This window comes from Eptesicus fuscus, chromosome 10, assembly GCF_027574615.1.
Source record: "Eptesicus fuscus isolate TK198812 chromosome 10, DD_ASM_mEF_20220401, whole genome shotgun sequence".
NCBI lineage: Eukaryota > Metazoa > Chordata > Mammalia > Chiroptera > Vespertilionidae > Eptesicus > Eptesicus fuscus.
In genome coordinates, this window is record NC_072482.1 from 3,916,274 (window position 1) to 4,049,944 (window position 133,671).

Sequence of the window (133,671 nt, forward strand, 5' to 3'; positions counted from 1 at the left end):
TGGGGGGTTGGGAATGGGGGGCAGCGGACCGGGAAATACCGCAGCCTCCGGGGAGCAGGCAGTGTGGGGCGGGCAGAGTTAGGGCTAGCAGAGCGCGGGGCTCCCCAGATGGGGGAGTCGGCCGGCACACCTGGCCGTGACGCCTGTTAAAGAGACAGGCGACAGGCCCTGGAGCGGCTACGTCGGGAGGCTCAGAAGGCTGCGATGCTCCCTTTGCCTCTCTCCGCGGCCAGGCTGCTCTGTCAGACCTTCCTGTCCCCCTCAGGCCGCCGTACCCTCCCCCTCCCTCCCATCTCCCAGGCTGTTTCCCACCTACCCTTGCTCTGTGCCTTTCCCTCTCTTAAACCTGCATGTCGTCCACACATCAGTCAAGGCTCAGCCCATGTGCCACTCCTCCCAGAAGCCTTCCCTGATTACACACTCCAGCTCCAAATCTGCGCAGCGCTTGGAAAAGGACACTTGACTGGGCTGGTCCCGAGGGGCTGCCCACGTGGTTGGGTGAACCTGTCGTGGCCCATGGCTCCGATGGTAGACTCCAGGCCGCTCGGAAGTGACCTGAGCTCACACAGCCACCCGTGTTTGCTGTCGCCCTGCACTGCCCGGATACAGGGGCACCAGGTTCTGCCATAGTAACAGCCAGCCTGTGTGTATCCCTTCATCCCTGCATTCGCCCACTGAGGCGTTCACTCCACAGATGCTGCTGAGAGCTTGTGTCCAGCGCAGTGTAGGGGGACGGATGTGCCATCAGTGACTGTAACGGGAGTGGCAGCCGTGCCCTGAGGGCCTGCTGGGTGGCCCGCACGCGTGGGGAGTGTGGTGGAGAGGTGAGGGCACGGATTCATGCCCCGTTTGTCATGAGCTACGTGACCATCGACGGGACACGTACCACCTCTGCCCGAGTTTCTGCGCCTGTAAAGTGGGATAATGCTGTGCGTGCTGGAGGGCTAGGGCGCGGAGTGGTGAGCAGTTCATGCCAAGGGCTCACGCAGCAGCTGGCACGTGGTAAGGGTAGTGTTACCTCGTCATACAAACTAGGATCCACATTCTGCAAGGAGGTCACAGCGTTCCCATTTTACAGGAGAGGAAAGTGAGGCTGAGAGATGTTAGGGACTTAGCCAGGTCACGCAGCTCGGAAAGCGGAGCCAGGATCCAAGCTTGGTCTCAGTGTGCAAAGCTGTGGCGATGACCAGGCCCCGTCCCTGCACCGCAGCCACTCAGTCCAGCGGGGAGCGGAGAGCTGGGCGGAAAGGCCGGGGAGCGATGCCGCCAGGCGGGCACCCCTCCTGCCTTCACGGAGGGGAGACGTGGGATTGGCCTGTGGAGCCGGTGGGCCTTTCCAGGGGTACCGACTGGGAGGAGGCGATCCAGGCTGGGAGGGCGCTGGGTAAGAGCGTGTCTGCCCAGCTGAGGGGGCTCTGAATTTGGGGTCTGCGGCCGGTTCTGGAAGGAGCCCGTGGGGCCCAGCCAGCAGCCCCGCCTGGGAGGCAGGTAGGCTGCCCGGGAGGCCCTGGTCCTCCTGAGCCGCGCCCTGCCGCCGCAGGGGGACGTGGTGCGGCTGTTCCACGCGGAGCAGGAGAAGTTCCTGACGTGTGACGAGTACAAGGGCAAGCTGCAGGTGTTCCTGCGCACCACGCTGCGCCAGTCCGCCACCTCGGCCACCAGCTCCAACGCCCTCTGGGAGGTGGAGGTCAGAGCCCTGCTCCGGCCCGGCCCGCCCTCTTCCTCCATCGCTGCGGGGGAGGGGAAGGTGGTCCCTGCCCCTCCTCTGAGCCCCTCCAGTGCCCTGCCTGTCCCTGCCTCCCCCGGAGCACCCCCTGCGGGCAGCCTCACCCCGCTTCACCCCGCCTCACCCCGCACCCCAGGTCGTCCACCATGACCCCTGCCGTGGAGGCGCTGGCCACTGGAATGGCCTGTACCGCTTCAAGCACCTGGCCACGGGCAACTACCTGGCTGCTGAGGTGAGTGGGAGGCAGCGGCATCCTGGGAGCACGCGCTGTGTGCCTGGTGCATGCCACACGCAGACACGTGTCTGTGGACCCTGCTTCTCTGCACTCGTGCGCTTGTTTAGCACATACCAAGTGACTGCGTGACTGTAACTAAGCTGTAAGAATGACTGTGCCCTCCCGTGCCAGGGGCTGTTCTCGGCACTGAGGTACAATAGGGAGCCAACTTCCCAGCATCCACGTCTGTCCGTGTGGCACAGGCTCGCATGGACTGGGCACTGTGCGTGTGCGTGTGCGTGTGCGTGTGTGTGTGTGAGTGTGTTCACCTGTGGGGCTCCGGAGGCCCATGGAGGGCGGGGCCTGGGGGCTCTCATTGGCGGCTTCTCCAGGAGTCACATGGGTTTCGGGGCTGAGGTGGGCACCCCTGGGGGACATACCTGACTTGGGGTGCGTGTGGGGGTGTCACTGGTACAGCTTGGTGTCGAAGAGCTCCCCGTCTTGTTTCTCTCTAGGAGAACCCCAGCTACAAGGGTGATGCCTCAGACCCCAAGGCGGCGGGAGTGGTGAGGATGGGTGCGGGGCTCCGGGCCGGGGAGAGCGGCGTGATCGCTCCGGGGGTGGGCGGGCAGGGGCCCATGACCCCGGGAGGTGGCTGGAGGGGGAGGCCTCTCGGTGGGATGCCGGGGTCCAGGGGCCCGAGAGGAGGAGGGCTCCTGCCTGAGCTGGTCTCCCCCGGGTGTGCAGGGCCGGCCAGGTCGTCGCAACGCCGGGGAGAAAATCAAGTACCGCCTCGTGGCTGTGCCCCACGGCAACGACATCGCCTCGCTCTTTGAGCTGGACCCCACCACGCTGCAAAAGACCGACTCCTTCGTGCCCCGGTGGGTAGGCGCCGTGTCCGTGGCCTCAGGACCTGCAGGCTGTGCCTCTGGGGCTGAGCTCTGAGCGAGGAGGCCGCTCGCCACCCTTGGACACGTGTCGTGTGCCGGGCCTGGGTGCTGCTCCATCAAAACGCCTTCTCTCCAGTGTTCTTGACGGCTGCTTGCCCCAGTGGGTCTGGGTAGGGGTAGGGGGGGGGGGGGCGGCCTGACTGTAAGGCCCCCAACCCTGAGATTCTAGGACATAAGTCACATCAGGAGGCTCCTGGTGTCAATCGGGCGTTAGCCCTCGTAGGGCACTCAAGCACATGCCCCGTCCGGGGGGACTCCCGTGTACCCCTCACCAGCGTGGATGAGAGGACACAGGCACTAAGGGCCAGGCCCCTTGGCTGCAGCTCTCGGGCAGGTGCTTTGGGGTTCAGATTGCTTCCTATTGCAGAAAGGCCCTTACATTACATACCCATAGCCCCGCGTTCCGGGTGAAACCATGCACGTCCACACTACGGGGGTGCATGGCCCACACCCCATCTGTCCAGTGACTTTCGGAGAGCTCTGGGCGTGGGCGTGGGTGAGGCGCGGGGCTGGGCCAGCGCAGCAGTTAGCGCAGGGCCTGCGTGTTTGCTGTCACCCCTCTGGCTCCTCACCGGAGGGGACCTTCCCAGGCCCGTCTGGTCGGGGGGAGATGGGAAGCGTTGGGGGCAGACCGCCGGGCGTGCTGTGTACACGCGGGTCCTTCCTGCAGGAACTCGTATGTGCGGCTGCGGCACCTCTGCACCAACACGTGGATCCAGAGCACCAACGTGCCCATCGACGTGGAGGAGGAGCGGCCCATCCGGCTCATGGTGGGGCTGCCTGGGGCTGGGGCTGGGGCTGGGGCTGCCTGGGGCTGGGGCTGCCTGGGGCTGGGGCTGGGGCTGCCTGGGGCTGGGGCTGCCTGGGGCTGGGCCTGGGGCTGGGGCTGCCTGGGGCTGGGGCTGCCTGGGGCTGGGGCTGGGGCTGCCTGGGGCTGCCTGGGGTTGGGGCTGGGGCTGGGCTGCCTGGGGCTGGGGCTGCCTGGGGCTGGGGCTGGGGCTGGGCTGCCTGGGGCTGGGGCTGCCTGGGCTGGGGCCGCCTGGGGCTGGGGCTGGGGCTGGGCTGCCTGGGGCTGGGGCTGCCTGGGCTGGGGCCGCCTGGGGCTGGGGCTGGGGCTGGGGCTGGGCCTGGGGCCGCCTGGGGCTGGGGCTGGGGCTGGGGCTGGGCCTGGGGCCGCCTGGGGCTGGGGCTGGGGCTGGGCCTGGGGCTGAGGCTGGGGCTGGGGCCGGGGCTGGGGCTGCCTGGGCCTGGGGCCGCCTGGGGCTGGGGCTGGGGCTGGGGCTGGGCCTGGGGCCGCCTGGGGCTGGGGCTGGGGCTGGGCCTGGGGCTGAGGCTGGGCCTGGGGCTGGGGCTGGGGCTGCCTGGGCCTGGGGCCACCTGGGGCTGGGGCTGGGGCTGGGCCTGGGGCTGCCTGGGGCTGGGGCTGCCTGGGGCTGGGGCTGCCTGGGCCTGGGGCTGGGCTGGGGCTGGGGCTGGGGCTGGGCCTGGGGCCGGGGCTGCCTGGGGCTGGGGCTGGGCTGGGGCTGGGGCTGGGCTGGGGCTGGGGCTGCCTGGGGCTGGGGCTGGGGCTGGGGCTGGGGCTGGGGCTGCCTGGGGCTGGGGCTGGGCTGGGGCTGGGGCTGGGGCTGGGCCTGGGGCCGGGGCTGCCTGGGGCTGGGGCTGGGGCTGGGGCTGGGGCTGGGGCTGGGGCTGGGGCTGGGCCTGGGGCTGGGGCTGGGGCTGGGGCTGGGACTGGGGCTGGGCCTGGGCCTGGGGCTGGGGCTGGGGCTGGGGCTGGGGCTGGGGCTGGGGCTGGGGCTGGGCCTGGGGCTGGGGCTGGGGCTGGGACTGGGGCTGGGGCTGGGACTGGGGCTGGGGCCGCCTGGGGCTGGGGCTGGGCCTGGGCCTGGGCCTGGGGCTGGGGCTGGGGCTGCCTGGGGCTGGGGCTGGGCCTGGGACTGGGCCTGGGCCTGGGGCTGGGGCTGGGGCTGGGGCTGCCTGGGGCTGGGGCTGGGGCTGGGGCTGGGCCTGGGGCTGACTGGGGCTGGGGCTGGGGCTGGGGCTGGGGCTGGGGCCGAGGCCCAGGCTTGCCCCTGAGTGCCCTGGCTGACTCCTGCCCCTGCAGCTGGGCACCTGCCCCACCAAGGAGGACAAGGAGGCCTTTGCCATCGTGTCGGTTCCCGTGTCTGAGATCCGAGACCTGGACTTTGCCAACGATGCCAGCTCCATGCTGGCCAGCGCCGTGGAGAAGCTGAACGAGGGCTTCATCAGCCAGAACGACCGCAGGTGGGCGCAGGGAGGCTGCTGAGGTTCCCGGCCGTCTTCCCGGGTCTGCTGTTTGTGAACCACGGAGCCACCGAGCAGAAGCCGGCCGGCGGGCTGGGGCGGGAGGCAGAGGGGAGGACTGCCCCATGGCGCCGGCCGGCCGGCCTGCCTCGCTGCTCACGTACTCCCGGAACGGGCCGGGTTTGATGAGGGACGGGGCCAGGTGGAGAGGCTGTGCACCGTCACGCAGCGCGTAGGTGGCGGAATGGAAACGCAGAGCCGCTGGCGCCAGACGCCCGCCCGTGCCCTGCTGCGCCCTTTCCGATGGTGTGGACTGCGCGTCTCAGTCCCGGGGCGGGCAGGCGGGCGGGCTGCGGGGTGTGTTTGAGAGCCGGTCAGGGTGAAGGGGAGGGAAGTGGGTGGGCTTTGTGCTTGGAGAGCTGTGTGTGGGGACGTGCTGGCTGCCCCCGGAGGGCGGCGGGAGCACGGGCGGGTCCGGGGAGCTTTCCCAGGGCGGCACCTCACTCTCCTGCCCTTTGTGAAGGTTTGTCATCCAGCTGCTGGAGGACCTGGTGTTCTTCGTCAGCGACGTCCCCAACAACGGGCAGAACGTCCTGGACATCATGGTCACCAAGCCCAACCGGGAACGGCAGAAGCTGATGAGGGAGCAGAACATCCTCAAGCAGGTGCTGTGACCACCATGACCTGCGGCACAGACCTGGGAAGGGCCGGGGACCGGGAGCCAGGGGTGCAGACCTGGGAAGGGGGGACAGGGAGCCAGGGGTGCAGACCTGGGAAGGGGGACCGGGAGCCAGGGGCGCAGACCTGGGAAGGGGGGACAGGGAGCCAGGGGCGCAGACCTGGGAAGGGGGGACAGGGAGCCAGGGGCACAGACCTGGGAAGGGGGGACAGGGAGCCAGGGGTGCAGACCTGGGAAGGGGGTACAGGGAGCCAGGGGCACAGACCTGGGAAGGGGGGACAGGGAGCCAGGGGTGCAGACCTGGGAAGGGGGACAGGGAGCCAGGGGCGCAGACCTGGGAAGGGGGGCCAGGGAGCCAGGGGCGCAGACCTGGGAAAGTGAGCCTTTGTTTTGTTTTGTTTTGTTAATCCTCATCTGAGGGTATTTTTTCCCATTGATTTTTTGAGAGTGGAAAGGAGGTAGGGAAGAGGGGAAAGCGGGGAGGGGAGGAGAGAAAGAGAAACATTGAATCAATGTCAGAGGTATACATGGATTGGCTGCCTCCTGCATGTGCCCCGACCAGGACCAGGGATGGAACCTGCAATCCAGATATATGCCTTTGACCTGGAATCGAACCCTAGATCCTTTGGTTCCCAGGCTGACACTAACCACTGAGCACACCAGCCAGGGCTGGGCCTCTCGTTTGCCTTTTCCCACCCCCAGTTGAGCTGCAAAGTCTACTTATTGAGCACTTAGCATGTGCGAGGCACTGCCCGCGGCCCTGCGTGCACTGGCTCACGTGATCCTCTCAACCCGAGGGCCCGTTACCACCCATTTCTCAGGAAGACACAGGCACACGGAGCAGCTCGCCAGCAGGCAGCAGGGCAGGGTGGGACTCAGGAGGTGGGGTCCAGAACTTGTGCTTTTTTCCCCTAAACTTTTATTATGCAAGTTTTCAAATATTGAGACAGTATTGCAAGAATAGTGACGTGAACAGGGCCCGCCCATGGCCAGCTGGGCTGCAGGCAGCTCGGCCCAGCATCCCTCCCACGCTCGCATTCCCAAAGCGGTGCACCTCCCCCTAAAGTTTTCAGCGTGCGCCTCCTAAGAATAAGGACCCAGTACGGTTATCACGCCTAAGAAAAGTAGCAATGATACCCAATCTGCATCAAATTTGCCTGGCTGGCGTGGCTCAGCAGTTGAGGTTTGACCTATGAACCAGGAGGTCATGGTTTCAATTCCTGGTCAGGGCACATGCCCGGGTTGCGGGCTCGATCCCCACTGGGGGGTGTGCAGGGGGCAGCCGATCAATGATGCTCTCTCATCATCGATGTTTCTATCTCCCTCTCCCTTCCTCTCTAAAATCAATTAAAAAAAATGTATTTTAGTTCAGCTTAGAATCAGTTGCGGGTGAATGTGGGGTGGCTTTGGGGCAGGGGCAGTTTGGGGCTTAGGGTTCCTGGGTAATTAGGGGTACAGGCACTGTGGGAGATCCCTCCTCACGCTCTCTGCTCCCCCAGATCTTTGGCATTCTGAAGGCTCCCTTCCGCGACAAGGGGGGTGAGGGCCCCCTGGTGCGGCTGGAGGAGCTGTCGGACCAGAAGAACGCCCCCTACCAGCACATGTTCCGCCTCTGCTACCGGGTGCTGCGGCACTCCCAGGAGGACTACCGCAAGAACCAGGTGCGCTGGCCTGCCCCCGCCCCCCCGCCCCCCAGCAAATACTTCCTGAGGCGCCCACGGCGCCCACTGACTCCCTGGGGCCTCGACAGGGACCAGACTGTGGGCTGGCTTCCTGGGCGCTGACCTGGCTCTGCCCAGAGGGGCCTCGGGCTGGTTAATGCTCCGGTGCCGTCTTGAGATTCTGAAGTCTGAACAGGGGTCCTGCCGCTTCACTCGGCACCGGGCCCAGTTATGTAGCTGGTCCTGCAGGCAAGGCCCCTCCCTCGCGGAGGCTTGACCCGGAGGGAGACCGACGCACACTCAATATCTATATTGTAAAGAGATAACATGCAAACTAGGCTGGGACTCCGTAACGGGTCACGACCAGACAGGAGGAGGTTGCGCGCTCAGGTGAGGCCCAGAGTGGAGACGGAGACAGGCAGGGGCCCTGCTCGAGCTGGCGCGGTGGCTCGGGCGGCCCCGGAGCGGAGACAGGCAGGGGGGCGGGGGGCCGCTGTGAGTCAGCGCAGGCCCCAGCCCCCTCGGGGCGCCTCCTCGCATGATTTCAATCGTGCGCCGGGCCTCTGGTATCGTACAGCCCCCTCTTCTGCCCAGTGTGGACTTCCGCTCCCGGGTGCCGCTGTCCTGGGGTCGGGGTCCCCGTCTCGGCGTCGGGGCAGCGCTCCGGGGCAGAGCTGCCCCCGTGACCCCGGCCCGTCCCCCGCAGGAGCACATCGCCAAGCAGTTCGGGATGATGCAGTCCCAGATCGGCTACGACATCCTGGCCGAGGACACCATCACCGCCCTGCTGCACAACAACCGCAAGCTCCTGGAGAAGCACATCACCAAGACCGAGGTGGAGACCTTCGTCAGCCTGGTGCGCAGGAACCGGGAGCCCAGGTCGGCACCCCCCCCCCCGCCCCGCTGCCCCCCTGCCCCCTCCACCCCACCCCTGCCCGGCCCAGGTTGGCACATCCCCCCGCCCCGCTGCCCCCTCCACCCCACCCCTGCCCGGCCCAGGTCAGCCGCCCTCCCCGCTGCCCCCTCCACCCCCACTCACCCCTGCCCGGCCCAGGTCAGCCGCCCTCCCCGCTGGCCCCTCCACCCCACCCCTGTCCGACCCAGGTCAGCCGCCCTCCCTGCAGCCCCCTCTACCCCACCCCTGCCCGGCCCAGGTCGGCACCCCCCCCCACCCCCGCCCCGCTGCCCCCTCCACCCCACCCCTGCCCGGCCCAGGTCGGCACCCCCCCCCACCCCCCACCCCGCCGCTGCCCCCCTCCACCCCACCCCTGCCCGGCCCAGGTCGGCACCCCCCCCCCCCCGCCCCGCTGCCCCCTCCACCCCACCCCTGCCCGGCCCAGGTCGGCACCCCCCCCCACCCCCGCCCCGCTGCCCCCTCCACCCCACCCCTGCCCGGCCCAGGTTGGCACCCCCCCCCACCCCCACCCCGCCGCTGCCCCCTCCACCCCACCCCTGCCCGGCCCATGTCAGCACCCCCCCCCCCCCCCGCTGCCCCCTCCACCCCACCCCTGCCCCGCCCAGGTCGGCACCCCCCCCACCCCCCGCCCCGCCGCTGCCCCCTCCACCCCACCCCTGCCCGGCCCAGGTCGGCACCCCCCCACCCCCGCCCCGCCGCCCCCTCCACCCCCCCCCTGCCCGGCCCAGGTCAGCCACCCTCCTCACTGCCCCCTCCCCCCACCCTTGCCCAGCCCAGGTCAGCTGCCCTCCCCGCCGCCCCCTCCACCCCCCCCCCCCCCCTTGCCCCGCCCAGGTCAGCCACCCTCCCTGCTGCCCCCACTCCCTCCAACCCTCACCCCTGCCCAGTCTGGGGAGGGAGCCTGTGCAGCCACTGGGGAAGGGGAGCTGCTCTGAGCCCCTCCCCACCCCTGCTGTCACCCCAGGTTCCTGGACTACCTCTCCGACCTGTGTGTGTCCAACCACATCGCCATCCCCGTCACCCAGGAGCTCATCTGCAAGTGTGTGCTGGACCCCAAGAACAGCGACATCCTCATCCAGACCGAGTGAGCAGGCGCGACGCCCCGTCCACGGCGTGCCACCCCAGCCAGCACCCTGCCTGGCTCCCGGCCGCCTCAGAGCTTGGGGCCCGGCTGGGTTCAGGCGGGAACTGGCACCCGGCGCTCTCCGCAGACACGTACCCAGTGCCTGCTGTGTGCCCAGCTCTGTGCTGTCGCGGGGGGGGGGAGGGTAAAGGGGCACAGGAGAAGGAGCCAAGGCCCTGCCCTCAAGAAGCTCACGGTTTGCTTGGGGTCCCAGCGGGAGGTGGGTCCCCATGGCAGGCAGCATGGGAGCCGGGCTGGCTCTGGGCCAAGCCCCAGGGGGAGGACGAGGCGGCCGGGCTGCTCCGGGCGGGCTCTGGCGTGGAGTCCCACCCTGGCCCCGCTCCCGGTGATGGCCGGCTCCCGGTGATGGCCCGCTCCCGGTGATGGCCGGCTCCCGTGATGGCCCGCTCCCGGTGATGGCCCGCTCTGGTGATGGCCGGCTCCCGTGATGGCCGGCTCCCGGTGATGGCCGGCTCCCGTGATGGCCGGCTCCCGGTGATGGCCGGCTCCCGGTGATGGCCCGCTCCCGGTGATGGCCGGCTCCCGTGATGGCCCACTCCCGGTGATGGCCGGCTCCCGGTGGTGGCCGGCTCCCGGTGATGGCCGGCTCCCGGTGATGGCCTGCTCCCGGTGATGGCCGGCTCCCGGTGATGGCCCGCTCCCGGTGATGGCCGGCTCCCGGTGATGGCCCGCTCCCGGTGATGGCCGGCTCCCGGTGATGGCCGGCTCCCGGTGATGGCCCGCTCCCGGTGATGGCCCGCTCCCGGTCATGGCCGGCTCCCGTGATGGCCGGCTCCCGGTCATGGCCCGCTCCCGGTGATGGCCCGCTCCCGGTGATGGCCGGCTCCCGGTGATGGCCGGCTCCCGGTGATGGCCCGCTCTGGTGATGGCCGGCTCCCGGTGATGGCCCGCTCCCGGTGATGGCCGGCTCCCGGTGATGGCCGGCTCCCGGTGATGGCCTGCTCCCGGTGGTGGCCGGCTCCCGGTGGTGGCCGGCTCCCGGTGATGGCCGGCTCCCGGTGGTGGCCGGCTCCCGGTGATGGCCGGCTCCCGGTGATGGCCCGCTCCCGGTGATGGCCGGCTCCCGTGATGGCCCACTCCCGGTGATGGCCGGCTCCCGGTGGTGGCCGGCTCCCGGTGATGGCCGGCTCCCGGTGATGGCCGGCTCCCGGTGATGGCCGGCTCCCGGTGATGGCCGGCCGTGGTCTGCAGGCTTCGGCCCGTGAAGGAGATGGCCCAGGCCCACGAGTACCTGACCATCGAGTACTCCGAGGAGGAAGTGTGGCTCACCTGGACCGACAGGAACAACGAGCACCACGAGAAGAGCGTGAGGCAGCTGGCCCAGGAGGCGCGGGCTGGCAATGCCCACGACGAGAACGTGCTCAGCTACTACAGGTGCCCGCCCTCCCCGTGCTCCGTGCCCGTGGCCGCCTCAGGAGCCGCAGCCCGCCCGCTCGGGAGAGCTCCCCAGCCTCACCGGGGAGACTCCCCTGCCCGCAGCCCTCGCTGGCCCCCTGCCAGGCCCTCACCATGCCCCCTGCACGCAGGTACCAGCTGAAGCTCTTTGCCCGCATGTGCCTGGACCGGCAGTACCTGGCCATCCACGAGATCTCCCAGCAGCTGGGCGTCGACCTGATCTTCCTGTGCATGGCCGACGAGATGCTGCCCTTCGACCTGCGCGCCTCCTTCTGCCACCTGATGCTGCACGTGCACGTGGACCGCGACCCCCAGGAGCTGGTCACGCCCGTCAAGTTTGCCCGCCTCTGGACCGAGATCCCCACGGCCATCACCATCAAGGAGTGAGAGGGGTGGGGGAGGGCGGGCCGGGCACGGCGGGGCGGGGGGCGGGCCTCAGGGACCCTCAGCCTCACTGCCCCCCCCCGCCCACAGCTATGATTCCAACCTCAACGCCGCCCGAGATGACAAGAAGAACAAGTTCGCCAGCACCATGGAGTTCGTGGAGGACTACCTCAACAACGTGGTCAGCGAGGCCGTGCCCTTCGCCAACGAGGACAAGAACAAGCTCACCTTCGAGGTGGGCGGGACTCCTGCCTGCTCGGCACTGGGCCTCGACGCGCCCAGGGGTGGGCGGTGGGGTCCCTGCCCCACTTCCCTCCGCAGCCCAGCAGTGCAGGGGCGCAGACTGCGAGCCCCCCAGGAGAGAGGCTTCTCCTGACCTGGGAGAAGGCTGCTTCCCCCAGTCCCCTCCCCTCATCAGCCTGGGCTGGGTCACAGGCCTCTGCCAGGGGCCCCCCCACATCCTGCATTTCTGCCCTACCTCCCCCACAGTAGCCTCCTCTGCAGGCCTCTCTTCCTCAGTAACCCTCTGGGGTCGGGGCCCTTGGTTCCACGTTCACGCAGCCCCACAGCCGCAGGGGAACCTGACCCCATTACACCACCGGAGCCCTGGCTTCCCGAGCTGGACCACCTGTCCTGAGGCCCCGCCCATCAAGCCCGGCCCCGCCCATCGCGTGCAGGCCCCGCCCACGCTCACCGGCCCCGCCCCTCTCCGCAGGTGGTCAGCCTGGCGCACAATCTCATCTACTTCGGCTTCTACAGCTTCAGCGAGCTGCTGCGGCTCACACGCACGCTGCTCAGCATCATCGACTGCGTGCAGGGCCCGCCGGCCATCCTGCAGGCCTACGAGGACTCGAGCGGTGAGCTCTGCCCACTGAGCCACCCGCGCCCACCCTCAGTGCCTCCTCTTAGCTCCAGAAGTCCTCTCCCATCATCCCCCCTCCCCGTGCAGCCCGCCTCCTGGCTCTGCTGTGAGGGGGGTCTTTCCGCCCAGTCCCTTCACCCGCAGGGCCCCTGCCCAGGTGCTGTGGAGACCCTGTGCAGCTTTGTCTTGAGGGAGGAGGGAGACACAGTCTGACGAGGGGGACGCAGCCCTGCCTTTGGGGAGTGTGAGGAGCAAGGGGGCAGCCTGAGGGACGAGGCAGAGCCCTGCCCTTAGAGACACCCCAGGCGGTGTGAACACACAGTGCACAGGACGGCCCTGGCCCCAGTGCTCCCCGCGGCCGCACCCCGCCCTGAGAGTTCTCACTGGTCTCCCCGCCCCTCACCTTCCCGGCACCCCCTTTTCCCAGATTTGGCTCCAAGCTCACCTCCCCAGGGGACCTCCCTGGGTTAGCCTGGCCGTCCTTGTGGGCTTTGCCTGCAGCTGATGGAGACGGAGCAGAGGGGTGGGGTGTGTGGGGGTGGCTGCTGTGCACCCTCCGCGACCCCCTCTGTTCTCCACGCCTCAGGCAAGAACGTGCGGCGGTCCATCCAGGGCGTGGGCCACATGATGTCCACCATGGTGCTGAGCCGCAAGCAGTCCGTCTTTGGGGCCCCCAGCCTGCCTGCCGGGCCCGGGCCCGCTGAGCCGCTGGACAGAAGCAAGTTTGAGGAGAATGAGGACATCGTGGTGATGGAGACCAAGCTGAAGATCCTGGAGATCCTGCAGGTGCCGGGCGGGCGGGCGGGCGGTGGGAGGTGTCGGGAATGGGCAGGAGGGTGGGCGGGTCTGGGGAGGGGGGTGGGTGAACCCCTTAGATCAGTGTGACATGAGGGTCGCTGTGCGGCCCTGGGACCAGCGGTATCAGCCCCCCACCTCCCCTGGGGACTTAGAAATGCAGGTTCGCGGGCGCTGCCCAGACTTAGGGACCAGAACACAGTCTGGGCTGTGACAAGCCCTCCCGGCGATCTGGCTGCACCCACTGTACAGGCCTGGGAGAGTCTGCGCCCCTGCACTGCTGGGCGGGAAAGGACAGGGGGAGGGGCTTTTCCCGGTCGCACAGGTTTTGACGCGGAGCCAGAGATTGGACAGCAGAGTCCTGGCGGGCAGACAGGAGGGTGGGCGGGTCTGGGGAGGGGGGTGGGTGAACCCCTTAGATCAGTGTGACATGAGGGTCGCTGTCTAAGTCTTCCCTCCTTGGGTCTCCTCTGAGACGCCCCAGCAACACTGGGGAGGGGCTGGTAGGGCCTTCAGGAGGGGTAGGACCCTTGCATTTGCCTTGCTGCCCCCAGAGGATGGGAAGGGAACTGCAGTGACCTTCAGGGCAACCCCGTGGGCAGGACCAGCTCAGGGGTCAGAGGAGGGGCTCTGACTCTCCCAGGCCTGAGTCTGGGGTGTGGCCAGACGCTCTGCGCCCCACGAGGATGCAGGCAGTCGGGGTGTGTGCAGACTGTGTCCTCACCCCACCCCACAGTGACCTCTGGCCTCCTCACAGGCCCCGGGAGACTCGGGGCCCACTTGGCCGGGCAGGGTGGAAGGACACGAGCTGGCCTTCAGGCCCGGGAGCTCCATTCCCTTTCCTGTTAGCGTCCGGCTTGGGAAAGAGGCGAAGTGGTTTCGGGGGGTCTTGCCTCATTCTGAGAGGAGGTATAGGAACTGGGGAGAGGGCGCCCTGAGCCTCCCTGGGGAGAAGGGTCTTAATTGTTTTGGTTGTGATGTCCCATGATACCCCCAAAGAGCTGTGCTGAGACCCCGGATGCTGGAGCTCATTCGGGGTGCCTGTCACCCCCAGGGCCCCAGGAGCAGGACTGGCTTCCTGCCTCAGCCCAGTCCTCACCCACCCTCTCCCCTTCTCCAGTTCATCCTCAACGTCCGCCTGGATTACCGCATCTCCTACCTGCTGTCCGTCTTCAAGAAGGAGTTTGTGGAGGTGTTCCCCATGCAGGACAGCGGGGCCGACGGCACAGCCCCTGCCTTCGACTCCACCAGTGAGCCCCCCGCCGCCTCCTCCCCGCCCCCCGGGGTCAGCTCCCAGACCTGCCTCTTTCCCAGCCTGCAGAGGCCTCCGTCCCCATAGTCTCCCTTAATTGCCACAGTGAGGGGAGAGGTCAGGAACCAGTCCCTTCATTCCTTAAATGAGGCCACAGAGGGGCAGGAATTTGCCCCAAATCATAGCCAGTCAGGACCTGAGCCAGACCCAGACCCCAGCCCAGGCTCTGCTCATCCCTGCAGGGCAGGGGGCTGCGCAGCCCGTTCCCTGGATGGTTCCCCCCCCCCCCCTCACTCTGTTCTCCATCTTCCCTGCACCGGGCACCCACCTGCCCCGTCCGCCCCTCTCACTCCCACAGCTGCCAACATGAACCTGGATCGCATCGGGGAGCAGGCAGAGGCCATGTTTGGAGTGGGGTAAGGCCAGGGGTGAAGTGGGGGGTTGGGTAGGTGATAGCAACACAGGCCTAAGACCCCCGGGATGGGCTGCATTTCCCAAGGCCGGGCTGGCGCCCCCCCTCCCCCGTCATCCCCGGGCTTTCTGCTCTGACCCTCCCTTGACTGCCCGACCCGGTGACAGGCGAGTGTGGTCATGGCCTGCTCCCCGAGGCACGTGCGCCTCTGCACCAGGACGTGGCCAGGAGGGACGTGCTGCAGAGGCTGGCGTGGGAGGGTCGCCAGGAGTGGGCTCACCCATTTCCGTGCCACGCCCTTGTGTCTCCCGAAGCCTTTGGGCCCATGAGGTGGCATGTTTAAATTCATCACGTAAAGCACGTGAAACGACAGAGGAAACTAGTGGCACGAGTCACAGTCACCAAAGCCCTGGGGAGAACACGTTGGCGTGCCCCTGCCTCGGCCTGGCTCTGAGCGCGGTGAGCGCGTTAGTAACAAGCCGTGCGGGCCCGGCACCCGCCCCCCAGCAGCGGTGGTGCCGCGGTGCTCCCCGATCTGTCACACTCACATCTGGGGCCTTGTTGATGCCAGCGGCACACGCACCGCCATCCTTTCTCACTGAAGGAAGTGCTGCGTTGGTTAGCGGTTGATAACGATGTTTCCCCGTCCGTGTTCAGGGCCCCAGCTTCTGTCCACGAAGCCCCTCGAAGCCCTGCTTCCGGCTCAGTCAGGGGGAGCCCGTGGGACCGGGGTGGGCGGGGGGGGGGGGGGGGGTCCTGCGGTGAGCACACAGCAGCAGTTTTAGCAAACACTGGCCTGGGCGCCGGGCCGCAGCGGAGGCCGGAGCGAGCACCGTGCCCACGCCCGCAGGAAGACCAGCAGCATGCTGGAGGTGGACGACGAGGGCGGCCGCACCTTCCTGCGCGTGCTCATCCACCTCACCATGCACGACTACCCGCCGCTCGTCTCGGGGGCCCTGCAGCTGCTCTTCAAGCACTTCAGCCAGCGCCAGGAGGCCATGCACACCTTCAAGCAGGTGCTCCCCGCTCAGCCGGCCCTCGGGGGGCGGGGGGGGCCGAGGACCACCTGCACGGGGCAGGCAGCTGCCCTGGCCACGCGCCGCCTGCGCGGGCACTGGGGGTTAGGGGTGATGGAGGAGGAGCTCACAGCACGTTTGGGGTCTCGGCCTTGCTGCGCTCCGTACCTCCTGGGCACTTCCACCGCAGCCTGGCTCACGGCTGTCATTTCCGATGCCGCGGACAGCACCGCCGGCCGCCGGCTCTGTCGGGCACGCCTTTGCTAAGTGCTGCACGTCAGGGCTGGCGCGCAGTCAGCCCTCAGCAGGGCCTCGTTACTGTGACGTGGGGTGGTGTCTGCGGCTCCCTGTGGAATGCGGCTGGCATTTCGCAGGTGCTTGCTGTGTACCGGCCCTGGGTGTTGGACTTGCATTACGGAATTCCGGCAGCAGCCCTGGCAACGTGGTCACTGTCGGCTCCTGTTTTACCGAGGGGGTGCTCGGGGCCAGGGGCCTTCCTCCCTCACCCACGGACCCCGAGTGGGGAAGGTGGGAGGGAGCGCACTCAGCGATGCCACAACGCTCTGCCCCGCCCTGGTCAGGGTCCTAGTGAACAAGTGATAGGCCGCAGCCGAGGGACGCGAGGCAGTGAGTGAAGCCAGGGATGAGGCAGCTCACGGCAGGGACTGCAAGGAGGCTGCAGCCACGGGAGGCTTCTTGGAGGCGGTGGGCTTACAAACGTGGAGGGGAATGACGGCGGGGCGGAGACATCAGGAGCGGAAGCCTGAACAGGACAGGGCAGGGAGCCTGAGGCAGTGGGCCTGGGCCGCCGTCTCACGGGCAGAGCCACAGGACAGGGTGTCTGTGGGGCAGTGGGCCTGGGCCGCCGTCTCACAGGCAGAGCCACAGGACAGGGTGTCTGTGGGGCAGTGGGCCTGGGCCGCCGTCTCACGGGCAGAGCCACAGGACAGGGTGTCTGGGGCAGTGGGCCTGGGCCGCCGTCTCACGGGCAGAGCCCCCCACCTGCAGGTGCAGCTGCTGATCTCCGCCCAGGACGTGGAGAACTACAAGGTGATCAAGGCGGAGCTGGACCGGCTGCGGACCATGGTGGAGAAGTCGGAGCTGTGGGTGGACAAGAAGGGCAGCGGCAAGGGCGAGGAGGTGGAGGCCGGCACCGCCAAAGACAAGAAGGAGGTGTGTGGGGTGCGGAGAGCGGGCCAGGGCCCGGGAGGCCGGGCCGGGCTGACCCCGCCCCTGTGCCCCCAGCGGCCCACGGACGAGGAAGGCTTCGCGCCCCCGCCGGGGGAGAAGAGCAGTGAGAACTACCAGATCGTCAAGGGCGTGAGTGCGGGGTCCCCAGGAAGGGTCTGCGGCCCTGGAGCTCCGGGGTCGGCTCTCCCGCCTCCCAGCTCTGCTGGCCACCGGCCCTCACAGTAGACGTCTTCCGGCTTTCCCCTCGCGTTAAAACCGCCGCCGAGGTGCAGATGGGACTGTTGGGAGCTGGAGGAATGTCACATCCTTCTCTGTACCTCACGGGTGGGGGTGGGGGAGAGTCCCCTGCCTTGTTTCCATGACCTGAGTCAGTGGCCACGGCTCCTTCCCTTCCTGCCCCGACACGCGCTGGGACAGCTGTGGTGGGCCGGGGGAGGGGGCCGGGGGCGGAGGGAGGGGCCCTGGCTCACACCGCTCCCCCCAGATCCTGGAGCGGCTGAACAAGATGTGCGGCGTCGGGGAGCAGATGAGGAAGAAGCAGCAGCGGCTGCTCAAGAACATGGATGCCCACAAGGTCATGCTGGACCTGCTGCAGATCCCCTACGACAAGGTGACCCCGACTTCTGCCCACCTTCACCCTGAACCCCGACCCAGCCCAAACCACTAATCCCAGTGCTGACCTCACCGTGTTCATCCCGACCTGTCCCCGACACCCCTGACCCCTCATAGCATTTCAACCTTGGACCCTCTGCCCTCATCCTGATCCACTTTGACCTTGATTTGACCCCAGCCTCACTCTGATTCTTGACCCTGACCCAGCTTCTGTCTTCTTCTTTGGTCTAATCCTGATCATTTCAGCTTCATCTTAACTTTTGACCCTCAGCCTCTCCCTGACCCTCAGTGTCAACTCAGGCCTCACCCTGGCTCCTGACTTTGGCTCCTCACCCTAACCTCCTCCTGGCCCCTGACTCCAAACTTAGCCCTATCTCAGTCTTTGACCTTTCCACCCCTCACCTTGGCTGATCTTGATCTTTTTTTAAAAAATATATATATTTTTATTGATTTCAGAGAGGAGAGAGAGAGAGAGAGAGAGAGAGAGAGGAGAGAGAGGAACATCAATGATGAGAGAGAATCATTGGCCTCCTGCACGCCCCACACTGGGGATCAAGCCCACAACCCAGGCATGTGCCCTGACCAGGAGTCAAACCATGACCTGCTGGTTCATAGGTCAACGCTCAACCACTGAGCCACGCCGGCCAGGCTGGCCTTGGTGTTGATAGGTCTCAAGCCTCTGACTCTTGACCCTGACATCATCCCAGTGTTCACCTGACCTTGACCCCTTAGCCGTGCTCCCCCACTCCCGCCTCCTCTGCCCCTCACATTGCCATATCCTGACCTGGAGCCCCAGCGTTCACCTTGAACCCAAGCCCTGACCCACCCCCACCTGTCCCCTGTGAGCGCCCAGCACCCTCTCCCCTCTGCGCCCAGGGCGATGCCAAGATGATGGAGATCCTGCGCTACACACACCAGTTCCTGCAGAAGTTCTGTGCGGGGAACCCCGGCAACCAGGCCCTGCTGCACAAGCACCTGCACCTCTTCCTCACGCCCGGGGTGAGGGGCGGGGCAGGAGGGCGGGCGCGGGCAGGAGGGCGGGCAGGCGGGCGGCTGGGCCCCTCTGACCTCTGCCGGACGCCTGCCCGCAGCTCCTGGAGGCAGAGACCATGCAGCACATCTTCCTGAACAACTACCAGCTGTGCTCGGAGGTCAGCGAGCCGGTGCTGCAGCACTTCGTGCACCTGCTGGCCACCCACGGGCGCCACGTGCAGTACCTGGACTTCCTGCACACCGTCATCAAGGCCGAGGGCAAGTACGTCAAGAAGTGCCAGGACATGATCATGACTGAGGTGAGGGCCCGGGCTCGTGGGGCTCGGGGGGCCACGGAGAGGGGCTCGGACGGCGGGACGCAGGCGTGGGCGGCCGGAAGGGGCTCTGGGTGCTGGTGTGGAGGGGCCGCAGCGGCAGGCGGAGCAGAGCTCGGGCGGGGCCAGCAGAGCTCAGACAACGGGCCTGAACGCACGCCTGTCATGCGTTATCACTGACTGACAAGTCCTCACGCACCGTGCCGGGGCGTCAGTGGAGAGTAAGTTTGGGGGTGGGGACGTGGACTCTGGGGTGGGGGCTCGGACCACGTCCTTTGCCCCGTTGCCAGGCCCCAGCACACAGTAGGTACTCGGTGAACACCTGATGCCGAGGCATGAAGGGTGGGGGCTGTCTCCGTCGGGCTTCGTCCAGCGCGGGGCGGGCGGGGGAGAGGAGCCACACTGGTGTGCGCTCAGGGAGCTTGCGAAGGACACGCGTGTGCTGTGTCGTGCCGTCATCCATTGCTGGTGCATCACTGTGGGTGACGTCATCGCTCACATGAGCAGATGCAGCGTGTGCCCTGGACGGTTTACATCACACGCCGTGGGAACACGGGAGGGAGGCGGTGAGCTGGGCGGGGGTGGGTGAGAAAGGGCTTTCGGAGGAGGCGCCTCCGAGACCAGCCCAAGTGGGGTGCCTTTCCCAGCGGAAGAGGGGGAGCTTTCTGGGCGCGGGGTTCAGTGTCCCTGATGGCCGGGGAGGGTTTCCTGAGCGTTGAGTAAGTGCAGGAGGGGTGGCTCAGGGCCGCTGGACCGGGGGTTCCGACGCGCCCCGCCTGCCCGCAGCTGACCAACGCGGGAGACGACGTGGTCGTGTTCTACAACGACAAGGCCTCGCTGGCCCACCTGCTGGACATGATGAAGGCGGCCCGGGACGGCGTGGAGGACCACAGCCCGCTCATGTACCACATCTCCCTGGTGGACCTGCTGGCCGCCTGCGCCGAGGGCAAGAACGTCTACACGGAGATCAAGTGCACCTCCCTGCTGCCCCTGGAGGACGTGGTGTCTGTGGTGACACACGAGGACTGCATCACCGAGGTGGCCGTGCCCACGCGGGAACTGGCGGGGAGGGCGCTGGGGCAGGGAGGCCGCAGGGGCCGGTGCGGGCGCCGGCCGAGCAGCCTTTCGGCCCCGGGAGGTGAAGGACGTGGGCAGCGGACAGGATGGGAAGCGTGGGAGGGTGGTGGGGGCGTGGGCAGAAAGTGGGGTGGCGGGGGTCGGCGAAGTGCAGACGAGCGCCCGGGCGGGTGGCCTGCGCGCCTGACCTCCGCCCTCCGCCCGCCGCCCGCCGCCAGGTGAAGATGGCCTACGTGAACTTCGTGAACCACTGCTACGTGGACACCGAGGTGGAGATGAAGGAGATCTACACCAGCAACCACATCTGGACGCTCTTCGAGAACTTCACGCTGGACATGGCTCGGGTCTGTCCCCGGGCGCGGCTGCGGGGGGTGGGCCGGCCTCCCGGGCGGCATGGGGGGCCGTGTGGGACGCGGGCATCTCTGCGCCCAGGTGTGCAGCAAGCGGGAGAAGCGCCTGGCCGACCCCACGCTGGAGAAGTACGTGCTGAGCGTCGTGCTGGACACCATCAGCGCCTTCTTCAGCTCCCCGTTCTCCGAGAACAGCACCTCCCTGCAGGTGAGCGTCGCCGCCGCCCTGCGTGGGGGGCGGGCTCAGCATCCTCGTTCACGTCTGCCTGCCGTGCGTAAAGGCTGCACAAGAGCCTACGCGGGTAACACATCCCCCCAAGGTCCCCGTTTCAGACAGCAAACACTTACCTTACTGTGACCACGTTCTACAAGGAGCACTTTGGCCTCAGGGCTGTGCTCAGGGCCGAAGTGGGCCTCTCCGTAGAGCAGGGCTTCCTCGCTCACTCGGGGGGTGGGTGCTGGTGCCAGGGACGCCTGGCTGCGCTGCCTCACCCGCCGGAGGCAGGTGGCACGCTTCCCGCCGTGGACAGCAGAGCCAGAGCCGGGGAGAGTGCCAGCGAGCTGGCGGGGACGGGGGTCCCTGACGGGATAGGTAGACCGGCCAGTGCACAAGCTTCCACTGAGCCCAGCCCCAGCCCCTGCCGACGTCACAGCCCAGAGCCCTGGAATGGAAGGGCCGGGCTCCCCGGAGGAGGGGCCGCCACACCCCTGAGTCACAGGAACCCCGGAAGGAAGCCAGTGAAAGGCCTGCCCATGGGGGCGGGGTGGCGCAGTGGGCAGTGCGCGGAGGGCGGCCAGGAAACTGCTGGTCCCCTCACAGCAAGCGGGGTGTCCTTGGACACCGTGTCTGGGCCCCAGGACCTCTCTGGGCTGGGGGACTCCGGTCATTAGTATCAGCGTCCCCTACCCCTCTCCGGCCCCGGGCAGAGTGGGCGCGTGGAGGCGTGGGGTCAGAGGGAGGCAGAGTGGGGCGAGTGGAGGTGTGGGGTCAGAGGGAAGCAGAGTGGGGCGAGTGGAGGTGTGGGGTCAGAGGGAGGGAGAGTGGGGTGAGTGGAGGTGTGGGGTCAGAGGGAGGCAGAGTGGGGCGAGTGGAGGTGTGGGGTCAGAGGGAAGCAGAGTGGGGTGAGTGGAGGTGTGGGGTCAGAGGGAGGCAGAGTGGGGCGAGTGGAGGTGTGGGGTCAGAGGGAGGCAGAGTGGGGCGAGTGGAGGTGTGGGGTCAGAGGGAGGCAGCGTGGGGCGAGTGGAGGCGTGGGGTTGGAGGGAGGGAGAGGGGCGAGTGGAGGTGTGGGGTTGGAGGGAGGGAGAAGGGCACGTGGAGGCGTGGGGTCAGAGGGAGGGAGAGTGGGGTGAGTGGAGGCGTGGGGTCAGAGGGAGGGAGAGTGGGGCGAGTGGAGGCGTGGGGTCAGAGGGAGGGAGAAGGGCACGTGGAGGCGTGGGGTCAGAGGGAGGGAGAGTGGGGTGAGTGGAGGCGTGGGGTCAGAGGGAAGGAGAGTGGGGCGAGTGGAGGTGTGGGGTCAGAGGGAGGGAGAGTGGGGCGAGTGGAGGCGTGGGGTCAGAGGGAGGCAGAGTGGGGCGAGTGGAGGTGTGGGGTCAGAGGGAGAGTGGGGCGAGTGGAGGCGTGGGGTTGGAGGGAGGGAGACTTCTCGGCGTGTGCCTTTTTATTACCTTTAAACCAGGCAAACATGTCAGCTTGCACAGCATGAGTTTATCTAAAAAGCTTCCTGAAGGAAGAAAAGGGTCAGCAACGGGCTGCAAGGCCAGGCCTGGACCTGGGCGCTCTCGGGGTGCTGTGGGCGGGGGCAGGCTGTGCACTGCGAGGGAAGGGGTGCCTCTTCCCGGTCTCAGGGCTCTGGTGCCGGGGTGGGCGGGGCGGCAGGGAGCGGCGGCCGGCTCAGCGGCGCTGCCTCTCGCAGACACACCAGACGATCGTGGTGCAGCTGCTGCAGTCCACCATGCGGCTGCTCGAGTGCCCGTGGCTGCAGCAGCAGCACAAGGGCTCGGTGGAGGCCTGCATCCGGACCCTGGCCATGGTGGGTGAGTGCCTCGGGGCCCCGGGCGCCTGCCCACAGCAGACACGTTGTCCCTGAGCGCCCCGCCCCTGCTCCCAGGCGCTTCTCAGTGAGTCCTTGGTGTCTAACTGGCACGTTGGCAGTGGGAGAAGGTGTTCTCCCCCGAGTCCGTCCCGGAGGAGGAGGCTGGGTGGCCGTCCGGGGGGGGGGGGGGGGGGGTGGGGCAGGAGAGGGGCAGGGATCCAGGGTGAAATTACAGAGACAGAAACCCCCTCTTTTACCCAAACAGAAGAGGGCACCTCATCCAGGTGGGCCAGGGTGGGGTCCCCGCACCCAGACTCGGTCGGCTCACCTCGTCCCCAGCAGGCAGCCCTGGCCCTGGCCCCTCGGCTGGCTTACCCCCCTCTCCCCGCAGCCAAGGGCCGGGGCATCTCGCTGCCCATGGACCTGGATGCCCACATCAGCTTGCTGCTCAGCAGTGGTGCCAGCTGTGTGGCTGCCGCCCAGCGGAACGCTTCCAACTACAAGGCGGCCACGCGGGCCTTCCCGCGCGTCATCCCCACGGCCAACCAGTGGGACTACAAGAACATCATCGAGAAACTGCAGGTGGGCGGCGGCCCCGGGGGTGGGGAGGGCGGGTGCCCGCGGAGCACCCCGCCTGTGCTGCCCGCGCCCTCCTCGGGCTGCTCATTCAGGGAGAACCCGCGGCCGCCAGTGGGGTCGGTGCTCACGGGGGCCAGGACGCTGCACAGCCCTGGCAGCGCCTGTGCGTTCGGCCGTGCGCCCCCGTCCACGGTCGCGCTGGCCTGTGATGATCCCACCGCAGGACGCAGGCCCGGAGAGGGCAGGGCTGCCCAAGTCACAGAGCTAGAGGCGGCCCGCAGCTCGCAGCCGGGGCTCTGAGCCGACGGACGGCCTGCTTTGTGCAGGGCCAGCCGGGCTCTGAGCCGACGGACGGCCTGCTTTGTGCAGGGCCAGCCGGGCTCTGAGCCGACGGACGGCCTGCTTTGTGCAGGGCCGGTGTGGGGCAGTTGTGGGCTGCTTGGTGGGGAGTGGGGACGGCAGTCACGCTCCTGTCACCTCTTGGGCCCGGGCCCCCTGCATCTCCCGTGACCCTCTGCCCCCAGGACATCATCACGGCCCTGGAGGAGCGCCTGAAGCCGCTGGTGCAGGCCGAGCTGTCCGTGCTGGTGGACGTCCTGCACTGGCCCGAGCTGCTCTTCCTGGAGGGCAGCGAGGCCTACCAGCGCTGCGAGAGCGGGGGCTTCCTGTCCAAGTGAGGGCGCGGGAGGGGCCCCGCGAGGCCGGGAGGGGCCCCGCGGGGACTAGAGGCCTGCGGTCGGAGGCGGGGCGTTCCTGCCCGGGGTGGGGCGGGCGGTGGGGAGGGAGACAGCGGGCTGCCGTGCCCCCGCAGGCTGATCCAGCACACCAAGGACCTCATGCAGTCGGAGGAGAAGCTGTGCGTCAAGGTGCTGCGGACCCTGCAGCAGATGCTGCTCAAGAAGGCCAAGTACGGGGACCGGGTGAGTGCCGGCGGCCCGGGCGGCGGGCGGGACCGGGTGAGTGCCGGCGGCCCGGGCGGCGGGCGGGACCGGGTGAGTGCCGGCGGCCCGGGCGGCGGGCGGGATCGGCCCGGGGAAAGCGTGCGAGTGCACTGTGGGCCTCACTCCTTCCCCAGGGCAACCAGCTACGCAAGATGCTGCTGCAAAACTACCTCCAGAACCGCAAGTCCAGCTCGCGGGGGGACCTCCCGGACCCCATGGGCATCGGTCAGTGCCGCCTCCGCTGTGCCTCCGGGGGGCCCGTCTGCCCAGGCCCTGGGCCCTCCCGCCCGCGCTCCCACCCCATTCGCTCCCCTCAAGCGAGTCCCCCCACTCCAGGCCTGGACCAAGACTGGTCGGCCATCGCGGCCACCCAGTGCCGGCTGGACAAGGAGGGGGCCACCAAGCTGGTGTGTGACCTCATCACCAGCACCAAGAACGAGAAGATCTTCCAGGAGAGCATCGGCCTGGCCATCCGCCTGCTGGACGGCGGCAACACCGAGATCCAGGTGCGGCGTGGGGTGCGGGGCCGGCCCTCACCGCCTGTGGGCGGGGCCTCCCACGCGGGAGGGGACAGCGTTCGGAGACGCTGAGGCCACGGGGGGCTTCACTGCCGGGCAGGGCGCCGGTGGGCAGCTCCACCTCCCACACCCGCCCCTGTGTCACGTGGCCGCTTTTCTTTTTTTAAAGTATACAGTATTTTTATTGATTTCTGAGAGGAAGGGAGAGGGAGAGATAGAAACATCAATGATGAGAGGGAATCATTGATTGGGTGCCTCCTGCATGCCCGACACTGGGAATCGAACCCACAATCCAGGCTTGTGCCCTGACCGGGAATCGAACCTGACCTCCTGGTCCATAGGTTGACGCTCAGCCACTGAGCCACGCCGGCCGGCCACGTGGCCACGTTTCTATCCACACCCACCTTGCTCTGCTCCAGCCAGGCCTGAGCCTGTGTCCCACGCCCTGCCTGTGTTAGGCCCACCTTCCTCGGCTCAGGCCTCTTCCTCTCCTACAGCCTCCTCAGCCTTTGGTGCCCCGCTAGAGGCCTGCCTCCTCCCCAGAGCCCTCTCTGGTTGCTGTACCCCACTCCTTCTTTCATTCTGTCAGTGCACGGGGCCTCTGTGCGGCAGTGCTCAGGCACTGAGTGTGCAGCAGTGAGCAGCAGACAAAGCCCCGTGCCCTTGGCACCTACACCCAGTGAGGAACAGCCATGACTAATCGCTACGTGACAGGGAGGGCGTGCGGGCGGGGATCGCAGGCGGGGTATCTTAGGTGGAGTGTGCGGGAAGGCCCGGAGGGCAGCTCTGGACAGTGGGCAGGTGCCCCGGGCAGAGCAGGCAGCTGGCACGCAGGTCGTGAACAGGAAGTGGCTGATGTGGCTGGAAGAGGTGGTGGAGGCTTGAGCGGCGGGGCCTGGGTCGGAGGTGGTAGGCGGTCGCCTGGCCTCCTGACGCTGTGGGCATGGCTTTTCCTCCGGGCGAGAGGGGCCAGGGCAGGGTTTCGAGCAGAGGAGGGAAGTGACTTAGATGTCCGAGGGACCCCCGGCTGCTGTGGGCACAGATGAAGGCCAAGGGCAGCCGCAGACGGTGGTCAGGAGGCAGCGCCAGCCTCCAGCAGCAGGGACAGCGGGCAGGGCTGGCTCTGGCTCCCAGCCTCAGTCTGGCGTGGGCGTGTCTGGGGGCCCCTCTGTGCCCCATCCCTGTCCCTGCAGCACAGGACAGAGGACTCTGGGGCCTCCCCAGGCCCAGTGCTGAGGCTGCCCCCCGCCTAACCATGCACCCCCAGAAATCCTTCTACAACCTGATGACGAGCGACAAGAAGTCCGAGCGCTTCTTCAAGGTGCTGCACGACCGCATGAAGCGCGCCCAGCAGGAGACCAAGTCCACGGTGGCCGTCAACATGAGCGACCTGGGCAGCCAGCCCCGCGAGGACCCGGAGCCGGCAGACCCCACCACCAAAGGTCAGGGTGGGGTGCTGGCTGGTGGGGTCAGAGGGTGCAGGGGGAGGGCGGCACAGAACAGGGATAAAGGCTCAGGATGCGCAGCGGGGGCTCAGGGTGGGAGCACAGGGTGAGGGCCCGCCCGCCAGCAGCCCAGCCTCACCAGGCCTCGCCCTGCAGGCCGTGTGGCCTCCTTCTCCATGCCTGGCTCCTCCTCCCGCTACTCGCTGGTCCCCAGCCTGCGCCGGGGGCACGAGGTGGGCGAGCGTGTGCAGAGCAACGAGATGGGCACGTCCGTGCTCATCATGCAGCCGATCCTGCGCTTCCTGCAGCTGCTGTGTGAGAACCACAACCGGGACCTGCAGGTGAGCGCCCGCCACGCCCGCCCCTTCCCTGCCCCCAGCCGGCAGGAGCAGTCCCCGGCCTCCCCCGCCCCCTAGCCGCCGCGCCACACCCCCTCGCCTGTGCTCCGCAGAACTTCCTGCGCTGTCAGAACAACAAGACCAACTACAACTTGGTGTGCGAGACGCTGCAGTTCCTGGACATCATGTGCGGCAGCACCACGGGCGGCCTGGGGCTGCTGGGGCTCTACATCAACGAGGACAACGTGGGGCTGGTCATCCAGACCCTGGAGACCCTCACCGAGTACTGCCAGGGCCCCTGCCACGAGAACCAGGTGAGCGGCAGGGCGCCAGCAGCCGCCGGCTGAGCGAGCGTGGCCTGGGGGCGGGAGCAGGCTGGGCCAGGGAGAGGCTGAGCCTCCTGAGCCACCACAGTACTGAGGGCCTGGGCCCCACGCCCCACCTGCTCCCGCCAGACCTGCATCGTGACGCACGAGTCCAACGGCATAGACATCATCACCGCGCTGATTCTCAACGACATCAGCCCCCTGTGCAAGTACCGGATGGATCTGGTGCTGCAGCTCAAGGTGGGGCGCGTGGCAGCCCTCATGCGTGTGCATGTGATGTGTGCATGGGATGTGTGCATGTGCAAGCAAGGGATGATGTGTGCAGGTTGCATGTGTAATATGCGTATGTTTATTGGTACACATGCGTGAATGTGTGAGCAGACATGCCGGATGTACACTTACTCTAGAAGCACACATATCCGGGTTTATCTGAGGGCCTCCTGTCTGTGCCTGCTGTCTGGGGGTCGTGTGCCTGCCACAGTGTGGGGGTGAAGGCTGTGGGTGGCCTGGACAAGTAGGACACTTCTCAGCAAGCCCCCAGAGTCTGTGGGGGATGGCGAGGTTGGGAGGGGCTGTTATGGAGTACTGGGTGGAGGGGGGGAGGAGGGAGCCCCTTGGACTGAGGCCTGTCTGCCCCTCCCAGGACAACGCCTCCAAGCTGCTCCTGGGTCTGATGGAGAGCCGGCATGACAGTGAGAACGCGGAGCGCATCCTCATCAGCCTGCGGCCGCAGGAGCTGGTAGGCCGGGCGTGGACAGGTGGGAAGGTTGGGGTGTGTGGGCATGGGATTAGGGCCCCCACACCCCAGAAAGAGGGCATTCGAGCAGGCACTGCCCCGCCAGGTGGACGTCATCAAGAAGGCCTACCTGCAGGAGGAGGAGCGTGAGAACTCGGAGGTGAGCCCGCGTGAAGTGGGCCACAACATCTACATCCTGGCGCTGCAGGTACCAGCACCCCCCTCCCCCCGCCCCACACCCGCGCGCCCCTGTCCCCACGACCACGCCTCGGTGATGGGCACCGCCTCTCTCAGCTCTCCAGGCACAACAAGCAGCTGCAGCACCTGCTGAAGCCCGTGAAGCGCATCCAGGAGGAGGAGGCTGAGGGCATCTCTTCCATGGTGGGGGCCGCGGTGGTGGGGCTGGAGGGGGCGGGCTTAGGCCTGGGGCAGGGCGGGGAGTGGGCGGGCACTTACAGGGGTGAGGCTGGGATTTGGGGGCGCGGCCATGACCAGAGGGCCCCCCCCCTGCCCCCCGCCCCGTCCTGCTATGGGATGAGGTGGGGCGGGGCCAGGAACTCAGGTGGGGCCTGGACCTGTAAAACGTGAGGATCTGTGAGCGGAGCTAGAATTGGGGGGCCGAGCTCCAGGGTGAAACTGGGGCTTGAAGTGGGAGCACAGCAGGTCCAGCCGGAGCAGGGCCTCCGGTGCCCCTGGGCCAGACTGCGGAGGGCACTGCCTGTCACGGACCGTCTGGACACGGCCCTCCACCCCCTCCTACCCTTTTGGGGCGGGGCTGGTCTGGCTCGGGGGTCACTCGCTGGGCTGTAGTTCAGCGCTGGGCTCAGGACTTGTGGGGGCTGCCTGGCCTGACCTCAACGCCCTTGCCACCCCCAGCTGAGCCTCAACAACAGGCAGCTGTCGCAGATGCTCAAGTCCTCGGCGCCCGCGCAGCAGGAGGACGAGGACCCCCTGGCCTACTACGAGAACCACACGTCCCAGATCGAGGTGCGGCCTGCGGGTGGCGGGCACGGGGAGGGCCCCCAGCTGGGCCCCGCGTCACCAGCCGCCCGTGTGCGCCCAGATCGTGCGGCAGGACCGCAGCATGGAGCAGATCGTGTTCCCGGTGCCCGGCATCTGCCAGTTCCTGACGGAGGAGACCAAGCACCGGCTCTTCACCACCACGGAGCAGGACGAGCAGGGCAGCAAAGTGAGCGACTTCTTCGACCAGTCCTCCTTCCTGCACAACGAGATGGAGTGGCAGCGCAAGCTCCGCAGTGAGCACCCCCCCCCTCCCCCCCTCCCTCCCCTCCCCGGGCGGGAGGCAGGGCTGGGCCCGGAGCTCCCGAGGCCCCTGGCCTGCTGGTGCTGCCCCGCCCCGCCCCACGCCACCCCACGCCACCCCACGGCGGGCTCCAGTGCTCTTCTCTGAGGAGGGGCCTGCACTGGTGCGGGCAGTGGGCCCGCGTGGGGTGAGCAGTGGGTCGGCCCCTGACACCACCTCCCGCAGGCATGCCGCTCATCTACTGGTTCTCCCGCCGCATGACCCTGTGGGGCAGCATCTCCTTCAACCTGGCCGTGTTTATCAACATCATCATCGCCTTCTTCTACCCCTACGTAGAGGGCGCGTCCACAGGTCAGGACGGGGGCCGGCAGGCAGGGCTTCGGGGCCCATCTGGGCAGAGCCAGGGGGTCAGCTGCAGAGTGGGGAGAAGCACCCCTGCATTGCCCTCGGCTGCACACCCCATCATGGGAGACACAGGTGTGGCCCGGTGGGACAGGGCCTTAGACCTCTGGGGACAGCTCACACCGGCACACACACGAGCCAGGCCAGCTGAGGTGGCAGCAGCCGGAGAGGGTCTCCTGCCTTCGGCCTAGAGATGCGGGTGTGATGGGGGCCCTAAAACCAGGTGGCCAGGGGCTTAAGGGAAGGCTTCCAGGAAGGGTGTTCCTTGGGGTTCGCTGGGGTGTGGGGCCTGAGCACGCCCCGCTTCGTCCTGCTCCCGGCCCAGGAGTGCTGGACTCCCCGCTCATCTCGCTGCTCTTCTGGATCCTCATCTGCTTCTCCGTCGCCGCCCTGTTCACCAAGCGCTACAGCGTCCGCCCGCTCATCGTGGCGCTCATCCTGCGCTCCATCTACTACCTGGGCATCGGGCCCACGCTCAACATCCTGGGTGCCCTCAACGTGAGCGCCAGAGGGAGCCCACCGACCACCCTCTACCTCCCAGCGGCCACTGCTCCGCCCCACCCCCTCGTCCCCGGGTTGGAATTCCAGGCGCATTTTGCACCTGCAGTGGGGACCCCTCTGTGCCTCCCCCGTCTCCCTGGACAACTGGGACGCTGGCACGAGACGGCCAGCCAGGAGCCCCAGCTTTGAAGCCCGGCTGTCAGCTGAGCACGGCCCAGACGCTCTGGCACTTTCCTGACGGGGAAATGAAGTGCCTGGAGCAGGGGCTGTCTTTTCCTAACTCAGTCACTGTAGAGGCGAAGGGTGGTCTTCTCCGGCCACCCTCCTTTTCTTACACCTCCCTTTCTTCCTGGGACCGGGGCACCGGGGCTCCTCTGTTCTAGTCCCAGGAGCCCAGGTGCATTCTGGAAGCGTTTTCATTAATGCGTCTGCCGGGCCGAGCGGGAGCAGCTCAGACCCACTCCACGGAAGGCGTGGCTTCTGAGCTGGGCACGCGTGGGCAGGGTGGCTGGGGTAGAGATTCAGGGTGGGCAGTGGGACCCTGACCCCATGCCCTGCACTCGCCCCCAGCTGACCAACAAGATCGTGTTCGTGGTGAGCTTTGTGGGCAACCGCGGCACCTTCATCCGGGGCTATAAGGCGATGGTCATGGACATGGAGTTCCTCTACCACGTGGGCTACATCCTGACGAGTGTCCTGGGCCTCTTTGCCCACGAGCTCTTCTATAGCATCCTGGTGAGACTCCGCGGGCCCGGCGGGTGGGGCGGGGCCGGGGCCCTGCAGGGCGAGTGCTCACGGCTCTGCCCAGTCCTCTGTCCAGTCCTCCTGCTGCTGGGCGGGGGGAGTGGATCTCCATCCTCCTCGGCTTGACCTAGCCTGGCCTTTAAGACCCTGATGGCCACTCCTGGCCCATCTGACCCATTGGCCTTGGTGGTGCTGGTTTAAGCCTGGACTCTGGCACCAGACCATCCTAGCCGGGTGACTGCCCCGCGCCTCAGTTTCCCTGTCTGTAAAACAGGGATGAATAACAGTGCCTGCCTTCTAGAATAATTGTGAGGCTGAAAGGAGCTCTTGCAAATAAATCAGAGCGAGCGCACCATCAGAAATGGCCGCCCCTCTCCCTCTGTGTGGACAGCCTGCCCCTGGCCCTCCCTTTTCTTGGACTTGGAAGTCCAGAGCCTCTGAGAAGCCTCCAGGCCCCGGCGGCTCCGCCTGCCTAAGCGCAGACCCTGCGGAGGAGGCTGTGGGAAGCACTGGCAGCCGCACCCCCTCAAGGCCCCATCCCTGCCCTGCAGCTCTTCGACCTCATTTACCGAGAGGAGACGCTGTTCAACGTCATCAAGAGCGTGACCCGCAACGGCCGCTCCATCCTGCTGACCGCCCTGCTGGCCCTCATCCTGGTCTACCTCTTCTCCATCGTGGGCTTCCTCTTCCTCAAGGATGACTTCATCCTCGAGGTGGACCGGCTGCCCAGCAACCACTCCCGAGGTCCGGGGCCCTCCGGTGGGATGGGGGGCGCGGGGCGGCGGGGGGCTGCACCGGCGACTGGGCCAGGCCAGGCCCGGGCCTGCTTAGCCTCCCGGCCCCTGCCTCAGTTCTCGTACTGGGCTCTGGGGAGGGGTCGCTCACACCGTCCTCGTCCCCGGGCAGACGGAGGGGTGGGAGAGCCGTGGTCTCCGGCTCCCCGAGGAGCCACTGCTCGCAGACCCTGTCATTCACGTCAGACTCAGTATGTGCAGGGGCTGCCTGGCCAGGCCTGGGCGTCCACCACGCGGCGGGCAGGGCACGGAGACCCTTCTGCAGGCAGACAGAGGGGCCTGGCAGGACCGGGCCGGCTTCCGGAGGGGGTGGTGCTGGGACGACCAGGGGAAGACGGGGCAGGCGTTCGAACCTCCTGTGGCCTCCTTCATGTCCCCTCCAGCCAGCCCTCTGGGGATGCCGCACGGAGCCGCCACGTTCATGGGCACGTGCAGAGGGGACAGGATAGACTGTGGCTCAGGGGTCTCGGTGCCCGAGGTCCTGGAAGGTGAGGCAGGTGTCTCGGGAGTCGGGTGGGGTGCGGGGCAGGCCGGTGCCTGGCCGGGCCTGAGCACGCACTGCGCTTGCAGAGGACGAGGAGCTGGACAGCGCGGAGCGGGCCTGTGACACCCTGCTCATGTGCATCGTCACGGTCATGAACCACGGGCTGCGCAACGGCGGCGGCGTGGGCGACATTCTCCGCAAGCCCTCCAAAGACGTGAGCACCACCCACCCCGCATCCACGGGCCCAACCCTGGCCCGGGCAGCAGCTGCGAGGGTCCTGCCCTCAGGTCACGGCCAGGCCGAGCAGCTTGGTCCCTCAGTCTCAGTATTAGCCCCGTTTCACCCCCTCTCCCTGACTTCCCGCTCCGTCAAAGTGAGCTCCATTGTCGCTGAGCCACCCCGCCCCGTCTGCTCAGACACCCTACCGCTCCCTGCGGATGCTCTAAGGAGAGACCTGGGCAGCCCAGCCTGGCCGAGGCCGGGGAAGGCGTGAGTCAGCGGCAGGCGGGCCCCGGCCACAGTGCTTCCTCTGTGAGGCAGAGCCCCAGCCCCCCGCAGGGAGCTGACTCAGCTTCACGGAGGCCTGGGATTGGCTGGGGCGGCCAGCTTTCCCAGAACAGCAGTCAGTCCCGGTCCCGAGGGGGTGAGAAGCCCTCTCCCTAGCCAGACAGAGGGTTTCTAGAACTTGTGAGGCCTGGCGTGCTGAGGGCGGGGAGAGGAGTTCCACGCTGAGGTTAGGGGCGGGACAAGCCTGGCCCAGAGCCCCGCTCCCGGTCCAGGGCTTTGCCCCGGCTGGCCTCCCTTCTGAGCCCGCTGTTTCCCAGCCCGCACTCGGGGTGCAGCTCTCGCCCCATGGCGTGAGGGTGGACCCACTCTGCCGTCTTCCTTCTGCCGTGGCTGGGCCCCTCCGTCACGGCCCTGACCCGCCAGAGCCCCCGCCCGGTGGACCGGGACTGCGGGGCCCACCTCCCTCCTTGCCCTGCAGGAGTCTCTCTTCCCCGCCCGCGTGGTCTACGACCTCCTGTTCTTCTTCATCGTCATCATCATCGTGCTGAACCTCATCTTCGGGGTGATCATCGACACCTTTGCTGACCTGCGCAGCGAGAAGCAGAAGAAGGAGGAGATCCTCAAGACCACGTGCTTCATCTGCGGTGAGGCCAGCGTCCCGCCCGCACGGCCTCGGGGACCGGGCAGCCCCTGGCTGGGCGTGATCTGGGCCAGGGGCAGCCTCAGTGGGGCCGTTCCCTGGGTCCTGAGCCCCTGGGGATCCCTGCCCTGGGGCTGATGGCTGTTTGCTCATCTCAGAATTGGGGACAACAGGCCCTGCCTGAACCTGAGTAAGAGGGAGCGGAAAGGGCCTCAAAGCATTCCTTTAACTCGCGCAACGTACAGAGGCCCCCAAGCCCAGTCAGCACCTCGAGCCTCTGGTCTCATCAGGGCTCTCCCGTCCCGGGGTGAAGTGCCGGTCCCTCCTGCGGCCGGAACAGGTGCACCTGTAGGACAGCCCTGCTTCTCCGGGTCCTCGGGCGCCTGGCGCGGCTGCCGCTGGGCAGGGCGGATATCCACGCCAAGCGGCTGCTGCTTCGGTAGAGGCGGCCCGAGGGTCCGCGAGTGGGCAGTGCCTGCACTCACCAGGCCGGGCCTGGGAACAGCGGTGGCGTGTGCTGCCCAGGTGGCCCCACGGGGCTCCCGGAGGGGGGTTCACCCTCACGCTCTGCACCCTCAGGTCTGGAGAGGGACAAGTTTGACAACAAGACGGTGTCCTTTGAGGAGCACATCAAGTTCGAGCACAACATGTGGAACTACCTGTACTTCATCGTGCTGGTCCGCGTGAAAAACAAGACCGACTACACGGGGCCCGAGAGCTACGTGGCCCAGATGATCAAGGTGCGGTCCTGGGAGCGTGGCCGTGGCCGCCTGCGCTGACCGCGGAGGCCTGGGGGAGGGGCGGGGCAGCCGTGGACACTTGGTGGAAGGCCAGCAGGGAGCCGAGGCGCGGCTGGAGCCAGCCCTGGGGACGCGGCGCCGGCCACTGCCTGTGCCCATGGCCCTGCTTGGGCTCTGCTGTCGAGGGAGCCGCAGCAAACCCGTCAGCCGCAGCGGCCGGGGCGCCGTCCCGGGGCCGGGGCTGCCTGACGCTGCGTGGGAGCAGGCACGCTGCGGCTGCTGCTCTGGACGTTCGGAGGGAATGCACTGTCCGTTGGGGGTCAAGAACATCAGTTCCAACGAGGGTGCGTCTCCCGTGGCCGCCAGCAGAGACCTCGCAGGCTGGAAGGACAGACCCGTTCAGGGGGGAGAGTCCTATTTGCTAGTGCATCTGTCATGTGAGCTGATTGGCGAGCAGGTTTACCGGCTGCTCTGGGGGCTCCCAGCTCGGTGCCCTCCCTCCTCCTGTCGTGGGAAACGAGGCAGATGCGGGCCTCCTGCTCCTGCTCCATCCGTCCACGCGCATCTTCCTGGGGCGTGCGTGTCGGGGGCGGGGAGAAGGGAAGGAAGGAGGTGCGGGTCTGGTTTGGAGGCCTCCCCTCCTCCTCGGAGGGGCTGTGAGTGAACAGATGGTGCTGATAGCGGGAAAGGCCGAGCGGCTGACGGAAGTCGGCCTGTCCAGTGCTGGCCCTAACCGCAGAGGGGGCAGTGGCTTCCCCGCGCGTCCTGGAGAGTGTCACCAGGGCGTGGCGGCCCTGCTTGCTCACCCGCCGGCCATCTTTTCAGAACAAGAACCTGGACTGGTTCCCCCGGATGAGGGCCATGTCCCTCGTGAGCAACGAAGGGGAGGGCGAGCAGAACGAGATCCGGATTCTTCAGGACAAGCTGAGCTCCACCATGAAGCTGGTGTCCCACCTCACCGCCCAGCTCAACGAGCTCAAGGAGCAGGTGTGCGCCCGCCCCCAGCACTGCCCTCGGCCCACACTGAGCTCACAACCCAGCCTGCCCTGGCGGGAGGGAGGAGGTGCTGGGGCCTGCATGCCCCCCTGACCCCCCTTTCTTCCTGGCCCCGTCCTTGGGTCTGGGGTAGAAGACGGGTCCCCGACACACTCGCCTCTGTGGAAAGCTAGACTGGAGGTGGCAGCCCATCCTGAACCCGAGGCACAGCCAGGCGGATCCGGGTACTCCCCTCCCTCGGGCAGCGGCAGAGAGGCGAGGCAGCCCCTTCTGGGCGGGGCGGCTTCCCAGCTGCAAAGCAGGAGCTGTGACAAGTGAACTGCCACCGAGGGTCTGGGGCTACATCCTCGCTGCCCCGAGGGCCTTGGCCTGCCGCCAGTGCTGAGCGGCAGCGGGGTCCACGGCGGGAGGGTGGGCGCCAGCCCCTCGGCAGTGTCTGTGCAGAGGGCGCTGGGGGCCTGACCTGTTGGCATCGTTTAACCACAGATGACGGAGCAGCGGAAACGCAGGCAGCGCCTGGGCTTTGTGGACGTCCAGAACTGCATGAGCCGCTGAGCCCGCGAGACCCGCCGCAGGCCTGGGCCGGGCGCTGGTACCGGGCTGTGACTGGGGACACCCCTTCCCTCGGGTCGGGGGGCCCAGCCAGCCCACCAGCTCCCGCTCTGCCGGACTCCCCCGAGCCAACCCGGCCGCTGGCCAGCACGGGGGTCGCCTCAGAGCTGCCAGCCCCGCCTGGAGCCCGGACTCAGAAACTCACTGGGACTGTTTACCTGTTGCCTTAAAGAAAGAGGTCCCCGTAGAGGACTGCTTTGTCCCTGCAGCAGTAACTGACATTCCTCTTCCCTCCCGGTGGGCGATGAGGAGTGGGGTCACCTCTATTCCAAGCACTACATTTTGGCTGCTGCCCGCCTCCGGGGGAGGTGCAGTGATGCTGTTGCAAGGGACGCTGGGGCTTTGTTACTTAATTTATTCCCGGGTGCCCAGCCCCGCATGCCTCCTGTGCCTTAGGCCTGCCGTGGACAGTGTGGACCTGTGTGTCCAGGGTGCACCTCGGCACAGCCCAGCCCCAGCCCCAGGGGGACTGCCGGCCGAGGGAGGAGGCCCTGCTCCTCTTCCTGGGCCTCTGCGGGGGGGGGGGGGGTCACAGGCTGAAGGGGCAGGGCTGGGTGCGTGACAGTGGCTGGTTTTTGACGGCTTGTTTTTTCTCCTTTTGGTGTAATGTTTTACAAATCCTTTGGCCTGAGAACTAATATGTTAATTACCTGAAATAAATTAATAGAAACATAGTCCATTAGAAAGGGCTGCTGTTTCCTCTGGCCCTCGGGGCAGTGGGGGCTAATGTGGCGCGCTGGCCCGGCCTCACCGTGGCTCTGGGAGATGCTGAGACGCTGCTGGTGACTGCACACAGGGTCCCTGGACAGGACTAGTGCGGTACTGGTGTCACCGGTTTGGTCACAGCCCTATGCCTGTGTGTGCACTCCAGCACGCACTGGAGCCCACTTCGCTTCTTCCCCGCCCACCCTTCTCAGCTCAGGTCCGAAATGGGAAGGCCCCAGTAAGAGCTACGGTTCCATGGAGCGAAAAGGGGGCCCGTGTGTGTCCTGGCCTCCACAGAAGCCACCACAGCCCAAGACCCCGGGCCAAGGCTGTCTGTAGCTCCACTCTGCCCCTTAAAGCAGCCGGAACACAGGTTTTCTGCAAGGTCGGGGCAGAGGACCAGCTCCGTCCTGAGGCCTGGGCATGGGGCCGAGCAGGCTGCTCTCTGCCGACCACCTGCCTTCTTCCAGGCTGACTAGTTTTGGCCATTTCCCAGGAGCTCTCAGCCAGACCCCCGCCAAGAGCCGCACAGGAAGCCCTGGCCTGGAGGCCCGGCCCCTTCCCTTCCCAGCTTCCCAGGCCGGGCTGGAGCCCCAGCCTCCTCTCCCCTGGAGACGCCCCACCCTGACCGCGGGCGGCTGTGGGCACACAGCTTTCCCTGGAAGGCGTGGCGTCCTCTGTGTAGGCTGGCTGAGGTCCCAAGCAGCAGGCGTGGGGGTCAGGGAGCTTTATTTATGATGGCAACACACAGACTCCACTCAGGTCCGCGGGCGAGATAAGGACTGAGCCCAGACCTTCTGCTTCTCCTCGGGACTCCTGGCGGAGAACTTCTCCTGCAGTTTCTTCCACAAGCCTTTATTCATGTCCTTCAGCTCCCCCAGGGCGTCTGCAAAGGGCAAGACAGAGGAGGCTGACGCCTAACATCTGAGGACGGATGTCGGCCCCACAGGCCCTCGCATGAGCAGGCCTTCTTTTCACAGTCTGTCCCCGAAAAAGGGACGTGTAGACCCAACTTCTCAAAAGCAAATCAGCTGGGTCACAGGAAAACAACCACCCGGCCGGGCTGAGCACACTGCGCCCTCCCACGCCCTCGATGCCTGGGCTACACGTGGGTGGGCAGCGGAGACAGTAAGGTGTGTGTGGCACGGGCAAAGCTTGGTCTATGCCACACACCCAATGTCTCCATTTTCCAGACGTAGAAACAGGTAGAGGGAGGTTAAGCAAGTTGCTCAGGTCGCACAGCCAGGAAGAGGAAGAGCGGGGATCTGAACCCGGGCGCGGTGGGGCCACGTGCTGTGGAGCTGAGCAGGCGCCGGGGAGGGAGACCGACCTGCGCAGAAGCCCTGCCCATCATTCCCCACCGGGTCCCCTCCAACAGACTCCTTCACCCTTTAGCCTCAGGCTCCTCATCTGCAAAGTAGAGAAAATACCTGCCTCACAAGTTGTGAGGATGAAAGGCAATCATGGAGGTAACTCGCCTGGCACCCGACCTGCACCCAAGAAGAGGGGCCATCTGCACGGCTATGACGGCAGCAGGGGGCTGGTGGGAGGCCACGGGCCCCTTGTTTAAGCGTAAGTGTGAGCACAGACACACACACACACACACACACACACACACACACACACGCGCGCAGGCGCACACAGCCCCCAAGGAACCAAAGCTGGGTTTCTCAGTCTTGGCACTATCGTCGTTTGGGTTGGGGCACAATAATTCTTTGTTGGGGGGCTGACCTGTGCACTGCAGGATGTTTAGCAGCATCTCAGCTTCTACCCACCAGATGCCAGTGGCAACCCCCGGGCCCACCCCACTCCCAGCTCTGACCACTAAAATGTCTCCAGACATTGCCACCTGCCCCCAGGGACCACAACTGCCCGTCAAGAACCACTGGCTTAAAGTTTCTCCAGGGCTGAGAGTCTACACCTAATCTTACCTGTACCTTAAATTTAGATTTCCCCATAATATTGTCTAAGTTTCACAGCCTGGGGTTTTAACTGTTAATAGAATAGCTTTTTGGAACAAAAGGTAACACGTTACTTATTAACACTGACTGTCAGTGGTCTCTTGACAATTAGGACACACTGCCCCTCAGCCCCGAGCCCAGAAGTCCAGGCCCCTTTGTGGGGCACAAAGCGGGATGCTGAGGGCTGAGTCCCTGCCCACTTACAGGCCTCATCGTCTCCCAGGATCCCAAGCCCACGGTGGACACACGGGATCCAGGCCCAGGCCCGTGGCCAGGCCTCAAACCCTCTCACTACAGACACGGCAAGGTGTCTTCTCGGCCCCTCAGGAGACATCAGGAACGCTGATCTACAGTCAGAGCAAAGCCGAGGACCGCTGTGAAGGGAAACCGTCAGCAGGCTTCCTGGAGCTGGCCGCCCAGGCCGACGGAGGGGAGCCTGCACCTCTGCACTGCGGCCTGAGGTCAACAAAGGGCAGAGGCTCAGAACTTATTTCCTTTTTAGTTTCAAGTTCAAACTTTGCTGAAACTCTCCAAGTCCTCACTATGACCTTGGGCATCAATGCGCTAATTTCATGATCCTGCCTGGCAAAAAAATCCTCACCCAGTCTCCCAGGGCGCTGCAATGAAAACAGGATCAGAGCTGACACAAGAGCAGGTGACAGCACCAGGTGTGAGTGCTCGGAAGGTAAGTTTTCTGGAACGCCAAATCCCTAAAACGTAGTAGTTGAAGACTGCCAGAGGAACAGGAAAGAAATTTCTAGAGTACCACAGAAGGTGAATGTTTCAGGGCCAGGCCCTCTCAGAAAAGGGTAGCTTATTTTTGTATATGATATCCTTGCAAATAAAAATAGTAATTTTCCAGAACCTGCCTACTTCAACCCAGGGTTCCCCGTCAGTGACAATGGAGATGCGGAAGTGCTGAGGGCTGGGCTGGCCTGGGTATTTCCTTTCTTGCTAATCACAGTCTATCAACGACTCCAAAACATGCCCAGTTAAGCCCACATCTAACCCACAGCCCACGTCCCCGGGGCCAGATAAGGCGCAGTGGATATCTCCGTCCATGTGTGTTGAATGGCTTTTTGTTTTAATTAGAAGCCTCATTGTTTAGAAAGCCCTCTTAGGACCATACAAATAAGATTATTTTCCTTCCATCCTGATGGCAACGACTTCCCTTTGGCAAATACGCATTCCCCTGACCCTGCTGCTCAGCCTTGACTTTAAAAGCTCTAAGGATGGAGTTTCCCTTTAAAACAATGCTGCTGACCTTCTCCATATTCTGTGGCCCACGTATAAGGGCTGTCGCTTCGGAGTCTCCTCTGGGTGTCCCGCACTTGCCACAGCAGAGCGGTCTCACTAGAATCACCTGCGAACAAACCAGAGGGCAGCGGAGCCCGTACCTGTGGAGAGGACCAGCTTGTACTCTTCCAAGGTCAGGCCACTGAAGCTCGTGTCCCGGGGGCGAGGGTACTGGTCGCAGGGCAGAGGGGGAGAGAGAAGGGAGCGAGGGTTAGTTCCGCAGCACCACCTGGGACCTGCGGTCCTGGGAGAAGCCTGGCTCTAACTGCACGCACTGGGCCGAAGGAGTGACTAGAGACCAGAGGCCCGGCAGGCGGAAGAGCAGCGCCACCTGGAGTCCAAGATGTGGCCTCACAAGTACGGGCATCACGTGGCAGGCGGGCGGCTCCCACTTGAACACGCAGGGGAATCCTCTGGGCAAGTGCAGGCTGTCACTCAGCCTGGCTGGGCCCTCGCGTCTCCTTCCTAACCAGCTCCCAGGGGATGCTGCTCCTGAGCCACACACTGAGCTGCGAGGACTTAGAGGAAACCTCTTCCACGCAGGCGAGGCACTGCCACGCACAGGGTGGGGTCGGGCAGGGTTAGTTGCTCATATGGAAGATAACACAATAATTAATAATTAATAAGTAATAACATAAGAGTAATCTCTGTGTTTCGTGTACTTACAACCCTAAACCTACTTGGCCCACCCTGCGTATCTGGGGAATTACTGGCACAGTTGTCAAGGCTGTGAAAACCACACTCCGTGGGATTTGGCAGAAATCATGAAAGGCCGAGGACGTCAGTTTGTGGGCCAGGACGTGCCCATCACCCATCTCTGTCAGCAAGAGCAGGGGACGCACTTCCACCAGAGGACACGGAGAAGCTAAGACCTAAGTTACCAGACCCACCCAGCAGCCCACACCGGCATGTAAACCACACGGCTTTTATTCAAGATTGTAAATAGCTTTTAGTTAGGGGACCTAAAAGCCTCTATGAGGTGCCTTGGTTGGCTTGCTTGAAATTACTGGTTACATTTGAAAGTAGCAAAACCGACATTCTTTACAAAACGCTGCACAATCAGATTTTCACTGTTCTCCTGGGTCAGGGCTGGGACGGGAAAGACTGCCACTCACCTTGTGCTTGTAATAGTTGGAGTGGAGCCGTGCTAAGCTCTCGTACATCTCGTCGCAGGCCTCAGGCTCTGCCACCTGAAACACAACGAACCCCCGGCAGTGAGCCCCAAGCCCTGGAGCTGCCAGGAGGCGCTCCCCTGAGGCAGGCGGCAGCTCACCTGGCCCACTCCCCTCCCTCCCGCTATTACAATCACCTAATGGAGTAATGGCTCCACCTCATCCACTCCCCACCCGGCAGAAACTCCCACCAGCGGCAAAGAAACATTTAAACATCTGTGCCTCGTGAACCACCACCCCGGCTGCAGGGGAGACGCCACATCCTATATAATAAAAGCCTAATATGCAAATTGACCGACCGAACAGTGGAACGACCATCCGGGACCACGCTATGACACCCACGGGCGCCAGGCCAGCCAAGGCGGGTGCGATGCGATTGGTCGGGGGCCTGGCCATCGCCCCATGATCGCCCCGCAGAGGGAGGCGTAGGCCACCGACCAGCGGGCTGCAGCGGGTGGGCGGGGCCTCCCTCTTTGAGGGAAGCCCAGGTCTTGGGTGCCAGCGGCCAGAGGGAAGCCCAGGTCGTAGGTGTCGGAGGGAAGCTGGTGCCGGCAACTGAGGTAATTTCATGCATCGGGCCTTAGTAAACATATAACACAGGAAGGATGCACCTCATAAGGGGGTGCTAGGGGCAGTGTGGGCTCCGGGAAGGCAGAGGAGGGTGTGTCCCAGGTGTGAGTGGTCAGTGTATGGCAGTGTGACTAAGCTGGCTCTGAAGGACACACAGGAGGGAGCCTGCTGCTGGAGGGGTGGGTGAGCCAGGCAGAGGCAGGAATGCTGTCCGCGTTAGCCCAGCCCTCCGGCGGAGGGTCTGAGTATGCAGGTACAGAACCTGGGCGGAGGAAAAGAAAGAGCTCTTGGAGTTAAACCTTCAATGTGAAATGTATCACATAAAGATTCTTTTATGAAACGCAAAATAACTCATCTGAGCCTTCAACTGTGTGGAGTGGGGAGCTGTTGAAACCTGCATGGGAAACAGGTGTGTGGAGCGGAGATGGCTGCACGGAGGGAAACTAAGAGGGAGAGTGCAGTTAGGTCCTGCTAGGAAGGGCAAGGCCCGAACACGGAGGCCCTGAGAGTAGAAAGGGGAGAGTAGAGAAATATTCCGGCCCTGGCTGGTTTGGCTCAGTGGACAGAGCATCCGCCTGGGGATGGAAGGGTCCCGGGTTCATTTCCAGTCAAGGGCACATGCCCGGGGCTCTGTGCAGGCGGAGGCCAGGGGCGTGCAGGAGGCAGCCAATCAATGATTCTCTCCCATCATTCATGTTTCTCTCTCTCCCCCTCTCTGAAATCAATAAAAATGTATTAAAAACAAAGAAATATCCTGGATGCCCAAGACAGCGCTGCCTTTGCTGGAGACCAGGGAAGACACAGAGGAGAGGCCGTTATTCACCCTCGACACCTTTGTAACGTCTCCCCACCCGGCCCGCTATTATCTATCTATTGTTCCTTCCGTTTTCAGCCAAGACCTCTGAGAGCTCCCAGAACAAAACTTTCTCTTTTGTTTTTTGCCAGAATTCAAATGATGGATTTTTCCAACGTAAATCCTTTCTCGAAGAAGGCAGAGCACAAATAAATCAGTAGTTAAGTGTTTTAATAAGGCCGCTCGCTTCTGCCTCTGTGCGTGTCAAATGAGGTCCCCACTTTAGGGCCAACAAGATGGTCATCCATTTAGTCCCACCTGATCCGCGCCGGGGTCAGCCCCTCATCTCGAGAACGGCCAGGGAGCACATCAGCAGAGCAAGGGTTCTGGGCTGAGGAGGCAGTGTGTGCTGGGTGACAATCAAAGGCATTATCTGAGTGGACTGGGGCTCAGAGCTGGAAAGAAGGAACTGATGGGAGACTGTGACAGCTGAGTCCCAGCTGGATGTGGGTGGGGGTGGGGAAGGGCTGTGGGTGTGGGTGTCGGGGGGGCGGCATTTCCAGGGAAAGCCCAGAAGCCTGCAGCACCCACCCGGGAGGGGAGTGGGAGCCTGGGTCTCGGGCAGGGCGTGCACAGCCAGGAGCTAACGCAGAGACGGGCACGGAGACCACAATAGAGCGCGTGAGGTAGCAGCTCTCCGGGGTCCGGGGGGCACACCCTGCCTTCCCCCCTCCCCTCCCCTCCCCCCGTCTCCTTCTCCTACGCTCCAAGGGCCCTTCTTTTATCTACGGCTCACTTCTACATCTGTGACTTAAATGTTCTCTTATTGAAAATAAAAAATATTACAGAGATTACTAAAGATCACTGAGCATTTCACCTTTGGCTTGCTCTCTTCACACCTGCAGAGACGTGTTTGCTTCTAAGTCTCAAAGACACGCCTTGGAACCGTCCGTGCGCTGGGCCGAGGACGGGCGGGTCTGCGTGGCTACGGACAACAGGGACCCAAACCGCCCGCCTGCATCTTGGCACCCTCGCCAACCAGCTCTGGGGTGTTGGGCAAATCCCTCCGCTCTTCCCGTCCCCGACTCTTCAGATCTCCCCACATTTGCTTTCTCATTCTGTGTGCCTGCAAGCATGCTTTTTTCTTCTGAGCCATTTGAGAATAAAGTGAAGCATAATGCCCTTCACACTGAAGATTTCAGTATGTTTCCAAACAACACGGGCCTTCTCTTACAGAACCACAGTGCAGTGATCAAATCCGGGACCCTTCACATCGATACAGCATCTGATCTAGCACATAGAGGCAAAACTTTGTCTCGGTAATAATTTTTTTAATCCTCACCCGAGGATAATTTTTTCCATTGATTTCTAGAGAGTGGAAGGGAGGGAGGGCGGGAAGAGAGAGAAACATTGAGGTAAGAGAGACTCGTCATTTGGTTGCCTCCCACATGTGCCCCAACTGGGGCTGGGGAACCTGCAACCGAGGTACATGCCCTTGACCCGGAATTGAACCCGAGACCCATCGGTCTGTGGGCCGAGGCTCCAACCACTGCGCCAGACTGTCCAGGGCTCAGTAATAATCTTCACAGGAAAAGAAGCCCTTTTGGCCCCGGCTCGCCTCCTGCCTTTACCCGTCACATGCATGTCTCCTCTCAGCGGGGACAGCGCCTCGGCCCGGCTTTGTCTTTTAAGTGCTGGCATTTTTGAAGCGACTGGCCAACTTAACCTTAACCTTATCCTTTCTGACAGGAAGGGTAATAATAGCCCTGCTTCTGAGAGCGGCGTGAGGGTGGCGGAGGCAATGCCGCCGCTGACTGGGGCCTGCACACTCATGGAGTGAGGGTTAGACTTGTTACTATGAGCAGCCAACAGCTGTGTGAACACAGCCTCTTGCCCACAACGACAGAGAGGAGGTCAGGAGGACCCTGGTGGTGGTGGGATGAGGGTGCTGTGGGTACAGGGAGGTGCGGACGCTGCCCAGGGGGCCAGGGAGACCTGGCAGAGGGTGCCGGTGGGGAGCGTGAGGAGTTACCTGAAGGACGCGGGCTCTCCAGGCACAGGACCAGGGAGCACGCGCCCCGGGCGCCCAGGGCGGGGCAGTGAGGACATGATCAGCGGATCATGCTGCCCGTGTGACTGCTGGGGTGTGGCCAGAAATGGAAGTGACGGAGGAACTGGAAATCAGGTGTCACTGCGTACCTGCCCACACCCCGGGCCCTGACCCTGAGACTCAGTGGCATCGTACCTGGTGTCAGCTCAGCGGGGCTCCGACACTGGCCCGTTCTCTGCCGCCTGAGCCCTCCTGCGCCCTCCAGCCCCTCCCCCCCCCCGCAACATGCTCTTAGGAAAGGCGGCCCCTGCTGCCTTGCCTTCCTCCCAGCGCCTCTCTCGGGGCTCCTGCCACTGCTTGTGGGTCCACCGAGACAGGGCATCCTCGTCAAACCCACGTTCCCACCAGATCCTCGCCCTCAGAAATCTTGCCAACACAAGTTCCTCTCCTGCTTCTCTAACTTCCTCAGGGTGGGCACGTGCCAGGGGGCTGCTCAGCCACCTCCTCCTACCCTCAGGGGGCGAGCAGGGCGGCAGGGCCAGAGGACACACCCTTCCAGAGCACTGCTCCCAGGAGGGCAAAGAGCAGAGGGTCTGAGTGGACAAATGGGCCCTCTGGGCTCCCCTGACCTCTTAACATCCCTTCAGCAATAGAGTCTGTTAGCTATGGCACATAACGCCTGGAGCTCACCAACATCACAGTAGGAGCCAAACACTTCCAACGCCATAAATAATCAATCACCAAAAATGGACTTGTCACCCAACTTCCCAGCTGGGGTCAGAGGTGTGCCTAGGAGGCTGGGGAAGTGCTTCGTGGAGGTGATGGGTTTGCACTTGCCAACGTCTAGCCAGGTTATTACGGCCCCGGCCTAAGGAGACGGCCCACAGCCACTTCCGGTTCCGTCACACCCAAGCCAAGCTCAGCAATTACAGAACGGTCTTGTTTACTGCTCAAAAGGCCATCCGTGGAAACACCTGTCTAACGCCAGAAGGCTCACCACACACCTCCACCTCCACTTACCCACGGCCTCCAGCACGAGCACTCCTGAGTTTGGGTATACATTTGCCGCATGACAGTACATGCACTTGGGGAAACGTCCTGTGTACAAGCTTTAAATGACCTGATTTTGCATTCACACCTAACGAGATCGCGGGCATCTCGGGACGAAGAGCGTAGCTGCGGAGAAAGGCAAGTGGCACATTAAGAAAAAGTCAGTTCTGCTCCCGAAATGTGAATAAAATACATGTGCAACCGACAAAGTGCCCTCCACGGCTCTATTTTTGCTCCTTTGCATTTCGCCTGCTCAGCCATCAGTAGATTTCTCTTTACCATATTAAACTTTTATACTTAACAAATACGTCGGCGCCGCAGGCATGGACTCTGATTTCCAAAATTGAATTTTGGGTGGTGACAGCAATCGGTACAGCGGCCCCTATTCTAGTCACACAAAGGGACTCATAAGCACTTTTGGGAAAGGGTGATGCAAATTGCTCTGCTAGTTAAGACAGCGCGGGATCCAGTCCAGAAGGACCTACGAATAGCGGTTTTCGTGACTTGGTAATGAACTTCTGAAATGGGCTCCCTCTGCTGTGGGAGCCGACGCCCTTCGAGCACCTATTATGAGTGCTCCGCTCGGAGGCTGTGGGAGGGCATGAGACCAGCCTCAGCTCCGGAGAAACTGCAGTCCCGGAGGAGACAACGTGGGCTCCAATTAAGAAATCAAACATGGCCTGGCGGCCTGTAACTGAGTGCGGGTACGGATCAGAGTGGGGAGCGGGCGCCAGGCCGGGCCAATGGGCAGCCGTGGCTGGGAGGCCTGACGTTCCACTGCAGTGACAGTGCGGAGTGAGGGGCGGCGAGTCCGTCACTTTGAGGGGAGCAGACCTCAGAGCCAGACCGGGCATGGGTGGGACGGGGCCAGAGGAGTGACGGAAGGCACAGGCTGTTTCCGGCAGGCTGCGTCTGGAGCCAAGCAGTGCTTCCAGGACCTGGGAAGCCACCGCCTTCTTGGCCAGCCGTGAGTCTGGGGGAGGACGGTGGCGCTCGCAGCACACTAGACTCTCACAGGCTAAGGACCACTTGTTTTATGGCCGATCTGGGAGGCGATGAGAAGACAGCCTTGCTGAGGCAGGGCACGTGCTGGGGTGTGGTGAGAGGTGAAACAGGCTGGAACCGGGGACCAGAGGGCAATGGAGGCCTCACAGAGCTGCCACCGGCCCCGGAGGCAGTGGGCAGAGCCCAAGCTTTCTGAGTAAGGTGGAGACTCGCTGAAAGTGAGGTGACCCTCTAGGCCAGTGGTCAACAGAGCCAAATATCAACAGGACAACGATTGAAATTTCTTTTGAGAGACAAATTTTTTAAACTTAAACTTCTTCTAAGGCCACTTCTTCAAAATAGACTCGCCCAGGCCATGGTATTTTGTGGAAGAGCCACACTCAAGGAGCCAAAGAGCCCGCATGTGGCTCGCGAGCCGCAGTTTGCCGACCACTGCTCTAGGCCAAGGGCCATTTGGATATAACATTATTCACCGGCCATACACAATAATCAACTTAAAAATTAGCCTGCTAAAAAAAATAAAATAAAAACCGAGCCTGCTGTATTCCGTGAAACATTTCACCCTCTCACCCCCGATGCCCTGGCAGGGCAGCCCCCCGCCCCTGCTCTGGGAGCACACGCCCAGGAGTGCCAGCCTGGTCCCACTGCCTTCCCCACTCCAGCTCCACTCATCTCTCACAACTCCTGTCCTGCCGCGGGTTCAATATCATAGCTGAAAAGAGCATAACCTGTCCTCGGGCCATTCCGCAAACACATGGCAGTGAACAACGTTGAGAAGGTGCCACCATTGCAGGTCCCGGCCACGCTGCAGAATGCCGCAGACCAGGCCTCAACTGGGCCACCGAGAAACCAAGACGATGTGAAACCTCTGAATTCTGCTCTGAGAGTGGGACTATCATTGACTTACTGCAAGCCCAAGACCAAGTTCAACTTCATTCAACGGGCCGACAGTCCTGGAACCTGGGTAGCACCCAGAACCCACTGGCAGGTGAGCCCCTTCCCGGTGCCCCTTCCCAGGCAGCTCCTCAGAGCTGTGCCCACGTCAGGGAGTGGGTGCTGGGTGCAGGCAGGGCTCTTTAACTGAGCTCATTAGGATTGGCCCTTTCCCTGCCTCCCCATGCTGGGATTCTTTACTAAGCTCTCGGTGCTGCAGGGAACACGTGTTCTCTTCAGGAAAATGTATTCAAGGGGCAAACTCCGAGAACAGGGCTACACAAGAGGGTAGAGGGTGTAAGAGGTGTTGGCGTGTCCCTGGCTTTCCACCCCCTCTCCCTCCGGGAGGGTTTGGTGTGGGCCGCGAGACTCCCACAGGGCAATCGGAGGTGGAATAAAAGGCGGCAGTGGTTTTCAACTCTGGTTTTGAGTCTGAATGAACTTGTTTTCCAGTGAATCTGGCTCTTCTGTGCTGTGTCGCACCCGAGGCCCAGCTTTCTTCCCACCCTCAGCAGGGAGGAGTGGCTGGGCCAAAGAAAAGCAGGTGGGTCAACAGGGCGATGTTTCATCCTTTGCCAAACGGCGTGGTCTGAAACGGTTTGAGCAGGGAATGAGGGCGGAGGCGGCCTGAAGCTTATGGGAGAAGGGGCCTGGCAAGAAGAAATAACTCAGGTGGCCAGCAGCTGAGGAGCCACCTGGCACCACGGAGGCCAGGCGGGGGCAGGCAGGACAGCTGGTCCTGCCACTTAGCTCCCAGAGGACCCTGAGTAAGTTGTTTTATTTTCTGTTTTGTTTCCTGGCCTGTAAAATGGAAATAGCAATGGCTACTTCACTCGGCTGCACGCAGGATTAAATTAAAAGAGATGATGCGAGCAAAAGCCTTCAGTGTTACGGTCAAGGCGTGGGAGGCCATGAGGCTGCCCGCCCCTCCTGTCGAGGCACAGAAAGGCTGTGGAGCAGAGCTGCCTCCCTCCAGGCCTGGCTTTCTGCCATAACCCGGGGAGCTCCACTCTAATCAGCCAACCGGGTCTAATGCCTGACCACTTTCTCCTCGCGGTCTCTGTAACTGACCAAGGGTCACCGCGAGTGCCTCCAGGTGCTGCCTGCAATTCCAAAAGGGGCTGCTCCCTTCAAACGTGGTCCAAGACTTACTAAGCCCAAGCATGTTCTCAGGTGACATCAGCAGGAGGTACCAGGACAGCGGTCACGAGGAAAGTGCCTGCTGCCACCATGATGCACTGGGACGCATGCGTCAGCTGCTCTGGAGCCACGGCCTGAGCCAGGACTGGCACCTGCGGCCATGACCCCCATCTGTGGGCCTCCCACTCACCAGAGCCATCTCCCTAGGCGAGACAGAGAGGACAATCCCAGAGAGAACGCTCTACCCTCCTTTTCCGGCCCGTCTTAGACTCAGTCAGGCAGGCGAATGTGACCCTCTCACCTCTCCGAGGATGTAGCCCACGCTGGCCTCTCTGCGGGCTGCCTTCACCACTGAATTTAATCAGAGGGAAAGTCATGTCTGCCCAACTGTCAGCTTCTTGGACACAGGCCTCTTCCCACAACGACAAGGAGACAGGGAGGAGGTCAGGGGGACCCTGGGGATGGCGGAATGAGGGTGAGTGGGCACAGGGAAGGGCCAGGTCCTGTCCCTCATCTGTGGTTCCTGCGGTGCCCCACACAGTAAGCTGTCAACTCAGTCCTCACCACGCAACTTCACAGGACACACAAACATCCCTTCTCACCCCTCACTTCCTCCCCATCTACTTCTGCCACATCTGCAACTAGATTCCAATGAAACGTCTCATCAGCCATCACCGTTCATTTATGTATTCAGACATTTACCCAATGTCTTTTACGGGGAATGCGGGGATAAAAATGGCAATATCTCTACTCTTAAGAAGTTCACACTAAAACTATGTAGAGAGCAGAGTCCTAGAAAGTCTACTGGGTTTGCAGAGTTGGGACTTGATATGATCTTTGCTTTGGGACAGGGAAGACCAAGAGGTATGAGGGCCCTCAGGGCAGTGTGACCCCTGCACGCCCCCTCCCCCAGCTCTGAGCCACTCCATCCATGCCCACCACCCACTCAGCGATGGGTTTCAGTGATGCCACTGGGCATGTTCTTGCTCCAGTAGGTGGGCTGGCTTGGCTCTATATTGGGCTAAGTTGCAAAAAACAACAACAACAAAAAACAAGTTCCTGCTTTGATAGGTCACGGCTAAACTTTGCAAAAGTCATCTCTTCAAGCTGCGTGTGTGTGTATCACGTTTCATATAGCTGACCTCTGCCTCAGCCCCAGGCTCAGATATCCCACTGCCTACTTGACATTTCCACTTGAAAGTAAGTCCACTCGGTATCTCAAGTTTAACATGTCTACACCAAACCTGAGATGTTTTTTTCCACACCCACCTGTTCCTCACCTGGTCCTTTCCATCTCGGCAGATGGACCACCTTTCACCCAGTTGCTCAGGCCAAAAATACCTAGGTGTTGTCCTTGGTTCTTCCTTCTCTTCCCCCCACACCCACTACATCAGCCAGCCCTGTTGATGCAGCCTTTACACTGCAGCTGGAATCCAGCCCCTTCGTCCCCTGCGCTCCCACCCTTATCCAAGCCACGGCCTTCTCTCGCCTGGGCTACCACGGTGGCCTTTGCTCCAGGCTTGCTTTATTCATGTCCCCGAAACTCATTCCCCACACACAACCAGAGTAGTCTTTTTAAAAAACGTAAATTAGGTCACACCAGTCCCCTGACTAAACACCCACAATGGCTTTTCACTGGCCTTATAATAAAATCCAACTCTTAACCACAGCCTGTAAGATCCCACCATGCCTGGCTTCTCCGACCTCAGTTCTTAGCAAACTCCATTTCATTCACTACCCTCAGCCACTATTGCTGTCCTCTAGCATGTCAATCTGCTTCCTGCCTCAGGACCTGGCACAGCCCGAAATGCCCTATAGTTGGCTCTTCTTCCCTTAGATCTAATCTGTGTGGCACCTCCTTAGTATGGCCTTATTTGACTATCATAACTAATATTATCCCTTTATCATGCTACTCAATTTTTTTTAATCGTCACCTGAGGATACTTTTCCATTGATTTTTAGAGTGGAGGGGGGGAGAGAGAGAGAGGGAAATGTCAATGTGAGAGGGACACATTGATTGGTTGCTTCCTGCATGCACCCGACCAGGGCTGATAGAGCCTGTAACTGAGGTACATGCCCTTGACTAGGAATTGAACCCAAGACCCTTCAGTCTGCGGGCTGATGCTCTATCCACTGAGCCAAACTGGCCAGGGCTCCTACTCTATTTTACAACATAACAGTTGACCCTTGAACAACACAGGTCTGAACTACACAGATCCACTTATACACGGGACCATATCTCTATATATGAAAGCCTATAAGCAACCGGCCAGTAGCTATGATGCACAATGACCACCAGGGGGCAGACGCTCAACACAGAAGCTGCCTAGCTGCCGTGACTTGGCAGCTTCAGTTCTGGTTCTTGGGTGACGCACCTGGAACCAGAGAGGAGGGAGCCTGATTCCGGGGTGCGTCACCAGAGAACTGCCCTCTCGCAATCTGGGACCCCTCAGGGGATGTCTGAGAGCCGGTTTCGCCCCATCCCCGCAGGGCAGGCTGAGGAACCCCACGCGTGCATGTGCACCAGTCCTCTAGTATTCAATAAATATGTACAGTACTGTAAATGTATTTTCTCTTCCTTATAATTTTCTCATTAACATTTTTTCTCTAGCTTACTTTATTGTAAGAATATAGTGTATATTACATATAATACACAGAATATATGTTGGCTGTTATCAGTAAGGCTTCCAGTCAATAGGAGGCTATTTTTTTTCCAGGTGGGGGTGTCAAAAGTTATATGTGGATTTTCAACTGCTGGGGTGGGTGTTGGTGTCCCTAACCCCAAGTTGTTCAAGGGTCAGTCATACTTACCTAGACTGCCTTATGTATGTATCCTTGCTTATTTTGTCCAGAACTAAAGTGTAAACTTAATTTTCATGTGGTAAGACCTCACCTGATTCATTGCTGTCTCTCCAGCACCTAGCACAGTTCCTGGCACATGGTGGGTGCTCAGTAAATACCGAATCTACAAATGAATGAACACCCGCGCTGCAGCAACCGGAGAGCAAGACCTAAGTCTAGGACTCACACGGGAGTATGGCTGAGGGTGCACACCTGCTGCACGGACTTACAGGCGCCTGGGGAGCACGTATAAGCTTAGCGGGGCCTGCAGAGGTCCGTGCGGATGCGCTCAGTCAGTGCACAGCACTGCGGGGTAAGGGGATCGAGTCAGGGGAGAAATAAGCCTACGATTGTCACCAATGGTGGTGTGGGTCTCAACTGGCTGCACCTTGAACCATCCGGAGAGCGTTTTGGCCCACAGATGCTGATTTAATGTTGCTGAAAGCTGCGGGCATTGGTGGGTGTTAAAAAGCTTCTCCGGCAGTTCCCAGGTGCAGCCAGAGGAGCGCACTGAGCAGAAGTAGGTCGTCGCTCTCGGAGGTTCCCCCGGGATAGCAGGGTCCGCGCGCACGTGCCGCCGGGGAGGAAAGGCGCGCGCATGCGCGGCCATGGCCGCCGGCCAACTAGCAGATCCCACCCCTACCTCGTTCTTTCCTCCCCTCGCCCAACCGCCCCCCCGCCGAAGGCGGACCCCACAGTCTGGTCACCTGGGTGTTCTCTCCCTCCCGAAACGCCTGTGCTACCCGCTGCCGCAGGTAAGCGCCCAAGTCCCGGCCCCGTTTGGTCTCGTCCACGGGCCATTCCTCACAGAGCTTAAGGAAACGCCGGTAGCGGCCGGCCGCCATTTTGGGCCCCGCTTGTCCCCGCCCTTGAGGGAGGAGTCAGCCGGCGCTTGCGCACGGAGGCCCGCAGGCTCCCTGAAGGCGGGGCGGGGGGCGGAGTGAGCATGCGCACCTTAGGGGCGCCCCGGCTCTCCGGCAGGGGCGCTACTGGCCTGTCTGTGCGAGCAGACCTGAGCAGGCCGCGTTCTCCTGCAACCCGCCCAGCAACCAGGGGCAAGTCCGACCTGGAGAACCCCAGGGACAGCTTGGCTTCTCTTTTTCAATGACTGCACAAGCTCCAGACTAAAAAACCCTCCCGGGAGAACCGTGCTAATTTGCACAAATGAATATATTTGCATGCAAATACAGGTTGTTATGGGATGAAGATGTGTTTGAACTTAGTCACGCATTGTGCACACGCGGCTCGCACCCCACCTCCTGCCGCATTCTCTCCTCGCAGCCCCTGTGCCTGTGGCTGCCACTCGGTGCTCTGCCACAACTCCTCCTTCAGTGCTCCTCGGCCGGTCCCTCCCAGCGCCCCCTCCCTCCCAGCTGGAGCAAAAAAACCTGGAAAAACGGTTTTTTAAAACCAAGCCTCCACTGTACATCTCCATGTGAAATGTCCCAATTTTTATTTTCAAAAGATACCCGCACCTTCCAGATTCTCCTTGAGAAAGCCTCAGCCCCTCTGCGCCCACAGTCCTGCTTCAGCTGGATTTCCCAGGCTGCACACCTGGCTCCCCAAGCCTTTCCTCTCACCCCCTGCTTTGTCCAGGAGACTCCCGCCTTGAGCAGGGGGGTGAATACACAGCCAAAACCCAAAGTTCAGAGCCCAAGGCCTTACCCTGAAGCGTTAGTGCTGGGGAGCTTGGAGAAAGACTTCTACCTGCTGAGGGAGCAGGGGGCAGAGGTCGGGGCGCACCTGAAGGAGATGGCCTTTGGCTGGGCCTTGAAGGATGGTTAGAATTTGGGAAGTGGGGATGGAAGGACCCTGAGCCTCAGAGCCAGGACGGGTGCAGGATCTGGAGAGAGAGGAAGCGGGAGGAGGCTGATTTGAGGAGAGATCAATGGGAGGTTTTAACAAGGAACCGCTTTGCGCTGTTCTGGAGGCGGTGAGAGTGAAGATCTACTGAAGGAGAACCTCTGGGGACCCAGGGTGTGCCACGCCCACTTGAAGTGAGTTCAGGGAGGGGGTGCCCACCTGAGGTAAAGAGAGTTCGGGGGGAGTGGAAATGCACGCAAGGGCTCCCCCACCATGTTCCAGCCCGACTGAACCCCTGCTCCATCCTTGGCTGCCCCATGGCTCAAGGGGCCAGGGTTGTGTCTATTTACTGTCAAGCTCCCGGCACCGAGGCCTGTGCTGGGCCCTGAGCCGTGTTCTGCCTGAGGTCCGACCACAGCTGTGGCTTTGAAGAGCACCTGACTAGCCGAGGTCAGCTCCTGGGAGGCAGGGACGGGGTCCCTCTGTCTTCGGCAAGAGGAAGAGCAACATTAGGTGGCAATGAATGGTTTTCACGCCCTTGAGCCCAGGTGCAGTGAGAGGCTGAGGAGAAGAGCTGGACGCCAGGGGAATCCCCAACCAGTGCCTCCTTTGAAGCCCTCCCACCCCCAGCCCAGCGAGCGTCCTGTGGTCAGGGCAGGGTTGTCCCTGGTTCAGACTTACCCTCGAACTCTTCCCCCACCAGAGGCGTGTTTTTGTCTCGGTGGGGTAGTAGTGAGGCTTGGGACCTGGGTTGGAATGTGGGCTTGTTCATTCATTCATTTATTCATTCATCCATCTAGGACTGATCTGTATATTTTATGGGGGCTCCATGCAAAATGAAAATGTGAAGCTCCTTGTTAAAAAATGATTGAGAATTTCGGGACAGTAATAGAGAGCATTAAACCACATTTGGGGCCTTCACAGGTCACACACCCAGGAGACCGCCCTGCGCCGTGGTGGGTGAGACTGACAAGGGCCCTATTCTGGGGCTTTCCCTTTAAGTGGGGGAGACAGCCAGCAAGCATGCACTCACCATGGTAATAGCGCTTTACATGTATGAAGTCATTCCCTAACTGAACAAGACAATTCCAGATGTGGTAAGTGTCAGGGAGGGATCAAGTCCGAGTGTCGGGAGGGGGTCTGGGTGGTGGAGGGGCTTGTGTGTGGGAGACCTGACCCCCCGAGGGGCAAGAGCGGCTTCCAGGCAGCGGAGCAGCCAGTTTGGGGGGGTTATTTAATCGATCTGAGCTTCAGTTCTTCATCTTAGAATGGGACTCACAGTGATCAGCTAACACGGTTTGCTACGAGCCGGGCGCAGTTCCCGAAGCCTTACACTTACTGACTCATGCAGTCCGCACGGTGGCTCTGAGATAGGCAGCACGGCGGTCTCCATTTTGCAGAGATGGAAGCGGAGGCACAGAGAGGCTACGGACTTGCCCAGGCTGCCAGCTGTAAATGGCAGGCCCTGGCTTCAGAGTCCACGCTGCTGCCCTCTTCGGCCTCCTTGAAGCGTCCGGTTGTGAACTGCGTGCGTGATGCGTTTCTGTGCGAGTCCGTGTCCTGAGGGGCCGGAGGGGCCTCTCCGGTTCGCTTTACGTGGTCTCCACCCCCCGTGCCCCCATGTCTCCGTGGGTGGTTGGAGCCAAGTCCGGGTCACTGGCTTGTGGGACCCAGTGCCATTCTGGGCACATTAATAGGCATGGCCCAGGATGTGGCTTGGCCAGTGCCAGCCCCCAGGGAGTTGATGACCCTTTTAACACCCATGTGCCCGCTGTCACTCATTCCACACAGAATGCAGCCCGCTCCTGGCTCCTTGAAAACCCCACCGGGGCTCACCTGCCGAGCCTGCCCCGGGGGGCGGGGGCTTGGGCTTTCTGTAGCTGTGACCCTTTATAGAAACAAGGCGCCGTCAGCGCCAGGGGAGGAGCGGGAGGGAGAGAGCCGGCTTAGTTCCCCAGTTCTGATGGCCCCAGTAATTGAGATGCCGGTTTGCACATGGAAATCGCTTCAAAGTAAAAATGTCGTTTTGTGATGCTGGTGTTAGTAATGCAAACATTTAAAAGGAATTAAATACTTAGCTGTATTGTAAGGCCTGATTGCCTGATTTTCTTCTTTCAGCTTACTCACCTAGAGGAGATGATTGGCTGCTGCACCCAGAGATGTTACCATAAGAAGTGGGCTGGGACCTGCATCCGAGCCGTCCCCTTAAAGGTGGCTGCTGCCCTCTGTGGAGGAGAGCTCTTTCCAGGACGCACAGGGGTTTGAGGGGTGCGGGATGGCCTCGGAGGCTCCTGAAGTGCACCCTGTCATCTCCAGAGCCCCAGGCCCTGTTGACGTATCTTGTCATCTGCCCCTGGCTCTGCTGCCCTCCCTTCACTCTGCTCTCTGGTCCCTGTACCCCAGAGAGGCCTCCGGGGCCCTGGGCTGCAGCTAAAGTCGCAGCCCCACCCCTTCAGGCCCCTTCTCCTCACAGCACCAGCCACTGTAACCCCAGACCCTGGCTCAGGGTGGTCCCTCACTCCGAGAATTGGGAGAGGACATGAGAATAGGAAGCCAGGTCTCCTCACCCACTTTTCCCACCCTCACCCCTGCCCCCATAGCTTCTCATTTTTAGAGGCTGCGGGAGCAAGGCGAAGGGCAAACAGGAGCAGGTTTCTGGGTTTGGTTCTTGGATAAGCTGTCACACTTCCTGTCCCTTTTCAGGGCAGCTGAGTGGGAAGGGAGCCGTTCTGAGCAATGGTAAGGAGAAGGCCCGGCCGGCGCTGCAGACAGCCTGCCTGGTGCCCTCAGCTTGGCATTGCCCAGAGCTGCTTCTCCTTCCCTCCTTTCCCTTCCTTCCCTCCCCCCTCCCTCCCTCCCCCTTCCTTCTCTCTCCCCTTCCCTTCCTTCCCTCTAATTCTTGGCACTCACGCCTTCATTTCAGATCTTTCCCTCATCTTGTGTTTTATGTGTTTGGCCGCAGAGGATGCAGATTTAAATCAAGCCAGAGTTTAGACCATTTTGAAGAGCTGCTGCTGAGTGTTTTATGAGGCTGCGTCCTGCCCTTTCCAGCATGGGCTCACAGGCCATGCAGCTGGCAAGAGCGATGGGGCTGCCAGGGTGCTGCCCAGAGGCCAGGGCTTCCCGACGACCTTGCCTTATGGAGAAGCTGAATGAACACTGCTCTTTAGCTCCCTCCTCAGTGCACAGGGGACACCGGGCGCAGAGGCGGGGCTGGGGGACTCCCAGGCTGCCTTGTCCTGCCCGTGAGGAGGTCAGGAGCAGGTTGCTCCTCCACATCACCTGCCTTGAGGATCAGAGTTCCTGTGGACGGATAAGGAAGCAGGTCGGGGACATGCTAGTAAATCTACCAGACTCAGGGCACACTCGCCGCATGAGGACACGGCGAGGATCAGGACTGCAGCTCTGGTACTGCCAGGCCCTGCTGTCCCCATGCTCCCTCTGGCTCTTCATGTCCCTGTTTCTCCCTTCTTTTTTTTTAAAATTATTATTAAAAAATATATTTTATTGATTTTTTTACAGGGAGGAAGGGAGAGGGATAGAGAGTTAGAAACATCAATCAGCTGCCTCCTGCACTCCCCTTGCTGGGGATGTGCCCACAACCAAGGTACATGTCCTTGACCAGAATCGAACCTGGGACCCTTCAGTCCACAGGCCGACGCTCTATCCACTGAGCCAAACCAGTTAGGGTGTGTTTCTCCCTTCTTAAGTCAGGTATCACTTTAACAGGAGGGTTATGGAGAAAGAGGGCATGGTAGAGGCTGGATTTTCATCAAACCCACTTCCTCTTCATAGGCACACAAACTACATCTCAGCCCCTTGGCATCCAGGAAAGGCCACACGACTGGTTCTTGCCCATGGCATGTTCTTCTCTATGCCGTTTAACACTTAGGCCTTGTGGGTGAAGGTGGTGGAGTCACAGGATGGAAGGGGCCTGGGTCCCTGGATGACTGGTTCAGAGGCTCTCTGACCACCACATTGGATTGTAATGCTAAGATACTGATATCTGGGGATTGTTTGTCATAAAGCTAGTCGACCCTAATACCTGTGTGTTTTTCAGTTCAAAAAGGAAGAGAGCTCCCCAGTCTGGGAGCCTCCTGGTATGGGAGGCTCTTAGGTGCTCCAGGCGAGGGGGAGCTGTAGAGGGGGAAGGTTCTGAGGTCTTTTCTGTTCTCATGTTCTGGGATTTCTCCATTTCCATCCTACTCTCTTGGTGCCCCTGTACATCAACCTCCGTGGCCAACACAGACCACATCCCTGAACGGCATGCTGGAGTCCCCATTCCCGCGCTGAATCCATTCCTGGGACACCTGCCCTTTTTCACCTTTCAGACTTGCCTCCCTTTCAAAGCACAGCTCAAACCCCACCTCCATGACCACCCCATGCGGCAGTGGGCTCTCTGCCTCTGCTCTCCTGGTAGCACTCGCACAGCTGAGCAGGCGCCCCACACCCCATGGAGCACCTGTGATGTTTTCCTGGGAGGGTCTGTACTCTCGCTAGTCTTAAGGTGTGTAAGGATGACATCTTGATCCTCACACTTCCTTGTTTCCTACTCAGGCCCTAGCCCTAGGCTGTATGTACCAGGCACTCAGAAAATATTTCTTGGATGGATAGATGGAAGAAAGGAAGGAAGGACAGATTACAGAACTCACAAATGAATGGGCTATTTGGCCAGATTTTTAAGTGACTCCATCAGGCTCACTCTATTTTTCTGCTCTTCATTTCTACTACTCCCAGTCACAAAACCCCATTCTGAATGGGTTGGTCTGTCCACAGACTCATGAACATGCCGGACTTTTCCTTCACTCCACTCCCCAACCCCACCAGTCCCCCAGCCCCTCCCCACCCGTCAGCCTTCAGGGTCTCTAGGTGAAGTCTCCCCTCCTCCAGCAGTTTCTGGGACAACTCTGCTCTCAGCAAACGTCTTCGCTTTAAATTTCAGGATCACTCCTCTGCACCGCACAGATCCAGTGGGAAATGTCTGTGTGGTATGTTGTCAGTTCATGTGTGTGATTCTTGCTTCCTCAACGAGAATACAAGCTCCCCAGAGCTGGATCGTCCACAGTGCTGAGCAGAGGCAGCAGGGAAGAGCTGATGTTCCGTACAAGGACCCTGGCTGATGGCTGCATCTGGGCTCTGTCATCTTTAAGTAAACTCAGATTGCAGGTCAAATACATACACACCCCCATCTCTTTTTCCCATAACTTCCTATTCTTCTCCCTTAGGCCGGATGTGTGATAATTGGGTGGGCTCATTCAGCTGTGTTGTTGAGTCTGCAAAGCATATCCAGATTTCTGGGCCATGGTGACCCCTCTGAGTCCTGTAGTCCAGTAAGGACGGTCTAAAGCCGGAGCCAGCTTTGTCCCTTGCAACAAACTCCACTTTCGTTGGGGGCCTTTTCAGGGGGAGGTGGGAATTGGGGCTGGGCCTCGAAGAGTGCTGGAGGCGGAGGAAGGCCAGGCGTGAAGGGCACTGTGGGCTAGAGGAGTAGCCAAGGGTGGGGCATCGTGTGGGCAGGAATAGGCTGACCCTTCCCCGCGTCCTCGTCCTCGGGCAAGTCCCACATCACCCAGGCTGCTGATGGCGGGGGCATCGGGGGCGATGCCAGGAAGCTTTGGAGTTGGTTGATATGGGACCAGGTTCTCAAGTAGCGAAGTGCCTCAGAAAAAGCAGTAGTTAGGGCTCCATTTTGAAATTAACAACTATTTAGTTTCCGGCTGACTCCCTTTTGCCACCCAACAGGCTTTGACTTGGCTCTGCCGCCATGGGCACAGTGCATGCAAATTAATTGTCAAACATAAGTAGGGAAGTGAACTTGCTTTGAAATTCATATAGTGTATCACAAAACTAAAGGAAAGTTTTTTGTTAGCGAGGCTACTCTTTCTAATAGTATGGGGTTTTGGAAAGTTTCTGGTAATTAGCCACGAGAATCCAGAAATTACTTAGTTTTGCGTTCTGTAAGGCTCACAGGAAAGCCTGGAGCCCGCCTTGCAGATGCATGCAAATCTTTTATTACCATTTCCCACCGGGTCCCCGAGGGGTTGCAGGAAATCGGTGAACTGTTCTTGCTGAATACTCTAGTCACCCACAAATTGGAGCCAGCATACAGTGTGATGATCAGAATAAATAAACAGAAAGGTTAATAAGGCACACTAAATAATCACTGATGACCTCAGCAATTTTATTAACAAATTTATTTCCCTAATTGGGTGACGCATCTCAGTGCTCCACTCAAGGGCATTGTAATAGCTTGCACACCCCGAAGAAGGAATTAATTAGAACCGGCTGCTCTTTGTTCCGCATTCATACTCGCCCACCCCCCCGGTCTTGTAAACATTGCGCCTGGTTTCCTCGGTCGTCCAGGCTCCTCACTTCTGACCCCCCCTCCCCCCTAAACAAACAGAAAGCTGAGCGTGTAGCTTAACACCAGTGGCTCCTCCTCGTGCACATCCACCTCCCCGGAAGCTGCATTTCACCGCCAGGTTCGGGCAGGATGGCTGCTTCCAGCAGGTACTCGGAAGTCCAGGAAGAGACCTTTCCTCCGCAGGCGCCGTGGAGCTCCGGGTGCTGGCTTGCTAGCGCTGCGGGGTGTCCTGTCCGTGCAGAGCCTGGCATGCAGCTGGTGAGACGGGCGGCGCGGTGCCCTCACCCTGCCCCTCCTGCAGGCCTCTTAGGAAGGTGAGAGGTGTTCCCGGGCACAGGCCGCCCCTGAGGGAGCCCCTCTTCAATGAGGACTGCCTCACAGCTGGCCAGGATGGAGCGTGACAAGAAAGCATGTTAAAGGCAAACACTGCAGAGTCTCGCTGTGATGCTGCCTCTAACTCCTGCGCCATCTCACCCGGACCATCCCGTCTGGGTGACCAGCGTTAGCACGAGACGCCAGGCGTGTGAGTGTCTCCGGAGCTGCTGCTTCAGCAGCTCTTCACTCAGCCTGCCGTGGGAGCGATGGCTCCTGGATGCAGCTGTGACTATCGAAGACGTCTAAGGGGTGTGTAGGCTATCCTCCCACAATAGGTCTCTGGGTACTATGTGCAGAACCGGGTGGCCGCCGCGTCTCACTGCCCCTCCTGGATGTCCCGCAGGATCTGGATGAGGTTTTCCAGGCCGAAAATGTAGCCCGGGTCTGGTCCGTCATAGGTGCTGCGCTCGTTCCAGGAGCCCTTGTATGTCGTGTGAGCAAAGTCGATCATCCGGATGTCAACCTTGGGGAGGCCTCCGGGGCAGCTGCCGGGTGCCGGCTGCGGAGCCTCCTGAGGGTGCGGGCTGCCCGGGGCTCTTTCCGGCGGCTCCTGCCCGTCGTAGATGACCAGGAGGGAGCTGGAGTAGAAGCGGTATGAACTCTGGCTCCTGATGACCGAGAGGAGGGCCTGCAGCTGGCGCTGGATGGGCCGCAGCAGCTCTGCCCGGAGGCGGGTCCCGTCGTGCAGGAACTGATAGAGAGCCTGTCTGAACCCGTCCACGGAGAGTTTCCTCCCGTAGTACTTGTCTTTGCAGAGAAAGTGCTTCTTATCAGTTTGGTAAACCTTACGTTAAGAAAAAGAAAATGCGGAAATTACAAACAGAAAATGGCACCTGCCCGGCTCAGCGTCACAGGCTGACATGACACAAACAGTCCCGGGGGGCGGGGGCAGGGCAAGGATGCCGAGACGCTCAGAACGCGGAGCTTCCTCCGCGCACCCGTCAGCTTTCCATCGGCGCTGCTTCCCGCACAAGCTCCAACGGGGACCCAGGGCTGAGACCCTTCACCCTAAGGGGCGACCCCCACCCCCGAGGAAAAGGCCGGATCTCCTTTCGTGCAAATTTCCAATGTCACCCCAAACCATGACTTAAACCCTGGCTCCGGCCCTCAAACATCAGCAAACCCAAGTCAGGAAGCGTTGGTAGGAATCCGAAATCACAGCCAATGGCCTTGGGAAGCCAACTGGACTAAATTTCCCCAACGAAGTTTATGAAGTCCTTCCTCTGGGGATTCTAAGGAAACAAGAATGGCTCTCGGGGTGGAGTGGGGTGAATATTTTGAAGGTAAAAGACAGGCTAGATCAGGTGTAGATGGAGTTTGGGGGCGTCCGTGCAGCTGAGGGGAGCCTGGGGAGCGGAGGGAGGGGCCCAGCAGCTCTGGGCTGTGGCTCCTCACCTTGGCACCAGCTTCTCTCCCCTCCCCCGTCATGTCTGGGCCACCAGATGGGAGCAGGGAAGAGAGGCACTGATGGGGGACAGTGGCAGCGGCCCCCACTTCATGCAGACGGCACAGGCGGCAGCAGAGGCTGACCTGGGGCCAGAGAAGGACGTGGCTGCCTGGCTCGCCTGGGAAGGGCTGCGTGTATCTGGCCAACAGTCTCGGGCCTTCCCTGCCTTCAGAGCACATGATGTGTTTACAGAAAACCGGTGCTGAAAGATGTCAGAAGGATATGACAGACTTGGTGTTGCCGTTGGAGGGTTGGGGACCGGCTGCTAAATCAGCCATCAGCAATACATCCAGGCACCACCTTCTAAATAGATCAGATCCGTTTCGGAGGGTCCAGAGAGATTCCATTTACACCCCAGCTCATCACACGCGTGCTCCTGAGACTGTTCCAAGCCTTTCAAGGGGCATCTGTGCGGCCAATTTACAGACTCAGCTTCCGCTTCCAGGCGGCGGTTTCAGTTAAGGAGCGCGTGGCGTGCCCGTCGCCAGGTGCCTGGCTTTGGTGGATAGATTGTAAGAGCAAACCAGTGGAGAAGGTTTGTTTCCTCCTGCCTGCGGCCTCTGTGTGAGCCACGTCAGCGCAGCACAAAGACAGTGTGGAGTCCGGGGCAGCAAAAAGTAAGCGTTCCTTTGCCCGGGCTCCGGCTGTAACCTTCCCATTTTGTTAACCAGAACAAGCAGCAAGAAGCAGAAGAAGTGGCGTAAGAAGAGAGAACTTCCAATAAAAACACCGGCGTGGCTCAGTGGTCGAGCATCGACCTATGAACCAGAAGGTCAAGTTTATCAGGGCACATGCCCAGGTTGTGGGATCAGTCCTCAGTGGGGGGCGTGCAGGAGGCAGCTGATCAATGATTCTCTCATCGTTGATGTTTCTCTCTCTCCCTCTCTCTTCCTCTCGGAAATCAATAAAAATATATTAAAACACAAAATCACAACTTGGAGACAGACTGCCTTATGATAAGTATCCTGGAAGGCGGAGTTCAGCTTTCTCGTCAGAGAACGCGGAATCCACAAGAGAACTCTTCCTCCCGTCCTCCCAGCCCCTGCGCACACACTGCCCTGAGCTCTGCTCTCCGTGCGGGCAGGACCGCGTGGCCACTGTGGTCTCAGCTGCCCGGCTGTTGGCACCGCTGTCCTGAGAGGCGCCCTTTAAAGACCCAGCGTATCAGACAGGGTGTGCTTCCCTGGGGAAGAGGGGCGCCCGGCTGCCTCTGATGCTCCCCCAAAGCCTGGTGTCTGGGTGGCGGCATCGTGCCCCCCTGGACATGCCGGGAGCCAGCCTGCCGGCCCGCCACCCACCTGCATGCCGCAGATGCGCACGCCCAGGAGGGCCGAGGTGCTCTGCGCGCACTTGGTCATGTGGCGGGCCTTCTTCTCCTCGGACGCGTCGTCCCCGTGCTGCCGGGTCCCCATCTTCAGGTCCAGCACGCAGGGGTGCTTGTACTGCGACACGACGTTTTCCAGCAGCAGGAACCCTGGTCACGCTGGTTAAGGAAGGTCCCGAGGCCGGAGGGGCCCGCGGGAGGCAGCAGCTCCTGCGAGGGGCTTTCTCTCCGGGCGCACCGGGGAGACACGCAGGTCGCTGCGGCTGCGGTCACAAGCCCGCTCTCGGGGAGCTGTGAGCAGGCGCGCTTCCCCCTTTGCGCTGAGGCTGGAGTTGAAACGCAGGCCTGCAATCCTGGAAATCATAGGCTAAAACCCCTAGTCACCCCACGGGCCAGGCCCTGTGGGAGAGGAGTGGCAGGAACATTAATTTAGTGGGGGCATTATCCTGCCGAAGCTTCTCGGGCGTTAGGGCTGCAGATGGGTCTTAGGGAATCCTGGGACACAGCGCTCGAGTGCAGGGAGGAGCCCAAGTTTGCTCACGGAGGACGGGGCAGCCTGAGGTGGGGGATGCCTCCCCGAAAGTCCACCATGGCCTTCCCTCGGGGGAGCCTCCCTCCCTGCCCATCAGCTCGTGGGGAGAATTCGGGGTAGAAGGAGGGTGTGGTGCAGGGGACCCACCCAGCCCTCTGAGGCCGCGCCATCCCCACCCAGCGTGGCAGTCGCCATTCCCATCTGCCCACAGAGCCCCCAGCGCGGGGGCAGACACGGCGTGGCCGCCAGGGCACTGGGCTCCGCTCAGTTCCCAGTCTGGCTCTCACATCATCCTGATTTGTTTTGGGAAAGAACTGATTTTTTCCTAGGTCCCAGGTTTGAGGGCTCCTGCCTCCCTCACTCCCCCCTCCCCCCCTTCACAGGTGCCCCTCCTGCCCTGGCACCGTGGCAGGGAGGCTGGAAGGATATGGTGCTGCTTGTTCTCCGGGTACTCGGTGCAGAGGCGCGTCAGGTGGGCCTGGTGGCAGTGCAGACCCCACGGGTTCAAGCTCCCCCTCTTGGCCTGGTTCCCGTTAGCATCCTCCACCAGGAAGGCGACGTGGGTGCTGAGCTGGAACTCGGACCTCAGGAGCGCAGTGGCCGGGCTGCCGCGGAGGGAGCACAGGACAGTCAGGGCCGGGCCCGAGGCCTGGAGAGGGGCTCTCCCGGTGACTGCGGGGCCCTCCTGGGCGGGACTCCGACCCCGACGGCCCCTGGCTCCTCTCCAGGACACGGCGGGGCCTCGGATGCCCTTCCTGCCCAACCGCCCGGCACCTGGGCTGGCCAGCTGCAGCCTCCCCTCCGAGGGGGTGTAAAGGCACTTGTCCGCCCTCTGACGGTCTCAGTGGAGGCAGGCACGCGGGACAGCAGCCGCAGGGGCAGGAGGCGGGCTTAGGCCTCCCACCTTGAGCCCTCGAAGTGCCATGGAGGGGCAGGGTGGGGGTCCTGGGCCGCTCTCCTGCCCGCTGCGCCTGGCTCGCTGTGAACTGAGACAATGGGCCTGGCTTCCTGACTCTGCGGTGCTCCTCGGGGAAGGGAGCTTTCCTTGTGTGAGCTCTGTTTTCCCACAAACGTTAACCCCCAGGGATCCTTCTCATCTGGAAAAGGCCCCCGAGTTTCCAGGGTTTGGAGACTCTCTGGGCCCTCAGCTGCCCAGAGACGCTTCACGGCCTCCGTGAAACAGGAACTTAATTAAGCGAACAGTGCCGGGCGCCTGCTCTGCCTGGGCCCTGCATGCTCCCCGGGTCCCCGGTAGCGCCCAGCCCTCCCTCTGGAGGGGCACGGAGAAGAGGCGCCCCTCTTGTCACAGTTCTGGACAGAGCCCCCCCGGGGCTCCCGGCGCCTGGGCCCTGGCACAGCGGGGGGCATGCTGGTCCCGCTGGGGACGAGCTCCCAGCTCTCATCCGCCAAGTGGCCTCACCTCTCCTGGAGCGCGCGTGCCAGCTGGGCGTGCTGCCACCCGGAGAGGGTCCCCGCGCCGCCGCCGCCGGTCTGCCGGAGCTTCTGCCATATCGCCGCCGCCGGCCCCGCGGAGGCCTGGAAGGACTCCCGGTTCTCCCGCAGGGGGCCGGCCACCAGGCTGAGGTGGCCCAGGCTGTCTTTCTGTAGGTGAACCGTGATGGTGCCTGCGGAGCACACGGGAGGGGAGGAGCCAGAGGGAATGACGTGTCGGCGGCATCCTGCTGAGTTTAATGGCGGTGGTCACCCTTCCCTTTTCCCAGCTCCTGTCTCACGGAAGAGCGACGGGCACGGCCTGGTTCAGCCCGAACCCGACCTGCTCCGAAGGGCCCAGCGCCGGCGCCCTCGGAACAGCCGCAGGCCCACCCGGCGCGGGCTCTGCTCGGGGCGCTAGTCTGCGCCTTCGTGCGCTGAACAGAGCAGCCCGTGCGGCCTGTCCTCGCACCCCGGCCCTCTGTGCACAGCCCCCGCCCCAGTCCCACCACTGCCCGCGGCCCAGCCCGGGGCGTCAGAGCTGGTCTGCCAAGAGGGGCCCCGCCAGAGTGGCAGGGAGGGGGGCATTCCTTCCTGCCCCTGGTCTTTGCCCCTCCATGGCCCTCTCTCCCTCTGGCAGCAGACAAGCCTGCGGGGCTCACGCTCCTCCACCCTCCCCTCCTCTGGCCCGGACAGCGGGGCTCACACTCCTCCACCCTCCCCTCCTCTGGCCCGGACAGCGGGGCTCACGCTCCTCCACCCTCCCCTCCTCTGGCCCCGACAGCAGGGCTCACGCTCCTCCACCCTCCCCTCCTCTGGCCCCGACAGCAGGGCTCACGCTCCTCCACCCTCCCCTCCTCTGGCCCCGACAGCGGGGCTCACGCTCCTCCACCCTCCCCTCCTCTGGCCCGGACAGTGGGGCTCACGCTCCTCCACCCTCCCCTCCTCTGGCCCGGACAGTGGGGCTCACGCTCCTCCACCCTCCCCTCCTCTGGCCCCGACAGCAGGGCTCACGCTCCTCCACTCTCCCCTCCTCTGGCCCGGACAGCGGGGCTCACGGTTCCTCTGGTTTCTAGGAGCCGCTCGGCCCATGAAGAAGGTGGGAGGAGTGCGGTGCTTTGGGCCTGAGAGATGCCCCAGCTTCCAGGGCCTCCGGCCACTGGCGCTGTAGCCAAGGCGGACGCCCCCTCCCTGGGAGTGGGGGGCGAGCAAACCCAGGAGCGCGTGCTGACGGGGCTCCTTTGCCGGCGGCCATGCTGGGGATCAGCAGGCCCGATGGTCACGCTCCGCCCCTTTGGGTTTCTCACTCCCGTGGCGGAGTCCCGGCCTCTGTGCCCGGGGCTGGCGGCCAGCGGGTGCCGGCGAAGAGGGAGCGGCCCTCCTGGTCGTGGCGCAGGAGACCGCCACGCGCGGTTTTGGGAGAGCCAGGTCTCAGGGCTGCGGCCCGCACTCGGCCCTCGGGCCTGGGTGACAGCTATCGCACCCCGCCCCCGTCCCACCACCGCTGCCGCTGCCCAGCCCCGGGGCGTCAGAGCTGGTCTGCCAAGAGGGGCCCCGCCAGAGTGGCAGGGAGGGGGGCATTCCTTCCTGCCCTTGGTCTTTGCCCCCTCCATCGCCCTCTCTCCCTCTGGTAGCAGACAAGCCCCCGGGGTTCCTGGGACCTCGTGCTAATGGTTCCTTTAAAGCGTGCTCCTCACGTCAGCCCCTTTGCAGGGGCCTCCATTCTCTGCTGGTCCCTGGCTGAGGCGGCTGCCTGGGCTTCCGGATAGTTCTTTCCTGCCGGCCGCAGGGCCACCTTGTCAGCGTTCGCGGTAACGTCTGTGGAGGCCGCTCTGAAGGCGGCTGAGCTCCTGCTGCGTCCCGCCCGGCCCTCCGAGGCTGGTTGAGCGGACACTCGGGCCGCTCCCTAACTCAGCAGCCGCTCTCCGGAGCCCCTGCCCAGCCAGCGCCGTCCCGGGGTCCTGTCACCTCAGGTTCCCGGTGCCCTCGTTCTGCAGCCGAGAGTGACGTTCGTTTCCTCCAGCTGCTAAAAATACTCCGCTCTCCTCAGCTCTCCCCGGGCCCCGTGTCCTGTAAAGCCACAGTGACCCTAACGGTACTGAACCCCACAGTTCAGCCTACCTGGAGACCGGCGTGCACCCTAGGCCAAGCCCACAGGGCAGGGCGGCGGCAGCACGGACTGCGGCCCCATCGTCCCCGTGACTGCCACACCCTGCGCGCCTCGAGGGCCTTCGTCTGTCACCAGCGCTGCGCAGGCTGACGGGGGTCGGGGCTGAGAGACTGAGTGTCTTGGCCACGGTCAGAGGCCTGGCGCCCTGAGGAGCCGCCCCCACCCGGCTGTGGGAGGACAGCTGTCCCAGGGCGCCGTGCGGTCACACTGCCAACCCACGTGTGGCCGCGGACACCCTGCCCTCCCGGTCATGTTCGTCCCGGTCACCCTGTCTGTGGAGCCAGCAGGCGGCGACCCCGCTGTGCTGGGGGCACTGCTGCGCTGGGAGCCGCAGGAAGCCCGGGGCTGGGGGACAAGAGTGACCTTCACTGCTTCTCCAGGCTCCAGCTCTGTCTGATTCACCCGTGCTGAGTGTCTGAATGATGGAGGCGAGCAGAGGTGCACATAACCCCACGCCAACCAAATCCAAAGTCATTCTGTTTCTCGTATCGCGGGAGCTACACCCCGGGCTCCGTGTCCCTGCCTCTGGCTCTGTCTCCGTCGGCCTGCCTGCTCTCCCCCCACTCCGCTCCCTGGCTCAGCCCGGCCCTTCCTTCTGAGGCCTGGGGCCGGCGCAGATCAGGCCCTGGAACAGTCTCGAGCGGCCTCCTGGACGGGAGCAGGGTGTCGGTGGAATCCAGGCTGCTAGAGACTTGGATCGTTCTTTTCCTCAACCGCTATGCTGGCCCTGGCCTGGCCTCCCGCTGGCCCTGTGTGTCCATGGGGACGAGGCCTCAGAGACCCGTGGGTTCCAGAACGCTGCCCCTGCTCACCAGCCTCCCCAAGCAGCGCGACCTGCCGCCGTGCCAGCTGGGCAGACGGGTGCCCCCCGCCACGATCGCCATGCCACTGTCTCAGCAGTTTTGGTTTAGCTGAGCAGCTCCCTCCACCTTGAATATTCTGTCACCTATTTATTTTAAGCTCATGAGAGCCTTTGTCGGCAGCTCTCTGTCTGTAATGTGAACCAGGCTCAGCCATGAGCCAGCTAGACCTGGGAGCGTGTCCTCACTCACCCGAAGCCGGCAGGCAGGCTGGGGGCAGAGGCACGCAGCCCCAAGCCTCCGTCACCCCGGGAGCCAGCAAAGCCCAGGGGGAGCGCCTGGTCGGGCGGCTGCGCCTGGGAGTGAGGTCGCTGCCCAGCAGCCCTGAGGCCATCTCAGTGCGGGCGGCGGTGACAGGGAGAGGCGTGCCCCGTGGCGCGCAGTGGCCGCTTCAGAAACAGCCCTCACTCCGGGGCTCTTCCCATTGGGGAGCAAAAGCGAGGCCCCATAGCAGCCCGTCGGCACTGGAGGTCGCTAGCTCAGTGGCCGGGCACGTCCGTCCCTTCCTCCCTGGGCTGGGCGGCCGGCACTGGGTCTGGGGACTCCATCTCTTCAGTGAGAGCAGCTGGAGGAGCCAGGGCCTCCCTTGGGAGTCAGACCTTGAGGCTTTGGATCCTGGCTCTGCCTCCCATTGGCTGTGCCCTCAGGCAAGTCAGGTGACCTCTCTGCCTCAGTGCCCGCACTGGGAAATGGGGCTGCTGTCCCCACCGCAGAGGGCTGCTGTGAGGAGTGGGTCTGTACCCCCAGACTGCGCACAGGGGGTTGTGTTGGGCACTGAGGGACCACAGGGTGAGCTGAAGGGACTCTAACTTTAGTGTGAGATGACGCCTGCCCAGCCGGGAGCCCTGAGGGTCCCTTTCCCTCCCCCCACCTCAGCTCCCTGCCCTGACGGTCCCTTTCCCTCTCCCACCTCAGCTCCCTGCCCTGAGGGTCCCTTTCCCTCTCCCACCTCAGCTCCCTGCCCTGAGGGTCCCTTTCCCTCTCCCCACCTCAGCTCCCTGCCCTGACGGTCCCTTTCCCTCTCCCACCTCAGCTCCCTGCCCTGAGGGCCCCTTTCCCTCTCCCACCTCAGCTCCCTGCCCTGAGGGTCCCTTTCCCTCTCCCCACCTCAGCTCCCTGCCCTGAGGGTCCCTTTCCCTCTCCCACCTCAGCTCCCTGCCCTGAGGGTCCCTTTCCCTCTCCCACCTCAGCTCCCTGCCCTGAGGGTCCCTTTCCCTCTCCCACCTCAGCTCCCTGCCCTGAGGGCCCCTTTCCCTCTCCCACCTCAGCTCCCTGCCCTGAGGGTCCCTTTCCCTCTCCCACCTCAGCTCCCTGCCCTGAGGGCCCCTTTCCCTCTCCCCACCTCAGCTCCCTGCCCTGAGGGCGAGGGTCCCCTGGGGCCTACTCCAGTGTCTGTAGACGCGTTTCCTTAGGTGGGCCCCGAGTAGTGCTCGGGAGGGTCAGCGTGTCTGCGTCACTGGAGCCTCAGACTGGGTGTCGCCCCAGCCCGGGGCTCTGTCCCCTGCCCCCTCCCCCTCCACAGGGCTGCGAGGTCTCACCTGGGCGGTGTCTGTGGTTCCCTGAAGCAGATGTTAGGAAACACCATCTCCCGAGGGAAGCCCAGGGCGGGAACAGAGGTCCCCGTGGCTGGTGATGTGTGTGGCTCTGAGCCTCGGTCAGATTAATCTGTCACCTTAGCAAAGCCCCAAGCCGGCTGGATCTGGGATGGGCCCCGCCCAAGGGGGCAGTCAGGGCAGGGGAGTAGACCGGTGCCCGAGGGCGGAGCAGTCCCACCTGGAGGGTGGGCACCTGGGGACGGGACGGGGCGGCAGCCTCGCTCACTCTCCTGCTTCCCCGGGGCCTGCGCTCCAGAGCTGTGCGGAAGCGTGAAATGCCGCTGGCAGGAGGCCACCCATGCGAGGACCTGCCACGCCTTTCTGGGTTGAGTTCAGTCTCGAAAGGAGACACTCATTCCAGTGGGTGGTCTGACAAGATGGGCAGTGACCACGGAGCCCCAGAAGGCCCCAGGGGAGGCCCGCCCAGGCTGCACCCCAGCTGTGCACCCGTCTAGTGCCTGATGCCATCGTCCGGTCTCAGACTCTCAGGAGGGCCCGGCAGGCAGGACTGAAGCAGTGCCCAGGGCTCAGGCCTCGGCCCCCAACCAGTGGGTCTCAAATGGGAGTATGCTGAGTACAGATCCCTGGGCCCTAATCCCAGGATTGTGATTCCCAGGTCTGTGGTGGGCCCCGGGAACCTGCATGTCCCTTCTCTCTCTCTCTCTCTCTCTCTCTCTCTCTCTCTCTCTCTCTCTCTCTCTCTCTCTCTCCTCTCCCCGCCAAACCCCAGCGACTTGGGTGCAGTCTGAGATCAGCCGCGCACTGGGGCGCCCCCAGGCTCTCAATCACTGCGATAGCACTATGCACACCTGGACAAGGAGGGCAGCGCTCGCCGTCACATCTGGACCCTCCAAAGGAGGCCTTTTCGCTGAGCACGCATGCCACCGGGCTTGGGCTGGCAGGCATGCCTGGGCCCGGGAACCTCGTGTACAGAAGGCTGGGGTGGAGCACAGCCGAGGCTCTGCCGAGGCTCCTGCCTGGGCCCGCGTGGGCGGCCCCCCACCAGCCTTCTCCGCCAGAGCCCCCCTGGTGCTCAGAGCAGAATGCACACTGCTCCGTGCCCGCCTCCGCAGGTCCCGCTGGAGGGCAGCCACGCCCCTGCTTTGCCCTGGACGAGGCCTCCTAAACCTGCCGTGTCCCAGCTCCGCCATGTCCTGTCCCAGGCCCGGCCAGGAGGTCCGCCTGCCCTGTGCTTCCCGCCACGTGCTCCCAAGCCCAGCCACGCGCCCACTTCACTCCGTTCCCAATTCCTCGAAGCCGGCGCGTGAGCTCATTTGGAAGGACTCCAAGTGCTGTTCTACTCCAGACCCGGCACCTGAAGAGTTCAGAGAAACTAGGACAGCGAACCGGCTGCGGGAGGGGGGCATGTCTCCATGGCAACCGCCACACACACACACACACACACCAGCCGGGCCTGGCCCAGTGCGGTGGCCCCCGCGTCTGCGCGGACACTCACCTCTGTACTGTGGGGTGAACCGCTTCATGGCCAGTGGCAGGGACTCGTAGAAGCGCTGCTCCCGGGAGACGAGGGGCTTGCACACGGTGTGCTCGTCATACCTCAGCACGCTCAGGTGCCCCCCCACCTGGTGCACGAAGGGCTCCAGGAGCACCTGCCCGGCGTCCCCGGGGTCCGCACTGTCCTGCACAACCATGTCCTGGGGTCGCAGTCGAAGCTCCAGGACAGAAGGCCGGGCGTCAGAGGTCGTCACCTTTCTCCTGGGCCTTGGCCGCTGTCATAGCACAGCTCTCTTCCCAGCTGTGGACGGCGGGCCCCTGGAAAGCAGAGGAGGGCGGAGGTGATGTGAGCGACAGAGCCCCCCAGTGCTCACCCCCAGTGCTCACCCCCAGTGCTCACCCCCAGTGCTCACCCCCAGTGCTCACCCCCAGTGCTCACCCCCCAGCCACCGGGAGGGACACAGAGGCCCCCAGCCCCCAGCTCACACACCGGGAGGGACACAAAGGCCCCCAGCCCCCAGCTCACACACCGGGAGGACACAGACCCCCCAGTGCTCACCCCCCAGCCACCGGGAGGACACAGAACCCCCAGTGCTCACCCCCCAGCCACCGGGAGGACACAGAGCCCCCCAGCCCCCAGCTCACACACCGGGAGGGACACAGAGTCCCCAGTGCTCACCCCCCAGCCACCGGGAGGACACAGAGCCCCCAGTGCTCACCCCCCAGCCACCGGGAGGGACACAGAGGCCCCCAGCCCCCAGCCCCCAGGGAATGAACAAGACCATAAATGGGCATCGATTACTTCTGGAATAATTTGTTACAAGAAACTAGGAACAGTGGTTGCCCCCGGGGAGCAGGCTGAGAGGGAGACTTCTCTACTAGTAAATATTAAATATTCAAACATTTAAAAAAAAATCAAACAGTACACATGACTGTAGGCTTCCAGAGTTCAGAGACTGTTTTCACTTCTCCTGCCTCCCTGGCGGAACAGGACCCCAGGCCCAGGAAGAGAGCAGGTCCCAGCTGTCGGGGACTCAGCATCCACGGGGCCTGGGGCTCAGCAAGGCTTCATCTTCACAGGTCTAGCGTGCACCATGGATTCCCATCATGGCTCCACACATAACTGCTTGGGCCTCTTAACCCTCTCTTGGCCTCAGTGTCCCATCTGTGGAATGGGATCGTAATGGTGCCTGCCTCATGGAGTCAGGGACAGAATTGAGATCACAGGTGAGCCCAGGGCCCAGAGCTAAGTGCTCAATAAATGTGATTAATCATGAATATTTCTGGCATTATTGCCTTGGGGAAGGCAGGCTCTCTCACCACCACTTTGCAAATGAGGAAAGCGAGGCCCGAGCCGCCTGGCCTGGGGTCCAGCGGGGTCCAGGAGCAGGGGCGGAAGTAAAGCAGACTCCCCGTCTCTGGGCCTGGTCCTCCGCTGCCTGCTGCTCCCCTTTCCTCCCGAAGGGTGGGCTTGTGGGCCCCAGGCAGATGCTGGGACTTGGCTGCAAATGCAGCTCCTACAGCGTCCTGCCCTTGTCTCAGGAGGGTGCCCAGGAGACACTTCCTGAGGCTCACACTCCTCGGGTCTGCGAGGACGCTCTCACAGCGGAGCCTGTCACTGCCGAGTTATTAATGCTCCCTCTGCTGGGCTCCCGGCCGAGGAGGTGACCAGGCTCGGCGGCGCTGGGCATGATGGACCCTCCAAACGACCTTCAGTTCAGACGGGGCGTGGCCGGCTGGCTCCTAGCACAGCAGTGCCCGTCGCTGTGTGTGGACCCTGGCCCCGAGGGCCTCCCTCGCCGCCTGCCAGGAGGCCCTGCAAACCCCGGCCTGCTCTCCTTCCCCGGGGCCTCCCCCTCGGCTACTGCTCTGAGCAGAGTGTCGTCAGCCCACTTCACAGACGGGGAAAATGAGGCACAGAGAGGTTGAGTAACTTGCCAGTGTGCACCCAGCTAGTGTGGGGAGAGCAGGGACTTGAACATTAGCCCAGAGCCTGCTTCCCCGCCATGCCGCGGGGCGGCTGAGGCTACTGTGATCTCCTTTGAGAGTCAGGAACGGAGCCCCAAGAAGGCTGGGACCTGACCAGTCACCCCAAGTCGCTGGCTGTGCTGGGACAGGACAGGTTTTCTTGTCCCCAGGCCTGGTCTCTCCGACCCTGATGACCTAGTGGCGTGTGGGCTCCTCGCCTCAGCCTTCAGGGGGGTCAGTGCACCCAGAGCTGGGGCTGCAACAGACCCGAGAGGCACTGCCATCCCCAGCCGCCCTCGGGCCCTGGCTGAGCTCTCCCGCCCTGGGCGGGGCGAGGTGGTAGCCACGGATGTCTGCTGGGCAGTCACCCTGTACTTTTCAAACAGCTGGACTGGACAGCCGGGGAAACTGAGGCTCTTTCTCTCAAGGGGCCTCCGAGCGTGTATCTAGGTGACGTCTCCTCAGACTCCGAGCTGTGTGGGCGGCTAACAGGTTGGTAAGCAGGGGTGGCGGGAGGGCAGAGGGCGTGGCGTCAGCACGGAGCCCTCCCCGTGGCTCCCGTGGCAGGAAGCTGACCTTGGATTCCCAGGAAGCCTGAGGTTTCCCACCTGTCTGTGCAGCCTCTGCTCTGGGACGAAGCCAGGGAAGCCTCCGTCCCCATTCCTCCTCGGAGGCCCAGGAACTCGTCCATCCCCGCAGGCCTCTCGGCCCAGGCCTTCCCTTGGCCTTGGCCCGGGCTCAGCGCCTCTGGGCCCTGGGCCTGTGTCCTCACAGCACTGGGCAGGGAGCAGGAGCCCAGTCTGTCTGGGGTCCCACCAGCTGGCCGAGGCCCCCGGACGCTCTGGGTTCCCTCCCACCGGCCTCGGCCTGGTCATGATGCTGCAGGGAGGCCTCTTCCCCGCGTCCCCACCTCGCGCCTGTCACTGCGTGGGTGACTCTCAGCTGACTCAGCCTGGTGCTGGGAGGGCAGGCGAGGCGCTGGCCTGAGATGGACCTCACGCCCTCCGACAGGGCCCTCACGCCCTCCGACAGGGACCTCACGCCCTCCGACAGGGACCTCACGCCCTCCGACAGGGACCTCACGCCCTCCGACAGGGACCTCACGGCCTCCGACAGGGGCCTCACGCCCCGGACAGGGACCTCACGCCCCGGACAGGGACCTCACGCCCTCCGACAGGGACCTCACGCCCTCTGACAGGGACCTCACGCCCTCCGACAGGGACCTCACGGCCTCCGACAGGGACCTCACGCCCTCTGACAGGGACCTCACGGCCTCCGACAGGGACCTCACGCCCTCCGACAGGGACCTCACGCCCTCCGACAGGGACCTCACGCCCTCCGACAGGGACCTCACGGCCTCCGACAGGGACCTCACGCCCTCTGACAGGGACCTCACGCCCTCTGACAGGGACCTCACGCCCTCCGACGCGGCCCTCACGCCCTCTGACAGGGACCTCACGCCCTCCGACAGGGACCTCACGGCCTCAGACAGGGACCTCACGCCCTCCGACAGGGACCTCACGCCCTCCGACAGGGACCTCACGGCCTCCGACAGGGACCTCACGCCCTCTGACAGGGACCTCACGGCCTCTGACAGGGACCTCACGGCCTCCGACAGGGACCTCACGCCCTCTGACAGGGACCTCACGCCCTCCGACGCGGCCCTCACGCCCTCTGACAGGGACCTCACGCCCTCTGACAGGGACCTCACGGCCTCCGACAGGGACCTCACGGCCTCCGACAGGGACCTCACGCCCTCTGACAGGGACCTCACGGCCTCCGACAGGGACCTCACGCCCTCTGACAGGGACCTCACGGCCTCCGACAGGGGCCTCACGCCCTCTGACAGGGACCTCACGCCCTCCGACAGGGACCTCACGCCCTCTGACAGGGACCTCACGGCCTCCGACAGGGACCTCACGCCCTCTGACAGGGACCTCACGGCCTCTGACAGGGACCTCACGGCCTCCGACAGGGACCTCACGCCCTCTGACAGGGACCTCACGCCCTCTGACAGGGACCTCACGCCCTCCGACGCGGCCCTCACGCCCTCTGACAGGGACCTCACGCCCTCTGACAGGGACCTCACGCCCTCCGACGCGGCCCTCACGCCCTCTGACAGGGACCTCACGCCCTCTGACAGGGACCTCACGCCCTCCGACAGGGACCTCACGGCCTCCGACAGGGACCTCACACCCTCCGACAGGGACCTCACGCCCTCCGACAGGGACCTCACGGCCTCCGACAGGGACCTCACACCCTCCGACGCGGCCCTCACGCCCTCTGACAGGGACCTCACGCCCTCCGACAGGGACCTCACGCCCTCCGACAGGGACCTCACGGCCTCCGACAGGGACCTCACGGCCTCCGACAGGGGGCCTCACGCCCTCCGACAGGGACCTCACGCCCTCCGACAGGGACCTCACGCCCTCCGACAGGGGGCCTCACGCCCTCTGACAGGGGGCCTCACGCCCTCCGACAGGGACCTCACGCCCTCTGACAGGGACCTCACGCCCTCTGACAGGGACCTCACGCCCTCTGACAGGGACCTCACGCCCTCTGACAGGGGGCCTCACGCCCTCTGACAGGGGGCCTCACGCCCTCTGACAGGGACCTCACGCCCTCCGACAGGGACCTCACGCCCTCCGACAGGGACCTCACGCCCTCTGACAGGGACCTCACGCCCTCTGACAGGGACCTCACGCCCTCTGACAGGGGGCCTCACGCCCTCCGACAGGGACCTCACGCCCTCTGACAGGGACCTCACGCCCTCCGACAGGGACCTCACGCCCTCCGACAGGGACCTCACGCCCTCCGACAGGGACCTCACGCCCTCCGACAGGGACCTCACGCCCTCTGACAGGGACCTCACGCCCTCTGACAGGGACCTCACGCCCTCTGACAGGGACCTCACGTCCTCCGACAGGGGGCCTCACGCCCTCCGACAGGGACCTCACGCCCTCCGACAGGGGGCCTCACGCCCTCCGACAGGGGGCCTCACGCCCTCTGACAGGGACCTCACGCCCTCCGACAGGGGGCCTCACGCCCTCCGACAGGGGGCCTCACGCCCTCTGACAGGGACCTCACGTCCTCCGACAGGGACCTCACGCCCTCTGACAGGGACCTCACGCCCTCCGACAGGGGGCCTCACGCCCTCCGACAGGGGGCCTCACGCCCTCTGACAGGGACCTCACGCCCTCCGACAGGGGGCCTCACGCCCTCCGACAGGGACCTCACGCCCTCCGACAGGGACCTCACGCCCCGGACAGGGACCTCACGCCCTCCGACAGGGACCTCACGGCCTCCGACAGGGACCTCACGCCCTCCGACAGGGACCTCACGCCCTCCGACAGGGACCTCACGCCCTCTGACAGGGACCTCACGGCCTCCGACAGGGACCTCACGGCCTCCGACAGGGACCTCACGCCCTCTGACAGGGACCTCACGGCCTCTGACAGGGACCTCACGCCCTCCGACGCGGCCCTCACGCCCTCTGACAGGGACCTCACGCCCTCCGACAGGGGCCTCACGCCCTCTGACAGGGACCTCACGGCCTCTGACAGGGACCTCACACCCTCTGAACAGGGGGCCTCACGCCCTCTGACAGGGCCCTCACGCCCTCTGACAGGGACCTCACGCCCTCTGACGCGGCCCTCACGCCCTCCGACAGGGACCTCACGCCCTCTGACGCGGCCCTCACGCCCTCCGACAGGGACCTCACGGCCTCCGACAGGGACCTCACGCCCTCCGACAGGGACCTCACGCCCTCTGACAGGGACCTCACACCCTCCGACAGGGACCTCACGCCCTCCGACAGGGACCTCACGGCCTCCGACAGGGACCTCACACCCTCCGACGCGGCCCTCACGCCCTCTGACAGGGACCTCACGCCCTCCGACAGGGACCTCACGCCCTCCGACAGGGACCTCACGGCCTCCGACAGGGACCTCACGGCCTCCGACAGGGGGCCTCACGCCCTCCGACAGGGACCTCACGCCCTCCGACAGGGACCTCACGCCCTCCGACAGGGGGCCTCACGCCCTCTGACAGGGGGCCTCACGCCCTCCGACAGGGACCTCACGCCCTCTGACAGGGACCTCACGGCCTCTGACAGGGACCTCACGGCCTCTGACAGGGACCTCACGCCCTCTGACAGGGACCTCACGCCCTCTGACAGGGACCTCACGCCCTCTGACAGGGGGCCTCACGCCCTCTGACAGGGGGCCTCACGCCCTCTGACAGGGACCTCACGCCCTCCGACAGGGACCTCACGCCCTCCGACAGGGACCTCACGCCCTCTGACAGGGACCTCACGCCCTCTGACAGGGACCTCACGCCCTCTGACAGGGACCTCACGCCCTCCGACAGGGGGCCTCACGCCCTCTGACAGGGACCTCACACCCTCTGACAGGGACCTCACGCCCTCTGACAGGGACCTCACGCCCTCTGACAGGGACCTCACGCCCTCAGACAGGGACCTCACGCCCTCCGACAGGGACCTCACGCCCTCGGACAGGGACCTCACGCCCTCCGACAGGGACCTCACGCCCTCTGACAGGGACCTCACGCCCTCCGACAGGGACCTCACGCCCTCCGACAGGGACCTCACACCCTCCGACAGGGACCTCACGCCCTCCGACGCGGCCCTCACGCCCTCCGACAGGGACCTCACGCCCTCCGACGCGGCCCTCACAGACAGACCGAACACCCCGGGCTCCCTTTAGTGCTTGGTGGGAGACAAATGTCCCCCTCTCCCTCCCACGCCTCCTCCCCCAGCCCAGGCCGGTGCCCAGCGTCCTTCCTAGAGCTCCTTGGGGGGACCAGCGGGCGTTAGGATGGAGGAGGAGGAGAGGGAGGAGGCGAGATGCCCGCAGCTGGAGAGCGCAGCCTAAACCCCGCTCCCAGGAGGCGTGGACAGGTGGCCCGGGCGGTGTCCTGCCCTGTCACTGGGTCGTGCTGAAGGACATCCCGGGCCTCACTCCAGGAGAGTCAGGCCGATTTCTCTGGCCTCCACCGCGCCGTGTGTAGGGGCCTGGCCGCCGGGCCAGCAGACCTGGGCCTGAGTGGCAGCCAGCCCGCCTGGTCGCGAGGCCCGCCTGGTCAGAAAGGAGGTCGCGGCTGCAGGGCCTGCGGCTGTGCTTGGCTGCCAGAGCGGGGACAAGTGACCCCGGCAGGGATGCCACCATCACGCGGAGGTGTGCGTGTCGGCTGGCACTTCCTTTCCTGACGCCCGCGTGCGCCCAACCCTGACCCACGTGCTAAGCTCAAGGCCATGAAACAGTACAGGTTTTTGGTTAAATCCTCTCCTGAGGGTATTTTTTCCATTGATTTTCAGAGAGTGGGAAGGAGTGGGGAGAGAGGGGGGAGAGAGAGAAACATTGATGTGAGAGACACACCGATCGGTTGCCTCCCACATACATCCTGACTGGGGCCAGGGATCGAACCTGCAACCCAGGTACATGCCCTTGACCAGGAATCGAACCCGAGAGCCTTAGGTGTGCAAGCCGACGCTCCAACCCCTGAGCCACGCTGCCAGGGCTACAGAAGGTGCTGGTATCTGCCTCAAACTCGCCGCTCGCATTGTAGGGAAGATGGCAGGCGGGACCTCAGGGCACACTGCTCAGGGTTTGGACTTGCACTGACGGGTCATGGGCTGTTCTCATCGGCCTGTCCGCTCCGGAGAGGTCGCTGACCGCCGTCACCGTCGGGCTGCTCACCAATGTCCCGGCGCTCCGCGGAACACGGTGCATGGCACCTCCTCTCCGAAGGTTAGCGTGGCCACATGGCTTGCTCCTGCTGACCTCGTAGGGGGCAGTGACCGGTCACTCCCGCTGGGAGCAGTTCCCCGGCCGGGTCGTGGGGAAGCAGGTGTTGCATACGCAGCGCGACGGAGAAGCAGACGCTGTCCCATCAGCCACGGAGGCTTGGGTGGCCGCTCGCCTGCCGCCCGCTCACGCCGGGTGCCCAGGACAGGCCTCACCCGGTCAGACACGCAGATGGTTCACGGCACAGACAGCTCCACAGTCGCCGCTCCTGCTGAGCTCAGGAGACTGTAGTCCGCCTGCTCCTGGCTTTCCAACCGCCACCGTTTCTCCAGCGGACCCTTCCCGCTGAGCGGGAGGCTGTCCCCGCGTCCCGAGCTCCCGAGCACGCGCCAGACTTCCTCTGGCTCCTGCCCGGCCTGCCCCTGGCATCTTCCTCCGGCTCCTGCCCGGCCTGCCCCTGGCATCTTCCTCTGGGTCCTGCCCGGCCTGCCCCTGGCATCTTTCTCTGGGTCCTGCCCGGCCTGCCCCTGGCATCTTCCTCAGGCTCCTGCCCGGCCTGCCCCTGGCATCTTCCTCTGGGTTCTGGGACCCAAGCAGGCGCTCAGGCCAGCATCCTGTCCCAGGCCCCTCCACGTGGTGTACCTCGGCGGCCGACATCAGACTCAGGAGCCTTCCAGGACCCTGGCCGGCTGGGCGTGCAGGGGCCACAGCCGGGGCAGCGTGCCGCGTGGATGCTCGCCCGGGCGCGGGCAGGTGGGCTATCGGTGCCCGGTGAGGGTGCCCGCGGGCCTGTGGAGGCCTTGCCCAGAGCCGCAGCAGCACCCGCATCCTCTGCAGACTCCACACGGCCACGGAGCACCATCATTTCTCAAGTGTACGCCAGCGCTTGGGTGATTACCGAGATACAAATTCATTTAAAGGCATTATTGCATTCCTAGGCGTTTTTATCATCATCTATTTTCTCAATCAACAGATACTAAAAGTGTAATGAGTATCGCAGGGGGACTCGTAGGGAAACATGATGCTGAAAACGGGCCCTCGTTGGAAGGTGAGGAGAGGCACTGCTGTGGCTGAGGTGTGGGCGGGGGTCAGGGGGAGGGGAGTTGGCCTGGCCTGGGGGGGGGGGGGCTTGAGGAGGGGCTGTTTTGGGGAATATGTGTGCAGGGAGCCGTAGGGAGGAGGGAGGCTGCTCGGGGAGAAGAGGCAGGATGCTGCGGCCTGGCCGGGTTCATGGCCCCACACTGCGCTGGGCATCATGAGGGGACAGAGGGCAGCTGCCGTGCCATCAGAGGTGCCTGTGGGGTGGAGCCTTGGGGACCAGCTCCCAATGAGCCCGGGAGGGGCATTCTGGGAGGAGACAGAGAAGAGACAGCGCGCAGCGATGGAAGACCGAGACCTGAAACGCGCCAGGTGCGGCCTGTGGGTTCACAGCGGCGGAGCCGTGGCCGCTGGCCTGCGCGTGGCCTCTGAGGCCCTGCCGTCCACTCGCAGGCCTCTCGGAGCCCGAGGCCGGCGCAGGCACCATGCAGCGCCCGGAGATGCCGGGAGCACCTTCCATCTGTGAGGGAGGAGGGGACGCGGGAGCCGTGGAGAGCCGCTCAGGTGGTGACGCGCTGGGCTGTGCGCTTCCGCGGTGGAGGGGCCGTCCCGGTGGGAAAGCACAGGGTGATTTTCCGGAGGAAAAGTCACGTGTTAATCCATTCTGAAAATGACTCGGGGCTGTGGGCCGCGTCCTCGCCCGGGGCCCCCGGCCGGGTGGCCAGTACCGGACGCTGGGGACCTCCCCCGTCGCCTCCCAGCGAGGCCGAGTCGTGGCTCTACCGCAGAGCCAGTCTTCATGTTCCTCAGCGGCAGCTCCTCACGTCCAGGCTGGTTCTGTCCTTTGAGAGAAGATTCTTTCTCTCCTTTTCTCTTAACATTTAAAATCCCCCCAAGTTCCTCCAGCTTGAGGACCGAATGGGACTTTAATACGGCGATTGCTGGTTTAGAGCCTCCAGCGCTGGCAAGTGTCCCCGCAGCACGCTGTGTTCTGAGCACGCTGTCCGGAGCACGGCCCTGCTGGCTCCGCTCTGGGGGCCCGGGGCGGGGGGCTTCTCCGCCCCCTAACATACCCCACCTCAGACAGCCCCGGGGCCCTGGGCACCCTGGGCCAGGCCATGACCCAGCACACCCCCTGGAAGCCACACCCAGATCCTGGGCACTGCCAAACCCAGACCTCACACTCCCCGACCCGGACACCCGCCCACCTCCCCCTTCCCTCGGGCCTAAGGTCTGACCAGCCGCCACCTCGCGGAGGAGACTGGGAGCCGAGGTGGGAGGCCTGGCCCATGGGGAGCATGGCCACTATGGCCGCAAGAGACACTGCTGTTTAAGGTCAAGACACAACGGGGAGCAAGGGAGCCGTGCGGGTGTGTGATGAGTGTGTGAGTGTGTGAGTGTGTGAGTGTGTGAGTGTGTGAGTGTGTGGTCCTCAGGCCACAGAGCTGAACGGCCACCTGAAGAGGGAGAACCGGGTGAGTGAGCCAGCCTTTCGCCAGCAGAGGGCAGCCGCCGCCACGGCCTGCCAGAGGGAGCCGCCAGAACCTCCGCCACAACCACCGCCCGCACCCCAGACCGCCGGCTCACGGCCGCCCTCAGGCAGCCCGGACCCCCGTTTTAGCTCAGAAGTGGTCAAGATTGATCACCTCAGGTTCCCTGCCTGCCACCCCTGCTTTTTCTTTGCTTAAAAGGTGATTATTTTTGTTTGTTTTCAATCCTCACCCAAAGGTATGTTTGCATTGATTTTAGAGAGAGGAAGGGAGAGGGGAGAGAAGCATTGACGTGAGAGAAAAACATCTATCAATTCCTCCTGAACGTGCCCCGGCCGAGGATTGAACTGCGACCTGGGCATGTGCCCTGACGGGGAGTCAAACCTGCCAGCTTTTGGGGCACAGGACGCTCCCCTGAGCCGCCCGCCGGGGCACTGCCCCCCGCTTTTTCTGAAGGCTGTCTGGCTTCGGCAGCTTCCCGCCCTGGATGAGACACATTCTGAGAAGTGGGGTGCCTGGCTCAATTCATGGGGGAGGGACCCCAAAACCATGGAAGGGCTTGCTGGGGAGGAAAGAAATGGGGTGAGGGTGCTGGAGACACATCTGAGCAGAGTGGACCATGGTTGTCAGCACCTCCACTCAACAGGTCCCCCACCCCCCGGGGCAGGCGGGCCCCACAGGGGGGGGGGGAGGAAGAGTAACCAGCATAAGGTGAGGGCTGCCGCTGTGGCCCCTCCCTACCCTCCCGCGCCCCCCCCCCCCCCCCCCGCCCCTCCAGCCACTGCCCCTGGAGCCCTCTGTGATTGCGGTCCCTGTGCTGCTGGTCACCAAGGGAAGGAGTTATTCACGCGCCGCTGGGAGCTGGAGAGCGCCGGGAAGCTGCTGCTGGGAGGCCCGGGGCCAAAGGCCATCGAGGCGTTTCTAGGTCCCGGAGGCCCTGGAGAGGCACGGAGGCCCTGGAGAGGCACAGGGCGTCTAACCTGTGGTGGAATGACCTGCTGGGCGGGGGGGGGGGGGGGGGGGGGGGGGCGCTGGGACGTCTACAGATTGTTTCAAACTCTCAGCCTGAGCTTGGCTGGTGAAGCAAATACGGCAAAACTCAAACTATGCTTTATTTACCTCCAGGTGTGGGCCATGCAGTGCTCTTTACAGCTCCCTGCAGGCTTCCGTCCCTCACAGCAAAACGCGAACAATAACCTGGCTCTAAGCGCTGGAGCCCCCGGCCCGCCCCTGGGTCCGGTCCCTGGGGAAGGGGCCTGGCATGGATGTTTCCAGGTCCCCAGATCCTGAGGCCCAAGCAGACTCAGGCTCAGGCCAGGTTCCCTGGAGAGCCCAGACGAGCCCACGTGAGGGGGCCCCCAAAGACTCTGCCGCTGCCCGGGGGGGGGCCCCGGTGGTGACACGTCTCTGATGCCCATGGCCGACCTGCCCCCGCTCCATGGGGGCGCCTGCTCAGTCCCCAGGCCATGGCCCACGGCGCTGATGTCACCCCAGCCCTGTGGTCCCCCAGCGGAAGGGTGAGGCTGCGGGGACAGGACATGCTGGGACAGGACATTCCTGGGCCCAGGGGACAGTGCCACTTCTCCTGGGACAGCCGCTCTGCTAAGGGTTAAACCCAGTGCGGAGGGTGAACCATTGGCTCCAACCCTGCCCCTGCCCGACAGCTTCCTCTGTGGCCCCGCTCAGCCAGCACCCCTCAGCCCAGCACCCTCCCCCCTACTCAGCCCAGCACCCTCCCCCCTCTCAGGCCAGCACCCCCCCTACTCAGCCCAGCACCCTCCCCCGCTCAGCCCAGCAGCTCCTCACCCCTGCTCAGCCCAGCACCCTCCCCCGCTCTCAGCCCAGCACCCCCACCCCTCTCAGTCCAGCACCCCCTCCCCCTGCTCAGCCCAGCACCCCCACACCCTGCCTTCCTGCTGGGGCCCCAGGAAGCAGAGGGTTGGAATTAGTCTGGGGGAGGGGACCAAGATGGGAGAAAAGCAAATGACAGAATTTCTGTGTTGCTGAACTGCTGGAACTTGCCCCCCACGTACACAGACAGACACACAGACACACTGCCACCTCCCCGGGCAGATGCTTAATCAGCCTGGATGGAGGCGAGGCCCACCCCTCAGACTGGTGGCACCATCGGGGCAGCAAGCCCGTGCCCATGCCTCCTCCAGGGCCGCACTCACCAGGGCTCCTTCCGGGAGAGCGTGGCGGGAGGGTCCAGCGCCTACTGCGGGCGGCGGGCAAAGGCCTTCCCGGGTCTGGGGTGGAGGAGTCACTGTCCACGGTGGCACCGTGGAGAGGTCTGCGCAGAGGGCCAGGCTGTGGGGCCGGGGCGGGGAGGTCACCTGACCCTGGGCTGGCAGGCCTGGCACGCCCCGCTGCCAGCTGGTACTAGCTGCCCTGGGCAGGAGGGACAGAGGCGGAGGGGGAGGGGAGTGGGCCGCGGGGGAGGGCCGCCCGCTGCCCGGCTGAGGTCAGGTCCTGGCAGCCAAGGGCCGGTTGCCAAGGCCCCCGGTTATGTTTTGATCCCTAGTGATGAGGCAAGGCTAGGGTGGGGGTCACATTCTCCTTCCCCCTCTCCCTGCCCCACCCTCGTCCCCCCCCTCTCTGCCTTTCCCTGGGGGTTGTCCCCGGGCCCAGGGGCCAGGGAGAAGGAGAGTGGTGCAGCAGGCCAGGCAGCCAGGCAGCTTGAAGACAGGCTGGCCCAGGAGCCGGCAGTGCCTGCTGCCAGGGGGCTGCAGTCTTGGGTGGCGGTGGGGGAGGGGTGGTGGGCTGAGGGGGACCCCTCACCTGCTTATCGGGGAGCAGCAGGGCTTTCTGGAGGGAGCAGCACCACGTTGGGTTTTGGGGGAGGGTGAAAGAGTGGTCTGGGTACGGGAGCCTGCAGAGGCCCAGAGGGGGGCCTGGGGCTACAGCGTGCAGGCAGCGAGGGGTGGGGTGACAGAGGGGCCGGTGAGTGCTGGGAGCCCTCTCTGCTGGGAGGAGAGCAGGCGGAGGCGGCATCAGGGGGTGTGACTCCAGGTGCCTGGTCTGAGGGCAGGGCAGTGGGTGGAAGGCAGTGAGGCGTCCGCCTCGGTTAGATGAGGTCTGTGCCCCCGGCAGGGCAGCTGGAGCAGAGGCGAAGGACAGGGGTTTGCCAAGGGACAGCTCAGGCCTGGGTGACCTGGACCACGTGCTGGGGGTCTGAAGGGTGCCCTTCAGGAAACTCTACTACCCTGCCCTGTGGCTGCAGGGCCCTGGCACCGGTGCCCCCGCCCGGCTGTCCCCTCCTGCTCTCTGTGTGGCTCTCGGGCCCCAGAGCTCAGCAGCAGCCTCGGGGCTCGGCCGCCTTTGGCCCCCTGGTCCGGTCCAGCCTCTGACTCTGAGCCACACCCGTGCCCCCCCTTTCTCCGCCTGCTGGCTCTCACAGGGCCCTGGACTGCCGCTCCAGCTCCGAGCCACACTGCCATTCCCCTCCCCCTCTCGGCATCTCCCGTGTCCGTGTCCGTGTCCGTGTCCGTGTCCGTGTCCGAGGAGAGCTCGCTCCACAGGCAGCCTCTGCCCCACGCCCTTCACGGAGCAGAGGGGCCGGTGTGCGCAGGGCGAGTACCAGGTCTCCTGGCCCCTGTCCGCCCGGTGTGCCTGCACCCCCTCCGGCCTGGCACCGCACAAGCTGCGCAACAGATTCTTAGCAGCAGAGTACAAGGTGTGCTGGGGCGGCCACCGCAGGGGCCTGCCCGCCCCCCGCCCAGCTGCCCTTCCTGTGGCGGACATGCCCCGCCCCACGTCCTCCCCCGACCCCGACAGGGCCGCGCCCGCGGGCATGTGAGGGGGTCCTGGTGTCCTGAGGCCCGGTTTAAAGTGAGTGGAGGATCCCATGCATGTCCCCCTCCCCCCCCCAGCCAGGCGGAAGGTCGCATTTCACCAGGCTGCCCGGGAGCCTCCTGCCTGCTCGGTCCCTGGCACTGCCCAGCCTGGCCCTGGAAAAGAAGGCGTGGCCTCCTTCCCCTGCCCCCCCCTCCCCTCCCCACCTGGCCGGGAAAGTCCTGGGAGCCCCAGAACCACCACTGGCTGAGCCGGCGGCCCTCGGGGTGCGGAGGGGAGGGCTCCGCCGGAGCTGGGTGGCAGTGAGGGGCTGAGGGGCTGAGCCTGGGCCAGGGCTGGAGGGTCAGGCCACGTGCCAGCACCTGGTTTCTGTTTTGCTGTGAAGAGCCGGACACCACACTGACTTCTTATCCATTCACTAACAACAGTTCCGGGCCCCTAATATGTGATCCGAGACGTAAATAACACCCAGCCCCGCTGCCACGGGCCAGCGGCCACCTGGCGTTTCCTGTTACACAATCAAAGGCCACTTTATTTCTGTCCCGCCCGTGGCCAGGTGCCCTCCACGGTCACTTTCCGAAGCTCGGAATCACCTGCAACATGTGCTAAGCCTCTTTCCACAGCCGTGTCGTGGGCCCCCTCTGCCCGGGACAGCTCCCGCCCACCTGGGCCTGGCCCGTCCCTCCACCAGAAAATCGCCCTGACCAGCTTGGCTCTTGTGTGGACAGAACATTCCAGACCAGCTCGGAGATGCCACCACTTGGAGGCAGGAAGAGGCGGCCGTGGCTCATGAGCACACGCCAGCCACTGGGGGGAAGGGGTGGGCTAGCCCCCTGGGGCTCCCCTTAGCCTCTCCCGCCCCAGCCTGACTGACCGTCTGGGACCTCCCCCCTCACTGCTGCCTTCTGGGCAGTTTATTCGTCACCGCACCCATCTGCACAGCCACTGCTCTACCCACCACCTCCCTCTCCCACAGCGAGGACAACGCCCTCCCCCCCTCCCCCCACTCCTGCAATCCCTTCTCCCAGAGGGTCCTTTGAAACAACTCGGGCCACCTCACCTCCCTGCTTAATGCGCTCCAGTGCCTCCTGGTCCTCAGAGTACAGCCCAGAGCCCTCCCAGCGCGCCCGCCACCGCCCCGCGGCCCAGCCACACCTTGCACGGGCCCTTCTGCCCGGGACGCCTGGCCTCACCGCTCCAGCTGGCTCACTCCTCTTCGCCCTTCAGATGCCAGCACGCATCACCTCCTCCGAGAAGCCCTCCCTGGTCTCTGACGTCCGTTGTCCCAGACGCAGTGGCACTCCCAGGGCCCATGTCTGCTCCTTGCAGGCTTCCCTTCCTCAAGGACGGCTCCGCCTAGTCTGCTCACTGGGCCCCAGCCCAGCACAGAGGCAGGCTCCTGTACCGTTGGTGGGTGAATCAGTGTGTGAACTCAGCCTGCATCCCGGCTTCCCCTCAACCCTCGCCCTGCTGTGGCTTTGGAGGACTCCAGCAGGGGCCGGCCCCTTCCCTCTTCCCGGGGGCAGGAAGCCTTGGCCTGATTGCGCTGTGAAACCCTTCTTAGCCGCTCCCTCCCCCGGCGGCCCTCACACCCAGCTTTCCACTCTCCAGACGACAGTTCCAGGGCATGTCATCACTCCCTTCCCTGGGTACACAGCGTGGCCGCCCTCCTCCCCCGGCGGGGCCCCAGCGGGGCACACGGCCTTCCCTGGCCTTGCCCTGCGAGGCCTCCAAGAGCGGAGTGAAGGTGCGAGGCAGAGGGAGAGCGCACTCCGTCTGGCGGCACCCACACTTCTCTGTCTCCCTGCTTTCCTGCCTGGTCCTATTTCTTCTGCGGTCCATTTCTGTTTCTGGTTTTTCTTTTCTCTCTCACATTCTCTTGTTACTGTTTCTGTTTTTTTGCTGATGCTCCCTGTTCTCATTCTGCTGTGTCCAGCCATGTGTGAGTGCAGTGTGAGTGCGCATGTGTGTACCAGCGTGGGTGTGTGCACAGTGTCAAGTATGGATGGGTGCACAAGTGTGAGTGCACATGCGTGCACCAGCATGACTGTGTACTTGTACAAGTATTCATTCAAGTGTGGGTGTGAGTGCCTCAACTCGGGGGAGCATTTGGGGCTGGACAGGTGTGTCCTAATTAGTGGGTCTTTGGGAATGGGGGCTCTGGGGAGGGCAGGTAGAGGGTTCTGCCCAGAGCCTTGGGCACTGAGGGACCTCATACAAGCCTTGGGTGCCCACAGCAAGTTCCCAGAGATGGTTGATGCATTGAACTCACTCACCTGCATCCCCAGTTTCCCCTGAGTGGCCCAGAGCCTCCCTGGATGGCAGTGCCCTCAGCCACCTGGGGCTGGGCCACCTCCTCCCTCCCTAGGAAGCCACCTCCCTCCCTAGGAAGCCAGGATGGAGTGTGAGCTGCGGGGGGGTCGCTGTCCAGCCCCTCACAGTCAGAGGAGGCTGGCGGCTGCCCAGCAGAGTCCCCGGTTCCTGACCCCACCTGGGAACTTCTAGCCTGGATCCTGGCCGGGGTCTGACTGGGCTCCTGCTGGCTCCCCTTGGGCCACGCACAGAAGCCACTTCCTACTCCTTGGCCTCCACCTGCCCCAGGGAACCCCAGAATCTGAGGAGACTATGCGGGGCCAATGGTGAGCCCTCTGTAGGTCAGCGGGGCTCCCAGGACTAGGAGGCTGCGATGCCACCCACCGTCCTGGGAGCACGTCGGGAGCCAGCCAGGTGCTGGTGGGATTGGGGGCCGGACAGCGACCAGAAAGAAATGAACTCCTAGCGCGTCCGAGCGGACAGGCCCTGAGGCCGCCTGCTGCCATCTTTCCAGCTGACAGGAGCGGAGAGAGCGGCGCGGCTGCAGAGGGGAGAGGACCTTCTCAGAGCTGCATGCTGCCACTTCCTGGGGCTGTGACCTCAGACAAGCATGCTAGTCTCACTGAGCCTGTCTCCTCATCGGCAAAGCGGGGTCATGTTCTCAGGGTTATTGTGGCATTTCAATGACAGAAAGCTGGTAAAACGCATTTAGCACAGGGTCCGAGAGGCCTCCCAACACTGGCTGCTGTTGTCATTACAAATGTAGCAAGGCCTCGGGGATGGGATGGCCTCAGTCAGGGAGGGCCACAGGGGCTACCCTTTCCAACCCCGAATTCAGACCCAGGCCCCCACGTGGTTACGGGGACAGTGGCCCACAGTGTTTGGGCCTGGGACTGTCCCCCCGATGCAGGACCCTCAGGAACCACAGAGGTGCTGTGGGAGCTGAGGAGGGAGAGGTTAACCCTCCTGCCTGGGGGGAGGGGGCTGGGCTCCAGGCTCCCCAGGGGCGGGGCTCCCAGGGTGGGCCTCAAAGGTGCATCGGAGCCCCAGGCAGAGAGGGAATGGAGGGAACAGTGAGGGGAACAGCATCTCATGGCGCGGAGGCATAGGAGACGTGGCATAGGAGGCGTGGCATAGGAGACGTGGCATAGGGGACGTGGCATAGGAGGCGTGGCGTTCCTGGAAATCTCGGGGCGCTGCAGAGGGTGGGTGGGCAGGTGGGAGGGGACCCTGATCTCTCCTCCCTTTCAGGAAGGCTCACATTTTGACCCTGGAGCTAGGACCACAGCCTCTTACTTGCCAGCTCACACCGACCTTTCCGTGTTTCACAGATGAGGAACCAGAGGCCTGCGGAGGGCCAGCTCCCCAGAGCCCAGCCGGGCAGGGGGAGCCAGCGGGGCCCAGATCTGCCGGAGACTGACTGTCAGAGGTGGGCGGGGGGAGCCAGGGAGGATCTACTCGGGGGACTGGGACACTCGGGTCGCGGGCCTGTGCGGCAGGAAGGTCAGGGCTGGGCCTGGGTGATGGGCAGGGATGACCGCCCGGGGCTGCTGATGCCTCTTAGTTATGCCTGTTTCTCTGCGAGTCCTTCAGGGCCAAGAAGGTAATTGAATAAGTGCGTGTGAGCCAGTGCAGGCGCTCATTTCATTTGGCAGAAAATGAAGTTAGTTGCAGCTGGGGGCCGCCAGCCCATTACCGCGGCCCTGGTTCTGCTGAGCTGGGTCCGCGGGGCTGGAGTGGCCGTCCATCCTCGGCCTGCCCGCCTGTCCCTGACAGCCTTCCGCGTGGGCAGGGCCGGGAGGTCGGTGGTCAGGGAGTTGTTCCCTGAGGGCCCGGGGGCTGCAACAGTGAGGGCACTCGGAGGAGCCGGAGGGCCCCCGGGGGGCGGGGAGCCCTGGTGTGCCGGGCGCGGCCCCACCACGAACCCCAGCTGCAGGCCCAGCCACCTGTGGGCAGTGCTGTGTTGTCCCGGCTCCACAGATGAAGGAGCGGACGCTTGGCTTCTGACTGCCGCGCCGAGAAGCCCGGGGGACACTGAGATCCTGGGCCCCCCGGGGGGAGGGGGCTGCAGCAGCAGGACATAGTTAGGACCTGGCCACGGGGACCCCACAGGGCCCTGCAAGCTTTTCCGTCCCCTCTCGCCCTGTTTCAGCCTCACTGGCCACCACTGCCTGCGCCTCCAGGCAGACAGGGCAGGGCCTGGGCCGCGTTCAGGCTGGCCCCGCCGTCCCGGGCTCCGGCCTTGGCTCCTCGGTGCCCTTCCCAGCCCTCTGCGGCGGCAGAGAAGAGCAGGCCCGGGACTGGGCAGCCCGGTGGCCCAGGGCCAGGCGGGAAGGGCAGCCCCGCTGACCTGACGGGAGGGGCCGCGCCGGGTGGGGCTGGTCTAGACTGAGCCGCAGGTGAGCTCCGCTTCCCTGGCTCCCGCATGTCATCTGCCGCCCTGCCTCAGCCCGGGGCTCACTTTGGTGTCACACAGGATGTGAATGCTCCCTGCCGCACTCACTTTCCTGAGCACCTACTGTGCGCTACACTAAGTGCTCGGTGCCTGTCACCCATCAGAGGCTCACGGGGAGCCCATGGGGTTCTTGTTCAATCAGCTGTGCATGCCACACGCGTTTACTGAGCTCCTGTGTGCCAGGCACAGATCTGGCGGCGGGGCCCCAGCAGGGAACACAATCGACAAGACTCCGCATGTTACCTGGGGGACGGAGTTAGAACAAGTAAACCAATAGAGGGTACGTGGTGAGTGCTAGAGCGAAAGCAGAGTGGGGAAGGCCGGGAGAATGGGGAGTCCCATTTTAAACAAGGAGGTTCGGAAAGGCCTCCCTGAGAGGTGTCTTTTGAGCAGAGACTTGAGGTAAGGTCGTAGCAGTGGAAACAGTGGGGCAGAGGATGCCCTGGAGAGGCAGGGCAGTGCAAAGGCCCTGGGGCAGGAAGGAGGAGGCCAAGCAGAGGGAGGAGGGGAGAGTGGTAGGAAATGTGGTCAGTGGTCAGAGAGTGTGTGTGTGTGTGAGAGAGAGAGAGAGAGAGAGAGAGAGAGAGAGAGAGAGAGAGGGACTTTGGCTTCTACTTTGGGTGGATAGAAGCCAATTCTAATCCCAGGAGGAATGTGGTGACTTCAATTTTAACATGATTGCTTTTGTTACTGAGTGGGGAACTGACTGTTGGGGACGGGACTGGTTACATAATTTGCAGAGCCCAGTGCAAAATGAAATGGTGGACCCTGTTCTAAAATGATGAAGATGCCCTAGCTGGTTTGGCTCAGTGGATAGAGCATCAGCCTGGGGACTGAAGGGTCCTGGGTTCGATTCTGGTCAAGGGCACATGCCTGGGTTGTGGGCTCGATCCCCAGTAGGGGGCGTGCAGAAGGGAGCCAATCAATGATTCCCTCTCAGCATTGATGTTTCTCTCTCTCCCTCTCTGAAATCAATAAGTACATATTAAAATAAATAAATAAAATGACGAAGAACTTCAGGATGGCGACAGCAGAGCATTAAACCAGGTGCAGGCCCTTCTGCGTGGGGGACCCTGTGCCACCGGCCGCTCAGGTTGCACAGCCGCAGTCGGCCTGGGGTCAAAGGTGGAAGCGGGGCAGCGAGAGCTTTGCAGTTGTGAGGTTGGAGGTGACAGGGGTGCAGAAGGTGGAGGGGGCAGATGTGGCCGTTATTCCCGTGTTACAGGGGGAGAAGGAGTCGCAGGGACTGTAAGTAACTAGTCCAAGACTCTACAGCCAGTAAATGGCCAAGCAGGCTGAGAACCCCATCAAAGGCGGGTCCCACTCTGCTGGGCACTGTCTGGGTCTCCGCCCCGCAGCCCATGGAGGGTGCCGCTTGCTGGCTGCACTGCCCAGCGCAGGGCCACTGGTGTCGGAGCTGTGGGATCTGAGCCCTCTGCAGACCTCCGCCCTAGCGTCTCTGCACCCTGGGCTCCCTAAGGCACAGCCCTCCTCACACACCTCTCCCCTCGCCCCTGCCACCCCGGTTGTGGTGGTGACCCCCCACCCCCCGAGGTGGGCAGGTCTGGACTCTCCGTCTCGCACTGACACTCACAGGAAGCTGCTGCTCCCTCACCCCCAGCACCACTCATATTCTCTGCGGCCCCTCACCTGTCTGCCCTCCCGCTCAGCATTCTGCCCCTTTCTGAGTTCTGATGCAGGAGCCTGTCGGTATACTTGCTCTCCCTTCCCTCCAACCTGCAGCCTCCACGCACCCAGCCGGTGAGCTATCGGAAGGGAGAGGATCCTGTCTCCTGGTCTTTCCTTCATCCATCAGCCACACGGCACCTGCCACCTCCCAGGCCCTGGGCTGGATCTTACCTATAGATTAGAGGCCCAGTGCACGAAATTGTGCATGGAGGGGGGGTGTCCCTCAGCTCGGCCTGCACCCTCTTGCAATCCGGGACCCTTTGGGTAGGGTCCCTAGGCCTGGCTGGCGATCAGGGCCTATCGGGGCTTTCCTTCTCCCCAGCTGCCAGCAGCTGGCCCTGCCCCCGCTGCTGTCACTCCTTGCCATCTGTGGGGCACTTCCCCCCACCCCCACCATGGGTCACCTCTCTCTGCAGGTGACAGGCGTGGGGTACGATTGCTTGGTGGGCCTGGGACTCCCTCTGCAGGGCAATTGCTGGCCAGCCCCGCCCACTCACCACAGTGGTGCCGGTGACCTGGGCCTCCCTCTGTGGGGCGATCGATCGCGGGGCCCACAGATCAATTGCCCAGCAGAGGGAGGCCCACCCTCCTGGCCAGGGCTCTGCAATCGATTGATGTGCAGAGGGTGGCCTGGGCCTCCCTCTTTGGGGCGATCATGGAGCCCCCTTGCCAACCCTGCCCAATTGATTGCCCCCAAAGAGGCGGGGCAATTGCCCTGCAGAGGGAGTCCCAGGTCCGCCAAGCAATCGTACCCCACGCCTGTTGCTGGCAGAGGGAGGCGACCGTGGTGGGGGAGGGGGGAAGTGCCCCACAGATGGCAAGCAGTGGCAGCAGCAGGGGCAGGGCCAGCTGCTGGCAGCTGGGGAGAAGGAAAGCCCCGATAGGCCCTGATTGCTGGCCAGGCCTAGGGACCCTACCCAAGGGGTCCAGGATTGCAAGAGGGTGCAGGCTGGGCTGAGGGACACCCCCCCCCTCCATGCACGATTTCATGCACCAGGCCTCTAGTCTATAGATAAGATCCTGCTGGCTGGTGGCTTGGACCTCCCTCTTTGGGGCTATCAATCACAGAGCCCCCCCCCCCATCAATTGCCCCACAGAAGGTTGCCTGGGCCTCCCTCTGCAGGGTAATCGTGGGGCGATGGCGGTGCCCGTGACCAATCGCATTGCACCCATCTTGGCTGGCCTGGCACCAGTGCGTGTCATAGCATGGTCATTATGCTATTCCGTCATTTGGTCGATTTGCGTATTATGCTTTTATTATCTATAATAAATGCTAATTAGACCAGATGTCCTTCTGGATGTCCTTCCAGATGAAAGCTGGGGCTATGAGGGAAGCCCGGGTCCTGACTGATTGCTGGCAGCTGGAGGAAAGCCCGGGTTCCAGGTGCCGGAGGGAAGCTGGTGTCAGCAGCCGGGAGAAGGAAAGCCTACTCTTGCACGAATTTTGTGCACCGGACCTCTAGTTTATAGATATAAAAGCCTAATATGCAAATTGTCCCCACAGGAGTTTGACTGGGAGACAGATTGCCCACTATGACGTGCGCTGACCACCAGGGGGCAGTGCAGAACAAAGGAAGGCCCCAGCTGGCAGCCAGAAGGCCCTGATTGGCCCTGATGGCCGGCCAGGCCTAGGGAGCCTACCCGTGCATGAATTTCATGCACTGGGCCTCTAATGTGATTTATAAAAATGAGTCAGAGGTACGCTTCCATTTAATCCACACAGTGGAGTGGACCTTTGCCCCGGGTCAAAGCTGTGTGCCCACAGGACAGAGAACAGGCGAGGAGGGGACTGCAGGAGACACAGCTTTGGGAGATGGAGAGACGCACAGTGGTGACCAAGGACGCCCCGCTCCCCGCTTTGGGGAGGGCCTGCAGCCAGGGGTTCCAGGAGAGCGGGGAGGTCAGACAACAGCCATGCACCCCTGACGGAGGAGCGGGAGGCCCACAGTGCCCCTGCGGCTCCGGGCTGGCCCTGTGCCGTGTCCGCACCGGGCAGGAGAGGGCCCCAGCCTGCAGGGACAAGGCTGGCTCACAAGCCCAGGCTCTGCAGACAAGGAGGGAGGCCAATGGCCAGTCCGGGGGGGCCAGCGTCACGTCCACACGTGTTCCGGGACAGGCTCTCGTCCCAGCCACGCTGAGCTGCTGAGGAAGGTGAGAGACACAGGCCAGCAGGCAGCCACTCCAGCACGCGGAGGGAGGGAGCGTGGCTTTTGGCGGCCGTCAGCTGTCTACCACAAAGGTGTCGAAAGATCTAACCGGTCCTTTCCAAGACCCAGCAAGTTGGCAGGAGTGGAGCAGAAGCGGACCTTCCCCAAGTTCTCCTACCGCGGCCTGGCTCTCCGCCCGCGGCCTCAGCCCCTGGGAGCAGCTGCTGCAGCTGTACAGCACCCGCCGGCGCCCCGCAGGCGAGGAAGCAGCTCTCCCGAAGCGCCTGTGCCGGGCTGGGGAGGCCCTGCCCACGGGGAAGCCAGGCGTGGTGAGGACGCACCTGCGGGACGCGCTCGTCCTGCCGGAGATGGCGGGCAGCGTGTTGGGCGTGTAACGGCAAGACCTTCAACCAGGAAGTCGAGCCTGAGCTGATTGGCCACGACGGGGTGAGTTCTCCATCACCTATGAGCCGGCCTGGCATCGGAGCTGCCCGCTCCTCCCGCTTCATCCCTCTCAAGTAGCTACTAAAGCACAGACTTACCTAAAAAAGACGTAATCCCCAGGCAGCCTTAGCCAGAAGCTCTTCAAGGGTGCCCTCCACCGAAATGAGGACATGACCCAAGGAGTTGAGTGACGAGGCACATGGCCACGGGCCTCCATCTGGGAGGAGCCAGGGCCGAAGGCCCGTCAGGCTCGGCGAGCCCTCAGCCTGGTCAGGTCACCAGAGGGGTGGGACCGGCTCCAGGGGAGGCGGAAAGTCCGCTCAGAGCACGGGCGGGTGATGACGGCACATAAATCTCAGGAAACCGACAAGCACCAAAGAAAGTTTTGTAGGAAATAAATCTGATGCTGAGACGCTGTATGACTCATCGGGAATAATATTTACGTGTTGGAGCAGTAATATGAACAGGGGGATGATTTAATGAAATGTGTAAGTACCGAGGCAGGTGGGGAGGGAAGGGGCGATGGGTAGTTGAACCTTAATGGGAAGTTAAATTCTGATCTTGTATAGTAAGTCAGCCGGTAAAACCCAGAACGGAAAATCACGAATCTGTAGTGTATGCACGCTATGCACAAATCGGACTGAGCAGAGAGGGGCCCGGGAGGGAGAGCAGGCCTGGGGTGGGGCGGCGCCCGCTGCTCTGTCTTCATAAATCATCTCCACCTGTTACTTCTATAAAAAAGGAAACTGACCTGAAAAGGAGGGGGCGATATTTCACTACAGTTTAAAAGAAACAGGAAGGAAAGGAAAAGAAGAGGCCCCAAGTCTGCGGACAGAGGCACCAAGGAGGCGGCCTTGCCCAGCTACCGCCCCGGGAAGAGCCGCGCAGGGGGGTGGGCTGAGGACGCTGGGGGCAGACGTGAGCGTGAGAAGCATATCCTCCATGAGGGGTCAGCCTCTCCACCTCTCAGGTGCTCCAGGGCTCCCGCAGCTTCCTGCACACTCTCCATACGTGTTCACTGGCGGCGCACGGACCCTAAGTCAGAAAGCACTTCCTGGTGGGGTGCCGCTCCGGGCAACGCCTGGCGCCTGCCGGGAGGGGCAGTGCGGCAGCTCCCTGCTCCCTCGGGTCACCTGGGCCCAGTCTCCTTCTCCTGGGTTCCATGTCATGTGCAGCACCCGGAGGGTGAGAGTGGTGGGTGCATGTTTGTGTGTGTACTTTCTCACACACGCATGTGTGCACAGGTTTACACACATGTGGGGCGTGTGCATGTGCAAATGTTGTCTTTGGGTGGAGGGTTCGGTCTTGCTTTCTGCACACAGGAATGTTCCCCCCCCACATTGTCTTTAAAGCCTGGACACCCCCTTCCCCCTCCCCCGCTCCCCACCAACTCGGCCTCCTCACCGGATGCTCTGCCTCCTCCTTTCCTGGGACAAATCTGCTGCTGGCGAGGCTGATGGGCCCGCACGTAGGAAAGGACAAGGGTGAAGCTAAGGGAGGGATCTAATGGTGGCGGGTCAGCCTCCTCCTAGGAGAGGGCTCACTGGTTTGCTCTGGTTTGGTTTTGTCAGGGAACCTTCCCGGTGCCCCCGGAGCCCAAGCTCCCCGCTGGACGCTGCTGGCCCGATCGCCCCTCCCCCGCCTCCCCCGACCCATCGCTCTCCCAGCAGGTGCCAGAGGGCCCCAGACCAGGAGGCTCCCCTCCCCTCCTGCTTCCGCCTGCCCCTCCCTCCTGCTGCCCTGCCCAGCCACACTCTCCCAAGAGGGAGGTGCTGGGGTGAGCTGCACCCCTCCTGCAGGGCTGGCCTGGCAGAGCCACCGGGGCCACATTTGAGTCTGGTTTGACAGGAGTGACACACGTCAGCTCTTCCCCAGGGCAGTCTGGGGCTGTGGCTGCTCTCTCTGAGTGGAGGGGTGAACCCCTCACCCACCTCGGCCCCAGGTGGGTGCCCCAACAGCCAACCGAGGTGGGTGGGGCTTTGTGTCCCAGGCAGGCGGCAGGGGATGTATCAAGCTCTCCCCTGTGTGCCCGGCCCCGCCCCAGCGCACCCCTTCTCCCAGAGCAGCCTGCCGCAGCCCGCGCTCTTCAGTCCTGGAGCAGAAGAGGGAGGAGCACCCCTTTGGGGCTCTCCATTGGCTGTGCAGCTGGGATGCGAGTCGGGGACACCGCAGAGTCCCGGGACCGCCCTGATCCAGTCTCCTTGTCCTCAGCCAGCTCTGGCCGCCGGAGGCCTGTACCTTCGTCTCCTGGGACCGGCACCGCTCACTGGCCTCCCCTGTCTGCCCAGAGCCCCTCAGGCCAACCGCGTGCTCAGTGTTGGGGTTCCTCCGTTAAAGCCTCGGCGCCCCCCTTCCCTGTCACCCAGCCCAGCTCCCGGGGGTCAGGACTCGGGCCTGCCCTGCACGGCATGCCTCAGTCTGGGCGGAACCTGTGGCCGGGCTCCTCTCTGCCCCAAAGCAAGGCCGGCCCAGGGCCTCTCTGGCTGCCTCCCTTCTCCCTGCTGAGCTGCTGCCCCCTGCTGGCCACCCTCACACTCCCTGCAGCCTCCCCTCCCTGCACAGGCAGCTCTCCACAGGGCCTGGGTGCTGGCCTGCTTCTGAGGACAGGGAGCTCACCACCTCACGGAGCAGCCTGCTCCGGGCGGAGAAGCTTCTGCCTCGTAGGAAAGTTCTCTGAAATTAGCTGAAGTCTGGATGCTGGTTACATCCCGTTTATTCACAGTCCTACCCGCTGGAGTCACACATTTTCTTCTTCTTCATCACCATCACCACCGTCTGTCTGTGTACCAGGTGCATTATGTTGTTCAGTCCTTTCAGCACCTGTGAGGCTGGTACTGTGTCACCCCGTCGTATAGACGGGGAACCCGTGGCTCAGAGGAAGTGTCACCTAGTGTGCCTCACAGGCAGGAAGTCGCAGGCCCCTCATCCCCCACCACCGCCCTCTCTCCATCTTGCTTTTACCTCCCTGCCAGGCCCTGCTGCCCACATGAACACACACCTTCCCTGAGCCTGCAGGAAACTAACTCCTCCTCCAGGAAGCCCTCCTGGCACAGCCCAGGGTAGGGAGGGAGCATTCCTCCCAACAGGGAGAGGGAAGGAGGGGAGGGGAAGCCGGGGCCCTGTCCGCGATGTGGGTGAATCTGTGGTGACTTAGTGGGGAGGGTGCCTGCTGCTCCTGTCCCCTCTGGGCCAGGCGGACGCCCCACTTGCCTGGCAGGGCCCCGGGAGTGCTGGCCGCCGGCAGGGTGGGGGGCCTTTGGCAGGGGTGACATCCTCTTGCAGGCCTGTGGCCGGGCGGCCCGTGAATACCAGCTGCCACGGGGCCTCAGCAGTGCTGAGGGGTGAGCCGGGCGAGCAGACGTGATTGCCTCTCGAAGGACAAGGGCAGACAGGCATGAGGGGCCTCCTGCATCCAGCCTCGCCGGGGGCACCAGGCCACACGCGGGGTGAGGAGCCTGTGGGTGTGTGAGGGGGACGGACTCTCCCCGGCCCTTGGATGACCCCGGCCACCCTCCACCCTCGGGCATGCCAGGCACCCTCAGCCCTGGCTGCCACCTCAAGCTCCTTCCATTCCTCCGTCCCACGGCGGCGGCCCCAGGGAGCGGCTCCGGTCAGGGCTCCCGGCTGGAGTGCTGCCACCGTCAGCCGCAGGCTTGCCGGGTGCGCGCCATTTCGGTGCAGGGCAAAACTTCCAACCCGGCTCCTTCATGCATCCACGCCGGACCCCTGCTGGTGCCCGGGCAGGCCCCGCTTGCATGCCTCCGGTGATGGAGGCTCATTCGCTCCGCGGCAGCCCGAGACTCAAAACAGCGAGGGCCTTCCTGCCCGCAGCGCCGAGGTTTGCCCCCGAGGCCGCCTTCCCGAGGCCCGCCCTGCCCCCGGGGCCTCGGAACCAGCATAACCCTTTCTTCCCGTGTTTGGAGGAAGCTGACCAGCTTCCTGTTGAATCTTCTCTCGAGCCAAAGCCGAGAGGGGCCGTGAGAGACCCCTCCGAGGACGGGGCTGCCTGTCAGAGTGAGCGGGGCCTCCCTCCCACCCCCGGCTGAGCTGCTGGGACTCCGAGCCCGGCCTGTCCGTGTGGGGTGCAGAGTGGAGAGAGTTCTTGGCTGAGCTGACCTGTGTGTCCCCCGCCTCTCTGGGGGGCCTCGGAGGCCCAGGCCTGAGTCTTGCTGGGACATGTTCAAAGCGAGAGGCTGCCCGGGGGATCCTGGCCTTTCCCGGGTGGACTTGCGGGGGGCTGGGCTCGAGTGCCTGAAAGTTCCCGCCTCAGCGCGCTGACTCCCAGGACCCGCCCCAGCCTGGGCTCCTCCGTGCAGCCAGACCGCCTCCCACTGCTGCTCCAGCACAGCCATCGCCCCTCAGGGGCCTGCCCACCCCAGGTCTGGCCCCGAGGGCCCTGCGGGCGGCTCCCTCCCTCCATAAGCCGAGGGTCCTCCAGGCGCGGAGGCAGGGCACACTAAATAAACAAAGGAGACAAACGCCTTTGTCCCTGTGAAGTGTCATCTCATTGGATCCACCCCACCGCTCCAGCCTGTCAGATCCCAGCTCTGTCATCTGGCGTGTTTGCCGTGTCCCCCAGCTGCGTGGCACCCGCAAATGTGATCAAGTACGTGGAGCGTGTTTGTCTCCCAGGAAGCCCCCTCCCCGCACTGGGAGGCCGGAGCACAGGCGTGCATGGGCGTGTGCGCGCAGGCCACACATACACACACACACTCACACACACACTCACACACATACTCACACTCACTCACACACACACACACAACACACACACACATACACACTCACACACACACTCACACACTCACATTCACACTCACACACATTCACACTCACACACATTCATACTCACACACGCTCACTCACACCCACACACACACTCACACACACACACTCACACCCACCCACACACACACATCCCCACACACCCACACACACACACTCATACACACACTCACACACACACACACTCACACACTCACACACACATCCCCACACACCCACACACACACACTCATACACACACTCACACACACACACACACACACACACACTCACACACACACTCACACACACACACACACGCACACACACACACTCACTCACTCTTCCCTCTCTGGCAGCTCGGCAGCCCTGTCCAGCCACTGGCAGGACCCATGTGATCCTGGGACTCTGTGCCCCAAGAGGGCCTGGGCTCAGCAGCCACTCGTGCACGTGACCCCGTGGGGGATGGGACACTGCAGACACGCATGCCTCTCCTCCACTGGCTGCTGTTACAGCCTCTGACCTGGCCGTGCCCCGCCGGCTCCTCTCCCACGCCTGCGTCCAGGCAGGCCAGCTGGCTCCCTCCCTCCCAGGCCAGGACTAATGCAGCTCAACACAGCTTCCAGGTAAAACTAAGCTCCTCGGCACCAGATGATGATACCGACGGGGAACTGACAGTGGGGAGGGCGCCTAGTGAGAATAGAGCCGCAGCTGTCTAATAATTACTCACCTCACCAACCACAGACAGAGGTTTCTCACAGACCTGGGACATGGAGGATGAAATGAGGCTGTGAAAACACAAGATGCCTGATGGGTACATGACTCAGAAAATAAACACATTTCGAGAACCGACCAAGGACAGGACACGCTCTGATTTGGTGGCTGTGCCGACCTGGCCCTCTGGGAGTTTTCTCAGGAGCCTGACCGTCCTCCGGCCCCAGGCACGGCCGAGCTGTGTGTAACATCGCAGATCAGCCACCCTGTTACCGGGCGTTGGCTCCTGGAGGCCGGACTGCAGGCTCGCCCTCCCCATCCCTGTCACGCCTCAGCTCGCAGCTGCACGGAGCTGTCCTCTCCCTCGTGTGTGTGTGTGTGTGTGTGTGTGTGTGTGTGTGAGATCAGCCCACTGGCGAGGGGGTCAGAGCAGGATTCCCAGGTGGCGCCATGCCGCCGGCAGTATTGGGATAAACACTCCTATGGGATTCCACCCTGTCTCTGCTTAATTTGGCTCAAGTAGTGACAGGGGCCTCGGACCCCTGTGTCCGGTTTCACCTCCACTCTAAACACCCCAGAGGCCTCCTGGGTGGCTGTGGGGGTGGGCCCAGCACAACCACGTGGGGCGAGGCTCCTTGCTGCTGCTCTATCCTTCTCGTCAGGGGACCCCAGATCCCGTCTGTGCAGTGACTGCATGGCGGGGAGACCCAGATGCTACCACGGAGCCCACTGGATGGTGCCAAGATCCCAGGCCTGGGCAGCCCCCTCCCACCCCATCCCCCCTGAGCCGCCCAGTCCCCCCCCCAGCCTCCGGGACTGATGCTGGAGCTCGGAGGACTCGGGCGTGCTCCTGCACTCCCCGTGCCTCGTCTTCCCATGGGGAAGGCGGCAACGCTGTTTACCCGAGTCTCTCGGCGCTGCCAGGAGCAAACGCCCCAGAGTCCTGGTGGCTTGTGTCAACACTAGAGGCCCGATGCATGAAAGTCATGCAAGAGTAGGCCTTCCTTCCCTGGCTGCTGGCACTGGCTTCCCTCCAGCACCCGGGACCCGTGTTGCCCTCACAGAAGGTCGTCCGGAAGGACGTCTGGTCTGATGAGCATATTACACTTTATTATTATAGACTAGAGGCCCAGTGCACAAAATTCATGCACAGGTAGGGTCCCTAGCAGCTGCTGGCTGCCAGCCGGGGCCTCCCTTCGTTCCACCTCTGGTGCACTGGTCGTTCCGCCGTTTGGTTGTTCCACGGTCTGGTCGTTTTGCATGTTAGCCTTTTATTATCTAGGATAGGTGGGTTTCTTGCTCACACTGCTGCACGGTGGGCCAGCTGGGGTGCAGGGCCCAGCCATGGCCGCTCTGGAACCCGGCTGGGGCATCACGCCACGGCAGGGGAAGAGGCAAGGCGTCCCGGCTCCTCCCGTTTCTGCCTCAAGAGCCACTTGTCACTTCCATTCCCATCCCACGGGCTAAAGCCAGGCCCGTGGCCACGCCTGGTTTCAGAGTGGGGGAGTCTAACCTTTCCTTGTGCCAGGAATTTTGGCAAATGGCCTTGGTGACGGCTGTGCACGAGCTGCCCCTGTCCCTCAGACCACGGTTCCCACCACACCACTCCTCTGAGTGTAGCGTGGCATGTTCTGCCACGTCCCGCACTGGGCTGGCGCCCCGGGCTTGGCCGTGTTGCTCACCTGTTTTGCCTGAGAGCTAGGCTTTCCTCTCTTCTCCACCTCGGAGCCCCACCCCTGCTCGGCGGTGCAGGGAGGCCCGGGTTCAGTTCTGACCCCTGCTCTGTCCACTGACGGGCCTGCAGTGGCCCCTTCCCCTCTCTCCCTCCCCCCGGGGCCTCCTCACTGGGTGGCAGCCGGGTCCTGGAGCCTCTGAGAACAGGTGCCGGCATCCAGGCCCCGCATGTCCCTCCCCTGGAGGCGGCTGCTCTGGCCCGAGCCCCTGCCTCTCAGTTCATTGATTTATGTGAGCCAGTGGGGTCACCTGGCGCTGAAGTCTGTCTGAGCTGTTTCTGTCACTTTCAACTGAGAAATGCTGAGTAATACACACTCCGGGGACCTCATCCGTCCCTGTGTCAGTCATCCATTACAAGGAAGAGACCGCCCGAAACTCCGTGGCTTTGTGTGATAAAATCCCATAGAACCACACACACACACACACACACACACACACACACGCACACACACGCACACACACACGCACCAGGACGTGCACTAAAACTGGTAAAGCCTCCGTAACGTCTGTGCCCGAGTTAATAATGTTGTGCGGGTGCGGGTTTTGATACTGTGCCGTGGTTACGTGGGGGGTCGTCCCTGGGGGGAGCTGGGTGAAGGGTACAGGAGAAATTCCCCGTTTTGCATCTTCTGTGAGTTGTAAACTATTTCAAATTAAAAATTTAATAACAATAGGGACTTAGTGGCTTAACACGACCACCATGTGTTGTGTGACAGGATTCTGCCATTTGGGCGGCCTGGGCGGGGACAGTGGTGTGCCAGCTGGGATGCGGGCACAGCCGGGGGCTGGCGGGCACCCTCTCCCCACAGGCAGCTGGGCAGCTGTTTCCTCTTTACTTGGTGGGCCGGGCTCAAGGGGTGGGAGTGGAAGTGGCAAGGCCTCCAAGACCTGGTTCAGAACGGGCACCTCCCACCGGTCAAAGCGGCCACGGGCCGGGCCGGGCCGGCACCCTCCGCGGAGAGGGCCTGGACGGCAGCTCCGGACGGCAGGAGGCAGACAACGTGGCACCACCAGCTCAGGAGGCGCCAAGGGTGTCAGAGGGCCCTGGATCTGCCCAGGGCCGGGCCGCCTCCACATGCGGGAGCCTGGGGTGGAGGCTGGCGCGGGGGAGAGGGAGAGTCCACAGATGGACCTGGGGGCCCAGGTGGACTCCCACCCGGGCTCCTCAGCCCCCCTGGCGGCCGCCACAGGCAGGGCCACCCCCCAGCCTGGCTCTGCTGTGTGGGGTTTGCACGCGCTGGTGTTTGCAATCAGAAAGTTCAGCGGCCCTTCCACTGTGCTTAAATTAGTCCCCGTGAAATCCAAATCACTTCATTTACAGAGAAGGGCTTAATTGCAAAGGGAACGAGGCAAAGGGAATTCTGTTGCCTGTTTTCATTGAAGAAAATTACTGTACTTTCCCCTGTCTCCTCAGCAAACAGAAGCCGAGTAGAAATTGGGCTGCGATCCCCAGGGATGCGTCTGCCCTTCCTTCCTCCTCCGAGCCCGCCGCTCCTCCCGCTCCGGCACTCCTCCCCACTCCATGCTCGCCGTCGCACCCCTGAGGCTGAAAGGATGGCCTCCACCGTGGCCTGCCCCCACTTTGGGCAGGAAGAAACCCCATCCTTCTTGTGAAGTCTCCTCCCTGCCTTTCTCCCTCAGCCGGCTGCAGAGAAGTGCCCTTTCAGAGGGCTTCCCGGGCAGCTCGAGGCCTGGGGTGTCTGGCTTGTGCCTGGCAGAGGGGAGGGGCCTGCTGTCAGGATGCTGAGGCTGGCAGGGCCTCCGGGGTCCCACGCGGGGAAACCCACACCTGGTCTGCGAAGGCCGGTCCCCTCTCTGCTTCTCTGCCTGCGAGCTCCACGGAGTCTCGGGCAGTCCAGCCGGTTCCCCGGGGGCCAGCGCTTCCCGGGCAGGGAGCCAGGTGGCAGGCTGGCAGCTGCAGGGGAGGTCCAGGAAGGAGTGGAACGGAGCACAGCTTGTTAGATGAAATGCTGGGAGAGGAAGGAGGCTGGCCCTGGAGGCTGTGCCGGTCGGGGAGCTTTACCTCCAACGGCACGTGGTCTGGAAAGGCGGGAGCTGGGGAACAGCAGTGTGGGCGGAACAGCAAGTGCAGAGGCTCAGAGGCAGGTGTGGGGCTAGTGAGTGAGGGCAGCGAGGCGTGGCCTAGGCAAGAGCGGGGAGACCAGAAGGCAGGCGAGAGGGGCCTCCTAGGCCTCTTCCTCGGGACCAAGGCGGGTTTATTCTGTCCCGGCAAAGCCACAGCAGACCTGAGCATGGCTTCCCCTCTGTTCTTTGGAGGAAGAGAGCAGGACTGAGAACATGGGCTCTGGAGCTGGGCTGTCTGGGTTCAAATCCCGGCTCCCTCACCTCCCTGAGTTCCCCGCGCCTCAGTTTCCCCCTATACGGTGGTTAACAACACACCCACCAGTGGTGGTTGTGAGGATTCAGTGGGCTATATGTAACTTACCATGTGTGCCATAATGCTATCACGTGTGCCTTCTACATGGGCCTCCTGCCCTCAGTGGGCTAATTTTAATAATTTATTTCTTAATCACTTTCCCTGCTGTTGGGATAAAGCAAGTAGCCCGAGGTCCGGCCAGAAAAGGCAGAGCGGGTCCCAAGGACACTGGGTCCCCACTGCATGCTGCCCACCCAGCCCCCCTGCCTGTTCCCTGGTGATGGGGGGACCCTCGCCAGACCCGGTCTCTAGTGTTCTCTGGCGCCGGGCGGAGAGCTGGCTTGGCTGCTGAGAGCTGTTTGGAAGAGCTGGGCCGGCTCGCGGCACCACTCCCTGCCCTTCCCTCTGGGGCGGCCGACAGGATAATGGATCTGAGTCCACACACCTGCCTTGACAAAGGGCTTTTTTGAGGCTCAAAGTCAATGGTGTTTTAATTAAGGGAACAGCTGCTGCTGCAGTCCCTGTGATCAGTCAGTGACAAATGGCCGTGTTTACCTTTTCCTGAGCCGACTCCGGAAGGCGGCCTGGAGCTCCTGGGTGGACACCCAGGGCCGAGATTTGTAGGTACCACCTCCCCCTCCAGCACCCCCCTTCTTTAACGGAGCCCACCAGGCCCAGAGGCGGCTTGTCAGAGGAAAGACAGGCCTGTGGACCGGCCTGGGCGGGTCCCAGCACCTCCAGGAACCGGAGCCGGATCTGGGCCATCTGAGGACGCCCTGGGGCCTTTGGGCCTAGCGCTCCGTGGACCGTAAAGAAAGAGCGGCTGGTGGGGCCTCTTGTTATTTCGTGTTTTGATCTCTCCTGCTCTCCAGCTTCACAGGAAGGGAGCTAAGGCCTGTGTTAGCTCCCCCTCAGCTTAGGACAAAAACAGGACAAAAACACGGTGGAGGGAAAGTCCCCTGCAAAACAGAAAGCGGAAGTGGGCTCGTTTTCCTCCGGGTCCTTCATCAATTTACCCACCGCTTCCAGCGGATGGAGGACAGAGGGCGATGCTCGGGCACCAGCCACCACCCACAGGCGGGGACAGCCCAGGCTGCCTTCTCCCACGCTGGCTGCCCAGAGGAAGGCCCCTCGCATCTTGGAGCCAACCCCACGCCCACAGCTTCACCGGCACCGGCTGTGCCGCAGGGCAGATGGCGCTAGGCCCCGAGCCCACTCGGCAAACCTCTGCCCCGCGGCGGCCGCCCTGCAGGTGCAGTCCAGGGCCCAGCCCTCACGGTGAACCCCCAGGACACCTCTGCTGCCAGCACCAGGGGACACTTGCCTCCTCTGGGGCCCTGCCAGCTGCCGAGGAGCCCCCACCAGCCTCACACTGCTCTTGCCTGTCCCCCAGGGGCCGCAGCACCGGGGCCTGAGGGGAGCAGGAAACAAGGTCGAGGGAAGAGGCTCTATCAGGCTCCCGGCCCGCCCGCCTGAGGGCTGCCTCTGTTTAAGTGGAAACAGGCTCTGGGAGTCCCCGGTGCAGGAGGGCCTGGCCCTGCGAGGCTGAGCCCTGAGGGAGGGAGGCCCAGGCACCCTGCCCAGCCCACCGGCCTCTCCCAGGCGGCCTCTCCCCACGCAGCCAGTGCTCGCCCGTCCCTCGCCCACTGCTCGGCGGGGAAGGGAACGCAGCCCAGGGGAGAAGCTCATCATTCTCAATAAAGCGTTTATCTCTTTCAACCCTGATGGTGACGCCTATTGCGTCTTATTCTGGCCGGAGCCTGATTATGAGACGGGTTCTTTGCCACGGGCGCGCCAACCATCCAGACGTCAGAGGAAATGAGCGTGCTGCTCAAAGGAGGGAGACCAGAGCTTTATTAAGAAACAAAATACCAGTAAGACCAGCAGGGGTGGCTAATGCCTTTTGGAGGCAGCTGCTGCGTCTCCCCACCTGCCCACCTGCTGCAGATGCGAACATTTGGGGATGCGACTTCGTTGGAGAGGCTCTTGCACTTAGTAAGGCGCCTCCGGCCTGTTTCTGGAGACTCGCCACCCCCAGGCCACTGCTGAGCCGGCAGCCACGAGGGTCTGAGGAGCGGCAGGCAGGCTCCCTGTGGCCAGAGGGGCAGTGGTACGGCCCCGCGCCTCACGTGCTGCAGGTCCTGGCTCCCCAGGCCTGGGTGGGGAGGCTGTGGTCGCTGTAAACAAGATCTCCCCACACTGGAAGTGCGAGGCACCCTGGGCGGATGCGGTGCCTGGCTGCAGGCCGGGTCTACAAAACCTCGTCTTCTGTGACAGGCCCCAGTGAAGGCGGGCCGCGGAGATGGTGGCTGGTGGCAGCCCACCTCCTCCCCTCAGCCCTGTGACCACGCCAGGCTCCTCCCCGAGGCCACAGCAGCAGCTCACACCTGACATTTCTGGACTTCTCCTATAGGCCCTCCCCTCAGGCGAGGCCCCACCCGGCTAGAGCTCCCAGGGAACCCTGAAGGCACATGGACGGCTGCTCCCGGCCCTGCCGCCCCAGCCCACCAGCCCAGCCCCTGCCCCTGCCCAGCGTCCACGCCCAGCCCCCGCGTGCTCGCCAGGGTCTCAGCCGCTGCTTCTCTTCTATTCACGAACGACAAACCTTTCTCCACTTTTCTGCCCGCAGAGGATGGGCCAACGCAGAGGACCAGCGACCCCTCCACCCCCCGTTCTCCTCCACCTTCCAGGGAAGCTCGGCTTTCTACAAGCGACGCTCTGGAGTCTTGCAGACCTTTGGACGAGGGTCAGGAGGTGAAAGTCAAGGCAAGTGTGAATTCAGCACCAGCAGGTCGGTGGCCCTCTCGAGCCCCGGAGGGGACAAGGCCCCGCGAGCTTTATCGCTCAGAGTCGGAGAAGAAAGAGGGCTTAGTCCATCTCCACACCAGCATATCCTCGCCAGCCACGCGGTGGGACTCCGTCTGGATCCGGGATTCGTTGGAGGCCAGGAACTCCACAGCGCGGTCCCAGACCCGCTTCATGCGCCTCCTGCAGAAAGAGGGGCTGGGCTCAGCAGGCCGCTGGGCTCGGCTCTGGCCAGGGAGGCCAGAGGTCTGCGGATGCGCTCCTGTACAAAGGGAGGCGGAGCTCCAGCTCCCACAGGGCTCCTGCAGCGGCCACTTCCTGAGCCCCGGACGAATGACTGACGTTTTCTGCTCCCAAAGCCTTCCTTTAAAGGGAGCTGGAAGGGGTCGGCGGTGTCCGGAGCAGCCCTGCGTGTCCATGGGAAGGGGCTATGCCCTCCGGGCCTGCCCTGGCACAGCCTGCCCGGCGGCCCCTGACCAGTGCTGTCCGCATCCTAATGCCTCCTGTGGGCTCATTAGTGCGGCTGCTGGCTGCCGAGTCCAAACCCCACAGCACTTCAGGGGGTGCGATGGGCTAAGCATCCCGCTGGGGTGGTCAAGAGGCAGCAGCCACCAGGTAGAGCCCCTCCCCGGCTGGTGGGCCTAGGCCAGCAGCCAGAGCTCCTGCATCCCCTCCGAGCGCCCCTCCCGACCAGACACAGACTCCAGGGTCCAGGGAGGCTGCTTACCAAGCCCCTGCTTTTGTCAGCTGCAGACCACCTGCCCATGGGCCCGCGCTGCGTGTGTGGAGGGAGCGTGTGTGAGCGAGAGCAGGAGGGCTCACCCTGGGGAGGCCAGAGGGGGGAGCTCCTGAGGTGGCCTGTGGTCAGGAGGCAGAGGGCTGAGGAGGCTGGCTTCCCCGGGGTGGGTCCTGCCACCGACCAAACCCCACAGCTGGTTAGCAGCCCCCGTGTGGCTGGTCTGGCCAAGGCCACACACGCCTAGGGACTGAGCGGTCACGCTGGGCCCGAGGGGAGGCAGCTGGCACGGTGTGGGGTCTGGGGTCATCCTCCCCAGGCTGTCCATTAACAGGTAATGAGCAGGCGGCCAGCAGCCTCTCCCCGAGCCCGTGCTCCCGCATCTCCCCGTCTTTCAGGAGCAGGCCCTCACCCGACTACTGGCGCGCCCACGCTGGGCCGGCAGGAGCTCAGCCGCATGGACTGAGCGGCTCGGAGAGGAATCCAGAGCCTGAGCCTCCGGTCACTCGGACCTTGGAGTGGCGCCTGGGGCCTCTGCTGACCACAGGGGCTGGGGCGCGGTGGCTGGGCCGGGGCTGCAGTGCCACTTCCTGGTCTCGTTTCAGAGAATGTGTGTTTGCAGTTGAAGCCCAAGCAGTGCGGCTGCCCTCGGATGCGGGTGCGTGCCCAAGTGCGCCGGCGACCTCGTGGGCTAGGCCGCCTCCCGACACCCCTCCTTCTCCTGGGACTCGTCACTCCCCCAGCACACATTCTCCTTATGCATCTTTCCCCGCGTCCTCACATCCTCCTCCTCAGAACCAACGCCCAGCAGGCTTCCCGCTCCCCACGACCCGGACAGTGCGGCAGGCTGAGTGAGCTGAGTGACGAACGCACGCCACCTCTGCGACACAGGCCCTGCCAGGAGCGGCGCTCTCCGTTTTATGTGGAAGGGGGCCCTGGAGTCAAGCGTGACAAGCCTGCTGTCCCTCCCACGCAGCCCGTGCCCTGGAGGCGGACTCCGTCCGCTGCTGTGAAACTGCTTTCAACGGCACGCAAGCACGTGTGTGCGCGGTGGGAGCCGGGCCATCCTATTTTAGGTAAGGAGTGTGTCTGGCTGTGGGTCCTAGTCAGACATGTGTGAAAACAGTCTCCTCCTCCTGGCCAGTGACGGACTCGGGGACAGGTAGGTCACCAGCTCTGGGCAGCGGGCCGCGGGGGTGGCCAGTGACTGACTCGGGGACAGGTAGGTCACCAGCTCTGGGCAGCGGGCCGCGGGGGTGGCCAGTGACGGACTCGGGGACAGGTAGGTCACCAGCTCTGGGCAGCGGGCCGCGGGGGTGGCCAGTGACGGACTCGGGGACAGGTAGGTCACCAGCTCTGGGCAGCGGGCCGCGGGGGTGGCCAGTGACGGACTCAGGGACAGGTAGGTCACCAGCTCTGGGCAGCGGGCCGCGGGGGTGGCCAGTGATGGACTCGGGGACAGGTAGGTCACCAGCTCTGGGCAGCGGGCCGCGGGGGTGGCCAGTGACGGACTCGGGGACAGGTAGGTCACCAGCTCTGGGCAGCGGGCCTCGGGGGTGGCCACTGGTGGCTTTGGGGAAGGGTTTCCCTTGCTCGTGAGAGCAGGAAGCCCCTCCCCTGCTGGCTGGGACGAGGCAGACGCTGCTGCTGGCAGCATCCTGTGACCGCGAGGAACTCCAGCTGACAGAGGGCAAGACCCCGAGAATCCAACTTCCCTGCCTGAGCCCCTGGGGCAGGGGTGGTCCTAGCACGGCTGCCCCAAGTGCCCACCCCTCGGTCTAACGGTGCTGCCCTCTCTACAGGAGAGGGACGTGCTCCTACACGGGCCCGAGTGTTCCCACAAATGCCGAGCGCTGGAGGAGCGGGGCGTGGACGGTCCCCCACCTGGGACCCTGGCCGCCAACGTGAGGGTGGGGCAGACCCCGGACTCACCGGCTCTGCGGAGGGATGAGTGTGTCGCGCACGTGCAGGATGCCCACGTACGGGTAGCGCTCCATGTCCTGCTCCCAGTCCACGTAGTGGTCCTGGACCACATCTGCACGACAGAGGGCACAGGTTAGGGCCAGGACGCCTGGGAGGCCAGCAGCCTTCCCCCGGGCCACACACCTATAATCTTCTTCACCATCTCATACATGGCCTGCTCCTCCTCTTCTAACTTGCGCCACCGATATTTCAGGAAGATCAGGAGTCCCCACAAAAAGGCCAAGCCTGCGAGGAACAGAGCACCATGAGAGGCTCACGTCACTCCAACCGCTCAGCCCTCCCGGGTCTCACCACGGGCCGGGCGCTGCGTGGAGGCTGTGGGTGAGCTCAAACGGGTTCTGAGTACCTACTACGTGGCGGGCCAGGGCTAGCACGCAGGAAACAAAGGATGCAGGAATGCAAAGGGAGGACAGGCTAGTCAGCGAGCCTCTCCCTCCCTGCCAGCTGTCACCATAGGCCCCTCCACCGTCCAGAACTCGGCTCCTCCCAACCTCCCAGCCTTAGTCCGGGGCTTTTATCTCCTCCCTGGTGAACCAGACCCGGGCTTTCTCTCTCTCTCTCTCTCTCTCTCTCTCTCTCTCACACACACACACACACACAGGCCCTTTGTGTTCCGCGATGCTGTCGCGGATAATGATGCCTGCCTGATAGCGTGGGTGCAGGAGCTGCGTGCACGCCCAGGTGCCTGGGATTTATAACTCGGCTCTCCGGGCAGAGCTAGCAGCCCTGGACTCAGCCTCCGCTCAGAGGCAGCCCTGCTGTCAGGGACAGGCCTGAGCTCTGCTTCGGGCTCACAGGCTGGGGCCTTCCTGCTTCCCGGGGACGTTCACACTCTTCAGGGAGTAAAATCAGGCCAAGCTCCTGCCGCGCCCTCCTCGCAGTGGCCTGCAGCCTGGGGTCCTGGAAGGGCAAGCGCCCACCTCCGGCCGGGCCCGGCTCCCCCTCGGGAACAGGGACACTCTGGTGAGCCTCATGCTCTGGCTCTGACCTCTAGGGGAAGATGACCGGGCAGGGCTGACTGGCTCACGTTCTCCATCTTATTAGACCTCAGGTGCATGAGAGAAACCAACACTCCCGGGCAGCTTCCCATCACGCATCACTCCCAGCCAGGGCTTCGGAGCTGGGCTGGGCGGCGCTGTGTGCGAGCACTTACACCAGAAGAAGATGAGCACGTGGGTGACGGCGGTGAGCAGGGCCCGGCTCAGGCGGCAGCCCACACCCATGCGGGGGCGGGCGGATTCCAAGCAGACCACCTTGTCCACGGTTGTCACCAGTTCAGATGGGTCTTCCCCTTTCAAACTGAAACAGGACACAGGCTGTAAACACGCCCAGGAGCTCCGAGGAGCTGCAGTCTATGCCCCACTTTGAGCAGGAGGAGGAGGGGCTGCGAGGCCTCTCCTTGCTGTGAGACGGACGACACCCTGGCTGCACTCTCCTCGGAAATCCCCCACGCCGGCCACTTAGGATGAATAAAGCTGTAAAGAGGCAGCAGGCTCGAACCCCAGCCACGAAAGTGGTGTCCCCCTGTTGGGCCTTTGGCAGCCCCCCTCAGCGTGTGGAAGATTAACTATAAACTGGACCCCCTCCCGCAGAGAGCAGCGGGAACGCTGACAGAGCCGCCGTCTTCCACCGCGTGGTAGGAATGGAAAGACGCGTGTCCGGGAGAGCGTGCCTTTCCGCGGGGTGGAGGGGGCACAGAAGCTGCTTAAGGAAGAGATGAGGAGGTGCCTGGAGGCAGGGCACACAAACTGGCTCCGTGGCCAGACCCCAGCGCAGCGCCTCCGCCCTGGTTCCTGGCAAGGAGGTGCCAGGACCCTCGGGACACTGACACCCACACCTTTGGAGACGAGCCATGGGCTGGACTGCACACCTGAATGGCTGGCACCTGAAGTGTCCCAGTTTCTCGTGACCCACTTTCACCCTGGTCGTCTGAGCCAGCTCAGGGCCTCCCCAATATGAAGAGGCGAGTGTCACGGCTCCGTGCCTCCAGTCCCCGCCTTCTCTAACAGGGGATCGCCCGCCGCTCAGGGAGGCTTGTTTTGTAAGCCAGTGCATGTCACGGGCCATGCATCCAGCTCTCAGGCTCAGGCCGAGCTGTCGGCTCCGCTGGATGCACAGCTGAGGGAATCAGTAATTTGGTGGATTAGAGAGGAAGAGAACAAAGCCCGAGTGTTTTTAGCATCAGGAGCTGTGACTTCAACAGAGCCCCCGACGAACCCTGAGGAACGGGAGTGGGTGATGAGGCGAATGCTTTTCTGGCAGGAAACTCTCGGTGTCCAGCCGTCAGCGGTGCCCCCACCCCTGCCCATCCCATGGGGCCTTTCAGGAAGGCGAAAGGGCTCGCTGTCTGCTAACGGTGCTCACCAGAGAGAAATGAGGCAGAACCACCCAGTCAGAATAAAATCCAGCATTTCCTTGTGCAACTGCCATACTGAGCAAAACCAACACACAGAATCCTTTCACCTGCAAATGAAAGCTGGCCCGAGGAAAGGCGCGTGGAAAGCTGCCTTCTCCAGAAAACCAGGCAAGCGGCGGATGGAAAGGCGCAGACCTGGCACCTGCTCTGTGTGTCCCCCGAACTGCTCCTTGCCCTGCATTCCTGACGCTCTTCCTTCCCCGCCAGCTTTCAGCCCAGCCCGCACCCGCACGGGAGACCCGCCCTCTACCTTCAGACTGGCACCCGCGGGAAGCTAGGAAGTCAGCCGACAGGTGCCCCTCCACACTCACCAGATGCCCACGTCCTTGTTGCTGCTTAGGATCCAGGTCAGTGCGGCTTCAAACTTGGCGGCGGAGCTGCCGGTCACATTCTGTGGGAGGGGCGGGAGATTAGCTCTGCGTCCGGCAGAGCAGCTAGGCAACATTACTCTGCTGCTGGGCTACGGAGTCCTCTCCTGGGTCCTCTGCACGCCCCAAAGCGCTGCTCTGCTCAATGCGCAGCGAACTGGCAGGAAGGAAGTCTGAGGCTGGTGAGCGCCGAGGCAGAGGCTGTAACTGGAGGCGGCGATGCGGAAGCACACGCGGGAAAGAAATGCGGGGCTCAGGCAGCCGAAAGGACTGAAGCCAGCCAGGTGGCAGCTCCTCTTGGGTAAAATGAAAAAGTGTGTGGGGGGGTGAGGGGCCCAGCAACCAGTCCAGCTGCGTGGCCTTGGGCAAGCCCCTGCCCCTCTCTGGGCCTGTTTCTTCCCATGTGAAGTGAAAACTGGACTAGGTGACCATGTCCCTGCCAGCTCCATGTATCCCCAACTCTACCGTCCTGAGGCTGTGCAGAAAGTCACACGGACCCCAGACAATCCACACAGCACGCAAAGGAGGGAGAGGGCAGGCGACACGTGCACCCTTAAAGCTGCTGAGAAGGGGAGAAAAGAAACGGAAGGAGGAGCCAGTGACAGGCCAGTTTAGAGGGGGCAGCCTGCTGTGGCCTGCACGCTGGGCAGCAGGGAGCCACGCACACACAGCAGGCCTGCTCTGGCTCACGGCTCACCTTGGGCTCAATCACCCCCCAGTGTTGCCTTAACTTAAGGTAGCCTAGCACTCAGCTAAGGCAAAAAAAAAAGGGAGGCGGGGGCAAGAAAGCAAAAAACAAACAAACAAACAAAACCCAAAAACACCAAACCAAAAACAAACACCAAACAAAATAAAAAGGGGAAGAAAAATAAACGCAGGGTCTGGAAATCAATCCGAAAGCATCGGGACCTCCCGGCGGTGAGCGCCCCACTTACTGCTACATATTCCTGGGCTTCCGCTACAGGGATGCACTTGCTTTTTAGCTTCTCTGGGTTTCCACATTCAAAGTTACCTAGGAGGAAAGATGAGAAAGTGACTCTGACACAGACTAACAAATGCAGCAAGAATCAAGCCATCAGCTCTGAGAGGGAGCATGCGGCCTGGCGCTCTGGCTGCTGGGGCACCCTCACTCTGCAGCACGATCAAAAGCCACTTAGCTTGGATCGATTCCAGATCATTAAAACCTGACCTGCAAAGCAGTGCGGTGATTTGCATTAAATGACTAAAAAGCTGCCCAATACCAGGTCTGTTTGCAATTGATCCCTACCAGGATCAGACCGATAGCTTTGGAAGATACCGGATGGCGCTATAAACAAACATGGCCCGGGCGGAAGAGCGGCAGGGATTCTGACAGATACAGGCAGGTGACCTGGAACGCCAGGCCCGCTGTTTGAGGGTCGTGGGAGGTGTCCAGCATGCCCTGGGAGGAAGGGGGCGCCTGCGTGCCCGACAGCGGGGCCTCAGCAGTGCCCCAAAGCTCCCTTCTAAGCAGCCTGGGTGGCCAGCCCCCTCCTCGGACGGAGCTGGGAGCCCCCCCGAACCTCCCCCCCGAGTCCTGCCAGCCTTTCGGGTCCTGCCCAAAGGCCACCCCCTCTGCAAAGCCCCCAGCCTGCGGGGCCTCTTGTTCGGCCAGATTGCTCCGCACTCGGGGGCCTGCCACAGCCCTTGGCTTTCAGTGCCCGCTGTGGTTCACCTGCCACGAGCGCTTCCCCACTAGAGCCCCTGAGCAGGGACAATGCAGGGCTGGGCGCGTAAAGGTCTTCACCCTCCATGTGGTCCGACTGTCCTTCACCTGGCACAGCTGGGCCTCAAACGGCCAGCGGGCGTGTGTGCGTGTGTGTGTGCGTGTGTGCATGTGTGCGTGCGTGCTCTAAGGAGGGAGTGGCTGAAGGTAATATTAAAAATCGTGAGAATGAACTGAAGCCCGTCCTTCCTACTTCAAAGTTGATCTTGACCCTCTGGGTCATCTGGGACCAAGCTGGCTTCTCCCATCCTCCTGCCCTGCCCAGGCCACCCTGCTTGACCACTGCCAGGCCCCGACTGGTTTCCTCCCCCTCCCTTCTTGTTCACACGTGTTAAAGCTTTAAAATAAGTCTGCTCAGATGCCACTACTCCTTCAGCTGCTGCCACTTCTGCCTTCTTGGCACCTGCTCCCGGCATGTCACGTCCCTACGCAAAAGCCCCTTGGCCTCACTGCCCACAACGTTAAGCCCTGGTGGCCTGGCGTCCGTGGGACCCAACGGACCCTTCCAAACTCCATTCCCTGTTTCTCCTTCCCTCATGGAGCCATTTCCATCCTGTAATCTCCTGCCTGTTGGCCCACCTCCCCCCACATTTACAAAACAAAGCTTACCTGGGCTTCAGGCCCTCCCACGACACTTCCCGATTATTCTAGCTAAAGGCCTCTCGGGACCGCTGGCCCTCCGCTCTCCTCCAATGGCATCTCATATCGCGCAGGGGTCAGGGAGGTAGGTGGCCTGAGGCAGGACCCTGAACCCATCTTGTATCCTATTGTGCCCTGGCCAGAGCGGACTCCAACAGGCAGGGGAGGGAGGGTGGCCCAGCAGAGAGCACGCACTCCCAGCAGCGGCCTCCGTGAGAGGCACGCCCGCAGGGCTGCCCCTGCAAGGCTTGTCAGAGGACACGGAGCCAGGCCCCTGATGGCGTAAGTGAGCACCACACGTGGGGGTGGGAGGGGGGATGGCTACGGGGATTCACCGTTTAAGAGCGGAGCATCTCAGCTTTATCCCCTGGGGGTCTTATTAAAACACAGGCTTTGATTCAGTAGCTTTGGGATGGGACCTGAGATTCTGCATTTCCAATAAGCTCCCAGCTGCTGCTGCTGCCTGGACCACAACCGAGTCACAAACGCTTAGAACGCCCTCGTGGGCCAGAATTCATATCCCAAGCACCCGGGCCACAGGGAAATGCCCACAGGACGCTCCCCGACCACTCCAGTCTCCCACCAGTAGGAGGGAGGAGAGCTGAGGCGCACAAGCTTGGCCCTGAGGACTGAGGGCCCAGCCCACCCAAACCTGACTCCCCAGCAATGGCCTTAGACAAAGGCTGTCCCGTAGGTAAGAGGTGCCTCCTGAACATCCCGTAAGACTGACCAGCTCCATCTGGTTCTCGTGCCAAGTACATTTAACTCGGCACCAGCCCATTCGCCTGTGCCATCAGCAAGTGATTCTGAGAGCCTCCCTAGACGCCAGGTGGGAAGGACACAATGCAGGCGACATCTCTAGCCTCGAGGACCGTTTACCGAATAAAACCGCAGGGAGCCCGGGATGGATGAGTGTTCAGGGTCTTTCCCGGGGTGCGGAGAGGCCTCCTCTGGAGGACAGCGCTTGGCTTTCATTTTACAAAGAGGAGAGCCCTGGCCGATGTGGCTCGGCTGGCTGAGTGCAGTCCCATGCACTGAGAGGTCGCAAGTTCGAGTCCCAGGCAGGGCACATGCCTGGGTTGCGGGCTTGATCCCTAGTAGGGGGCGTGCAGGCAGCAGCCGATCCATGTTTCTCTCTCATCAATATTTCTATCTCTCTCTCCCTTTCCCTCTAAAATCAATACCCCCACCCCCCCACACACACACCCAACATATTTAAAAATAGAAAAGAGAGACCCAAGGTCACTCGGTAACAGAGAGATGGAGGCCCTGAGACTACCTGAGACGATGAGGGACTTGTCCAAGGTCCTGAGCCAGCGAGGGCGCCCGGGACCAGATGTGACCCAGCGCCTTGGCAGGCTGGACGGCCCGAGTGTGCTCAGCCCACCACAGACCTGTCACCTGCAAGGGCCTCTCTGCCTACCCGGCCAACCATCTGGTGTAGGCAGGCCTCCAGGTGCAAGCACCCAGACTCTGAGACCGGGGGCCTGCCCCCCGACCCTGCCAGTGAAACAGGGAGCCCCGAAGCCTGAGGTGGGGCTTATTCAGAGAAAGGCAAACAGCTACTGAAAGGCCTGTGCTGTCCAGGAGGTGAGACCTTCGACAGGAGGTGAGAACCAAATGGTTTTGCCCAAAGGCAAGGCTTAAACAATGTCAGCGGGGAAGCAGGGGCTGGTTTCTGAGTGTGTCTTCTGGGCGGCGACCACAGAACGCCTCAGCCGCCCCGGCCACAGGCCCACGACCGGCTCATGAGGGTCTGGGGCCTCGAGACCTACTCACCGGCTTGGATGGCCAGGAAGTTGTAGAGTTCGTGCAGCAGCTCCAGCAAGGCCGCCTTCTGCTTGGCCTGACAGAACTGAGAGGACAGGACAAGCGGTCAGCAGGGCGGTGGGCAAGGAGGCAGTCTGTCTGGCTCTACCTCGTCAGCCACACTGGCAAGTGCTAAGCGGTAAGCAACACCTCGTACTTTTAAAACACAAAAACCAATTCTGCACAATGGTGGCCCAGGGCCAGGGCCGATAAATGTGGGCTGAGTGCAGGGCAGAGTGAAGACACAGTCACCAAGGGCTGCCATCCTGGAGGCCCCGCCCTTCCCCGGTGCCGACGGAGTGACGGCCATTAGTGGGGCCGTGGGGCCGTGGGGCAGGGGCAAGGCGGCTGCGGGAAACAGCGCTGCAGTCCCGGGAAGCTACCCACGCTGCGTCCTCTCCCCCTGGGGCCACTCCCACCCGTGATGGAGACTCCAGTGTCTACAATCTGCCCATCGATTGTCTGTCTTGTGGAGTATCTGCTGCAAAAAGTAAAATTTCTAGAAACCTTTGAAATTATAGGGGGAGAAAGGCCATCTGCATGAGAAAGCAGGAGCAGGAACATATGCAGACCTAGCCCTCCAGCAGCTGGAACAGTCGAGGCCATCTTGCTAGACTCATGGATTGCTCTCCTCGAGTGGACGGAGAGCCAGGCGCTGTGCTGAGTGGTTTATACGTGAGTGCGCACCGAATCGTCACCACACTCCTTACTGTACCCCAATTTCTCAGATGGGGAGCCTGAGGCTCAGAGACCTTAGGTGAGCCACCAAGGTCCCACAGCTCATGAGAGGTGCGGTCAGGCCAGCCGACTCCACGCCACACTCTCAGAGGCAAGATTTGTCCTCTCACGTTGCCTAAAGACCCAAGAGCCTTTGCAAGTACACATGACTGCAAATGGTCAGAAACAACTCAGGTGGCTTCTAGTGGAGGCAGGTACCAAACTACTTTAAGGAATGTTTTAGGTGTGGGAAATGTTGAAATAATCTAACTGAATATACGCCAAGAATCCAATTCTATAAAGTGCAGACAGAGATAAGAGGGAAAGATCCCCAAAACGTCAACAGTAATTATCTCTAGGGGGCAGAGTCACGGGTGATTTTACTTTTCAAACGTTCCACACCAACATCTTTCACTGTCACACCAGAAACGCGGCAGCAACAAGGACCACTGCTGCACGTCCCCAACATCCGAAGGGAAACAGGACACAAAGTCCCAGCCAGCAGGACAGCTGATCCGACAGCACGCCTGCCCCAGCCTGTCCCCATGTTTTCAGTAGCAAAAAGGCAGAAAGAAAATACAGTGTCACGTCTGCTGAGAAGGGAAAGAAACTCAAATGCCCTGCTGGGTCCGGGGTGAGCTGGAGCCACACAAAGAATGAGACTTCTAGCAAGAGCCTCAGCACAGCCCAACGTGCCTCCCCAGGAAGGCCAAGGGCACCCCATGAACTCTCAGCTCCACGGAGCCCCGGATGCGGGCCCAGACGCTGGCCTTGCAGGCACCAACGTTGCCGGCAGAGCTGGCTGGCTGGGCACACCTTGAGCAAGGCCCTGGGCTGTACCCACCCGAGCAGGGCATAGGCAGGTCTGCTCAGAGGAGGGCCAGGGAACGGAGGGAACGACTCTGTCCCTCAGCCGTGCGACTGATCCATTTAGAGACGGGAAGGGTCAAGAAACAGAAACCAGGGAGACGTTTCTAACTAAAAGACAGCAAAATTAGCGTCACCAGAGAAGTCTCACAGGAAGCTCCCTTTTCCCTATTTTGGTTTTCAGCCTTCAAAGTTCTAGTCCCTCCTCCAGCTGCCGCCCACGTCTGGGTCCCTTCCTCTAATCACCAGCTGTGGTTTTTATGACGGAAGGAAAATGAAACTCAGGAATATGTTTCTACAAAACAACTGGAAAGCAAAGGTATTTGGTGGGTGAATGCAACACATTAATGTAAAAAAACCTCACAAAACTTCAAATAGGGCACAGCAGAAGCCAGAGAAACCAGGATGCCCTTCAGAATGGGTAAGCTTCAGCGCAGGGGCGTGGGGGGAGCAGATGTGAGCGGGCCGGGAGCTCGCTGCTCGCTCAGTTAGGAGACTGCGGGGCGTGCCCCTGCCGCCCGGCTGCCCCGGAGAGGACTCAGGACTGAAGATGCACTGCCTCGTGCTCCCCAGCCGCCCACCTCCCTGCACCCAGCTCCGCACGCCGCTCCCTTCACAGTGGACGGGCTGCTCACTGTCCCCAAATACTGTCTGTAGGGAACACTGAGGCTTCATAAAACGAATCTATAGACTAAGAGGGCCAATTCCACTTCAAATGTGTTTCAAACACCCCCTGCCCCACACGTCTCAAATCAGAGCAGCATTTTCAGAGCCACAAAAGGACACTGGAGAGAAGGGGGACTGACAACCCGGCCTCCTGTCGCTTAGGAGCCTCCGGCCCTTCCCCACCAGCTGCGTCCCCGGGATGGACCGCGGCAGGGGACCCACATCCCAGGCGCTACCAACAGAGCCGGCCCAGCACCCAGACCGGAGTCTACATCACACCAGGGCTCCCGAAAGGACGGACACGTGCTGGGGCGGGAGGAACGACAGAGAAGCTCACACTCACCTCATCGTTTTTCCTCTCGCAGTCCACTGGCAACAATTTCACTGAGAGCAGAAAAGAAACAGAGGACATTAAATTTGGGCTGAGGAGAAGAAAACCACCAGGACCCACTCAGAATCCAGGGGAGTACACGTGACCAGCCTCCCGGTGGGGTTGGAAAGCTGTCATCTGACCGAGGCACTCGAACGTGCAGGAAGTAAAATGCAGGTTTCCCAGCCCTGGACTGGGATGGGGGGACAGCGGGGCCTGGTGGGCTCTGGGCGACTCGACCTCACTCCTCAGCGTGAACAGGACCCATAGAGCCTTCCTGGCCTGACTCGGAGAGTGACCCTCAAACCAGGCAACACACATGACAGTTTATAAACTGTAAGCGATCACATGTTAAACAGGGATGAATACGATCATGGGAGGGGAACTCTGGGTAAACCCAGGATATGGCCAGCAGGGAGTGTGCGCCCTGCCTGCATGGTCACAGCGCCCGCTCCTGGCCTGAGGGGGACAGTCAGGAATTGAGCCCGAGTCTGGGGTCCCCGTGCCCACAGACGTGTCCACACCCAAACGCCGCTGGCTGCAGCAGCTAAGACCTCGGCGGTCCCTGCCACGCGGCAAGATGTGGCCTCGGACAGCTCCGGGGCAGTACTGGCCACGTGCACGGTGGCCAAGGGTCTCTATGGTGAACGAGGGTCACTTTACATTCGGCTCCGCAAGACGCGCTGGCGTTGTCCTGCCGGAGAGCTCAGGGCCAGCGGCGCAGCTGTGCCTCCAGGGAGCTCGCCCTCCGCCCACCCAGGCACCCGCCCTGCAGGCCTCGCTGCCGCTGACCCTCGCCCTGTGCGGACAGGAGCGTGGCCGGGGCTCCCTGAACCACACACCCTCTCCTAACACTCCGACGGCCCTGCAGGCCCGGCAAGGCCTCCCTTCACCGCAGTTTACCGCCGAGGAGGTTCCGCACACCCGCCACGCAGGCGAGGAGGGCCCCGGGTCCAAAGAAGCGGGCACACGGTCACGTTGGTGCCGGGACCCGCCAGTGGGCGGGAGACCTGAGGTGCCTCCCATGCAAACGTGTGACTGCGCGGGGGACCGAAGGGGGGGCTGGAAGGGAGGGGGGCGTGTGCCTGCCGGAGCGGGTGGCCTTTTCCAGAGGGCGAACCCAGGACTGCTCGCAGCGCGGGGCCGAGGGCGGGCAGGAGGGCGGGCCGGGCAGAGGGGACAGCAGGGTGTGAGGCCGGGAATGGCCGCAGACTCGGGGTCCCGCCTCCTCCCACGCGGGGGCCCGTCGGGGTGTGACGCCCGGACCCGCGGGCAGCGCCCAGGCCCTCCGCGACGTACTGTGGTCCTCCGCCTCCCGCGGCGCCGAGGGCCGGCCCATCTTCGCCCAGAGGATGCCCAGGAAGACGACGAGCAGCCCCAGGCTCGCCCAGAGCAGCAGCCGGGACAGGCAGCGCTCCAGCCGCCGCCCCGCCTCGGGCCGGGCCTGCGCCGCGCCCGCTGCGCCCGCTCGGGTCGCCCGCAGGCCGGGGCGCGGGTCGGGGCCGAGGGCGGGGGGCGGCCGGGCCGGGGCCCACCAGCGACGGGCGCGGGGGCCAGGCCTGTCGGGCGTCCGGGCGTCCTCGTCCTCCTCGGAGCTGCCCCGGACCGAGGCGCGGCGCCGGAGCGGCGCGGGGCGGGCGGCGTAGGCGGGGTCGCGGCTGGCGGACCAGGCGGCCGCGGGCGCCCTGAGGTCCCCGTAGGCCCCGGCGGTCGCGAAAGCCGAGGTCGGGGCCGGCGGGGACGGCCAGGGCTCCGCCCGCAGAGCGGCCGAGGCGGGCCGGGCGCGCAGCGGGGCCTCCGCCCGCAGCCGCTCCTCGCCCCGCGGCCGGGCCTCCTCGCGCAGCCGGACCTCGCCCCGCAGGTGGCGCAGCTTTTTGCGGTAGACGTCCCGGGTGGTGTCGGTGATGGGTCCTGGCTGGAAGCCCAGGGCCTGCAGCTCTCGCCGCAGCTCCGGGTCTGACAGGCCGGCCATGGCCAGCAGCCGCCCCGGCGTGCACCGCACCCGGAACTGCTCCCGCCGGGCCGCGGCCGAGCGGGCGGGGCCCGCGCCATGATGGGAAGGTCGCCGGGACGCCATGTTGAGAAGGTCGGGAGGGACCGGTGGGCCCGCCATGATGAGGAGGTCGTCTTCACTCGGGGCAGGTCCTGAGACCCAGGTTTGTTTTTCTTCCTTTCCCCGCTCCTTGCTTAGTTCCACGGTGTTTATGTCTGAATCTTCCACCCCTTGCACAGCCCCTGACGTGTTAGGCACTCAATAGAGTCATGTTGATTTTTATTGCTTTTTATTGATTTTAGAGAGAGGGAAGGAGAGAGAAACATCAGTTTGTCCTCCCACTTCCTTATGCCTTCATTGGTTGCTTCTTGTATGTGCCCTGACCCGGAATGGAACCCACCACCTTGGTGTATCGCGACCCTCTGAAAACAGCACCTGGCGGGCTGGAGCCGGGGCAGAGGGGACGGCAGGGGTGCGATGCTGACTTACTGGGTGGCCTGCGGAAGGGCAGGGCGAGAGGCAAGCGCACCCAGCAGACCGGGCCTCTCTCTGCTTGAGGACTCAGGCTCCCTGCGCTCAGGGTCGGGCCTGGCTTGGGTCCTGGGTGGACCCCAGGCAGCTAGGAGACCGGCTGACCCGGTCGTGGCCTCAGGCTGGCTTTCCTGCCCCGAGTGGGCAGTGGGGCTCCGGAGGAGGGAGTGCCGGGGTGGCAGGGTTTTCTCCAGGAGCGTGGGCTCGGGTGGGTTTAGGCCGGGCCTGGAATCCCAGTGGCACCCCCTCCCCTGTGTGATCGCATCCAGTGAGCACGCTGGCCTGCTGTTAGCGAACCTCGGCTTTCGGGAGGATTGGGTGAGGGGTTTGTATCAGGTGCCTAGGACTGTGCTCCTTGGTGTTTGTACTTGACCCGCACCTCTGGCCGCCGTGTGGACCCCACAGGGCAGCGCTTAAGGACACGCAGCTCTTAGTGAGAGAGCCCGAGGGGGCCTGGGGAGTGGCGGCAACTGGAAACCGAGCTCCGGTCCCCAGTCTTCCTTCCGCCTCCCTCTCCCTCCTGTTCCTTCCACATCCCTCGTCAGCTGCCTTCCCCAAACGTATCGCAGGCCTTCTGGGTCCCATCCATGTCTACCCTCCAATTCAGCCCCCTTCCCCTGCTCCCCCCTGCCCGCCCCACCTCGTGCCTCCTGGCCCCTCCCGGTCTGGTCTGTGGCCAAGGCCCCTCTGCCCGTGGTCTGCATGCTGCCCTCGCTCCACCACAGGGCACTGGCCACTGGCCACACTGCGGGGAGTTACAGCCTCGGCTTGGTCAGGCTACGTCACTCGCCTCCCACCTCCCGCCTCCCGCCTCAGCTGCTCCCAGGTGGGGCGCCTTCTCTCACCAAGTGTTGTTTTCCTCTTCCCTGCCTGTGTTTGCACCGAGTGCCATGTATTTGATATAGTGATTGCCTAACACAAATACCACATAATAGTATTTTATTTCTTTCTGGAGCGCTGTTTGCATGACAAATGAGTTGGTCACATTCGTGCACCTGCTCACAGCTGTGCTCACGGCGTATAAGGAACGAGCCTTTCGGGTCGGCATGGCCCTGCGTACGAAGGGGCCGAGACGGATGCTTACACGAAGTTAGTCACAGCGCCTGGCAGATTGCGGCCCATTTCATCACTGTGGCTCTTGGGGGGATTTAAAAATACGAAGAGCTAGAGCCGCCCGGCCGGGCCCAGCGTGGGCTTCTCGGGTTGCCAGCCTTCCGTTGGTTCGGGACACTGCTGCCTCCCACACCTAGGGCCAAGCGGCCCTCCCCGCCCCCCTGGGCCTCCCTCTGGCCTGGAGCCCTCACGTTTCCAGCTGCGCCCCCTCCTCTCGGTCCACCCTTCGGCCTCCATGCGGCCCTGGCAGCCCAGCCTGGCCTGCGGGCCCTGCAAGCCTTTGGTGAGGCCGTGTGCCAGCACCCGTGGTGAGAAGGCTATAAAGGGCTGATTCCAATGTAACCCTGATATTTGGGGGCTAGTGATCTGAATCCATGCCAGCAAGCTCAGTGTACATTCCTAATAACCTATAATTAAGTCCCTATCTCCTTCCCAGATACTGGTCTTGCAGAACCTGTTACAGAAGCCATAAAACTGTGAACAGTGCACTGCCCCGGAGGGAGGGTTATTATCGCTGGCGCCAGGCCAGACCATCAGATATGGCCTGGAGACCCCCAACACCTGGGGGCCTTCTTGCAAGGCCGGCGAAAAGGACCGGAAGCATGATCCATATTTGCGGGACAAAGACCACAGGGAGGTATAAAGAGAAGCCCCTGCATGTTTCTTCACTCAGATTTGGAAAGCTGTTCCCTGAGTCTGCCGGGGTATTAAACTGTCCCTCCTCTTCTTTAAAGCGTCCTTCGTTTTTCTTTGGTCTTCGGCAACAACGGCACGTCTGCCCATCAGTGCTTCTGCCCTCCCTGTGAGAACCCTCACCTTCTTATTGAGAAATCAGCCCTTCCTCCCAGGTCTCAGCCTCTCCATTTTCCTCTGAACTCTCGGCTCCAGTCCTGCCCTCCAGGGTCACTCACCCCTCTGGTCCTCCATCACCTGCTGCTCTTCCCCTGCATTAGCGAAGTCGGCTGGCTGCTGTGCACTTGCCTCCACATGGCTGGCCCCACACCTTCCCTGAGCCTGTGTCCCTGCCAGGGCCACGCCGCCCGGGGCTCCAGGGGCCCCTGGGCTCTGATCTGCTTCCTGTCTTCACTGTGCCTCCTCAGCTGGGCTGGTCCAGCATGGGCAGCCATATTTCATTTTATTTTTAAAATATATTTTATTGATTTTTTACAGAGAGGAAGGGAGAAGAATGGAGTGTTAGAAACATCGATGAGAGAGAAACATCCATCAGCTGCCTCCTGCACACTCCCTACTGGGGATGTGCCCGCAACCAAGGTACATGCCCTTGACCGGAATTGAACCTCGGACCCTTGAGTCCACAGGCCGACGCTCTATTCACTGAGCCAAACTGGTTAGGGCTGTTTTTTTAAATATATTTTTATTGATATCAAAGAGGAAGGGAGAGAGAGAGAGAATCATCAATGATGAGAGAGAATCATTCATCAGCTGCCTCCTGCACGCCCCACATGGGATCGAGCCCGCAACCTGGGCATGTGCCCTGACCAGGAACCGAACTGTGGTCTCCTGGTTCATAGGTCGATGCTTAACCTCTGAGCCACTGGACTGGGCCGGGCAGCCATATTTTAAAGGAAAGGGTGATATTGCAAAGTAACAGCTGCCCCTGTGCGCTCCTCTCTCATCACTTTGCTGTGATTTTTTTTTAAGGTGAGCAGCTCGGGCTGCAGTCCATCTTCCTATTAAAGACAGAAGAGGACAAACATGCCCAGTGTCTAAATCTGCTCGTACCCACAGCCACACAGTCAGCTGCGGCGGGGGCTGCCGGGAGGTCTCTCTGCATTCCCAGTCCCTCCCCCTTCCCCTCCACCCCTCTCCCCCCCCCCCCCCCCTCGCCTCAGCAGAGCCTGTGAGACTAGCAGCCATAAATCTTAGTGGGTTCCGCCCTCCTCCTCCTCCTGCCCAGCCCTGCGCGCGTTTATCAGGTCCTTAAAGATGCTCGGGGACCAGGGACTTGTCCTTGATCCACCTCGTCGTCGCTGGCCTCACGCGTCCCTCAGCTATTCTGGGCTTCCTTCAGGCCTCAGCGCGGTGGTGTCCCGGGGGCGCTGGGAGAGTGGCTGAGCAGGAGGGACCAAGTGGGTGCCATTTGGGGCTCCCATTTGCACTGGGATGGCGCGCTGCCCTACATCTTGTTGCCTCAGTGTGTGGGGGAGTGAAGGGCCCTTTCCGTCTCTCTAGGTCAGTGACGGGCAGTCAGAGACACGCTGGAATGGGTTTCACGGGCAGTTTTGTCACCTGCTTTCCAGGTGACAACGGAACAGAACTCTCACTCCCCGGCCCCTCGCACTTCGCTGCCTGTGGGGGCGTTCCTGACCAGGCGTGGGGTACAGCCCGGGTCAGGAGCGGAGGGCGTGGGAAGAAAAATGTACCGCTTTCCAAACCGTGTCTTTGGGACTTTGCCCATGATTAGATTGTGCTGAATGACAGAGGGCAGACCCAGGCAGGTCCTCTCTGCTTTCAACTGTCCAAGTTCACGGCGCGTCCACGTGGCTCAGGGATTATAGTCACACGGATGTGCTTGTATCGACATGTCTCCTCCCTGTGCAGCCGGGTCAGGGTCCCCACAATCCCCCGTCCACTGCCCTGGAAGACGGGTCATCTGTCGCTCTCTGGAATTGAAGGAGCCTGCCATTGTGCTGGGGGGGGGGGGGGGGCTGCCATTGTGTGTGTGTGTGTGGGGGGGCGGCCCTCAGCGAGCGTGAGGAAGGGCAGCAGGCCACGCTCCTCGGGCCTCCCCATCTGACCCGGCCCAGGCACCCGCCGGAGCTTTCACCCAGGGGTGGTGGGGTGGTGGAGGGGGCCCTGGGGAGGGCAGGGGCCCTTACTTCTCTTTTGGCATTTCCTCTGGGCTCAGCTCACAGAAGCCTCCCCAACCTTCCCCAATTTTAATCTCTCCCGGCTCTGCAGGCCCTGAAGCCCTCGCTCTGCTGTCCCAGAAACGGAGGAGCTGGGAGGAAGGGTTACTGAGCCGATGGTGAGACCGTGAACAGTGGGGAAGGAGAGGGGAGAAGAAAGGAGCCGGCACATCTACCGGCCCCGGGCACAGCGCGTACAGAGGCCCGCCAGGGTGGCAGCTCAGGTGCAGCTCCTCCCCAGCGCCCTCGGGGCCACGGGAGAGGGTGTACCCGGCGCCCTCGGGGCCCCGGGAGAGGTCGGGGGACAGGGTGGGGGACAGGCTGCTCCTGGGCTGTGTGCAGGGCAGAGCAGGGGCCCCCTCGCCCTCGCGCTCCCAGGGCTGCGCCTGCTGACCCCGCTCCCATGCTCCCATACAGATGGATGCAGACTCCCTGGGCGAACTCTCCTGGGTCTCAGCTCTCTCCTGGCACCTATTCCAAGGCTGCTCTGCACCCCAGGTTGACGGGCACCCCTGGTGGTGAGGGGGAGCGAGGCCCACTGCAGGGGCAGGCCTGAGCAGCCCGGAGGAACCCTGGCAAACCTGTTTTCCCTGTGGGGAGGCAGTGAGCACTTGGTTACAGACGAGGGGCAGGGGTCTTGGACTCAGCTGCTCCCAGGGGGGCTTTGCAGGTTCCCGTGCCTCTCCCTTCTTTTGTTACCAGTGGGAGCACTCCTCGCCCCCCTCTCCTTCCCCACGCCCCCCCCCCCCATTGCTGTGGCTGTGGCTTCTTGGGGAGCTGGGGGAGAAGCGTTTCCAGAGGCCCGGGGGAGGGGGAGGTACTGTAGAAAGCCTTGTTTCTGTGGAATTACACCGAGTCTCCGAGGGCCATTTCCCTGTCCCGCCACGCAGAGGTGAAGCTGTGGCTTCAGTGGGGCCAGAGTGACAGCGTCGCCCAGAGCTCCCGCCCCACGTGGGGGCGCAGTCACCAGGCTGGGTCCCCACTGCAGCTCATCAGACCGTTGCGTGGGGTCCACAGGGCCACGTGGCTATGGAGGGAACAGGGGCAGGAGCAAAGCCAAAGGAACCAGAGAGCCAAGAGCCAGCGCCCTTGTCTAGGGATTGTGTGTTCCCACGCTGGCCCTGCCCTGTCAGCTCCGTGCCAGGTCTGACTGACAGGCATCCTCCCCCTGTATCATCCCGACCTCACCGTGCCTGTGTCCCTCTCCCCGGAGCTGGGCGCCTTCCCCAGTGATCTGCGGGGCCCGGGCCGTGGGTCCTGGGGCGTGAAGGTGCAGCTTCCCCTGAAGCTGCCCAGGTGGCCGCGCTTGTGATGTCCGGCCTCCCCTGCTCCGTCCTATTACTGATCACCAGCTCATCACGCGGCGTCTCTCTCCCGCCTGCCGCTGCGGCCCTGGCGCCATTCGTTGCCTGGCGTCGGCGGCATTTCCCAGGACCTGCAGCTGCGCTTGGGCTTCATAGTTTGTGCACTGGGAACTGAATGTGCAGTGAGCGGGCTGGGTGCTCCTCGGAGCTCAGAGCACAGGGGGTGTCCTTCTTGAGGAACTGCCTCCTGTGGCTCCGCCCCGCAATGCAGTTGGGGTGGGTGGAGACGTGGCCCTCTGTCTAATTTGCTGGTGGCCGATGGTTCCTGCAAGGCCCTGCTTATACATACACAAGCATTCATTAATGTGAAATGGCGTTGGAATGAAACGTCCCATCTAGTTGTGTTTAGAAGGCAGAGCTAAGTGGCGGGGCTGTGTAACGTGCTGCGGACGCTGCGGCGTGCAGTCACGAGGGGTAATAACAGTGATTTGCTCTTTGCTGGTGCGCCATGCCCTCATCTCACGCGGCTACTGCCACTTGCTTTTGCAAAGGTTCCCTGAGTTGAGCGACCAGCTGGAGGTCCCTCGGCCAGGGGCTGAGTGCAGAGGCCTTCACACTCGCTGGCCCATTAGACCTGGCCTCGCTGGTGACCAGCAAATGGTCAGGATCCAGGAGCCCTGACTCCAGTCCTCGCTCAGCCACAGACTCGGTGTGTGGACACAACACCATCTCGCTGGGCCTCAGTTTCCTCGCCTGCCATGGAAGGGCCAGTGCAAATCTTCCAATTCTGTGGCCTAAGTTCATATTTGAACAGAGGACCTAGAAAAGTTCCATGATTTGCTAATGTATGCATCTCCCTCAGAACTTCATTCCCCCCCATGGCATGACCTGAGTTTGACCTTTGGAAATTAAGATCTATAGTAATAAAAGGGTAATATGCTAATTAGAGAGGACCTTCTGGATGACCATCCGGACATCCTTCCTGAAAAAGCCGGGCCCAGGCAAAGCCACCCGCCCACAGTCCTGGGTGCTAGCAGCTGCAGATGCAGCCCGGGAGAGGGAGAAGCCGCCCACCCTGCAGTCCTGGGCATCAGCGCCTACGGATGTGGCCTGGGAGAGGGAAAAACTACCTGTCCCACGGTCCCGGCACCTGCGGCTGCGGCCCAGGCAAAGCCTCCTGCCCACGGTCCCCTGTGGCTGTGGCTGGCCCAGGTGAAGCCGGCCCAGGTCTCGGGTGCCTGAGGCTAGCTGGAGGCCAGCTGGGTCCTGGGTGTGGGGCCGAGGCAGAGGCAGTTAGGGGTGATCAGGCCAGCAGAGGAGCAGTTAGGGGCGATCAGGCAGGCGGGCAGGTGAGCAGTTAGGAGCCAGCAGTCCTGGATTGCGAGAGGGATGTCCGACTGCCGGTTTAGGCCCAATCCCACAGGAGTCGGGCCTAAACTAGCAGTGGGACATCCCCCAAGGGGTCCCAGATTGGAGAGGGTGCAGGCTGGGTTGAGGGCCCCCACCCCCTGCACAGATTTTGTGCACCGGGCCTCTAGTATTAAATAAAAGAGTCCTTTCTGCATGTTTCATGCTTTATTTGCTGCAGAGGGATTGGCTGGGGAGTGGGTGCCTTCCTCCTGAGCCCAGCGGCCAGCCATGCAGACCTCCATGGAGGCACTCAGCGGCCACCTCTCCCAGGAGCAGCGCGGCGGGCACTCGCTGCTGGAGAAAACAAAGGTTTGCAGCTGAGTAATGGCAGCAGGTCCCCTAGAAGCTTATGAAACCACCTTCTAAAGCTGCCTGCGCCCAAGGAGGAGGGGCACCCCCCCAGGGGTTTGGCCAGCTCGGCCAGCCCCACCTCTACCCACTCTGTCTCTGTAGCCTGGGGCAAGCCATTTAGCCTCCCAGTCCCTCGCTGCCCTTCCCTGCTCCCGGGGACTGTGAGAAGGAATTGGTGGCCGAATTGGTGGCCGTTAGTCAGCCGAGACCTAGCTTTGCCCTAGTAACTCGGGCGACCTTGAGCTGGGCAAGGCCAAATGGGGCTCAGGACTGCGATTTGCAGAACGAGGAACGCAGTGCAGGCTTGTGGGCAGGCGGCACTGTTTCTTCAGAGTAACCAGCCGCTCCGGGGTTTTGAAGCAGGGGAGGGCTGGTGGGTTGTCACCGGGAAGGTGTTTGGGACGCGGGCCTGAGCCATGGAGGGAGGGCCTGGAGGTGCCCTGGCTGGGGGCTGGGCTCCTGGGCGCCACAGCCATCAAGCCGCTTGCTCCACGGCAGGGGAGGGCACGCTTGCGGGAGAAAACAGCTCGTTCTGGGGTGCAAACAGGAAAAGGAATCACTGTCCTCAAACCCTGCTCACACCCCTCACTCCTGGAATGTTAACATGGGTGGGCGGGGGCGGGCCCAGCTGCCGTGCCGGTGCCGATGCCCAGTGCCGGTGACGCCGCCCTTACCGCCCTTACCGCTCTGGGCCTCTGGGCGGGCAGCCCCTCGCTCAGCAGCCCTTCCACGGCGGCTGGTACTTCCCCAGCTGCCTGGAGTTCATCCTCATTCCAATTTCCACGGGAGCAGTGAGCTGTGAAATAGGCAGAGTTAGCAGGGAGGGAGAGGCGGAGAGGGAGAGGGGGAGTGCCGAGGACCCCTGGGTGCCCTGCGGGAGACCCGCCGCTCGGCCCCTCCCTGCCCACCCTCTGGGGTCCTCTGGGCTTCTGGGCCTGCTGGGAACTCTGGCACCTTTCTCCCCCCACCCCCCCAGTTCTAACCAGGGGGCTGGATCCTGGAAGTCGCTGAGACCTTCTGGGAGGAGGATCGCCCTCCTCTGGGGAAGCTGGCACAGGATGGGGGGGGGGGGGCTGGCAGGACCCCCTGGCTTTCCATGTGGGGACACTCACCTCCCCCCTCTCCTGAGGATATGCCACCACGCACCAGGTGTCACCCTAAGTCCTTCAGTATATTATTATTAGCCTCTCAGAACCTTATGATGAAGAGACTATTAGTGTCCCCATTGTGCAGATGGCAAAACCGAGGACAAAGAGGTTGAATAACTTGCTTGAGGCCACACAGGCACTAACTATGGAGGAATAAACTGGTAACCCCGCGGGCCTGTCTCCAGGGTCAGTGCCAGTGCCCACCAGGCTCTGCTGCCCTGGCGCTGTGGGGACACGGTGAGTCCCTAGGGCAGCGGTTCTCAACCTGTGGGTCGCGTCCCCTTTGGGGGTCAAACGACCCTTTCACGGGTCACCTAAGACATCCTGCATATCAGATATTTACATTACGATTCATTAACAGTAGCAAAATTACAGTTATGAAGTAGCAACGAAAATAATCTTATGGTTGGGGGTCACCACAACATGAGGAACTGTATTAAAGGGCCGCGGCATCAGGAAGGTTGAGAACCACTGCCCTAGGGGCCCGTCTGGAGGCGGTTGTGGCAGACTCATCTCGCTGTCACCCCCAGAGCTTCCTGGTTCACTGGTCTTGCTGCCACACCAGCTCCCCACCTCCCACCGGCTCCCTGGGGCTGGGAATGGGCTCGGATGCTGAAGGGCAACCTTGGGCGGCCTGTGTGGGGCTCAGGTCCAGCCCGGCCTATGCCGCCCCCTGGCTGTGGTGGTCCTCCAGGCCTCAGTTTCCTCCTGTAAAGTGGGGAGGCTGGGCTGGACGATCCATAGGCCCCTGGCCGGCCTATCAGGGTTCCAGGGAGATGGACAGGGACGAGAGGTGCCCCGCCCCCCAGAGCCGCCTGGATGTTCCATCGGATGTAGCACGTGCCGTGGAAACCTCAGTGGGCACCTTAACTCTGCCCCCGGTGCTCGGAAGAGGGCAGCTCCGAGCCAGCCCCCCTTCGCCAGCGGAAGGACTTGCCCCCATTCCCTCCTCAGAGCCCAGGAGCCCCGTCTGGGGCCACAGCACCAAGGTCAGCCTCTGGGCTACGTGTCGGACCTCACTGTTTGGGGACAGCATGCTGTGTCCAGGGGGCGGAAAGGTCACGGCCAGTGTCCAGGGGGAGGTGGGAGGCATGGCGTCCAGCTCGTTCTACCTTGACCCTGGGTGACCTTGGCAAGGCCCTCACTCGTCTCCTCCCTCCCAGGCGCCTCCACAGGGAAGTGCCTCACGCTCAGTCCTGGGGCCTCTCCTTCTGCAGCTGCCCGTGCCCGGTCAGCGAGGTCGCCCTGTCCTGGCTTGAATTCCATCTAATCGCTGGGGCCTCCCACGTGGTGTCTCCAGCCCTGGCCTCTCCTGAGGTGCCCGCTTTACGTACCCACCTGCATGCATCGTCTCACCCAGCTGCCCACAGCGTCCCACAGTTTACGGTCCCTCTGACTCGACCTTCCTCTTGTCCACCTGCAGCCAACCACAGGCTTCACGTCCCAGGGTGGCAACTCCATCCTTCCGGTGCCCCGGCCAAAAACCGTTTCTCTTGTCCTCCTTCCACACCCTATATCCGTTCTTTCAGCAAGTCCCGTGGGCTTCGACCTCCAAAATATTTCCAGAGTCTGACCCTTTGCTCTGCCTCCACCACGACCACCTGGGCTGAGCCACGCTCTCGGGTTCTGCAGCCTCCTCAGTGGCCCCCTCGTTCCGCCTTTGCCCCTTCAGCCAGTTCTCAACGTACATCACGTCCCTCCTCTGCTCAAAGGCCCCAGGGCTCCCAGGCCGCAGAGTGAAGGCCAAGTCCAAACAATGGCCCATGACGTCCACATCCGCCTCATCTCCCACTCTCTCCCCTGCCTCCCTCTGCTGCAGCCACTCCGGCCTCCTCGCTGTTCCCCGGATGCACCACTCCTGCCCCAGGGCCTTTGCACGGCTCTTCCTTCTGCCTGGAATCTCTTCCCCCAAACATTCCGTTGGTTCGCTCCCTCGTTCTCTTCAAGTCTGTGCACTAATACCATTCAATCATGAAGCCCGCTCTGATCACCCTATTTAACATTGCAGCCACCCCCTCTGCTTTGTTTCTCTGTAGCACTTGTCGCTACCTGCCATGCTGCACAGTGGGCTTCTTATCCTGCTCGAGGGATGTTGCCCGTCCTGGCATCTGTTTCTGGCCCCCCATTGTAGTGAGGGTGCCAGGAGGGCAGCCGATGGTCCGTTTTGTCTACCGCTCTATCTCCAGGGCCCAGGACCGCCACACTCATAGAGGGCTCGGGAGTTTCGTGGCCGGAGTACACGAGCGTGAAACTACAGTTGTGCTGGACACAGTCCAAGCTCGCCAGCCTGGATGGTCTGGGCATCCTAACCTGTTGCTGAAGGTCCTGGGTCCGGGTCGTCACAGAAGCTGTTTCCGGATCATCTCTCTCCCGCCTGGGGTCTGTAGCTCCCCCCTGACAGTCTCCTGCCTTCCCTTGTGCTGCCCAGAGTCAGGTCTGGCCAAGTCCCTGCTTGGGATCCCCAGTGGCCTGGCCCAGCAGCCTCTCAGGGCACCTGGCCTCCAGGCCTCGCACCCGCCAGGTGCTTCCTGAGCAGGGCCGGCGCCCTCCCTGTTCCTTCGGCTGGGAAGCCCTTGCTCTAGCTCTTATGGAGGGGCTCCTCATCACTCAGGCTTCAAAGGAAATGCCACCCCCTGAGAGGCCGCCCCTGACTGCCCGTCCAAATCCCACTCCCACTCTCTGCCACTCCTTTACTCGGTGCCTGAAATGGGGCACTGTCCTGTGTGGGTGCCTGCCTGCCTGCCCCCAGGATGGGGCTCCCTGCTGGACGCCTGGCTCACGCTGAGCCCTGGCGCGTTCGGTGGCTGGCCAGGGAACCCCGCCAGGTGTCTCTGCCCGCTCACCTTGATAACTTGGCCGTCTTCCCCCTCCGTGAGCTCCGCGGGGTCCAGAGGACCCACCTCTTCAGACCTCTGCTGCTCGCCCAGCGATTTCTTTTGCTCTCTGTTCCGCTCCTTTTCCTAGGGGCAGAGCACAGCAGGGCACAAAGCCCGCCCTCCCTCTCCTTGCCCAGATGGCCCTCGCCTGCTTCTGCCCAGGGTGCCCAAGGCCCCAGCTCCCCTCAGGCCACAAGCCCCCTTCTCCGTGCCTCCTGCACGAGTCGCAGACACCAGTGGCCCAAGACTGGCCCTCCAGTTGCCCACCAACAGGTCAACTTGCAGAGGAATCTGGTCCTTTGAAGTTCAAACATTGCACCCAGATTGTTACTGTTAATTAAGTTAAAATGCTGAAAATAATGGCTGCCCTTCATGCAGATTAAGTGTGAAAATGTGTTTTTCTTAGCAGAGAACCTACAAAAGAGGTGGCAAGACAGCCTCGCCTGTAGGGCGGCAGGGGGCCCGAAGCTGGAGTCCCGGGGAGGGGATTTGTAAGAGGAAAGAGAGGGAGATGAATTATGGAGGAGGGAGCTGCAGCTTCTTCATACAAACCCCGAGCCGGGCAATTGCAGGGAGCAAGACCGCGAGCAGGTTCACGCAGTGTCCTGTGGCTGCCGTTTTGCTAGTTTATGTTCTACTGAGCTTGGCTCTTTCTGCCCAGCCCCCATCTCGCCTGGCACCCTGCTGGCCAGGCCCCAGCACTTAGACCAGACCCTGCTGCGCTCTGGCTTCTTAACGGCACTCCTGGGGTTCAGAGGGGCCTGCCCTGACGGGCGGTTCTAGAACCACGGTGGTCTTTTCTGGAGAGGGAGCCCGGGTGAGGGAGGTGTGTCCCGGGAGGAGGGGTCTGGGTCCGGCCGTGGCTCTGCAAGGGCCGCTGCTCAGGGGACGTGGAGGCCTGTCCGGGACGAGGGTGCAGATACAGAAGCCGACCCCAGGCCACGCGACTCCGAGAGAACAGAGAACTGACTCGGTGTTAGTCCCTAGCGGAGCCTCGGCCTCAGACGGTGGGACGTGCCAGTCCCATTTCTTCATCTCCTCGGGTGAAGAGGAACCAGTGTCGCACGGCACTCAGAACCCTGTGTCTGCAGTAAGTCACTGGGCCCAGCCGGCGCGGCTCAGTGGTTGAGCGTCGACCTATGACCCAGGAGGTCAAGGCACATGCCCAGCTTACAGTGTGGGGCGTGCAGGAGGCAGCCGATCAATGATTCTCTCTCATCATTGGTGCTTCTCTCTCTCCCTCTTCCTTCCTCTCTGAAATCAATAAAAATGTATTTTAAAAAATAAATGAAGCCCCCGGGAGGCTGTCCTGCGGCCTGGTGTCGCCTGGCCTCCAACGAGAAGGGGCCTGGGCCGCTGCCCGACGTTTGCCGCCGGGGCTCCCTCCTGCTCTCCCAAGGCGCCACTCAGTCTCACCGTCCCCCGGGGCTTCCCGGGTGCCAGCCGCAGTGCCTCCCTCCCGGACTCAGCACTAGGGCAGGGCAGCGACCGGGCAGTTAACCGGCCAGTGAACCCCCACGGGTCTGTGTCGTGGCTCCCAGGCTGGCTCCTGAGGACGGAGGTCTTGGACTTCCCCGTACGCCCCCCTGTGCGTGGGCCTCTCACCCACATGCTCAGCGAATGCGCACTGACATGGCAACTGGGGGCTCCTCGGGAGGGTGGATGGCCGGGCGGGAGAGAGTCCCCCCGACACTGAGTGGCTCTAGAGGGTGGAGGCCAGGGCGACGCTGGAGCCTGGCCGGCCCCCCTGTTGTCCGGTGTCACTGGCAGAGCTGATCAAATGCAGGCTGACTCTAGACCTAACACCTCCGCAGTGCGAGCAGGGCTGTGGCACCTGGGCCACAGGCGGTGGGCACTGGGCGGTGGGCACTGGGTGATGGGCACTGGGCGGTGGGCACTGGGTGGTGGGCACTGGGCGGTGGGCACTGGGCGGTGGGCACTGGGTGGTGGGCACTGGGCGGTGGGCACTGGGTGATGGGCACTGGGCGGTGGTCACTGGGTGATGGGCACTGGGCGGTGGGCACTGGGGGGTGGGCACTGGGTGGTAGGCACTGGGTGGTGGGCACTGGGCGGTGGGCACTGGGCGGTGGGCACTGGGTGGTAGGCACTGGGCGGTGGGCACTGGGCGGTGGGCACTGGGTGGTGGTCACTGGGTGATGGGCACTGGGTGATGGGCACTGGGCTGTGGGCGATGGGCACTGGGCGGTGGGCACTGGGTGGTGGGCACTGGGCGGTGGGCACTGGTTGGTGGGCACTGGGCTGTGGGCGATGGGCACTGGGCGGTGGGCACTGGGCGGTGGGCACTGGGCAGTGGGCACTGGGTGGTGGGCACTGGGTGGTGGGCACTGGGGGGTGGGCACTGGGTGGTGGGCACTGGGCGGTGGGCACTGGGGGGTGGGCACTGGGTGGTGGGCACTGGGTGGTGGGCTGTGGGCACTGGGTGGAGGGCAGTGGGCACTGGGTGGTGGGCACTGGGTGGTGGGCAGTGGGCACTGGGTGGTGGGCTGTGGGCAGTGGGTGGTGGCCGCGGGGTCCTTACCTGCATCTTCTGGAGCTCGCTGTATGTGAAGATGGGAACGAAG

The 133,671-nt window shown here is 63.0% G+C and overlaps 5 protein-coding genes, 1 long non-coding RNA gene and 1 pseudogene across 9 annotated transcripts in view; 3 read left to right on the plus strand and 4 right to left on the minus strand.

Moving 5' to 3' along the window:
* The window catches only part of ITPR3 (inositol 1,4,5-trisphosphate receptor type 3), a 67,145-nt gene extending 31,662 nt beyond the window's left edge, over window positions 1-35,483 (plus strand). The window contains exons 8-58 of the mRNA XM_054721937.1: window positions 1,541-1,687; window positions 1,863-1,958; window positions 2,456-2,506; window positions 2,652-2,821; window positions 3,561-3,660; window positions 4,995-5,155; window positions 5,679-5,820; window positions 7,334-7,495; window positions 8,202-8,374; window positions 9,376-9,495; window positions 10,747-10,929; window positions 11,082-11,333; window positions 11,425-11,569; window positions 12,050-12,191; window positions 12,783-12,982; window positions 14,112-14,241; window positions 14,602-14,659; window positions 15,506-15,671; window positions 16,680-16,844; window positions 16,917-16,991; window positions 17,347-17,472; window positions 18,351-18,473; window positions 18,566-18,766; window positions 19,568-19,819; window positions 20,077-20,202; window positions 20,291-20,416; window positions 22,122-22,242; window positions 22,633-22,823; window positions 23,345-23,493; window positions 23,632-23,740; window positions 23,896-23,986; window positions 24,098-24,267; window positions 25,547-25,721; window positions 25,881-26,065; window positions 26,176-26,376; window positions 26,518-26,628; window positions 27,032-27,127; window positions 27,231-27,332; window positions 27,419-27,505; window positions 28,001-28,111; window positions 28,188-28,380; window positions 28,614-28,739; window positions 29,116-29,288; window positions 29,862-30,026; window positions 30,587-30,779; window positions 31,213-31,317; window positions 31,400-31,527; window positions 32,299-32,464; window positions 33,040-33,200; window positions 34,026-34,187; window positions 34,683-35,483. Of these exons, the coding sequence (XP_054577912.1) occupies window positions 1,541-1,687; window positions 1,863-1,958; window positions 2,456-2,506; window positions 2,652-2,821; window positions 3,561-3,660; window positions 4,995-5,155; window positions 5,679-5,820; window positions 7,334-7,495; window positions 8,202-8,374; window positions 9,376-9,495; window positions 10,747-10,929; window positions 11,082-11,333; window positions 11,425-11,569; window positions 12,050-12,191; window positions 12,783-12,982; window positions 14,112-14,241; window positions 14,602-14,659; window positions 15,506-15,671; window positions 16,680-16,844; window positions 16,917-16,991; window positions 17,347-17,472; window positions 18,351-18,473; window positions 18,566-18,766; window positions 19,568-19,819; window positions 20,077-20,202; window positions 20,291-20,416; window positions 22,122-22,242; window positions 22,633-22,823; window positions 23,345-23,493; window positions 23,632-23,740; window positions 23,896-23,986; window positions 24,098-24,267; window positions 25,547-25,721; window positions 25,881-26,065; window positions 26,176-26,376; window positions 26,518-26,628; window positions 27,032-27,127; window positions 27,231-27,332; window positions 27,419-27,505; window positions 28,001-28,111; window positions 28,188-28,380; window positions 28,614-28,739; window positions 29,116-29,288; window positions 29,862-30,026; window positions 30,587-30,779; window positions 31,213-31,317; window positions 31,400-31,527; window positions 32,299-32,464; window positions 33,040-33,200; window positions 34,026-34,187; window positions 34,683-34,751 (7,332 nt within the window). The 3' untranslated portion in view covers window positions 34,752-35,483. The remainder of the gene's footprint in view (window positions 1-1,540; window positions 1,688-1,862; window positions 1,959-2,455; window positions 2,507-2,651; window positions 2,822-3,560; window positions 3,661-4,994; window positions 5,156-5,678; window positions 5,821-7,333; window positions 7,496-8,201; window positions 8,375-9,375; window positions 9,496-10,746; window positions 10,930-11,081; window positions 11,334-11,424; window positions 11,570-12,049; window positions 12,192-12,782; window positions 12,983-14,111; window positions 14,242-14,601; window positions 14,660-15,505; window positions 15,672-16,679; window positions 16,845-16,916; window positions 16,992-17,346; window positions 17,473-18,350; window positions 18,474-18,565; window positions 18,767-19,567; window positions 19,820-20,076; window positions 20,203-20,290; window positions 20,417-22,121; window positions 22,243-22,632; window positions 22,824-23,344; window positions 23,494-23,631; window positions 23,741-23,895; window positions 23,987-24,097; window positions 24,268-25,546; window positions 25,722-25,880; window positions 26,066-26,175; window positions 26,377-26,517; window positions 26,629-27,031; window positions 27,128-27,230; window positions 27,333-27,418; window positions 27,506-28,000; window positions 28,112-28,187; window positions 28,381-28,613; window positions 28,740-29,115; window positions 29,289-29,861; window positions 30,027-30,586; window positions 30,780-31,212; window positions 31,318-31,399; window positions 31,528-32,298; window positions 32,465-33,039; window positions 33,201-34,025; window positions 34,188-34,682) is intronic.
* Window positions 35,484-36,225: 742 nt separating this feature from the next.
* Window positions 36,226-51,212, minus strand: LOC103303013 (ubiquinol-cytochrome-c reductase complex assembly factor 2). 3 transcript variants are annotated; one of them, XM_054722419.1, is made up of 5 exons: window positions 51,032-51,212; window positions 44,376-44,531; window positions 39,886-39,960; window positions 38,872-38,941; window positions 36,226-36,399 (listed from the first exon to the last, which is right to left on the minus strand). In XM_054722419.1, the coding sequence occupies exons 1-5, from the start codon at window positions 51,167-51,169 to the stop codon at window positions 36,272-36,274; spliced, it is 567 nt and encodes a 188-aa protein (XP_054578394.1). In that variant the 5' UTR covers window positions 51,170-51,212; the 3' UTR covers window positions 36,226-36,271. The 3 variants fall into 3 exon arrangements, with proteins under 3 accessions (XP_054578394.1, XP_054578395.1, XP_008158275.2); XM_054722420.1 differs by lacking the exon at window positions 44,376-44,531 and adding an exon at window positions 50,377-50,448 and having other exon boundaries at window positions 51,032-51,211; XM_008160053.3 differs by lacking the exon at window positions 44,376-44,531 and having other exon boundaries at window positions 51,032-51,210.
* On the plus strand, window positions 51,032-57,301 carry LOC114229157 (uncharacterized). The gene is made up of 3 exons (XR_003615246.2): window positions 51,032-51,079; window positions 54,246-54,338; window positions 57,070-57,301. It is a non-coding gene; the product is annotated as an uncharacterized LOC114229157 (long non-coding RNA).
* Window positions 57,302-58,286: 985 nt separating this feature from the next.
* Window positions 58,287-82,201, minus strand: IP6K3 (inositol hexakisphosphate kinase 3). The gene is made up of 6 exons (XM_008160052.3): window positions 82,116-82,201; window positions 69,682-69,998; window positions 63,590-63,794; window positions 62,599-62,774; window positions 61,612-61,787; window positions 58,287-59,650 (listed from the first exon to the last, which is right to left on the minus strand). The coding sequence occupies exons 2-6, from the start codon at window positions 69,875-69,877 to the stop codon at window positions 59,183-59,185; spliced, it is 1,221 nt and encodes a 406-aa protein (XP_008158274.2). The 5' UTR covers window positions 69,878-69,998; window positions 82,116-82,201; the 3' UTR covers window positions 58,287-59,182.
* On the plus strand, window positions 78,795-92,862 carry LOC114229160 (40S ribosomal protein S15-like; annotated as a pseudogene).
* An 11,345-nt stretch (window positions 92,863-104,207) lies between these two features.
* Window positions 104,208-119,493, minus strand: LEMD2 (LEM domain nuclear envelope protein 2). 2 transcript variants are annotated; one of them, XM_028137074.2, is made up of 9 exons: window positions 118,793-119,493; window positions 117,467-117,507; window positions 114,844-114,919; window positions 111,617-111,693; window positions 110,625-110,704; window positions 109,051-109,196; window positions 108,021-108,122; window positions 107,847-107,949; window positions 104,208-105,361 (listed from the first exon to the last, which is right to left on the minus strand). In XM_028137074.2, the coding sequence occupies exons 1-9, from the start codon at window positions 119,463-119,465 to the stop codon at window positions 105,211-105,213; spliced, it is 1,449 nt and encodes a 482-aa protein (XP_027992875.2). In that variant the 5' UTR covers window positions 119,466-119,493; the 3' UTR covers window positions 104,208-105,210. The 2 variants fall into 2 exon arrangements, with proteins under 2 accessions (XP_027992875.2, XP_054578269.1); XM_054722294.1 differs by having other exon boundaries at window positions 108,047-108,122; window positions 118,793-119,465.
* Window positions 119,494-127,780: 8,287 nt separating this feature from the next.
* The window catches only part of MLN (motilin), a 5,965-nt gene continuing 74 nt past the window's right edge, over window positions 127,781-133,671 (minus strand). The window contains exons 1-3 of the mRNA XM_028137077.2: window positions 133,629-133,671; window positions 131,057-131,173; window positions 127,781-127,861 (exon numbers count right to left, since the gene is read on the minus strand). The exon at window positions 133,629-133,671 is cut by the window's right edge and continues 74 nt beyond it. Of these exons, the coding sequence (XP_027992878.2) occupies window positions 127,781-127,861; window positions 131,057-131,173; window positions 133,629-133,671 (241 nt within the window). The remainder of the gene's footprint in view (window positions 127,862-131,056; window positions 131,174-133,628) is intronic.

What these genes read in the sequence shown, in the direction of transcription:
- IP6K3 (XM_008160052.3), bottom strand. Translation starts at nt 69,877, where the DNA reads ATGGTTGTGCAGGACAGTGCGGACCCCGGGGACGCCGGGCAGGTGCTC. An exon ending in GTTCACCCCACAGTACAGAG is followed by an intron (nt 63,795 to 69,681) that starts GTGAGTGTCCGC and finishes TGTGCTCCGCAG; the next exon opens with GCACCATCACGGTTCACCTA. An exon ending in CCCGGAGAACAAGCAGCACC is followed by an intron (nt 61,788 to 62,598) that starts ATATCCTTCCAG and finishes CAGCGTGACCAG; the next exon opens with GGTTCCTGCTGCTGGAAAAC.
- LEMD2 (XM_028137074.2), bottom strand. Translation starts at nt 119,465, where the DNA reads ATGGCCGGCCTGTCAGACCCGGAGCTGCGGCGAGAGCTGCAGGCCCTG. An exon ending in AACAAGGACGTGGGCATCTG is followed by an intron (nt 109,197 to 110,624) that starts GTGAGTGTGGAG and finishes GTCCTGTTTCAG; the next exon opens with TTTGAAAGGGGAAGACCCAT. An exon ending in CTCATCCCTCCGCAGAGCCG is followed by an intron (nt 105,362 to 107,846) that starts GTGAGTCCGGGG and finishes CTCTTTCTGCAG; the next exon opens with GAGGCGCATGAAGCGGGTCT.
- LOC103303013 (XM_054722419.1), bottom strand. Translation starts at nt 51,169, where the DNA reads ATGGCGGCCGGCCGCTACCGGCGTTTCCTTAAGCTCTGTGAGGAATGG. An exon ending in GGGAGGGAGAGAACACCCAG is followed by an intron (nt 44,532 to 51,031) that starts GTGACCAGACTG and finishes CTTTCTCCGCAG; the next exon opens with CTACGCTCTTCGTCCCGAGA. An exon ending in GCTCGTGCTGGAGGCCGTGG is followed by an intron (nt 39,961 to 44,375) that starts GTAAGTGGAGGT and finishes GTTGTGTTTCAG; the next exon opens with GTGGCAGAGCCTGAGGCCTG.